We start from the raw sequence: 144179 nt of genomic DNA, 5'->3' as shown, positions 1-144179 counted from the left end.
CTCACCCTAACACTGACGTAATATACACTCACTCTAACATTAACGTAATATACACTCACCCTAACACTAACGTAATATACACTCCCCCTAACACTGACGTAATATACACTCACCCTAACACTGACGTAATATACACTCACCGTAACACTAACGTAATATACACTCACCCTAACACTGACGTAATATACACTCACCCTAACACTAACGTAATATACACTCACCCTAACACTAACGTAATATACACCCACCCTAACACTAACGTAATATACACTCACCCTAACACTAACGTAATATACACCCACCCTAACACTAACATAATATACACTCACCCTAACACTGACGTAATATACACTCACTCTAACACTAACGTAATATACACTCACCCTAACACTAACGTAATATACACTCACCCTAACACTGACGTAATATACACTCACCCTAACACTGACGTAATATACACTCACCCTAACACTAACGTAATATACACTCACCCTAACACTAACGTAATATACACTCACCCTAACACTAACGTAATATACACTCACCCTAACACTAACGTAATATACACCCACCCTAACACTAACATAATATACACTCACCCTAACACTGACGTAATATACACTCACTCTAACATTAACGTAATATACACTCACCCTAACACTAACGTAATATACACTCCCCCTAACACTGACGTTATATACACTCACCCTAACACTGACGTAATATACACTCACCCTAACACTAACGTAATATACACTCACCCTAACACTGACGTAATATACACTCACCCTAACACTAACGTAATATACACTCACCCTAACACTAACGTAATATACACTCACCCTAACACTAACGTAATATACACTCACCCTAACACTAACGTAATATACACTCACCCTAACACTAACGTAATATACACTCACCCTAACACTAACGTAATATACACTCACCCTAACACTAACGTAATATACACTCACCCTAACACTAACGTAATATACACTCACCCTAACACTAACGTAATATATAAATATACGCTCACCCTAACACTGACGTAATATACACTCACCCTAACACTAACGTAATATACACTCACCCTAACACTAACGTAATATACACCCACCCTAACACTAACGTAATATACACTCACCCTAACACTAACGTAATATATAAATATACGCTCACCCTAACACTAACGTAATATACACTCACCCTAACACTAACGTAATATACACTCACCCTAACACTAACGTAATATACACTCTCTCTAACATTAACGTAATATACACCCACCCTAACACTAACGTAATATACACTCACCCTAACACTAACGTAATATATAAATATACGCTCACCCTAACACTAACGTAATATACACTCACCCTAACACTGACGTAATATACACTCACCCTAACACTAACGTAATATACACTCACCCTAACACTAAAGTAATATACACTCACCCTAACACTAACGTAATATATAAATATACGCTCACCCTAACACTAACGTAATATACACTCACCCTAACACTAACGTAATATACACTCACCCTAACACTAACGTAATATACACTCACCCTAACACTAACGTAATATACACCCACCCTAACACTAACGTAATATACACCCACCCTAACACTGACGTAATATACACCCACCCTAACACTGACGTAATATACACTCTCTCTAACACTAACGTAATATACACCCACCCTAACACTGACGTAATATACACCCACCCTAACACTAACGTAATATACACTCACTCTAACACTAACGTAATATACACTCACCCTAACACTAACGTAATATACACTCACCCTAACACTAACGTAATATACACTCACCCTAACACTAACGTAATATACACTCACCCTAACACTAACGTAATATACGCCCACCCTAACACTAACATAATATACACTCACCCTAACACTGACGTAATATACACTCACTCTAACATTAACGTAATATACACTCACCCTAACACTAACGTAATATACACCCACCCTAACACTAACGTAATATACACCCACCCTAACACTGACGTAATATACACCCACCCTAACACTAACGTAATATACACTCTCTCTAACACTGACGTAATATACACTCACCCTAACACTAACGTAATATACACTCACCCTAACACTAACGTAATATACACCCACCCTAACACTAACGTAATATACACTCACCCTAACACTAACGTAATATACACCCACCCTAACACTAACATAATATACACTCACCCTAACACTGACGTAATATACACTCACTCTAACATTAACGTAATATACACTCACCCTAACACTAACGTAATATACACTCACCCTAACACTGACGTAATATACACTCACCCTAACACTGACGTAATATACACTCACCCTAACACTAACGTAATATACACTCACCCTAACACTAACGTAATATACACTCACCCTAACACTAACGTAATATACACTCACCCTAACACTAACGTAATATACACCCACCCTAACACTAACATAATATACACTCACCCTAACACTGACGTAATATACACTCACTCTAACATTAACGTAATATACACTCACCCTAACACTAACGTAATATACACTCCCCCTAACACTGACGTTATATACACTCACCCTAACACTGACGTAATATACACTCACCCTAACACTAACGTAATATACACTCACCCTAACACTGACGTAATATACACTCACCCTAACACTAACGTAATATACACTCACCCTAACACTAACGTAATATACACTCACCCTAACACTAACGTAATATACACTCACCCTAACACTAACGTAATATACACTCACCCTAACACTAACGTAATATACACTCACCCTAACACTAACGTAATATACACTCACCCTAACACTAACGTAATATACACTCACCCTAACACTAACGTAATATACACTCACCCTAACACTAACGTAATATATAAATATACGCTCACCCTAACACTGACGTAATATACACTCACCCTAACACTAACGTAATATACACTCACCCTAACACTAACGTAATATACACCCACCCTAACACTAACGTAATATACACTCACCCTAACACTAACGTAATATATAAATATACGCTCACCCTAACACTAACATAATATACACTCACCCTAACACTGACGTAATATACACTCACCCTAACACTAACGTAATATACACTCTCTCTAACATTAACGTAATATACACCCACCCTAACACTAACGTAATATACACTCACCCTAACACTAACGTAATATATAAATATACGCTCACCCTAACACTAACGTAATATACACTCACCCTAACACTGACGTAATATACACTCACCCTAACACTAACGTAATATACACTCACCCTAACACTAACGTAATATACACTCACCCTAACACTAACGTAATATATAAATATACGCTCACCCTAACACTAACGTAATATACACTCACCCTAACACTAACGTAATATACACTCACCCTAACACTAACGTAATATACACTCACCCTAACACTAACGTAATATACACCCACCCTAACACTAACGTAATATACACCCACCCTAACACTGACGTAATATACACCCACCCTAACACTGACGTAATATACACTCTCTCTAACACTAACGTAATATACACCCACCCTAACACTGACGTAATATACACCCACCCTAACACTAACGTAATATACACTCACTCTAACACTAACGTAATATACACTCACCCTAACACTAACGTAATATACACTCACCCTAACACTAACGTAATATACACTCACCCTAACACTAACGTAATATACACTCACCCTAACACTAACGTAATATACGCCCACCCTAACACTAACATAATATACACTCACCCTAACACTGACGTAATATACACTCACTCTAACATTAACGTAATATACACTCACCCTAACACTAACGTAATATACACCCACCCTAACACTAACGTAATATACACCCACCCTAACACTGACGTAATATACACCCACCCTAACACTGACGTAATATACACTCTCTCTAACACTAACGTAATATACACCCACCCTAACACTGACGTAATATACACCCACCCTAACACTAACGTAATATACACTCACTCTAACACTAACGTAATATACACTCACCCTAACACTAACGTAATATACACTCACCCTAACACTAACGTAATATACACTCACCCTAACACTAACGTAATATACACTCACCCTAACACTAACGTAATATACGCCCACCCTAACACTAACATAATATACACTCACCCTAACACTGACGTAATATACACTCACTCTAACATTAACGTAATATACACTCACCCTAACACTAACGTAATATACACTCCCCCTAACACTGACGTAATATACACTCACCCTAACACTGACGTAATATACACTCACCCTAACACTAACGTAATATACACTCACCCTAACACTGACGTAATATACACTCACCCTAACACTAACGTAATATACACTCACCCTAACACTAACGTAATATACACCCACCCTAACACTAACGTAATATACACTCACCCTAACACTAACGTAATATATAAATATACGCTCACCCTAACACTAACGTAATATACACTCACCCTAACACTAACGTAATATACACTCATCCTAACACTAACGTAATATACACTCACCCTAACACTAACGTAATATACACCCACCCTAACACTAACGTAATATACACTCACCCTAACACTAACGTAATATATAAATATACGCTCACCCTAACACTGACGTAATATACACTCACCCTAACACTAACGTAATATACACTCACCCTAACACTAACGTAATATACACCCACCCTAACACTAACGTAATATACACTCACCCTAACACTAACGTAATATATAAATATACGCTCACCCTAACACTAACATAATATACACTCACCCTAACACTAACGTAATATACACCCACCCTAACACTAACGTAATATACACCCACCCTAACACTGACGTCATATACACTCATCCTAACACTGACGTGATATACACTCACCCTAACACTAACGTGATATACACTCACTCTAACACTAACGTAATATACACTCACCCTAACACTAACGTAATATACACCCACCCTAACACTAACGTAATATACACCCACCCTAACACTGACGTAATATACACTCACCCTAACATTGACGTAATATACACACACCCTAACACTAACGTAATATACACTCCCCCTAACACTGACGTAATATACACTCACCCTAACACTGACGTAATATACACTCACCGTAACACTAACGTAATATACACTCACCCTAACACTGACGTAATATACACTCTCTCTAACACTAACGTAATATACACTCACCCTAACACTAACGTAATATACACTCACCCTAACACTGACGTAATATACACTCACCGTTACACTAACGTAATATACACTAACCCTAACACTAACGTAATATACACCCACCCTAACACTGACGTAATATACAGTCACCCTAACACTAACGTAATATACACTCACCCTAACACTGACGTGATATACACTCACCCTAACACTGACGTGATATACACTCACCCTAACACTAACGTAATATACACTCACCCTAACACTAACGTAATATACAGTTACCCTAACACTGACGTAATATACACTCACCCTAACACTAACGTAATATACACCCACCCTAACACTAACGTAATATACACTCACCCTAACACTGACGTAATATACACTCACCCTAACACTAACGTAATATACAGTTACCCTAACACTGACGTAATATACACTCACCCTAACACTAACGTAATATAGTCACCCTAACACTGATGTAATATACAGTCACCCTAACACTAACGTAATATACAGTCACCCTAACACTAACGTAATATACAGTTACCCTAACACTGACGTAATATACACTCACCCTAACACTAACGTAACATACACCCACCCTAACACTAACGTTATATACACTCACCCTAACACTAACGTAATATATAAATATACGCTCACCCTAACACTAACATAATATACACTCACCATAACACTAACGTAATATACACCCACCCTAACACTGACGTAATATACACCCACCCTAACACTGACGTCATATACACTCATCCTAACACTGACGTGATATACACTCACCCTAACACTAACGTGATATACACTCACTCTAACACTAACGTAATATACACTCACCCTAACACTAACGTAATATACACCCACCCTAACACTCACGTAATATACACCCACCCTAACACTGACGTAATATACACTCACCCTAACATTGACGTAATATACACACACCCTAACACTAACGTAATATACACTCCCCCTAACACTGACGTAATATACACTCACCCTAACACTGACGTAATATACACTCACCGTAACACTAACGTAATATACACTCACCCTTACACTGACGTAATATACACTCTCTCTAACACTAACGTAATATACACTCACCCTAACACTAACGTAATATACACTCACCCTAACACTGACGTAATATACACTCACCGTAACACTAACGTAATATACACTAACCCTAACACTAACGTAATATACACCCACCCTAACACTGACGTAATATACACTCACCCTAACACTAACGTAATATACACTCACCCTAACACTGACGTGATATACACTCACCCTAACACTGACGTGATATACACTCACCCTAACACTAACGTAATATACACTCACCCTAAAACTAACGTAATATACAGTTACCCTAACACTGACGTAATATACACTCACCCTAACACTAACGTAATATACAGTCACCCTAACACTAACGTAATATACACTCACCCTAACACTGACGTAATATACACTCACCCTAACACTAACGTAATATACAGTTACCCTAACACTGACGTAATATACACTCACCCTAACACTAACGTAATATAGTCACCCTAACACTGATGTAATATACAGTCACCCTAACACTAACGTAATATACAGTCACCCTAACACTAACGTAATATACAGTTACCCTAACACTGACGTAATATACACTCACCCTAACACTAACGTAATATACAGTTACCCTAACACTGACGTAATATACAGTCACCCTAACACTAACGTAATATACAGTCACCCTTACACTGACGTAATATACAGTCACCCTAACACTAACGTAATATATACTCACCCTAACACTAACGTAATATACACTCACCCTTACACTAACGTAATATATTTACATTTGGATGGCAAAGCCATGATATAAACAAACTAAACAAATTTGCAGTCTATGAGAGTATAACTGACACCCAAAGCGTGACACCATTCTATGCATAACTGACACCCAAATCGTGCATTCATGCGTTATTCATACGCGACCGGATGTACGGACGGGATCCCCCGGAACTACCTGCAACCAATGTAAACAAAAGGCATCTTATCATAGCTCATCATGCTATCGGATAGAGTACGAGAGAAGAAAATAAATTCTTAAAATGTAAAACGAAAATAAAGGTAAGAATGGTTAACAATCACGAAAATGGAAATAAAGCAAGATTTAATAAACACGTATGTTGACAGATATTTGTTCCGGGGCCAAAGTGGAAAATCATTACACACCACATTGTTTGCGCGCCACCGCCATCCAGTGTTTGAATGACAAAAAATTTGAAACCCAACACATCATGTTTATGTCAAATCATAAGAACGAGGCTTCTCTCCGGTCGTACAATAGAACAGTTTCTTCTTCACAAAAGAAAGCATTAGGTGGTGCATTATCGTGTCTAACGCATCCTAAACTTGAAACAGCCATGGTACCCGTCACAAGCAACGTTGTCGCTGAAGCTCGTCCAACTCCTCGGCCACTGTCACCTCTCGCATTGGTCGTATCCCTGACACCGGTGCTGTTGTAGCTACTACACACTGTAATCAGGTTTCCATGCAATCAAAGAACATGTTTACACCTGGTTTTTTGGCGAATTCCACTTTCTCCCTCTGCACATTCAACTTTCATAGCTAAACTATGTCAATGCTGTCAGCCGTTGCGTGCGCGTGGTGACGGGTGAAATTTCCATCCGCATAATTGTTCTGGATGGTAAATTAAAAAAAAATATCCGAAATCGTTAACAAACTGAATAATTCATCCTTTATTCTGAAATACTGACTACCAATATTACTGATATTGTTATTAAAATATCTGATGATGTTTTCAGTATTTTTTTAATTATTTCCACGCACTATTTTTTTTTTTTTTTTTTTGCCAATCAGCACGTGAATGACAATAGGCTGTTCAATTTGTTGACCTCTGACAATGGAAACGTCGGTAAAAGTAAGATTATAAATTATAAGGAAAATTAAAGTTGAAATCGAAAAAAAACTAATATAGAAAACGTAAATATAAGCATTAAACTGTCTTTTTATTGATTATATGGTCTATATAGATGCCAGAGCTTTGCAGACAATCATTTCATAATGCGCGCATTATGAAGATTGTCTGCAAAGCTCTGGCATCTATATAGACCATATAATCCATAAAAAGACAGTTTAATGCTTAAATACACTCACCCTAACACTGACGTAATATACAGTCACCCTAACACTAACGTAATATATACTCACCCTAACACTGACGTAATATACACTCACCCTAACACTAACGTAATATATAAATATACACTCACCCTAACACTAACGTAATATACACTCACCCTAACACTAACGTAATATACAGTTACCCTAACACTGACGTAATATACAGTCACCCTAACACTAACGTAATATACACTCACCCTAACACTAACGTAATATACACTCACCCTAACACTGACGTAATATACACTCACCCTAACACTGACGTAATATACACTCACCCTAACACTGAAGTAATATACACTCACCCTAACACTAACGTAATATACACTCACCCTAACACTAACGTATTTCTCCCACGTTGAGTTCATAGAGGATATCTAACAGTGTCTTCAGTAATACAAAATATATTTCACGAGTGGGGCTACTATTTTGATATTTTTCACGAGTGCGCAGCACGAGTGAAAAATATCAAAATAGTAGCCACACGAGTGAAATATATTTGGTATTACTGAAGACACTGTTAGATATTCTGTTTATTACATTTTTTATCAACGAAAAACCTACCTCGTATGCTAACTAGGCCTACAGCGAAAGTTTGCATACAAAAAAAGTAGTTTCCCCTGTCCAGGTGATGACATATATGTCGGGCTTTCTGATTGGTCAATTATTTTGGTATTTTCTAATCTTTAATTTGATTGGTCAAATCAGCAAAAGTGATATTTTTCACTAGTGAAAAATATGATATTCTTCACTAGTGAAAAATATCACTTTTATAGAATGAATAATTTTTGATATTTCACTGGTAAAAATGTGATAAAATATGATATTGACCTTTAATCTTTCGGTGAAAACTTAAGTAATGTCTGATGTTACCAGGTTTTGTTATGAAATAAACCAGTGAATCGGGATCCTAGACAAACAGTACGTACTTAAAGCATACACAATATTCATGTCTCGTAGAAAAAAAATGCAAAATTATTTCATGGTGGCCTGAAAAGGTAATGGAGCGTAAAGGAGTTTTGATATTGATTGTTCGATGTCTGTGAAAATCGAGATCAAGATGACGTAGCATTAATCAATCAACAACTACTAAGTACGTGTACCCTAACATCTCAGTACAGCAGTTAATAGGCCGAGCCTCACTTGGGTCTGTCACACGGGGTAAGTCAACTGGTACTGTCTGTGTACAATCATCGGGCTACACTATACTAGCATTTTTGTCTTACTTATTTATTTATTTATGTATTTATCTATTTGTCGTTTGAATGTTATTGTTTGTTCAATCATTATCAGAACCATAATAATAATACCTATATCTGAGATAGTCCATCCTGGTTTACACAATGCGCTAAATTAATTAAATTTCCGGAAAATGTTGACACTCTCTGTTCCGTTAATTTGTTTCTATTTGTGCTGTCTTCTTAATGCTTATTTATAATATCTTATTGTTACAATAACAAATGGTTGTGGTGGTCTATATAATTGCTTGTTTCGTATGAATTAATGAGAAACAATATTTAGTCATAGAAAAAAAAACTATAATAACGATTGGTTTTTTTTCATCTATTGTTTTTTAGAAGTAATCTGGAATGTAAACAATTGAAGACAATTAATATTTACAGTAATTGTAATTTCTCAATTACTGATACCTTCAAACTTTAACTTTGATTTATAATGTTAGAAGAGGCAGCATTCACAAGAGCAATTGATCTCCATTATTTAGACATATTTTTTTATTTTCCTTTAAATGATATACATTCTACATCCATTGGTAGGTTTTTATCTGGGAATATTTATTACATTTTTGTAAGTATGTCCCGGAAAAAAATACTATTTAGAAAATGCATTGCCATTATACGTACTTACAATTTCATACGCTTTTAAACTATCATTGAAATGATAATCATTATTTAAAAGAGGGTTTGATAGATGTAATTCGCTTTGTAAAGACATATTTGAATTGTTGATTTGATATTCTTATATCTCTTTTATTGCGCCGCGATGGCTTAGTCGGTTAGAGCACCGGCCACATATTCTCAGGTGAAGATCCCAGGTGTGTGGTTCGACGCTCCCAACCCGTGTCGGTTTGTGTTTTCTCGGAAAGCTGAGAAACGGGCTGTTCTTTGCAGTCGTAATTTTGTCTTTGGGCAAGACACTTTACCCTTATTGCTATTGATGACATGCATCGTAACTCCCGTATGTTGTTAAGTGAGGTATTCACCAGCTACTACAATGATACCCCGCTTCCAAATGACACTATTCACGGAGCGATAAAGCAAGCAAACAAATAAACAAACACGTATTTCTGTTCCGCTTATTTTATAAAGTCGGCGTCTAGCTTTCTGTAGACTATCAAATTTTATCTCTTACAGAAATATCAATTGATCTTCTCACCCTCCACTTTTTTCTTAACTTCTGCCACGAGTGGTATTACCAAGATATAATGTTTAAATCCCATCCTTTTAACAATATAATTGTTCCCCAAGATAATCTTTGGCCAAAAGGACTGCAGAGGTCAGATCAACCTGAAATTGAACGAGGATACTAAACATACACGGATACAATTTTCCCTGATGACACTGTGGTTCCCTTTCTTTTAGTTCCACTATTATTACATTCTATAGCATCATTTTTATTTCCCGCAGTAAACTTGGCAATTTCCATTTGCTTTTTTCGCCTTTCAGTATATCAACGCTATAACTAAAGATATAATCCCAGCACCGCCATCGATCCCTTACACCCATTGTTATCCAAGACGACATCACGGCACCGAATCTAACCACCTCAAATCCATTAGTCTTGCGTCATTTCCGTTTCATTTAAACTTTTAAGATTGTAAAACCGATCAATGCGACACAAAAATTACTTTAAACTGTGTTTTGTTTTTCTTTGTATCAAATATAACCTCTTCGTTCAATGAGTTTTAAAATCTATTTTTTTTATAAGAATTGAAAACATAATTAAAATATTATTACTTTCCATTTCAATATGTTTTTATTAAATCAATACAATTTAATGGAAATTGGGCAATAAAATATGCTTATACAAGACTTTATATCAAAATAAGTAAATGTGTCCCCTAGACGAAGACTATGTGTCCGTTAAAGTATTCAGCTAATTTGGTCGCCGAGCGAAATCATCGTATCATCGGATGAGGAAGCTTTAACCTTTTCATCGATTCATCTCTTTACTTGTATTTACCAATCAACAGCTCGGTCCAGATACGGCAAACCTGTCAGTCAGCTGCTCCTCATTAGCACCTGAGATACGAGGTAAGGACCTTTTTGTGTCTTTGTTTAATTTCTTCACTTTCCAAATATTTCTATTCTTTATATTTCCATTCCTTTCATGTGCTCATCTCGGTTGTTTTTTTGTATAAGACTTGATGTAGCAAAGGGTTTATCGGGACAGCTATCGTAATCCTTACCTTCAAATCGGCTTACAAATGTATTGGTGATCCCATAAACATATATAGTGTAGAGATTTACATACATACAAAATTGTACAGGACATATGATAGAATACATGGATACTTAAGGGTTAACTGTAATATTTTTTTTACGTTATTGAGCAATAACACAAAAAACTGGGGTGTACTCTGAATAAACCGCGAAGCGGTTTATGAAAAGAGTACAACCCAGTTTTTTATGTTATTGCTCAATAACGTAAAAAAAATATTACAGTTAACCCTTATAATTTAAATAATTTAATTTTGTATGAAACACGCATTTTCATTGGCTGAAATAATTTTGTTATACCTCCATAACAAAATTGTTGACGTTGCGAAATGTAACGTCATTTTTGATTGGCCGATGACGTTGCGTAATGATTTATCACAGAAAAGAGTTCGCCAAAGAAAGTGAAATATCTTGGTGTGTATAAGACGAAATTAAATTATAAGGATTAACATTAATTATTTTTTCTGTTATACAGTCATAACATAAAAAAAAACTGGAGTGTACTCTCTTCATAAACCGCTTCGCGGTTTATTTAGAGTACACTCCAGTTTTTTTCTGTTATGGCTGTATAACAGAAAAAATAATTGATGTTAATCCTTAATTAACAACGATAAGAAACATTTTCATTAAGTTTAACATGTTTATTTTGCTCCAGATATTTAAAAACACATCGATAAATCCAAAATCCCGTGAACAACGATTACTCCGCTACTTCCGGTATAACTGAAAGTAGTTCCTTTTATTTTTTTTTATGTTATGAGATGATAACATAATTTTTTGAGCCAATGAAAATGCTTGTTACAAGCAAAATTAAATTATATTTGTGAAGCAGATGTGTGTATATAAATCTGACAAAAATCTGACACCTATATATAAGTTAACCTAGCATGTTGACCATTTGATGGTATGGTCAAACACAAGAATCTGCATCTGGTTCGTATTTACAGAAAAAAAATATTAGCTCCTACTTCTACTATACTTCTAGCTGTTGTAAAACGGACAGTGTGATTGGTCGACAATTATAGTTAGTATTGTTTACAGAACTGTCGACCAATCAGGTTGCCCGTTGCAAAACCGCTCTAAAATATATAGCTTACTTTCCGTTCCACAGTTGATGTACCGTCGGCTATCACACCACTTTTGGTCTATTTTCTAATCTTTAAATCAATGTCACACGACGACAGATTAAACTGGATTCTGAACCAAGGTACGTTACAGAAGTATTTGAGCATTTGATATTTAAGTCGGATTGAACTTAAATTCAAAAACATCCAAAGCTCACCCACACTTCCGCCTTTTCAAGTATTACACCTTGGTGGTATAGAGTAGAAGTAGGGTCTAATATAAAAAAAATCTAACAAGAGGCCAAAGGGCCTTAACGGTCATCTGACTCTAAAGACCCTTGTACCATTGTAGTATACATACTCAGTAGCAAGTATAGTGGCACTGTTGGCCATGGCGGCCATAGTGGATTTTGGACCGACCAGAAAATAAACAACACTTGGTCAGGATCTTCTCGGGATCATCTCATGCAAGTTTCAGCTCAATGGCACCAGTTGAACTAGAGAAGAAGTTTAAAATATGTTGTTTTTTTCAAGATGGCTGCCATGGTGGCCATCTTTGATTTCGCACCTACCCGAAAAATAACAACACTTGGTCAGAACAATCTCAGGATTCATTGCAGGCAGGTTTCAACTGGAACTTGAGAAGAAGTTTGAAATGTGAAAAGATTACTCACGGCGCACAGCGGACGGCGGACGACGACGGACGAAGCACGATGAATATAGGTCATCCTGACCCTTCCGGTCAGATGACATAAAAAAAACTTATCTGAAGCAGATGTCTGTGATCAACCTTCGATAACTGCTATGATAAATTATTTTAGGCAAATCAAAATCTTAATTCCGATTGGTACTTTTGATATAATTCGCTTTCACTCTTTAAAGTTATATAAAATAACGTTGACGTTTTCTTGATTAAAGTTTGATATTTAAAAAAAAAAAAAAAAAAAACAAGAAATATTTACCGACATTTTAACAATCTCCTTTACAACACAGCTGAATGCTGCAGAATTAAATTTTCCAATTATAAATATTTTATATGCAGATGAACATCCGTTTCAGTATATAGAGGAGTACCGCATTTAAAGTTACGTACGCGAGCTCATTAGACTCAATAAACTCTTAATAAACTATAGTTTAAATGTTCCATTTTCTTATTGATCTAAACATATTTTATTTCCACAGGGAAGACCAATAGGATTTGGCATAAATTACATTTGGCAAAATAAAAAGTAAGCTCAATAAGAATGAAAGTAAGAGCGTCATCTCGCTATATTAGATGGTTTATGATAAAGCCCATGGGCAAGATTTTTTTTTTTTTTTTTTTTTTTTGTCATTGTGATATCATTGACGATGGACAACTTTTATGGTCAACATCATGGTATTGTTAACCATGGGCAAGTTTTATGGTCAATATAATGATTTTATTAACCTTGGACAGTTTTAATGGTCGATATTATGATCTTATTGATCATGGACAAGGTTAAGGTTAATGGTCGATATCACAATCTTATTGACCATGGGCACGTTTAATGGTCGATATCACAATCTTATTGACCATGGGCACGTTTAATGGTCGATATCACAATCTTATTGACCATGGACACGTTTAATGGTCGATATCACAATCTTATTAACCATGGACAAGGTTACTGGTCGATATCACAATCTTATTGACCATGGACAAGGTTAATGGTCGATATCACAATCTTATTGACCATGGACAGGGTTAATGGTCGATATCACAATCTTATTAACCATGGACAAGGTTAATGGTCGATATCACAATCTTATTGACCATGTACACGTTTAATGGTCGATATCACAATCTTATTGACCATGGACAAGGTTAATGGTCGATATCACAATCTTATTAACCATGGACAAGGTTAATGGTCGATATCACAATCTTATTGACCATGGACACGTTTAATGGTTGATATCACAATCTTATTAACCATGGACAAGGTTAATGGTCGATATCACAATCTTATTGACCATGGACACGTTTAATGGTCGATATCACAATCTTATTGACCATGGACAAGGTTAATGGTCGATATCACAATCGTATTGACCATGGACAAGGTTAATGGTCGATATCACAATCTTATTGACCATGGGCAAGGTTAATGGTCGATATCACAATCTTATTTACCATTGGTAAGTTTTGTGTTCGATATCATGATTTCATTGACCATGGGAAAATTTGGCGGTCATTATGATCACATGGAGTCAAGTTCTATTTCACTCGAGATACATGTGTATTACGTCAAATATGTTCAAAGGTCGATGATGTGTCGATTTTGTATAGATTTACAATTTCAATTGCAGTTCTCTATTCTATGATTGTATTGTATCTACGTGTCTTTAATGAAATGTCGATAATCTTGTATTTTGATTTTGTTATTAAATCAATAAGTTGAAAATCACCTCAATGCCACGTCTCGAGGCTAAGAGTTTGTGTTCAAATCTAATGCTAATACCTTTTTGTATCAGGCATTTCCCCATATATATATATATATATATCTGTGTCATGCATGGCTGAATGCACAATGGGTCTTTGTCTTGCCATTGTAATATGATTTCTTATCTGAATCATACGTCTTACCTCATTAAAAATCCATTAAACAAAACTAAATTATTCATTGCAGGTCTTTCGTTCTTCCGTCCCGAAGTTCAAACAAAATATTGCAGTACGAAGACTTTTCATTATATATAAAGATTTTTTATGATAAACAGAACACTTTGATGACACGTTCAATAGGTAAACCTCGGCTGTTTTTACTGCTTCCTTTGTCTTTAAGAAGTTATTATGCATAATTTAGCTATAAATAACCTTTCATAGAACGTCTTTATGTACAAAAGCTGTCTGGCCGCATTAATTTAAGACTACGCCGAATTCCTGCGTTAAACCGCCCTTAATGTGTCAAAAGACCTATGAATTTATATTATTTTGTATATATATTTAAATAGATAGTTTTCAGAAGATCAGAGATCTGTGTATTCAGCTATGTGCTAAGGGGATGTACAAACAAAAGACAGGTCTTAGTCGACATGAATATATTTTTATGATAACATATACATGTAACCAATCATTATTGATTTCAAATGATACAAACACACAAAACGTGTAGTTTTTATTAACTTATAGAGATTAATACGAGATAGTCTCTGGCATACGAGTGTTCATATTAAAGGGACATTATTCCCTGATGACAAGATATTTAGCGATTTTAATGTTGGCGTTCAGAATCCTTAGCCTTTATAGTAAACATTATATGCACGCGAATTGTTTTTTTATTTGCATATTAACAGTAAGTGGTGAATTGATGGTATAAACTCAATAGATTTCAGTCAGAGTTCGAGGCCATCTCATCTTTATTTTTTGATAGAATAAGAGGTCACGCGCAGTTTGGAGCCACGCGGATGAATACGATGACCTAAATTCCAGCGTCAATAGACAACATCGACGACGGAGGCTGTTCTATAAATAGGCATAAGCTCGTGCCCCATTGTTTTGCTCAATTCATTCATGTATGAATATCTACATTGCAATTTGCACTTTCATATGGCATATCATCGTTTACGTGACCCTATTGTGTTTTATCCTGCCTTAAACGAAGGGGCCTTTTTTTCTTTTTTCATTGTTCGGGGGTTGGGGTTGGGGTGAGATTTGATGTCCGTCAATATTAAAGGTTATGTCATCGGGTGTCATGACGCGGAAGTGAGAAAAACTGGTGTTATAATTATCTACACACTTTTATATCAGGGTGAAAAACAGGCGTATGTTTTAGTGTGTGATGAGGGCTTCAGGGGCTGTACAGGGCGTGTTTGCCTTGGATTCATCCAGTGTAGTATATTGTTCTAATGCTTTGGGGTGGGGGTGGATGCTCCATTCTATTGTGTGTTGAAAGAATTAATATTTGTAGGTGTCCTTTGTGTTTGTGTACGTAAGGGTGTGCATGTTCTTCGATTGTCTACGGATGTGCGTACATGTATATGATATAAACTATCACACATATTCACATCCGCACAAAGCGTTCTTGAATTTGGATGATTTGAACTCCACCAGGCAGCTTTATAGGCCGCTGGAACGGCCTTGTCAGCCATGTTGTTTACTACAAAACGTAAGCTAACGTTATTAAAGGGAGATAACTACAAATTTTCAGGTATCGCGATACAAATCAAGGATAGACGATGCATCAACCCACCACTCTGCGATCCAATACATTGATGCCTCGGTAAATCGTTACACCACTAGTTTTATAGCTACGATTCGGTTTAAAATTTTGTACAAAAGAATAATTCTTGTGTAGAAGTAAAATATTATAGTGCTGGCCATTGTAGTTTGTAGATCATGTATATTACTGAGCTGGCGTTGTGGTATCTGTTGATTACGTAGCGTGCTGTCCTTCCTTGTAGCCTTTCTATTTGTTTGATTTGGTTTGTGTTTTATGGGTCTCAAATGTATCAGCAATATTCAAGTTTTTGTCTGACTAGTGCTTTGCATGCGTGTTCTTTTATATGTGGTGAGTTTCTTTTAGGTTGCGTTTAAAAACCTAGGGACATGTTTTGCAATGGCTGTAATGTTGTTGGTATGCTTGTCCCATCCTACGCTATTTTGTAGTGTTCAGAATTTGCTGGATTCTACATCGTATGTGTGGTTGTTGAGTTTGTAGCCATTTTCTACTCTAAGGGTACTTATTTTAGCACAGTCAAATTTCAGTATTTTGTTGCGTCTCGGTGTAATGTTGAGTACTTAACATTTGTCAGGATGCAATTTCATCAGCCAGTCCTATTGTCCTGCTGTGTCAAGACTATGTTGTAGTTTTAATGTGTAGCCTTTGTTGTTTATTATCTTGTATATGATGCCGTCCTCTGCAAAGAGTCTTAGTGTACTGTATATCTTGTATTCGTGTCAAAATCATTGATGAAGATGAAGAACAGGATGGGGCCAAAACAGTTTCTTTGATGGACTCAAGAAATTTCTTGTATTTCATCTGATGGTTTGACCCCAAGAACTGCTGATGGGAGTGTTTGAGTTTGTACTCTAGTCATTTATGTGGGACTTTGTCAAAAGTCTGTCTGTTTATTGGTGTTGTTTGATGAGAGGTCCTTTTACGAATGTGGTGAGGTGCGTTTCATAGGATCTGACCCCAGTGTCATCAACGTTCCATAACTTGAGAACATTCCTTAACCTAAACTTTCCAATACTTACTTAATCCTCTTCGTGCAACATCGCACATAAGACCATCACCAGACATTTCCAATACTGTCTGTCCTGGGACCATTTTTGCACTTGTCCTCACTTATATAAAGTTGTCACCAGGTGTATCATTTCGACGCTTGTGGTGATATGTTTCATAAGTCTGCGGGCTAGTGACATCAGTCTGCAATTTGCCGGGTTGTACTTGTCTCAATTTTTGTATACCGGGTTGACAATTTCGTGTTTTCAATCTGATGGTAGTGTTCATGTAGCGATGGCCGAGTGGTTAAGGTGTCCCGACACTTTAACACTAGCCCTCCACCTCTGGGTTGCGAGTTCGAAACCTACGTGGGGCAGTTGCCAGGTACTGACCGTAGGCCGGTAGTTTTTCTCCGGGTACTCCGGCTTTCCTCCACCTTCAAAACCTGGCACGTCCTTAAATGACCCTGGCTGTTATTAGGACGTTAAACTAAAACAAACAAGCAAAGTAGCGAACGAGTGGGTGGAGAATTTTGTGAAAATAGGTGCTGTGATGTCACTAACTCTTTAAATACCCTACCGTATATATTATCAGGTCCTGCTGATTTGTGTGGGTTACTGTTTTAGTAGTGACTGGCACCTTGTTGTGTAATGTGTACTCCAGACATGAGAGGGTGTGGAGAAGGCCCTTTGTCTGGTATGGAACAATCCTGTTCTGTTGTGAAGGCAGATTTAAAAAATTTCGTTCAGTATAATTGCAGTGCATATGATGTCTATTTTCTTTTCTTCGTTTTTATGTATGATAACGTTTTTTGGGGATTTGCTGTTTTTTGCTAGGTGATGCTATGCTGGGTTTATCTACCGGTAGGTCAATTTTTACGTAGTCTAGATATGCGTTCCTTATTTTTATTTATCTATTTATTCTTTGTCAACTTCTGATTTTGTTGATTTGTATTTCTTCCTGAGTTCATGTTTTGTTTTGCTTTTCGTATGTAAATGTTTCAATTTCCTTATGACTCAAAGAAGGGAATAATAGAGTCGTTCACCCCTTTGGGGAAGAGACAGATGAATCTCGACCCGAGGGAGAAGATTCTAAAGTTGCCTCGTGTTTGGCAGCTTAATTGTCTTATCCCGAGGGTTAATATTCCCTTTTCTAACTACCATGTGGGTGAATGATTATTTTTCTCTTACCCTGTTTACCCTCGTATATATATGTACATCAATGCAAGGAAAAGTTGACATGACGTGGTTGAATTGTCGACGTGACGTCTTAGAATCGTTTACGTGACGAAATGCAATTGCTGTAGGGTGAGACAAGAAAATCTCACACCGGAAATTTCCGGATATCCCTGGTCAAGGTAAGAAAATGTGTTACCTATTGGAGATTGATATGTGATGTGCTAATGTGGGATATTTTTTTGGTGACTAAATTATACGCACCATACCCTAAAATTCTCTTCGTCAATACGTTCGAGATCTTAGTCGGGATCGGCTGTTATGGCAACGATGAGGCGCAGTTTAGTTCCTCATTTAGAGCCTATCAGTTTCCACGAATATCCAAATACATCCTTCATGACTACAGTATGTCTATGGGAATTATCTTATTTAATAAGTTCAAATACCGATATGCTTCATGTACCTGTGTTAGGACTACTGCAGTAATCCACATGTTCCTCATACGACTTGTCCTGCTGTCACCATTGTGTCATATCCGTCTGAAATAAACACACCTAGTCGACCATCATGTCATATTTCCATTTGGAATGCTTAAAGAATCCATGTTTTCTAGCTATGCGTTCAATTCTAACTGTTTAACGGTGGACGTATGTTACGCAATTGAAGTTTAATATAATCATTTTTCTGTCAGTCAAGAACGCCTTTGGTTTGAATGCATGGTACGCGTCACAACTACTTTTAATATCCTGTTGCGTAATGTTTACAACTGCGAGAAAGGTTTTTCAGCGTCATACTGTACATATGCTTAGAATTCATTTGATTAACGCCATATGAAATTAAGAACGAAATAAGAAAGTGATTTTAGTATCCTTTCGGGAAAAACTATATTTATTTACTTGTTAACTGATGAATTGACGAGAATTCTGACATGAAACGGGTATTTCAAGAGTTTGTGAAAACCAAACGATATTATTCGATTCAGACTCAGTGGGCATTCTAAATTGTAATTGAGCAAATGTTTAAGCTTAAAAATTTCAAATATGGACAGTTAATATAAAGATTAAAGTATCTTTCTGGTGGTTTTATCAAAGAATAAAGTTTTGTATGGAAGTGATAGTTTTGATGAACCGCTAAGAAGCAGCCGTCCATTCCAAATGTCGATACCATACTGAACTTTACCCTTTGATAAACCACTTTAAGCCTTCTGTTCTGGCAGAGACGTATAGAAGTCTCTGGTTCTGGTGATTTGCTGATAAAGCATATTTTACATGTAAAATAGTTTTAATGACTTTTCGTGAGTGGTATGATGTGGAACTCCAGGAGTGCTCTACTGTACGGTTAATGAATACTTATTGTTCTTGTATGGATCAATACAAAATCGTTGATCGAAATTTGCTTAACTTAATTGTTGAAATATATTCTATTTAGAGTATTAAAACAATAAACCTTTTGAAAGTCGACGAATATTTGGAGTCCGTGATAGTTCGTATATATTTTTTTTGTATAATTTATCTATTTATTCTTTTTTTTCCTATTTATCTATTTTTTAATTATTTTAATAAAAAGGGTGATTGAAGTCAAACGTCTGTTAAACGAAATCGATCAGGTAAGTTTCACAAAATAGATCTGCGTCGATAATATTGATCTACAATGTAAGTAATTGCACTTTCATGTTTATCGAGTTCACCTGTACTGTATCTTAAACATACGCGTGGGAGAAACCAATGTATCGAGCCCAAAGAGAAAACCAATCTCTCTGGGTACAGTATATAATCCGCTTAGCTTTGTTGTCGATACGAAACTTGAGTTTTTAGACTGGGTGTTCGCCATCTATGTACTTAAACCTAATTGTAAATGAACCATACCATTCCAGTTGGTTAAACATCGCGGAAACATGGTATTGATATTAGACTTCATGTTACGGACTGGTAATGCTTCGAGGAGTAATCTAAATATATACTGTGTAACTCTTTTATTTTCGTTGTATGGCGACACACATGAGCTCACGTAGTAATGTATCGGAAATGTATCCGACATAAAGACGCATTGATTGTTTGAAGCAACAGTCACCCGAACAGGGCACGAGAACAAAAATGTCATCCATCCTGATTTTTTTTCCGTCATGGAGATCGTGATAACGAGAACAAGCCCCTGAATATCATATCAACAAACAGGAAAACACTGTGGGTAGGGTGAGCTGGGTGTTACTTTCTAGACATGGAAAGTTAACAATTAGGAAATTGAAATCATCACGCAGCTTAATTGCAACTTATCTCTGATGGTTACATCGTAAATAAAGATCAGGGTAAGCGACGGATAAGAGTCTGTAGTGTTCTTGGTTCCAAGTTCTACAGTTTGCAGCAGATCGACATGGTCAATAAAGGTTTTGTTGTTTAAAGATAAAAACATCACAATACACTTATATGTAAAACTAAAGGGCTTTTCAACGTCTACATTACCTGCTCAATATACTCAGCCTAGTATGAAATCAAAAATAATCTTCTTTTATTTATATTTTTGTGTTTGATTTGCATTAACCATTGTTAACACTACAATATTTTCTTTTCGTGATGTTGAACTAATACAAAAATAGTAAATCAATGTGTTTTGTGTTGATAGGTCAGAATGGGACGTTGCTTGGCAGTGTTAATGGTATTTCTGTTATTCCAGACCTTTACCACATGTAAGTAATATATTACAATTGTATCTGGTACAAAAGAGACAATTGTTACACTGCATGGCATTTATTCCGAAATATAAAAAGGTAGGGAAACCTAAAAGTTTATTTTTGGATTGGTGAGCCAATACAAGGTAATTATTTCAAAGTTCAGTGTTACTTACCTGTCACTTTTCTTCGAGCTATTTTGGTCAGGGTTGGAAGGCATTTTGTTTTCTCTGTCCATTTCTTATGGGTTTAAGGGTTAAAGTTTCAGTCTTTAGATTACACACAATATCAAAATAGATATAACATATTTTTTAGATAATGTGAAATTGAAAAAGTTTGTTATTTTATCCATTTTAAACATATACATGTAGCATGTTTTAAAAGCCAAACCAATCTCAAACTAAAGAGACATTTTTGCAGATCGAACTTCAAATATAATTATTCAGATTCAGATTTCAGTATCTATTTTGTTAAGACCCCGCCAACAATTATTTGAGAATATTTTTGAAGACAGAAATTCAATTATAATTTTTACTTCGTTTTTTCAATAGGTGTTCTCAATGATTGATATTTTAAGTAAAATACCTTAAATTTTGAACAATTACAATTTGCCACATTACCTTCAATTTTGATCTTGCTGACATCCCCTCAACTGTTAATTGATTGATCACATTATCAATGTAATCAACTTAGAAAGGAATATATCTCTCTTCTTAAAATAATATTGAAATTCTATATTTTCCCGGTTCAATTTATTTTCCCATGAGACATGGGAAATGGCCTGTTGCTTACATCTTACTTCTTGTTATGCTTATTTAATTTATTTTTTTTTATGATCAATTTAGCGCAAGTTGATAAAGACACCTTTGAAAGCAAATTGCTATTTCTTAATTGTATTCAAATTCTGTGGTGTATTCTAATAGATATGCATTCTACATACAACACGCATGTTCATTTATGCATAATGAGGCAAATATAGTGCCAATTTTAACAGGCAAGCAAACATTAAAATTAATCTAATACTGTTTCTTCACTGAATATGTAAGCTATACGATTCTTACAAAGAACGCTCGCGTGAGAATGTTCCTAAGGGATGTGATAATTGGCAGGATATATAGCAATTCAAATTAACGTACACCACTCATACTGTTCAACCTAATGCTAAGCAAACTAACAACAGATTAAGCTTCTACTGAAGATGTTATTAGCTTTTAACCTCATGTAGCTACACGCTACTATTTAAGTTACGGGTTACATGTAAGCGAAGGAACAAAATTAAGTGTACTTAAATTATTATATCAATTATGCTCTACACTCATACCAAAAAATCCATACCGCAGGTTTAAATGAAAATGGTCACCAAAATAATGACATTAGAATGCATTGTATACACTGGAGTCATGCTCATGATTTAAAACACAAAAATTATACTAATAAAAACAAATTCAAACATAATATGGTTCCACCCTTTAAACCATAGAAGCAACTGCTATAAAGGTACAATATCCTCAAAAAATGCTAGCCGCAGTTGGGTTGGTAAAACCACTTACATATGTCAGATTTTCTGAAATCAGAATATGTGTTTGTTTGTTAGATTTATTGGCCCATGAGCAGCCAGGGTCATTTTGAGGCGATGTCTCATGTGGTAGCTGGTGGTTCAGCTTCAGCTTAGTTTCTCAGCTTCACGAATTACACAAACCGCCACGAGCGTCGAACCACGCAACTGGGGATCTTCAAGTCCCTCAGAATCATGATGCCCTTTACCTGCCAATTATTTTAAATTTCAGACTTCGTAAGATCTTTTTATATTTAATTATTGCCGAGATGGTAAAAAGTGCTTCTCACAGAAATGTACAAAAGACCATTAATGATATAGAAATATATCTAAAATCAAAATTACACAAACAAAATGATAAAAAAACAATTACAGTGTACAACTAATTGTTTAGTCATCCATATTATTCTAATTGATATAATAAAAAAGAGACTCTCAAACTTTTGGATGATGGTAAGAGCGTTAGTATGTACCTTTGATTTTGAAGAAAAAAATATATTTTCAACCGACCACAATTAGTCTTTGTTGGAGATTCAACATTTTGAAATGGTTATCGACATTTTCATTGGCTGTTTTTTAATAGCTGGAATTAAGCGGATACTCACATTTATGACAGTAGAGAAGACATGGAATGAAGCGTCTTTGGTGTGCAATATGAAGGGAGGCTATCTATATAAGGACGAATCAGCCGCTGTTTCTGCCGAAGTTGTAGCATTATCCGCAATGGAACCCTGGGCATCACAAGGGTACCTGTATGTAAGACACTGCAATACTTCACTATTGTAAATATTGAAAGATTTTTTGTTTTTGTTTGTTGTTTTTTTTGTTTTTTGTTTTTTTGTTTTTTTAGTGTGTTACAACTTTAGAACAACGTTTCATAAATTCAGCACTCATTGCAAATCAGTAATCAAATTTCATAACTGATCATTCATCAGTAATGTGCATCTTACATTAGCAAAACGTACATCAATATATAAATCGGCAAAAAACGAATCCAAAAGCATAATATTGTTTTGATATTTCTTTTCTATGTATTGGATTTAACTATTGTTTTACGAGTGTTAGAACCAAGCGATTAACATGCTTCATCATATTGTAATTGCATGTACATGTACGTGTATTTTGATTTTTGTACTTTTAATACGACTGATAAGAATTATGTTTAATTTGCTATAATTGTTTAATCCTAAAATGAGATGTTTCCTCATGATTCAATAGTGCTACATCACCAAAGCAGTACATGATTGTCAAACCACAAAATGTTACAATAAAGGAAAGGTTGCCTCATGCTTCTGTAAAAACGGGTTGATTCACGCTTCACTTAACCAGAGGTTGTTTCATGATTAACTAAACCATTTTTTGATGCTTCAACAAACCAGATATTCTTCCATGATTTAGTTTGCTCTTGCTCCATACTTCCTGAATCCGCGGTTTCTACTGTTACACTATTTAGACTCACGAAAGTCTCTGAGACACGGGGGCCGCGGTGGCCGCGTGGTTAAGGTGTCCCGACACTTTATCACTAGCCCTCCACCTCTAGGTTGCGAGTTCGAAACCTACGTGGGGCAGTTGCCAGGTACTGACCGTAGGCCGGTGATTTTTCTCCGGGTACTCCGGCTTTCCTCCACCTCCAAAACCTGGCACGTCCTTAAATGACACTGGCTGTTAATAGGACGTTAAACAAAATAAACCAAAACAAAACAAATTCTGAATCTTGTGCGGTTGTTTGTTTTGCTAAATTGTAAGCTGATTTAAGCTTTACTAAACCAGAAGCTGTTTTTACTACTCATAAACTACTTATTGTTTAAAACTCAGTGATTTCGGAATTGAAATAAAAATGATGGAAAGAAGATGTTGCTTTAAACTTTGTTCACACAGTGGAGGATGCTCTTAATGTTCATTAACTTACTCATTTTCTCAGGAACGAAAATTTTTGGATTGGTCTTGGGTTTACTGGAACTAGCAATACTGGTGGTGATCCTATATACACTTGGAACAGCGATTGTATACTAATGGACAATGCTAATGACTATAGTGACTGGCATCCAAGCGAGCCAAAGTTCCCCACGTCAAGAGAGTGCATTTACAAAAAGAGTGCTGACAAAAATTGGCACACCTCTCCATGTTCGGCCAATAAATACTACATATGTCAAACGGAAGTAGGTAAGTGTATGGAATCTAACGGAATCATTTTTTAATGATTTATTAACATAATTCAGCACAGCATTTATTGTAACGTGACCACGTAAAAGTCTGCGTTTTAAATAGTGTATTACTTCTACATTATAAGCTAGGCTGAAAAACTACGTATGATGGGCTTATAATTAGAGATTGCTTAAAACTTGTAATTCGTTTTTTATTTCATTTATAAAGATGGAAATCCTTCGTAGATTCACTATAATCACATATGTGATAGACTGAATACCCTCAGTTGCCTTCCTGGTCTATCTTGCGAAATTACGAACTTTTGAATGGCGAAATTGCGATAAATGCAAGAAATGTGACAACACAGCTCTTTCTTACCATACTCTAACGCCCACCCACCACAATCCAACAAGAAGTTTCAATGTATTCTCGGGAATATTACGCATTTATGTAGTCTTTAAAGAATTTGAAATGCACAGCAATACCGGTCATCTGTACCGACCGTTCATTTCAATCGAAAAAGGTAACAAAATAGGCTTTGTCTCTACGAAATCAATGCTGAAATATTAAGGGAATAAGAAACGGAAATTCAGGGGACGTCGAGAGTCCGAACCAAAATATTCATTTTAACAGATAACAAACTCCAGCTTCATGCATTTTGTGGTTTTAATGAGTAAATTTCTGGAAGTATAAACGTACACACATTAAAATATTTACGATAGTATCGCACATGTCATTTAGGTCCTATTTTACACTAAACACATGTGTACTAGACGTTACTAATGTTAAGATTTTTTTGGAAGTGATTTCAGTTTCATCGCGGTGCGCATGCGTTGCCAAAATCTGGTAGGAACCGGTGAGGTATGCTGCCTCCCTATATTTTCGCATGTTGTTTGGTACCGGTTTTACTAAAATACCTTTCTCCTGTACCACAGCTGACCCATGTAATCAGACCCCAATCAACAGCAAACGTGGAGCCGGCATAGAGGACGAGTTGTATATTACTGTGACCTTGTCCGCCTGTGACATACATTGCACCAACGCCAAATGTGTTGCCTATGCATATAACCCGACAACTCAAAGGTGTTATATTTACATTAACTACGGTATCTTATACTTCGAGGACCCTTCTAATCAACAAACTGATTCCGGATATGTGCTTTACCCAAGTGGATGCTTTGAAGGTATGTTCAAACGTATTTTAGACATACCTTATTCCCTCAAAAACAATGTCACCTTTACGCTGTTCTTGTTGTTTCAATTTCCGCAGTCCATAATTTGGAGATTTCAAATGAGCAATTTTCCAGTTGCAGAAGTTGTCGGAGAAAGACTTTAAAAAAAAAGAAAACAAAAAATTTGTATTGTATTGACCGGAAATTTCGATTAAACTCAAGAAACAATAATTAGGTATTAAACATTTTCAGTGAAAATTCTTGATATACCTAGGTGTGTTGGTCACAAAAGCACAGTTATTGTATCTGATGTAGATCGTATCGTGTTACATGTTATATTTACCTAGAATAGTGATAGAATATCAATATATACCATAATAGTATTAAATGTTTTTCATTGTCCTAAACAATCCTATATTTCATCATGAACGCAAACAGCGAGTGTAAATTGTATAAACGAGCTTTCGAAAACGTGTCTTAATTTCACAAAATTTTATTCAATAAAGAAAAGGATTTAACAACAGGCATATGCCTATATAAGTTATCTCCTTGTAACAAAGTGTATATACATATATAATTATATCAAATTGCTAATTTAATAGAATTAAGTAATTCCAATGCAATAAAGATATTACTTAGTACATATATAATATAATATGGTATGAATATGTTATTTGAGTAGTAAGGACAATTCTATGATTATTATTAATTAAAGTTGGCTTGTCTTAAATGTATTTTCAATTTGTATAAATTTTGGAGGATTTAGAATACATTATCCAAGACGTAATCCATCCACCCATGGGATACAGACCTAAAAAGTCCATACTGGCTTACGAGCCATTGGTCATCCACCCATGAGTTTTGGGATTAAGTCATGGATACTATATTCAGTCATGGACAAATATATTGTAGAATATGGAAGAAAAGAAATTTAGTAGAATGGTATTAGTGGACTGATATTGTCCTTACTTATTTCATAATCAATTGATTTGATTCAGAGCTATGTAATATTTCATATGTAATACTTGGAATATATTATTATAATATGTTAAGTATTACAAATTTCATGCCAATCGGAAAAAAGGGGGGAGGGGTAGGTGACCATATATAGGGCTTAATAAGGAAAGAAAGAAATTGCAGATCGCAGAACAATAATGGGGTTTAATCTATAGTAAAAATCTATTGGTGGCTCTAATGAACTCAATGACATTATCAAATATATTTAAGTTAGTTAGTTTATTACAAGTTTCACAGCCAGACAAAAATATATTTAAATTATAATGATTATGATTAAAGTTGAATAATTTTTCTCTTAGTATTCTTCGGGGTTCCTCATATTTACTACAAGTTAAGAAAAAATGTTCTACTGTTTCATGGGCGTTTCCACATGTACATACTGGAGATTCAGAAAGATGATCTCTGTGTAAGTCAGAGTTAAGATTACTCACATTATTTCTTAATTGACAAAGAAGTATATTGTTTTTCCTGGTACCAGCATTAAAATAGGCATAATTAATATTTTCGAATCTGATGTCATTTAAATGCATATTTAAAAGTTTTTTAAACTGATAAATTGATATAATACTGGTAAGGTCACACGTGTCTTGCCTCTGTAAAGCATGCTAATGACATAATTTTAAGACTGCTCTTTTCTATGGGAGATGGGTCGAAGAGTCAGCTATAGAATAGTCAAGTCACCATAACAGTCTAGAGGACCGAAGATGTTTATCCATAGCGCCCCTTACTGCCTGCAGTTTTAGGGTGTTTTATTGTCTTATTAGGTTAAAGTGTTTCACAGTAGGCTAATATGAAATTTACTTCAGAATATACAACAATTTGTTTAAGTTTAATGTAGTGAAGGAGTTTTTTATTGTTTATTTCAGCCCTTGTAGATGGCACAGTTTACAATGTTAATAATGGAAACAGTGGGATAGATGTTCAGTGCGCTGCGCTTACAGAAACAACATCGACATCAACAACGACACCGACGTCAACGACATCGACAACACTGACATCAACAACAATACTGACTTTATTAACAACGCCGACATCAACAACGTCATCGACAACACCGACATCAACAACGCCATCGACAACACCGACATCAACAACGTCATCGACAACACCGACATCAACAACGTCATCGACAACACCGACATCAACAACGCCATCGACAACACCGACATCAACAACGTCATCGACAACACCGACATCAACAACGTCATCGACAACACCGACATCAACAACGCCATCGACAACACCGACATCAACAACGCCATCGACAACACCGACATCGACAATGTCATCGACAATATCGACATCAACAACAATACTGACTTTATTAACAACGCCGACATCAACAACGTCATCGACAATGCCGTCATCAACAATGTCATCAATGATGACGTCGACTTCATCGACAACACATACGTCACCGACATCACCGACGACAATGGTTCTGAACAATCTAAGTACTATTTCTGCAAACTTGTGTCACTGTAAATGTATCAACTATCCATCAGGGTACGAAGTAGACATCCACAAGAAGGTATCAATTCTACACTCGAAATTGGCCGTTAATAAGTCTGGCCTTAGCAGGATCAGGCGTCGCCTTACCTGTGCTAATGACAGCAGGACCACGTCTGCGTGCCTTGGAGTCTTAGCCTCCCTATTTCTGGCATTGTGTATTTCAGTTATCATTGTTTCCGACTTACGATCGGTCTGCGTTGCAATTAGGTCAAAAGAAAAAGTTATAGAGTTGTGACAAAGATAACCACGACGATTAGCAATATAGGATTATTTGGTTGCTTGCTACATACCGATAACATGATAATGTGTAAAATGTAAATTTAATTTATTTTACAACAATTGCGAAACGAGTTTTATCAACTTATATCAATAACGCGTGTTGGTCAAGATGGAAACGATGGAAGAGCGCGAGGGTTCTTACTGTGTGAGGGTTGGGTTGGGGGAACATCTGGCAATCGAACCCCGGTCGACTAGATATCTCTATCCAAATAAATGTATCAAAATTATCTATTTAAGTACAGGGCATCCAGTTGACCCTTGACTTTTAGCAATTTCAGAAGTCAAATCACCTTTTCTCATTAATCTGAAGGGTCAAAACATGTCAAATAGACATGTCCCTTCAAACCCAAGAGTCAGATCTCAATTTGGGGAGTCAAAAACATACTCTCAAGGGTCTACTGGATGCCCTGTAAGTAGATGTTTCTGCATTTCATATATAGATATCTTTATTTCCCCAACAACTATAAATATCTTTGTTTGCAAACACAGATATCTGTTATTCATTTTGTATTCAAATGCTGATAACTAATCAAGCTACTGAAATCTCTATTCTAATGAAGATAAAGATTTCTCTGTTTTCTTCTAAATACTGATACCTCTTCAAATCATATTGATATGTTATTTCAAATAAACAGATCTTTAATTAAGATACAGATACATGTAGATACAGGCAGACTTATGTAGTATCTATATCATTTACATATAATTGTACAAATATTTGATGAAGGTAAGTAAACTAAATTACAAACTTGTTTATTTCAGAAATGCCTGGGGCTGGTCCCAAGAGTTACCCTTGCATTTTGTGCAATAAAAGGACCAAGCTTGGGGATCAGCAACCTGTTTCTTCAAATAGGAAGTACAGCTGTAAACAGATAATGATGTACACTAGGTGCAAGTGATATGAGAAATAGTTAAATTAGACATTATATATTAAATAATGTAATCTCCACAGGTTTCCTTGTCATGATATTGCTAATGTTAGCTTAAAATGCATGTACCAGATAGTTTAAATATGGTTTAAACACCAGATTATGGAGCAGTGTGTGTGTGTTCATATATGTTAGTGCTTGGTGCACACGAGTAAATCAATTTGATACAGTGTATTTGTTTAATTAAGACTACAAACACTGTGTAAAACTGGTTTTAACTTCGTATACAAGCCAGATGTGTACGTAGTAATTTGAGAGTCTAACAATTGAGAATGAATACCGTAAAGATGACAGGAATTCTTATATCTTTTTATTATAACACTAAAGCTTGATACTGTCACTACCTATCAAAGTATTTGTGAAGGAGTCTATTGTTATAGTATGGGTGAATGTGAAGGACTCTATTGTTATAGTATCCACGGGTGAAGTGAATGACTCTATTATTATAGTATGGGTGAATGTGAAGGACTCTATTGTTATAGTATGGGTGAATGTGAAGGACTCTATTGTTATAGTATGAGTGAATGTGATCCCAATCTATTAAAGTGATGTTTCTGTGGTATTGGATAGAATGAAATAGACAGTTATGGTCTCAAATTAAAATGTTTGTGTAATGTTGTATAACTTGTTTGTAATATTCCATTTCTCTTTCATAATGCAAAGTTCATTCAAGCTCAGTTGTGCATGCAACTGGTAATGGTAAAATACAGTAATATTAAATGTATACATAAAGATATTATTCATCCAATATTGTTGGTGTTCAGCAGGTTGAACAAACTTTGCATTTTAATTAACATGGAACTGATCTGGCTATGTATTGAAACAGTACATGTATTTCTGCAGTCACAGATAAACTAGTAGCAGAATTAAAGAAAAGAGAGTTAATTTCAACAATTGATATTCCAAACATGGGTCATAAATTGAACCTGATTTCTGTATTTGGCGGTAACATATCTGCCAGTCAGTTCTGAAAGAATGATAAATCCACAGTTATCCTAAAATAAGCACACTGCGTATTGCTTAAGCAACGCGTCCCCTACAGGCTCTTCTAAAAACAGTAACAGTGAAAAATTTATTAATCAACGTAATCAGTTTATTTTTAGTTTAAATTTTGATCTGAATACTGACATTCTATTATCAGGAAACCCAGATTTGTCAAATGAAGAAAATGAAATAATAATTGAAGCTGTACAGAATTTTATATTACATTCCAAAAGGTTCGACTAAATATTTATGAACTACTTAGCTTCATCGTAATCTATCCACATCCCCATCGACATCATTAATTAACATAAATAATTTACATAATTATACATGTATATCCAATTATTCTTTTCTGCAATTAGATTGCTATAACATAGATTTATTTGTATTCCACCACCGTTAATCACCTTTCACCATAAATTACCTTTTTGTCAAAATAATTATTTTTTGTTTATTATTATGAAACAGTATTTGTATTTCGACCACCATACTAATCACCAATATGCCGAACCTTAGAGGGAAATGGATTAATATAAGCTTTAGCTTGTTTCTAGATCCCTCACCAATGTACAATTTGCAATGTATATGTACACTTGTATTGAATATAAATAAATAGATATTGTTTAAACTAGTAACAGTGACCTTGATACAAAAGCTCTGAAATTGAAAACTGGATAATATATTATGGTCCCATATCACTGTGTTGAGTTTGATCAAAATCCCTAAAGGAGTGAAGTCACTTGAGTGCTGACTGACTTTGGTATTATGATATACACAGTTGAATACATATACAGTGTATGCATGTCTGTACAAGATGGGCAGACAGAAAAACTAGTCTCCCAGGTTTCTCTGGTAGGGGCAATACTTTTAATTAAGATGTAATTATGGATAAGGATATCAAGGGTATTAACAAAGAGATCTTAATCAAATTAAGATTCTTGTAACATTCAATCATTTATCTCCCCATTTCATTGAAATTGTCTTGCTGTTGCTATGGAGAAAAATTGGTTGCTATGTATTACAAGGGTAAAAACTAGATCTACATGTAGGTAACCTAGACATTATTACATTAAAGTTTACAATAGAATAAAATATAACCATATTTTCAAGTTTAATCATTGATTGACAAACTTTAAGATATAAAATTAAAGAAAAACTGTAGAATTTCACCATTAAAATGAGCAAATGTAATAGGTGCGTTACCAGGCCTGTTGCTAGGCAACCTTATGTCATAATTGTTTGAAACTCCATATTTTATAAATTTCATATGTCATTGTTAGTCTGGTATGTAATTCAATTAAATCAAAGATGGGGCCAAAAATGACCCTAAATGCACCTACTCCTTTGGTAAATTAGATTAAACTCGTCAACAGTATCACAAAAACAGCGTGTAATTTCTTAAAGAAAAACGTTATTTTAAAAACAAGCAATATACAAACAAATTGTGCAAGTTATTCATTACATGATATAAAAAGTCTTCAAATGAGGGTTCAGTCGCATTCTGGAAATAAGAACTATGGCGGTGACAATGGAACCAATGGAACAAGAAAACTCGAACACGGCTGTCTTTATATCTCACAAGAAAAAAGAATAATTTCCAATGGGATTGTCATAGTTTCCATGTTTTCTTCATCAGTCTGCATCTCTCTAGAAACCTTCTTCTTCTTCTTCTTCTTTTTCTTCTTCTTCTTCTTCTTTCATCATTAGTACTCGACATTTTTCTCGGGAATCCTAATACTGGGGAAAAGTACTTGCTTGTACTATCATAAACTGGGGTATGTAAATACCGTAGGTGTCCTTGATTTCAAGTTGCAAAGTGTATATTGGATCGACATGGTAAAAAAACATCTAACATCACATGTATATATATAAGAATATCGATTCGTAATTGCATTATCATCACTGGTACGTCATATTTATAAGCATTTGTGGAGAGTTATTAGATATGTTCATGTCATTCGACTACCTCTTACTTGTACGAGACAATGCATAATGGAAATAGAATACATTTTTTAGATATGTGACAGAAGGTCTTGACCTGTCAACACCGTTCCCAGAGAAACGCCAATATATAATACTTTTACGGACAAGTTGAAACAATATTATCAATCTGAGAGTCTGTTTGTGAAAGGTCGGAATGTGCTGTTTACAATACAGAGGCGGCATTGATTGATATAATGCCAAGTATTGAAAAAGAAACCATCGAAGCGTTTAGGCATTGTTCAAAGTACATACAAAGGCCAGTCAGGTTTTGCATCAATACATCAAATATAAACAAAGCCTAATGACATCCAGAAATAGTCCTGTCAGAATGGCATATCGTGTTGAACTTTGTTTAGCATATTGATTGCAAACGAATCGATATTTTCAAAAGGGAAATTGATACAATGTTTTACAACATAAATTAATCACCATTATTTCTAAGACCCTTTTCTTCACTGTTCGCTATTGTCTTCCTAAATGGCTTGTATTCTGGGAATCATTTGTAATCAATGTGTAATGTTACATTTTGCAGACCATTTCAAGTTTACATGATATATATATACGTCAAAAGCTGGTTGACATACCTACGCATAAATGAAATTTCCTATCATACATATTCCATGAAAACGTCAACACGAAAAATCAATCTGATCGTCCTATATATTACACAAGTTTACCTTAGTTTGGCTAAAATATATAAATAATGTATTTTTAGTATCACAAATTAAATTTAGCGATTTAGATCATTTCGACAATGCTTAGAGAAAGGCTGGCTTATCAATGCATACTGTTTCGATCGGTTTGTAGTTAAACACATTACCATAGTCGCTATTCTATACAAAAGAGATATGAATCAGGTGTGTAAATTAATGTTGATTAATACCCAAGCACTACGTAAACCTTAACCAACCTTTCCAGTTAAAGACAAAGTTAATAATTGGGTTTCATTGCCATTCAATAATGCTATTCAATATTAGGTTTCTAAGAATCAGTTGATCGTGTAATTTATAACAATTAAGAGGTTTTTTCTACGTCTTGCAGTGTAGTCGATAATTAATGGTGACAAGCAAGGTGCGGCCGCACTGAGGGTTTTAAAATATTACAATTAAAATCTATACAATATTCATGATAACTGATAGATATAGGTTTCATCAAACGAGGTTTTATCCGTAAGGAATTTCTAGGACTTTTTCGTACAAGCAAGATTTAATAAAAAAAAAAATGTATAGGACATTATCATACACAACCAGTTTGTAATTTTAGTAAAAGATGTGAGGGTGGGGGTTCGATTGCTGTTTAACATCCTCGCAATATGTAGGGGGTCGTTTGAGAACGAAGAAACAAAAAAACCTTACAATGAAACATCAATAGCCGAAATGTGGATTGAAATTAAAACAATTAGTAGATTCTTACTGAACATACAACGAAGAAAGATGTTCAATTTGAACAATTAAGGATAACATTTCTATTAAATATCCATAATAAGAAAACTTACATACATATAGTAGCGAGACATTTGTACACTGAAATACGTTAACGCGTTATAATACTTGTATTAGATTAAAATCCTTAACTTATCGAGACGCATCGTATATTAGTTTAGACTGTTTTATAACTATAAATACAACAACAAATGATGATGGCTTTTAATTATATGCTATGCTAATGGATTCTCAGTGATAAACAAGCATTCACATAACATGTGGGAATCAGCTGTCACGGAATTCCTTATGTAACGTAATACACTACCAATTAACTGACGATTTATCTGTATCCCCAGTATTATTTCAGTAATGGCCTAATGGACAAAAGATTCATATCACAGTAAGTATACAGAGTATATAAACTTGTGTGCTGTGTTTCCATTTGTAGACCTACCATCTTACAAGCTACACTACGGATACAATAAAGTAAGTATTGTGTATTTGGTATGTTAGGAAAACACGGCGTATTTTCGCTTCAGCAGTCTGTGAATAATTCCTTAGTGAGAAATTGATTTTATATTTGAATATTTGTTTTACATTTCGGGTTCTCTTGTGCTTTTGGCAATACGGGGTCGCTTTAAGATGTTTTACTTAATGTCAATTGTTTCACGATTGTGTTTCAAATTTTAATTGCACACATATGTAGGTGGAAAACAGTCGATATAACCAATTATCTATGATATACACTGTATATAGTAGCCATAGCTAAAACAAACATAATCGAATCGTAATTCTAACGCAAAATTAATATAACGAACACAAAAAGTTAACAAAATATAGATTTGTATGGAAGCTCTCTAACAAGTGCAAGGAGAATATGACCAGGAGTTTCAGAGGGGGAAGCGTCTTTTGAACCATCGACGACATATGCCATACAAATCTACGCCAAATCAGGTTAAGTCACACCTTCAAAACGAGAACTAGGGGAGTGAAAACGAAGCTACAAGACATATTAGCGAGAATCGAACACGTCCAACTCCACATTGTCAAAAAGGTTTTAGCTTCATATTGGTTAAAGTCCTTTCACCAGCCAAGATAGTTTCTTTCAAAAGGAATGAGAATATATGAATATTTACCAATGAGATCACGATACCGACCATAAAAATGTCCGTGGTCGGCATCATTTGTTGGAAGGGCAAAGAGATTCCGCATTTTTTGAGGATTGTTCTCCATTACAACAACACCTGGTGAACTTTTTAAACAGTTCACAAACTTTGCTTTTTTTTCAGTAATGGCGTCTACAATGTACGTGTTGAATACACTGGTTCTGTTGCTGGCAGCGTTACACGTCTCTGAAGGTGAGCTTTGATCTATAATGTATACTGTATTATATATATATCAATGTTAACATGTTATATTGTTAGCGGTAATATTATTTTAGCAATTATCGCGCTTAGAGCTTTCCACTTTAAAATATGATTAAATTTATTGTATTTTAATATACAATGACTGATAACGGTGATTAATATTACAAACCGCGATGTTGTTGAAATGGCCGCCTCAACACCAAAAAATAAGTATAATTTGAATCCATGTTCTTTTTTCGTTTTTTGTTTTGTTTTTAATTTGACATATCTCGCTTTCAGGTATGGGATGCAACGGAGTTGCAGCAGACTTCGTGTTTGTCATGGATGGGTCAGATGGTGTTACCGACTTGGGATTCGCAAAACAGAAGTTCTTTGTTTCTGGTCTAATTGAAAACTTTGAAGTGAGCCCAAATAGCAGCAACATTGGAATCCTAGCGTACGGCAGTCAAGTTGGAGGGGACACATTAGGTCTTCAACCCTTCAAGGGTAAGACGCAAATCAAAGATCACGTCATGAGCATGGAATATCCCTAAAGGTGACACAAACATCGCCGTAGGTATCGATGACGCCCGAGAGATGCTGAAGCAGCAAGGCAGACCAACAGCTGCTAAATACATGGTTGTGTTCACCGATAGATTGTCTAGTTCACCGATGCACACATACACACAGGTACTGTGACATTATTTATTTGAGCATGATACTTTATCATTCTTTTTTTTTTTTTTTTTTTTCAAAATGTAAAAAATATCATAACTTAGTTAAATGAGACTTGTATATGCATGCATACAATAAGAGTTGGCTAGATTTCCTATGCTTACAAAATAAATTATGGATTCTTATTCCCCAAATAATTTATTTCGTATTTTTGAATAGTCTGTAGTATCTCGTAATTGTATTTCATGTTAACATTTAAACAACATTTTATATTTTGTCTTACTATTCTGTCACACCAGGCGTTCCTCGCCAAAGCTGATGGTATCAAGATATTCGCGGTTGGGATGGGTCCAGAGAGCTCTAACGAAGAAATGAAGATGCTGGCTTCAGGGCCTAACAGTGTTTTTACCATACCAGACATTGCATCGCTGGACGCTTTGGGTCCATACATGTCAGATCAACTATGTAAAGGTAGGTAACTCGTCTGATATGTTCCTTTTAGTGTCTTTTATCTAAATATAAATACGAAGTTGCAGACTGTGCTTTTTTAAAATTGCACTCCCGAGAGCGTAGGTATAACACTAAAAAGGCAGATAGTTTGTAACTTTATAATACTTTAATTAAGGGCAAATGTTTTGTCGAAAATTTATGAAAGTTTAGTTCTTAAAAGGTGAAGACCGCTTTGGGTTAACTTGGTTTGTTGTCGTTATGACCCTTGTTTGCATCAGTTGTTGGTCTATATTTCTTGAAACTGTTATTTATCCCACTTTTGTTTAGTGTAAATTAGCTTATTAACAAGGGTATCTATAATTGCATTAGTTATGTATAGGAAAGAGAAACTAGTTAAAAACAATCTGTTTTCCGACACTAGAAGATCCTTTTCTGATGGCAATGAACTCTTATTTTGGTGACGCTATCTTGCTCTGCTGAATATCGTTCTTGTTTGTTGCCGAGTTCATTTATTTTTCAAAACTTCTATTTTCAGAATGAGTTTCATCAGTTTGGTATAAATATAACATGGAAAGAAGCTTATCTTAAAGAGAAAAAAAACGACTGAAAATTGTATTTTGAAAAACATCTTTTCCTTTTGTCAAGTTTATAGTGCAAATTTAGGATCACTTTTATCGTTCGCTACCGAGCGGGTATTTGGCAATGGGAAAGTCAGTTAACAAAACGTCTGAAAGCATTTTCGCCCCAATAACACTCTACTACTGTTTGTAGTGTGCAAAACGGATGATATGCTTTAACCTGGCTGCGCCATATTTGATGTTGCCATGGTTGCCCCTCGTTGATGATGTTGATGTTATTTGTTGATGTTTGATGGTGCTGATATATTTCTTTCACGATTTTCCCCCAGGTTACATGAACACATATGCAGAGATGCAACAGGTACGTAACTCATTAAGTTACTATACATAATAATATAATCTATGCTTATATCTATAATACGTCATCTTCGATACTTTATGTGATACGCTTACGGTTTTCTCCGCATCGCTGAAATATATCACGGCAAAATTGAAAGCTCAGTAATTGCCATCTTGTGGATAAAGCAAAAAAACTAGTTTGATCCTTTGCTATTCATCAAACGAATCTTGTGCTTCCTAAATCGAATAAAATGCATCAGCTTAGCGATTGGTCAGGTTATTTTCTTGACAACACTAAAAAAAGCTAGTTGTGTGCCTTAAATTTTGCCACGATGTATTCCAGGAGTGCGGCGAGTTAATCTTCTTCTATTGTGTCGATATATATATGTGTAGTGTAAAAAAAACATTTCTTAATTTCCCTACAGAGTTATTTACATTTCAAATAAAATCGACTTACATTAAAACAAAACTTAAGAGATATAGTATTTTACTAAGGAAACATTGTATTCTCAATGTACTTGGGAAAGCTAAAGGCTTCATTTGCCGTTTTGATATTATTCAACTTAAAATAATTTACCTCTAATTTCAGCATGGACCCGGCCACCTAACGGGACGTCGAGAAAACTCTACCTCCACCCAACCCAAATATAACAACATGCAGCCATAGTCGCCATATCACGTGATTGATGGCCGTCATCAAAACATGAACATTAATATAAATACAGAAAGATACCGTCATGTTATGTAAACACATATGAATTTGTATTCGCATATTATTTAATAAAGATGACCAGTTTGTTTTTACATTGATGAATATGTTTTTTCTTTCCTTTGTATAAAGATTTGTAACAAAGTTAGGTCATTTAGAGATGGATGGCCTCACAATATGTGAGGTATTATGACGATGACGTTCACCGACCACGGACATTTGTATAGCGTCAAAGACCTTACTCTTCCGGAACACCTGGTCGTATTCTCGTTTTATCGATTTCAGTTAGAATAGCAATGTTCTGTATTCTCATCATCGACGACAACCGCGATACTAATCTAGGTCAAATACGGATTAGGTCACCATCTCAAATGAGAGTTAGCGTGGTGACAATGAAACCACCCGAGGCTTAGGTATCGAACACGTCTGATTTCATATCGCATAAAGAAATACACAATTTTAGAATACAATACTTCCCAATGTAGACCATAAAAATGTGCTCTGGTTTTCATCAACATGTTTCGTTCTTCGGTAGTCGACATGTGATAACGAGAAAAACTCTTTATCGGCTAATGTAGTAATGTCTGGAGTGTCATTGCTTTCCATTCTATAAAGATTCAACTGATGAAGATTTGCAGCACATCGAGTTATTCATGTTGCACAAGAAATAGAATATCCATCATCATGGTGCCAACCATAAAACTTTCATATAGTCAATCAACCAATCAAACTGATCGAAGTAAATGCGACACGTGAACATCAGGTTGGGAAAGCAGGGATGCTACTATCTAGAAATTCTTCAGACAAACATATATAACTGAAAGGCATCTATTCCGATGGTGAACCTTTTGACACAACTCAAAACAACAATTAAACACTATAAGAAAAACTAAATTTCTCCATCGAATGCAGGCTAGCTGGATCCACTTTAACGGAATAATGTCTTAAGAATTACTACCCTTGATATCCTCAATCATGAACATTTCATTGACTGGATGTAAGGTTCTGTTGTGTTTCAAGGTTTGTGTAACACAAGTGGTGGAGAAGTCTGAAATGGACAAGGAATCCTAAAACAGCTGTCAAAGTTGTCAAATCATGTTTGCTGCATTCGACGTCAAATGACCATGGAATACTCGCCAAACACGTAGAGTACAAAAATAACGGGTTGCCTCGTGATGGTGGTATCAGTGTCCATACAACTGCCGACAGGGTATTGTCGTACGATATACTGGTCTTGTCGACAATATCAATACGTCGGCGTTCAACAGGGGTCGGAACAGAGACATGAAGAAAGCATGTGTCTATATCTAACCCAGCCATGAGAGATTTGGCGTCGCATCCACAGCCTTGCCACGCCAATGAAACATAGATATTCTTGGTTTTAAGACCAAAACAACAACCAGGACACGATATATCCTAGTCTGACCTCCTGTCTAACTGACGGGGAAAAGATAATTGTTTTCCACCTAATTGTTAGCACACAAGACTCTTCAGCTAAAGATTGCTTCCAATTAAGTGCTTTGTTTAGTCCAGCTGAACGTTGATAAGGTGTATATATACGCTTCGATGATTCAACAGGCCTGAGAAAACGCTATTGAATGTTGCTGTTCTACCATATCAATTGTCTCCATAGTTTCAAGTAAGACATTGATGCCTTCCCTTGTTTCATCTCGTTTGAACACGTGTAATGAATTGGTCTTAGGTACATCTGATGTTTACACTGAATCACGCCAGGTTATCCGGGGCCTAGCTGTACTGTCTGTCAAATGTAACAGTTCAGGCATCAATCTTGACGGATCTTAAGATATTAATAGAGGACTTGGTTTTGTCGAGGCTCACCAGAAAGTAAGATAAGATCACTATGTCTGTCATTTTTATCTTGAAAAAAACGGTCAAACTTTTGGACCAAAAAACGAAAACGACTCTGTCATTGCATTGATTACCTGTGTTATTTGTTAACATACAAGACAATTGAAACGGATCCTCAGTATGTACAGGAATGTCTTGCATTCCCTTATCGGAAACAGAATCATTATATGTTCCAAACTCCCGTACTGTGACTATGGTAACCAGAGTTCGTGACATGGCTTACCATCTAATACCAGACCAACTTAAAGTAGAAGATTAAAACTGTGTTACCTCTGCTCCTTATGCGGACTCCCTATATATATTGCCACCTGCATCCGACAGATTGTACTGCGGGCTCCTCCATCACAACATTTCATGGGGGACTGCAAAAAGATCTCGAAGGATTTACTTGTTTAAACAAGGTGTCCCGTAGGTATGTATCACCTGTTGCTAATCTCATGTGAACCTCAGAATAAGTCCCTTTCAAATTCATTAAATTTAATAAGGCTTTAGCTTGCCCACATAGCTTATTTCGACGCCAAACTGGACATCCTTCTATCTAAGCATTTTACTGGCATTTCACGTGGGATTTGGTTACTCGGTTTCGTTTTAACATTCTTATGTCTGTTTCCAATGGCAGTGATATAATTGGTCAATGTCATTTCATGTGTTAGAGGGTAAAAGATTACCATAAGTCGGAGGTCATTAACAAGTACAATATGACCAGGTGTTATGGTAGAGTAAGCGTCTTTTGCTTCATAAACAACATCGTTCATACAAATCTACGTCAAATTAAGTTTACGTCATATTGTCAATATGATAACCAGGATGGTGACATACAAACCACTACGCATATCAGCAAGTATTGAGCACATCTGATTTTATACCGTACAACGAATTATACCATTTCAAGATGCGATCATGATGCCGGCCATTAAACGTACTCATGGTCAATGAGATCATGTTGTCGGCCTTTAAACGTACTCATGGTCAATGAGATCATGTTGTCGGCCATTAAACGTACTCATCGTCAATGAGATCATGTTGTCGGCCATTAAACGTACTCATGGTCAATGAGATCATGTTGTCGGCCATTAAACGTACTCATGGTTAAGGAGATCATGTTGTCGGCCATTAAACGTGTCCATGGTCAATGAGATCATGTTGTCGGCCATTAAACGTGCCCATGGTCAACGAGATCATGATGCCGGCCATTAAACGTGCCCATGGTCTATGAGATCATGATGTCGGCCATTAAACGTGCCCATGGTCAATGAGATCGTGTTGTCGGCCATTAAACGTGCCCATGGTCAATGAGATCATGATGTCGGCCATTAAACGTGCCCATGGTCAATGAGATCATGATGCCGGCCATGAAACGTGTCCATGGTCAATGGGATCATGTTGTCGGCCATTAAACGTGTCCATGGTCAATGGGATCATGTTGTCAGCCATTAAACGTGTCCATGGTCAATGAGATCATGATGCCGGCCATTAAACGTGTTCATGGTCAATGAGATCATGATGTCGGCCATTAAATGTGCCCGTGGTCAATGAGATCATGATGTCGGCCATTAAACGTACTCATGGTCAATGAGATCATGTTGTCGGCCATTAAACGTACTCATCGTCAATGAGATCATGTTGTCGGCCATTAAACGTACTCATGGTCAATGAGATCATGTTGTCGGCCATTAAACGTACTCATGGTCAAGGAGATCATGTTGTCGGCCATTAAACGTGTCCATGGTCAATGAGATCATGTTGTCGGCCATTAAACGTGCCCATGGTCAACGAGATCATGATGCCGGCCATTAAACGTGCCCATGGTCTATGAGATCATGATGTCGGCCATTAAACGTGCCCATGGTCAATGGGAACATGTTGTCGGCCATTAAACGTGCCCATGGTCAACGAGATCATGATGCCGGCCATTAAACGTGCCCATGGTCTATGAGATCATGATGTCGGCCATTAAACGTGCCCATGGTCAATGAGATCATGTTGTCGGCCATTAAACGTGCCCATGGTCAATGAGATCATGATGTCGGCCATTAAACGTGCCCATGGTCAATGAGATCATGATACCGGCCATTAAACGTGTCCATGGTCAATGGGATCATGTTGTCGGCCATTAAACATGTTCATGGTCAATGGGATCATGTTGTCGGCCATTAAACGTGTGCATGGTCAATGAGATCATGATGCCGGCCATTAAACGTGTTCATGGTCAATGAGATCATGATGTCGGCCATTAAATGTGCCCGTGGTCAATGAGATCATGATGTCGGCCATTAAACGTGTCCATGGTCAATGCGATCATGATGTCGGCCATTAAACGTGCCCGTGGTCAATGAGATCATGTTGTCGGCCATTAAACGTGTCCATGGTCAATGGGAACATGTTGTCGGCCATTAAACGTGCCCATGGTCAATGAGATCATGATGCCGGCCATTAAACGTGTCCATGGTCAATGAGGTCATGATGTCGACCATTAAACGTGCCCATGGTCAATGAGATCATGATGTCGGCCATTAAACGTGCCCGTGGTCAAGGAGATCATGTTGTCGGCCATAAAACGTATCCGTGGTCAATGAGATCATGATGTCGGCCATTAAACGTGCCCGTGGTCAATGAGATCATGATGTCGGCCATTAAACGTGCTCATGGTCTTCATCAACATGCTTCTCTCTAAACCTTGCGTTATAATTTTTCAGTAGTCAGCACATGTTACAGAAATCCTGACGAGAACAAGTCCTTGAATATTGATTATCAAATCGGACCTGTAAACACTGACAGGGAAAACATGAATGTTTCTATCAAGAAATGGAAAATTAAACATTGGAAAACTGAGATTTTTGCAAGGTCTGTTAAGCAGCACAATTTGTTCGCATGGGTATGTATAGTCTGTAGATCTAATTCCAACATATGTCGTCGATCAGAAATCTTATCAATCTCATGATTTCATGTTCGGTGTATTTTCTGTGGAATTTTTTGAAATGGGGAATAGTTGTGAAGAGTGGAAAAGACACTTTTATTAATTTGATGAAATTGGCAGCCCCTATCCTATCACGAAACTGGTCCAATAGTATGACCCTAGAACTCTATGGTTATTTAGAGAATTTATTAAACAGTTCATTTGATGGACGACATGGACAATGCGCCAAAACATAAACTCACTTGCCTATCGAGCAGTTAAGCCAACAAGATGCCCAGAGGACCTGTATGGTTCACGAGTTACTCAGTATGCAACATTTAAAGTCGATGTGTCATTTAAGCTAAGCGCTAAAACCTCTACATTACAATATGAGAATAGGCTAAGTGTATTAATTTCGGCAAACTGTGTATAGACCTTCAGCCCAGCATATTCCAGGTCCATATGAACCTACCCAGTTTTCATTTGACACCTATGACCTTGAAAGTATGATAGTCAAACTTGTCCATTTGAGCAAACTCAGTACCCTTTAATCCAAGGATGTTATATACTGGCCCAATATCATGTTATTGGCTTCTTGGTTATTGAGACTAAGTCGTATGAAGGTCAAGGTCATTCATTTTGACAAACTATATAGCCATCATCCCAGCATGTCACAGGTCTTACATCGGGTATCAGGACCTTTTAGTTATTGTGAGGAGGTTTGAACACTTTTGAACATTCGATCCCTGTGATATTGAATGTAGGTCATAGTCACTCGATTGAACAAACTTGTTAGTTCTCTTTCTCAGAAAACCACAGGCCCAATATCAGGTATCTGGGCTTGGTTAATGAGAAGAAAGTGTTTAAATGTGTAAGTACATTCAACCTTGGTGACTATAAATGTAGGCCAATGTCATTCATTTGAATAAACTTGGTAGCACTTCATCCCATCTTTTGACTTTCAATGTAGGTCAGTCTCAGTCATTTGAAGAAGCTTGTTAAGTCTTTCATCCCAGCATGCTAAAGGTCAAATATCAGGTCTCTGTTTTTTTTTGGAGAAATCGATAAAAGAGAGACAACGGACATCATAAACTAACAAGAATTTCATGTAACTACATATCTCGTCTGTCCAGCTTTGTCAGTATAAAAAGTTATACGAAACCTGGTCAATGAGATCATGATGCCGGCCATTAACGTGTCCATGGTCAATGGAACATGTTGTCGGCCATTAAACGTGTCCATGGTCAATGAGATCATGATGTCGGCCAGTAAACGTGCCATGGTCAATGAGATCATGATGCCGGCCATTAACGTGTTCATGGTCAATGAGATCATGATGCCGGCCATTAAACGTGTCCATGGTCAATGAGATCATGATGCCGGCCATTAAACGTGTCCATGGTCAATGAGATCATGTTGTCGGCCATTAAACGTGCCCGTGGTCAATGGGATCATGATGTCGGCCATTAAACGTGCCCATGGTCAATGAGATCATGATGCCGGCCATTAAACGTGTCCATGGTCAATGAGATCATGATGTCGGCCATTAAACGTGTTCATGGTCAATGAGATCATGATGTCGGCCATTAAACGTGTCCATGGTCAATGAGATCATGTTGTCGGCCATTAAACGTGTCCATGGTCAATGAGATCATGATGTCGGCCATTAAACGTGTCCATGGTCAATGAGATCATGATGTCGGCCATTAAACGTGTCCATGGTCAATGAGATCATGATGTCGGTCATTAAACGTGCCCGTGGTCAAAGAGATCATGATGTCGGCCATTAAACGTGTCCATGGTCAATGAGATCATGATGCCGGCCATTAAACGTGTCCATGGTCAATGGGAACATGTTGTCGGCCATTAAACGTGTCCATGGTCAATGAGATCATGATGTCGGCCAGTAAACGTGCCCATGGTCAATGAGATCATGATGCCGGCCATTAAACGTGTTCATGGTCAATGAGATCATGATGTCGGCCATTAAATGTGCCCATGGTCAATGAGATCATGATGCCGGCCATTAAACGTGTCCATGGTCAATGAGATCATGTTGTCGGTCATTAACCGTGTCCATGGTCAATGAGATCATGATGCCGGCCATTAAACGTGTCCGTGGTCATTGAGAGCATGATGCCGGCCATTAAACGTGCCCGTGGTCAATGAGATAATGCTGTCAGCCATTAAACGTGCCCATGGTCAATGAGATCATGATGTCGGCCATTAAACGTGTCCATGGTCAATGAGATCATGATGTCGGCCATTAAACGTGTCCATGGTCAATGAGATCATGATGTCGGCCATTAAACGTGTCCATGGTCAATGAGATCATGATGTCGGTCATTAAACGTGCCCGTGGTCAAAGAGATCATGATGTCGGCCATTAAACGTGTCCATGGTCAATGAGATCATGATGCCGGCCATTAAACGTGTCCATGGTCAATGGGAACATGTTGTCGGCCATTAAACGTGTCCATGGTCAATGAGATCATGATGTCGGCCATTAAATGTGTCCATGGTCAATGAGATCATGATGCCGGCCATTAAACGTGTCCATGATCAATGAGATCATGTCGTCGGCCATTAAACGTGCCCATGGTCAATGAGATCATGATGCCGGCCATTAAACGTGTCCATGGTCAATGAGATCATGTTGTCGGTCATTAACCGTGTCCATGGTCAATGAGATCATGATGCCGGCCATTAAACGTGTCCGTGGTCATTGAGAGCATGATGCCGGCCATTAAACGTGCCCGTGGTCAATGAGATAATGCTGTCAGCCATTAAACGTGCCCATGGTCAATGAGATCATGATGTCGGCCATTAAACGTGCCCATGGTCAATGAGATCATGATGTCGGCCATTAAACGTGTCCATGGTCAATGAGATCATGATGTCGGCCATTAAACGTGCCCGTGGTCAATGAGATCATGATGTCGGCCATTAAACGTGTTCATGGTCAATGAGATCATGATGTCGGCCATTAAATGTGCCCGTGGTCAATGAGATCATGATGCCGGCCATTAAATGTGTCCATGGTCAATGAGATCATGATGTCGGCCATTAAATGTGTCCATGGTCAATGAGATCATGATGCCGGCCATTAAACGTGTCCATGGTCAATGATATCATGTCGTCGGCCATTAAACGTGTCCATGGTCAATGAGATCATGTTGTCGGTCATTAAACGTGTCCATGGTCAATGAGATCATGATGTCGGCCATTAAACGTGTCCGTGGTCAATGAGATCATGATGTCGGCCATTAAACGTGTCCATGGTCAATGAGATCATGTTGTCGGTCATTAAACGTGTCCATGGTCAATGAGATCATGATGCCGGCCATTAAACGTGTCCATGGTCAATGAGAGCATGATGCCGGCCATTAAACGTGCCCGTGGTCAATGAGATCATGTTGTCGGCCATTAAACGTGCCCATGGTCAATGAGATCATGATGCCGGCCATTAAACGTGCCCATGGTCAATGAGATCATGATGCCGGCCATTAAACGTGTCCATGGTCAATGAGAGCATGATGCCGGCCATTAAACGTGCCCGTGGTCAATGAGATCATGTTGTCGGCCATTAAACGTGCCCATGGTCAATGAGATCATGATGTCGGCCATTAAACGTGCCCATGGTCAATGAGATCATGATGTCGGCCATTAAACGTGCCCGTGGTCAATGAGATCATGATGCCGGCCATTAAACGTGTCCATGGTCAATGAGATCATGATGTCGGCCATTAAACGTACTCGTGGTCGATGAGATCATGATGCCGGCATTAAACGTGCCCATGGTCAATGAGATCATGATGTCGGCCATTAAACGTGTCCATGGTCAATGAGACCATGTTGTCGGCCATTAAACGTGTCCATGGTCAATGAGATCATGATGCCGGCCATTAAACGTGTCCATGGTCAATGAGAGCATGATGCCGGCCATTAAACGTGCCCGTGGTCAATGAGATCATGTTGTCGGCCATTAAACGTGCCCATGGTCAATGAGATCATGATGTCGGCCATTAAACGTGCCCATGGTCAATGAGATCATGATGTCGGCCATTAAACGTGTCCATGGTCAATGAGATCATGATGTCGGCCATTAAACGTGCCCGTGGTCAATGAGATCATGATGCCGGCCATTAAACGTGTCCGTGGTCAATGAGATCATGATGCCGGCCATTAAACGTGTCCATGGTCAATGAGATCATGATGTCGGCCATTAAACGTACTCGTGGTCGATGAGATCATGATGTCGGCCATTAAACGTGCCCATGGTCAATGAGATCATGATGTCGGCCATTAAACGTGCCCATGGTCAATGATATCATGATGCCGGCCATTAAACGTGTCCATGATCAATGAGATCATGATGCCGGCCGTTAAACGTGCTCGTGGTCAACGAGAAGGCTGTGTTGAGATGTCAACTATGTGATCTAAATGTATCTATATATACAAAGTTTGGTTAAAGTTTAACTGATTCTATTTGAGCTAAGGGTTTGTTTGTTTTTGTTTAACATCCTATTAACAGCCAGGGTCATTTGAAGATGTGCCAGGTTTTGGAGGTGGAGAAAAACCATCGGCCTATGGTCAGTACCATATAGGATCATGCACCACATGGGTTTCTAACTCGAAGCCCAGAGGTGGAGGGCTAGTGATAAAGTGTTGGAACACCTTAACCACTCGGCCACCATGGCCCCTTGAGCTAAGGGACTTAACACTAATATTTAAGGTGAAAGGTTGACGACGGCACCATCTGTGCCAGAAAAGTAACACCGAAGTCTTGTTTTATGCAGGTGAGACAAAAAAAAACAAGACAAAAAGTCACCTTTTCAGCATTTTATTTTATGACCGATGAATGTAAAACAATTAACATATGACGGATGAACGTATTGTATCTGTTAAGGTTTTATAACTGTGTATCAATCAAAGTATACACATCTATTTAGCAGACATTTTGCTGATGAAATATTAGAAAGTTAGTAAAAGTTAAAAATTGTTATTTAAAAAATAAATTTGCTCCCATCCATGTCAAGAAAAATCTTCCTGAATGAAAATATTTTCAGTTTTTCTTTATCTCTTTTGTATGCTTGTATGAAATGAAACAAACCTGTCTATATAGACCACACAAAGAAGCAGAGAAATGTGGCCCTAATAGACAGGTGGCATTTACATTTTAATAAATGTTATTATGTGATAAATTGTGTGAAATTCAGATTCTAAACATATGACCTTAGCAGATATTTCTTCCTTAAATATACAGTCACATGCATCATTTCTAGATAGTTTTTTTTCTTCGATTTAGTCACATGTGGCCTTTGTATAAAAATTCATATACAATGACTTAATGACACATCAGAGTTATTGCAGTAAAACATCTACCCTACCCCGGACTCCAGTTTTTGTTTAGGGGCAACACCTATAGAATTTCTTTGGATAATTTCCTTTATATGTAATAGAATAGGTTGTAAACCCAACCATGGACAGAAGCGATTCATTCTGGAGTCGTGGCGTCAGGAAGATGTTTTAATGGAATAGCCCTCAGTAGCAGATGGTCTTTACAGACCTTACATACACCTTTAAGACAGATCAGACTGTAACCTTATGACAGTGAGACGGTATAATATCTAGCTTCAAAATACACATTTCATGTACAAAATACCTAGATCTGTTTGTCTACATTCAACATAGACAAATTGCACATATTTTCCCAAATCTCACACCAAAAGACATCCAGAACCTAACACGAGGGTTTAACATATTGGATTTATGCGAAAACAATTTTTAAACAAGTTTCACAAAAGTCTTATGCGATGGAAATGGATCTAAAATTCATGTTATCCTTTATTCAAACACAACATGTACAATTACACATTTTTCTTACATTTATTTTAGATAATAATAATACACTCACAAATGTTGCCTTGGAAATGACACTGCAATACCCTCACAATTTTCATCACAACATGTTATGAATTATATTAAATATTATATGTAAAGATGTTTATCACTGCATAGCTTAATGTTGTGCATGTGATAAAATGTTTTAAAATAAATGATAAAACAGTTCAAGATCAGATAAAATCTTCCTAGAATCGCTAACTTAGCTACTATAGAAAATGTTCACAATTAACTTGCCCTGTTTTGGGTCAAAACATTTCTATTTCTAAATGTTTGAGGTTTTTTTTTCATGAATCCGGTTCTATCCTCCATGTTTTGTGTGGATCTTCATGAATTTTGTGAATGTAAATGACAGACACCTGGGACTAGAATGCAATGAATTGTCTCTCTTTGTCACGTTTCTGCCATTTTAAGTTTTCTCCATTCCAAACCTCCATACTTAGACCACAGCATGGACAAGCTTTGAGGAACAAACATCAAATATTTTTTCTACATACCTGCAAAAAAACAAATTAAAAGATTTAATGCAACAACAAACAAATTTATTTTATATGAGAGAAAGCCAGATTTAATTTGAAATACAAGCTCTTCCGAAACACCAGGTCTTGTTCTTGTAATTGTTAAGGGTCTCCATGCAAATCTATATTTTTTTTTCACATTTTGCTCTTGTTTTATTGATCTTGAGTTAAAGTTATGGTTTCATTATCATGTTGGTATTCTCTGTTACACTTAAAAAGTTTTTATCACAAAACATTAAGCATAACAATTAAATTAAATTGTTCCACCTCGAAACAATCGCTCACAAGGCATAGTCATTCTCTTATGCTAATTTGTAATTGAGTACAACGTCATTTCTGTTCAAAAGGGCACGCTTGTGCACAATTTTAAATTGTTTTTGTAAGTTACGACAGGGTGAATATGGCGTAAAGATACGCAAGCTTTTTGCGTAACTTACGATCGTTCGTAATTGACAAAGTTTTTTTATGAAACGCTTAGTAATTCATAAATGTGAAAATTTTGTAAGTTACGAAGCTTTGTGAAATGATACCATGGACTTATTACCAGAAAAAATACATGTAATGCTGAAGGACCTGGAAACCAAATACTTACAAACGTATTCCTTTCATTCATCATTGTCGCTGTCTGCACCATCATCCTCTTTGCTTTCTTTCCTTCTTTTTTCCTACAGAAAAGATTACAGAGAAACATGAGAAAACTGATCAGAAGTCAAAGCTTTTCTACAAAGCATACAAAGGGAACAAACACAATGAACAATGCCCAACAATGCCATATATGGTTTAAGAGTGGAGATCCCAATGGTTTCAAAGATATATCAAAGAAACTAAGTCTCTAGGGGTGGGGAAAGACCCCAGGGCCTATTTTTTACATCATGATTGTGTTTATCTCTTGATGTCCAGCAATGCTATATATGGTTTTGGGATGGGGATCTCCAGGGTTTAAACTAGTAGTAATTTAAAGGATGTAGCTCAATTTCCCCTATTTGGCCCCGTCCCTGGCCCCAAGGGAGCCACACCCTCCTTTTACACAACTTTCGATCATATTTGCCAAATGGTGCTCCAGAATGAATTTCATCAAAATCCATTCAGGTGTTCAGGACAAGCTGTGGTTTAAAGGATTAACCTCAATTTTCCATTAATGGGCCCCATCCCTCCGGTCCCAGGGGAGCCACACCCTCTGTTTATATGTTTGATCTCCTTTGCCCAATAATGCTCCAGACGAAATTTTATCAAAATCCATTTAAGCATTCAGGAGTAGTAGGGATTTTAAAGATTTACCTCAATTTTCCCTACTATGCCCCACCCCTCCGGCCTCAAGGGATCCACACCCTCCGTTTATACAACATTTGATCCCCTTTGCCCAATAATGCTCCAGACCAAATTTCATCAAAATCCATTCAAGTGTACCGAGGCATCCTAAAAGACGGTACCTATGGTTGCCTTATTGAAAGTGACACAAGTCAAAATTTCAGGTATGATCAAATGTGAACCAAACACAATCATTTGAAGTTTTGATGTACCGCTTAATCACAGCAACATAGCTGTCTGAAATCAGTTCACAACTGATTATCAATAGTTATCAGGTCTTTATCTACCAGTCATCGTCTTTCTCATCTACTTGGGGAGCGTACAGCGCGCTGGAGCTGTCATTCGCCACTTACAGTCAACACATGACAGTTCTAGCAAAGCCCTATCATATACTCAGCCGAGGCAAATGGAGCACCATGGATTCAATTATCTTATTCAAGGATCAAACAGACTCCATAATGGGACTCAAACTAACAATATCTTCCAATCATCAGCCCAGTGTACCACTAGAAATTCATGACTCCTTAATATAAGTCCAGTCTCAATGTGATTCTCATTTCAATAAGCTCGTTAAGATTTGAAGATTGTACCTTTGGTCCCCTCCAGTTGCTTGGCCCTCTTTTACGTCCTTGTCTGTTTTGTGCCCGTCTTTCGGCGAGTTCATCAAATATCTTTCTCCAGTGTTCTAATTCTGCATCACCTGAGTAAAAAAAAAAACATCACAAAATCACTTTCTCAAGAACATCAGATTCAAATAATTATTATATTCATATCAAGATGAAATTGAACACACACATCTAGACAACACAAGAATTCAACAGAAGTGGATGTGTAATCTGCTCAGCAAGTTGGGTGATTACGAGAGCTATTGCAAAAAGAGATTTTCTATTTATAGTGAAAGTGACCTTCCGACCTTTGAGCTTTGGACCTGAAAAGCAATCCCAAGTAAGCACTTTTGGTAAAGAAGATCTGCTTTTTGCAGGCGACACAAAAATGATATAACCTATATTACTAGATACACAAGAGGTTTTATTTTAACATAATTGTTTCATTGCCTATTTAGCATCAGGATTGGGTGCACATAGTACAACATATTCAAAGCCACAATTCAAATACACAATAATTGGATATATTAATAAGAAGCAATTTCTCATGTGCTCAAGATGCATTTCATTACATGTATTCCTAGAACAGATTTAATTTGGATCAAGTTTATTTTTAAATCTGCCTCCAGATTTTGGACAGCATCGCAATGATTATCATTTACCTTCCAGTACATCACAAGTGACTTCGTCCTCATTGATAACAATCTTGTCCTCGTTAGCTTTCTTTGCTGCCTCAAGACCTTCCACAGCTTTGTTCTCGCCTTCAAATCTCACCCATGCCTAAAACAAACTCACTCATTCAACAAGTTTTGTCTTCAAATCTAACAATAATAAAGAGTTAGAGAAACTTATAAATAAGATTTAAATTCAAATCATAGTCAAGTGTAACCTTTGAACCACTGACCAGGTTTAGAGCTTGATGCTGACATACTATAGTTTAGATACAGCCAAACCTGTTAAAGGGTTTCATGAAATATCTTGTACACAGAATTTACATGAGATGGACAGACATGACAGGACACATAGATAGATGTATGATTATACAAAAGCATTTCTGATATATCTCATTCTATTTGGTGATGAATACCGTACGAAACAACAGGGTAGTTTCGAAAATCTTATAGAGAATAGAAACTAAGGTAATTCATATGATAATTATTATTTACAAGAGCATTTTGCTCATAAACAAGGTTTGATATAATACTTCGTTCGAATGCTGTAGTGAAATATTTTCTCAAATAACTGTAGAAGTAGAATCTGTTACATGCATGTGTTTCAAATTAATAAATCTCTTGGCAAGGCAATTAATAAAACTGAGATGTCTGTCTCATCCTGAGATTAATATTAAATCAATGTCAAACATTTAGGCTACATGCTCATACCATATTTATCCTAAAATAAGCCTGGACTACCGACAAACTGACTCTGAATAGTGGTGGTGTTGTTGAAGGATGATAAAACAGAATTTTCTCCCCGATTTATTGAACCACAATAAATAAGCACCGGTAGGCTTAATACTAAGCATCAGAGTTTTGCTTGATAAACACAATCAGAAAAAAACTAACCTCTTTGTCTCCTTTGTCAAAGTCTATCCAAGCAAGTTTTGCTTGATAAACACAATCAGAAAAACTAACCTCTTTGTCTCCTTTGTCAAAGTCTACCCAAGCAATCGTCCCAAAGTCTGAGAAATAATTCTTAAGGTGTTCCCTCTCTGTTTCCTCGCCTTTGATTCCGCTGACATGAAGAACTGTTCCTTTAGTAATGGTATCCTTTAGTTTCTACAATAAACAGGTAAAGCTTAATTAACAATAAACTTAATTGACATTAAACTTAATTGACAATAAACTTAACAATAAACATTATTGACATTTAACTTTATTGACAATAAACTTAACAATAAACTTTATTGACATTAAACTTAATTGACAAGAAACTTAATTGACGATAAACTTCACAATAAACTTTATTGACATTTAACTTACCGTAAATATTCGGGTATAGTGCGCACTCGCGTATAGTGCGCAGGTACGTTTTTGAGGTTCATTTTCAAAAAAAAAAAAAAAAAAAAAATTTTTTTTCAATATTCAACTGAGCGGTAGAAATCTAGATGAATTCTAAAGCATGAGATGATAGGAATTTGTAACTTATGAAAGCTTATTTACCACATTTAATTGGAATCACCGGTCAGATTTGACACATTGGATTGACAGGTTGTTTACATTATACCGCGAAAGGCCTAGTCAGCTTGCAAATTGTAGCGGTCCCATCTACGCCGTTGTACAAACAAAATAATTAATCCTACCCTCAATTACCTTGTGATTTTCACGCAGGTATGATCTCTTACAAGTGTTGTCTGTCCACGAACATACAAAGCTAATTAAGCTCAATTATAACAAGATTGACTAGTAAGCTGACTGCTACGTAATGTAACACAGGCCGCCATTTTGTATACAGTACGGAAACAAGTCTGCTGTCGTCGTGCTGGTCACAACTTTTATGTCAATGAATTAACATATGTAATGGATAAATCTACAGTGCAGACAATAAATAAGAGTACCCCGGTAGTTTTCACAGTCAGATCGTATTTTATATGGCCAGTTGGTCAGTGACTGCCGCATGAGATCAAGGCATTAGTGTTACCCTTGCCTAATTGCGCATGCGTGCTGTTACAGCTTCCGTAAATAAACAAGTTGAACGTTATCAGTTTCTGGCAGCACTCTGGATTAATAAGATGATTAATTTAGAAGTATGAAATAACTAAGTACTGCTATATCATTTCAAGTTTTGTTTGATGTTAATTGAGATGTTATACATCGTTTTGGACCTGAATACGGGAACATGCTCAAGTGAGATCGTATGTACGGAACGTGTGGCTCACGATCGCGATCGACTTAGATAAATCCACGTAAAAATCCACGTAATTGCTGATAAATACACAATTTCAAGGAATTAAACATCAAAATAACTATTCATTTCTTTGATTATTTGTTAACTATTACTTTCTAAATGCTTTATATATGTAATATATATATATATATAAGTATTAAATCAATCCTGCTGTGAAAGGAAACGATCACAAATCTCAGTCAAATCACATTCATTCTGACTGGGAAAAGGCTTGTACTTGCGTATAGTGCGCAGTGGTCTTTTTCACTTGTCAATTTTTGAAAAAAAGTGTGCACTATACGCGAATATTTACGGTAATTGACAAGAAACTTAATTGACAAGAAACTTAATTAACAGTAAACTTCATTGATTTCTACAGTAGCTTGCAATCCGCTACAGTTGTAAAACATTAATATTTATGAACATCTTTTCCCCAAAAACATCTGTTTTCTGTTACTAAGCAGATAAGAGCTCATGAAGTACAAGATTTAGATGTAATTATATGTTGGGTATTTCTGTGAGAAGTAGTGAATATACTGTCGTAGCATCTTAACAACTTGAACACAATATGATTCTTTCCTACCTCTCTCTCTTCTGCACGACGTTTTAATTCCTCTCTACAAAATGGAAAATATTTTATTAGGTAAAAATGAACAATGAAGGAAGTATTATTGAATAAAGAAACATATAATACAGGTTCTTGAAGGTCATGATTAAATATGAATATTAAATATTCTTTTCAATGTTGTCACTATTTCTTCGTTAAAAAATGATGTTGGAATTCAGTTGAAATTTTACAATTAATGATCTGACAGTTGTATCTGATAAATTGTACCCAATTGCCAGGCTATCAATATTTTATTAATATTAAACATATTATATATATATTAAAGCCTTTTGATGAGGTTGATACATAGTTTTATTAACATGAAAAAAATATCAATACAATTGATTCATACTTAATGTATTGTTAGCTAATGTTTATCATTTTGTACATTGTTTTTGAAAAAGTTGCTTGGCAATCTTGTCAAGAATGGGTAAGGCAAAGTGTAAATTTAATTTTAAGGTCACATATAGGTATGTTTAAGCTTTATTTATCATATATCATTGGAATAATAAAAGAACTATTGTTATTCCTGCCATTTAAGAAATTGAAAAATGAAAGCACAAATCTTAAATCTTTCTTTCTCTTCCCATCTTTGGTTCTTTCATCGAGTGAATGGAAAGTGAAAGTACAAATTAGAAACTTTCTTACTCAGGTACTCCATTCTTTGATTCAGTCATTAAGTGAATGGAAAGTGAAAGTACAAATTAGAAACTTTCTTACTCCTCCATTCTTTGGTTCAGTCATTATTAAGTGAATGGAAAGTGAAAGTACAAATCAAAAACTTACTCTTCCTTTCTTTGGTTCTGTTCCAGTCTCATTTTCTTCCTTTCGTCTTGCTTCTGACTGAAGTAGAGCTGCCTGCAAAAGATATTTCATTCTGACATTTTGGTTCTGTAAGGCTGTCCTATATTTGTGTTTACTGCAAAAGTTACAAACCTTATTTTACAACCAACAAGAGCTCTGCAAGCAGGCGCACCCATGACACGCCCCTCACTTGAAAAGCTACCACAGGAATATGTAGCGCCGTTGACGTGCTATAATAATCCCTAATACATATTGAACATAATTGCTTCTCGTTATAGTGAACAAAATATTAGAGGAATGGAATTAGAAATAGAAAACTTCTCAAATTTTCTACACAATGCTCATATTTGGCAATAAATGGGGCATAACTCTGGTAAAAATAATCACAAAATTCTGTAACACGAACTCGCTTGACCTATTGTGCCATATAATATTTGTAGCAAGTTTCATAAATATCTGTTGATAAATAAAGGCTAGAGAGGGCTAAGAAGGGAAAGTGAATGGACGGAGGTACAGACAGCGCAGGGTTTACCATAATATGACCGTCACTGACGGGCGTATAAAAACTCAAAAAGTTAAATCATCTCTTTTTCCTTTTAAATTTGAAGTGAATTTAAATAGCAATCATTCTATTATGCTCCACCTCTCATTTTATATGTAACTTTCATTTTTATTAGCTCTCGTTTCTTTTTCTTTTATTTTAAATTAAGGACTTGGAACCCTTCAAATGCATTCTTTTTACAAACAGTATAAAATATTGAAATGTTACCGAAAAATGTATTTCATAACTGAATTGGTTTGGTTCGTTTTTGTTTAACGTCCTATTAACAGCCAGGGTCATTTAAGGACGTGCCAGGTTTTGGAGGTGGAGGAAAGCCGGAGTACCCGGAGAAAAACCACCGACCTATGGTCAGTACCTGGCAACTGCCCCACGTAGGTTTCGAACTCGCAACCCAGAGGTGGAGGGCTAGTGTTAAAGTGTCAGGACACCTTAACCACTCGACCACTGCGGCCCCTCATAACTGAATAACTAAATTCCAGCCCGCTAGTTATCAGATGGTGCAGTTTACAATTATCAATTATGGATGTTTGGTGAGGTTGATATGTTGTTTTACTAACCAGGTAGAATCAATATTAATTGATGGCCAAGTCTGAGGTTAATATTTTAGATTCTCCCAGGTCAGTATAACACCGACGGAATCAAAGGTCCTTGATTTATATATTAGATATGAAACTTGTTTGCAAAAGGGAGTGATTGTATTATATTGATCTTGATAACAGGAAAACTTCATTGGTGTATACTGGAAGTCACGATGGTTATGACATCATGAACGCAATACTAGTACCAATGTTTCTCAACGTAAGAAACATCTGGTCAATATCTCAAAATATAACCTTGATGTGACCATGTTTTATCCAGTGAGAAGTGAGGAAAATCTTACCCTATCTGATAATACAAATTTACATTATGACTTACTTTGACATGCGTTTAAGAGGAGCATCTTGAAATTTGACTTCATCCATGGCCAGAAATTTGTCTGCATCACTCTGAGATTTGAATACAACAAAAACAGATCCCTGAAAAGAAAACGATACTTCTGATTCAAATGAGGCAAAATTCTTAACCTGGTGTTGTGATTGGTTGAATGTTTTGTTTTTTTTGTTTTGGAATTCATACAAGTCTCAAGGTCACAACTACAACAGCTGTGTAACTTACGCAGACATTTTATGTAAATAATATCACATATACCCAATATAAAACTAAAAGAATGTACATAGGTTTTTTTTAGGAATTTCTTTCTCAAATAGAGAACCCTATTAAATACTAGCCCTAATATACTGTTCAGCTAGGGAAGTTCTTTTTAGCTCGATTGATTGAGCACACAACTAGCAAGGGTTGTTCCAGGAAAACATATAAGGGACAGGTGGAAGGCACTTTAATAAATTACATGTGGTGGGATGGGTTTAAAATTAAAATCACATCTATGGGTTGGTGGAGTTTGAAATAAACTGATTCTGTTGTTGGGATGTGATTTTACGAAATTTTTACATTAAAATTGATTTTATACAAGGGTACTGTTCACAAAAAAAGGGGGAAATGTGGAGGGTCATCAAAACTTTTAAATCACTTCTATAGGTGGGTCAAAGTGCCCTCCCCGTCCCTTATATGTTTTCCTGAAACAACTGTAATCCAGAGATCCCGGGTCCGATCCCCGGGTATTGAAATAAATTTAATTGATTATAATCTCTGCTACATAGAAATCCAGATATAACAGACAGATCAACAATGAACGAGGAACACAACATATAGCATATCCATTAGCTCATCTGGTCTGTGAACTAACAAAATAGTGTTTCTATAAAACTTGATAAGACATGATATCAAAACACTGACCTTGAATTTCTTATTTGCATCTCGTCTCATTTGAACTGTATCCACATGACCATGTCCTTCTTCAAAGAAGCTAATAATTTTATCCAATGAAATATTAGCAGGAAATCCTTTCTGAAAAATAAAATCTTAAGTGTTAGGATCTAAGTTTTGAAAATGCTGGACCATTTAATTATCTTTAATATTATTTAACCATGGTGAAATGCCCTGTTATACAACTTGCTAGGACAATTATTCGCATCGATCAACATGAATCAACAAACAAGAAACTCGGTCATGGATTGAATTAATTATTTTGGCCAATTAAGAGGCTTCTGATTCAGGCTACAAGAAAATCAGTGGTGATTTAAGCCAATACCTACAGCGTATATAGTCTTTTTTTGTAGTTCAGAGCGTCTGTCTTCTGTATTCTCTGGGAGAGGTTTATCTGGTGACCTCCTCATATACACACCATCTTTGCTGACCTGAATCAAACATATAATCAACAAGCTTTTTTATTTAACTTAATTCAACTTCATTACACTTCTAACACAATCAGCAGATATGGAGATGATTTTACAAAAATCTTCTCGTAGAATTTACAGATTTAAGTTAATACATTAGAACAATCACCATTTGGAGAGACATTTCCAACTATATATCAAAAACTTCAGTTTACAACAATCGCAAAACAACTTTTTATTGTCAAATATTATTAATGCATAAATCCCTTTTGGCTTAAATGGAAGCATACAAGTTGTACTGTGGAAGGGAACCATGGAAAACCCATTTGGTCGGGCAGGTGACACATGTACCATCATAGACCGGAGATCTAGCTAGTTATATTGTAAACTAAATCCAGACATTCTCTCAACAGGTTTTATTGACTATACCTCCAGAAGTCCTGATTCAGATTTCCTTATGGCTGTCGCTATCATCTTTAGATTGGATGTTAACTGCTTCAATCTGTTGAATTTTGTCATTATAGCAAGTGACACCCCTGAATTTGTGTTAAGGTACAAGTGGAGATAAAAATGTTACAAATCTCACATTTCCTAAATTCCTTATGCTAACATGTGAACTTGTCATATTTGAAAGAGGGAATCAATGCAGAGATTTCTTTAAATTTGTTTTCCAAGTTCAGGTTCCAATGAATTGGAAATTTTCACAAAGCTAAATATGAAATTGAGACAGGAGGCCCGTGTCATCTTCTCATCTACACAGGCAAAATGTCTCGAGTAATTTGACCTGAAAATGTTTTGCCCTGTAATCGACCTGAATTGACGTGAAGACATTTTTCCTGTGTAAACATCTTCTCATTCATAAACACTTGACATGTTTTTTTAATTTCATCTGCATTAAATTTCATCCCATCCCCTGGGGACATAAAGTACTGAAGTAATATTTTGAGCGGATTTACAATATAATGTTATAATTGTAATTGTGTCTACAAGCAAGATTAAAACAGTTTTGCCTCCCACAAAAATATGAAAATACATATGTACAGCAAATAAAAGTGGTGAAAAACTGACATTCAAATAACTTCCATTAAATCTTATTTTATAAAATGATATGTCAGTTTTAAAACAGTGTTAAGAAATTTACACTAAATATTTCCAGTTCAGCTCAACAAAAAAAAAACAATCTTTTGGTCCATATTTGATACGCTGTCTGAATAGCATTTACAACTAAGGCACACAGCACATTGTCATTTAAACAGTTGGTATAATGATGACCTCAGCTGTTAATAGGACGTTAAACAAAATAAACCAAACCAAACCAAATATACATCATAATGTTATATGTGTGTGATTTGAAGGATACATCCATCTGCCTCCTCTCTGATCTGTTCCTGAAGAAAACGATCCCTTGGTAGATTCATGTCTCCAAAGTAATACTGAAAATAAAAATTGTATCGTGTAATATAAATGGGCAATGACCCAGACACATTCAAATTACCTGCAATTTTAGCCATTTGCATCATAATTGATATTAACAGTATTTTTTCAACCTGTTGTATCACTGTTAATTGCACATTTTGTTCTCAAATATAACCAAAATAAAAGAGAGTTTTCCTCAGTTGATATTGAAATAGGATGTACCTTTGTATTTCATTTACTTTGTTCTTTTTATAAATTATGTATACATGGATGGAAAATCAATGGCATTTATACTTTTAATTGATATTACCCTAAGAATTGTATAATTCCATTATTCTGATTTTCATCAATTCAAAGAACCAATGACATAATAATATTATTTATATGTATATATATAAATGTGTGCAAAGTTTTCTTGATTTATACATTTGATTCAGGCTTACAGACACATCAGAAATATATATTTTGTGATAATATTAATTTTCTTTAAACTTAAATGTTGACAGAAAATAATGTCTTCCTTCTTCAAAGCTGTTTGATGGAGATCTAGAGGAGGGCCTAGGATTTCTTGTCCGTCTCTTGCAAAAATTGCAGAACAATTTATAGCAACTTATATAAATCACTTGTTAGCACGGATGGAAGCATTGTGGGAGGAAACAGGACTACCCAGAGAAAAGCTGTGGTCGAGCAGATGACCCCCTACAGCTGTTCACTGCTTAATGATTTTTTTTTCTCTTAAGTGTATTTGGTGGTGGTGGTGGGGAGGGGGTCCTAAAGGAGGGAAGGGAGGATCGTCTGTACTTCTTACCTCTAGCTGCTTGATGATTTTTTTCTCTAGGGAATTTGGGGGTCCTAAAGGGGGTAGGGGAGGATCTTCGGGGATCACAGCATATGTTCCGATTGTTTCTTTAACTTGTTCATTTTCTTTCTCTTTCCCGTTAACTTTGTCACCATCATCAGTTGCTTTGGTGGTATCGGTCTGCTTGACTTCACTCATTTCTGAGTCACCTTCAGCAGTGGCCATCCTACAGCATAAAGAACATTTGCTTATTGAGTAAGACGGGCCTAGTCAATTGTTAAGTTAAAACATAAAAGTTCACATGAAAGAATTTCATTTCTATTTTTGGATTTTTAGATGATAGTAATGCATTGATATAAATTGTCATTCTATACCTAGCACAAAGTTAGATAACAGAAATGAAAAGTTCATGTGTGTCACATGATTGGTTATTGGGCATGCATTTAATGTTAAAAATATGATGCCTTTTTTGTACATAAATAATACATATAAAATGTGTTTCTATTTCAAAGTATCCTGCACTTGAGTACTTACTCAAAGTAGGAAATGTTACTCAAACCACAGGTACTTCTGAACAAGATTATGATGTTTTTAATCAAAATGTCACATTATACTATAGACAAGTAATTATATATATAAATTGTTGTACATGTATTACAATCGCATGCTTAATTTGTAATAAAAAATATATCTTACCTTGGCCTTATAAAAACTAAGGCCAAGGTACGATATATATTATTTAACAAATTAAGTGTGGCACCCTGTTAATTTTGGTTATTTTAACTGAATCACTTTTATAACTGTTCGTTGTGTTGTATTTGTGCTGTTCGTATCCCACGTCGTGTTTGTGGCTGTTAGGTAAATGTTCTGTACTCGTCGTGTGATTGTCACGCAGTGTGTATCCTATGCTGTGTTACAGGTAGCTGTCAGTTATGTGCTTTGTATGTGTGGTTCGTGAATGTCCGGAGAGTATGTTCGTGTGATGTATGTTTGTAATAAACTGGTTTGACCACTGACGGACAGGACAGGGCAGGACATGCGCAATGCGTTTCTTCTTCTTTCTTTCTATCCCTTTTTGGCGCTCTTTCCCCAGTTCCACTCTGTACATTGGTCAGAGAAGACGGTCATTCTTATGCCAACTTTTCATACATTTTGTAAATACGTCCTGGGCACCACATGCCAAGGACTTTTCTGCCTGTACTTATCAATATGTGCAAGTAAACATGTGAACAGAAGCTCCTGCCGTTTATTATCTATTGCCAAGGCCCCTCCCAACTGAAAATCCGACTTTGTTATATAAGCATGCGATTGTTATACAATAATTTACTCGTCTATAATGTAATATTTTGATTAAAACATCATAATCATGTCCACAACTTCACAAGTACTGTATACAATCTTTCAACACTGCCACAGCTGGCTGACCATCTCTTCATTTCTAACAAAGGTTTTAAAATTCTGCAAAAATGCAAATCGTAATAATTATAAAGAAACGCCTGTATTTTCTAATAACTGAAATCGTGTCGAAGGTAGAGGCAACAAAGCAAAGGTAACTTTCGATTTCCACGATTCGGCAATATTACCCCCCGTCCCCGATTCAACATTTCAAAACAAAACCTGAAATATTACACGTTTTCTATTATGTGTAACAGTTATTTTGGAATATACATAGCCACAAAAAGTAAATAAATTTCGGGTGTGCATACTGTGTGCTTACCTGTACGCTTTTGCTTTGTTGTTGTGAAATATATGGAAGTACGTTCTAAAATTATGTTGTTACACAGGCAAACCACGTTTTTGCGTCAGACACGTGCGCATGCGACTGTACTGCTTCCGGTTCCTTCGCACTGGAACTAATATATTACATAGCCCAAATTTTGGACGTAGATATCCGGATAGTTTAATACTGTCAAAATGGTAATTTTCCAACCGTAATCATTAAGTGGTATATACTGTAACCTTTATTAAATTTACATTTAGATGTCTTTTTGCATAATGTCTTTTAAACCAGATCAGCATGTAAGGTGTTATAAATTCTTTGTAATAGATAATTAAATCCGGATCACATGCAACACCGTCAACTGATTTTTCTATTATTTTCCTTCAGGACGACCCTGGAAGCCATGCGGACACCGTATCTTACATCATAAACTTATTCGTTCAATTTTGCCGTGCACAGACGATTTGCCAGTCCAAATCACAACGTATAGATCATCGATAGCTAATATTTCAAACAGTTATTCCTTAATATGTCAAAGTTATTTAACGCCTTAAGCACTCTCGGCATCGGCCTAGCAGTCGGAGCAAGTGTTGTGAATACTGCACTTTACAACGGTAATGTATTCTTTTGTGAATTTTCTGATGAAATAATACAAATAATTCCTTTCCTTTTAAAACTTGCGAATTACATATTACATTTAATTGACTTAAAATATGCAATTTATGGTTCATTACTAGTTGTTTGCATTGATTATATTTCATGTGTCTACATATGAACAGAAGATGCAAATGTAGGTGGTAAGTCAACTCGCCCGCAAACGTCATGTAAAAAGTAGGCCTACTGTCAGAGTGGCACAGTCGAATGGAGTCTGGTCAGTTAGTGTATGTCACAGGTTTTTAGCTCAAATGGCACAAAGTGCAAGTGAACTTGTCGTATGGTACAGGATAGGGCTTTCGTTCATCTGTCAACTTTTGCCTAAAAAAACTACACTAGATGCTCAGAATGAACCAGAATGCAGGAAATTGCATGTAAAATTCTAAAATCTTAAAAAGTTTTTCCAGGATAAGGGGTTCAAGGACAGATGAGAATAAAGATATTTGGCTGATATATTCCTGGGATCAACACAAAGTATGAAACTTATGAAAGAAAAATTACCTTTGCCTATTTTCAAGGTCACAGTGGTCAAATTTTGGGAACATTTCCTCATGATCAATAACCAAGAGTACTGGAATCAAAGTCCAAAAAATAGAAGTTACATTGACCCATATTTAAGGTCAAAGGGGTCAAACTTGTTGAAACACCTTGACATTGCCCTCTCAATATTGGCTGGTACCTCTGATGAAGCCCAACAAAATTTGTGAACAGAAATGACCTTGACCCATATTTAAGGTCACATCTGTTGAAACACACGAATTGCCTGTCGACTTATGGTATGAAGCCAAACAAACGTTTTGATTCCTCTGGTAAACAAAAATACCCTGAATCACAATGAACCAATTGCTTCCTGTAATTAAGCGAAGTCCAGCATAGTTTGTTAAAAGAAAATTGCCTACAAACACTCAATGTCACAAGTGTCAACTTTGCTAATTATGTAAAACCTCAATGAATTGAATAACAGGTTAATGATACAGATCAATTGGGCCTCTTGTTTTATTGATTGCACTTGTTACACATGTGTATATATATTCAATTACCTATTTTCTGTGTTGCATTTTTTTGTTGGTGTGGCAGGTGTTATTTAATAGCTCAAAGTCAATTCAGTAATATTATGAAAAAGTGATGTCATACCTTAATCAAATTCCAGAAACATAGTGCCTATGGTCATATTGTGATGGTTCATGGATATATATGGGCATTTTAGCTGCATAGTCCAAGAGCTATATATATATATATATATATAGCTAGCTTTTGTGGCTGTGCGGTTGAGTGTCGTGTCTGTTACCGAAGTTAAAGCAATTGCAACGTCGAGCATGGTCACCTCTTGGATGGGTGACCCCTCTGTTGTACCGATGCACGTTACAATATTATCGTAAACAACAAGTTAACATATATTTTAGTTAATTAGCTTACTTTAAAGTACGTATCCATCCTGACTGCTGCAGAAATTGGTTTTTGTTGCATAATCAGTTTTCATCTGCCATGTTGCTCCCCTATAGCGAAATTCTGAGGGTTTCTTTTGTCCATTTGACCCTCCTTCTCTTTTTCAGTCATGGTGCATTCACATGGGAACCGAAAGTTTGTTACAGGCGTGTGTTGTGTGCATGTCGAATCATATATGGTGTATAAATTTATGTATATATATATATCCAATCCATACTGTTAACAATAGATTGAGGTTTCCTTTCAACCCTCATTCATTCATAATGTGAAACACTTATTGTGATGTCACTTTTAAAACTTCAAGAATCTTCTTCCCAAGTTCTGGAGGCCTGATGTTTTGCCATATGGTACCTAGAAAATAGTTGTATATTTCCTGAGTCATGTAAATGACCTTGACCTATATTTAAGGACGTCCCAGACCAAAAAATTCAGAGTTCCTTTACAAATCTTCTGCTCATGCTTTAACAGTCCTAAGGTACTCTTCATTGGCCATAAGGTACGTACCTGCTATTGAGTGCCATATAATTTCCTCCCACAAATGACCTACATATTTTCAAGGTCATAGAGGTCAAATATGTTAATAACTTCAGAAAACTTCTTAAGTTCCAGAAGACCCCCATCCAGTGGGTCCCAACTTCCCAAGGACCTGATATACTATAAAGTTTGCTTCTAATTTACCTATAGTATAGGCCTTAAAATGTCATGACCTACTCTCTTTTAAATCTATCTGTACTAACTTTGTTGAAATGCAACCAATTTTCATGCAGTTATATATAATTACATGTATATTTTGATGAAATGAGCTGGTAGGAAACTAGTGTCGTACCTTGTACAACCACCCAGAGAAAATGTATTGCACAATTTGGGTTATTGGCGCGACAAATACCTGTGCTTTCCGATTTCCCACCTCTGACATGGAACATGTTTAAACTGAATTGTTGTTTGAATACTCAAACTTGCCTCGCACATTGGAAATACTACATGTAGCTTGAGTTTCCTCTGGCAATGACACCAAACTTGATGTCTGCTGCAAGTCCAGAGCGCACTACTACTGTACATATATATGAAATGTTGAATTTTCTGACACAGCATTTTATGTCACTAAGCAGGGATTTTCTTACAAAAGAAATGGGGTCCTTTTAAAGGACCAATTAATTCCCCTAAAAAGTCTTGTGAAAATTACCAATTGGCCACTGAAAAATTCCCAATTTTGAAGTCGCTTTTGAATGATTACCAGTAAGTATGTTTTATAAACATGTACAAAGACCTATTTTAAATTAAGGCAATTTTGATAACAAAAATGAAATCAAAAATAATATAAAGGCAATATTTATCAAAGGAAATTTGAAATTTGAATCAATTAATTTCCCTATTTTTTGTTTTTCCCAATGTCACATTTTGTCGCGTAGAAATTCCCAATTTAATGGACGCTTGACCCAGTTGAAAAATTGTAGGGAAATCTGCTAAGATTTTTTGCAGACAATAATTTTGACACGTAATTATGCCTACCTTACAGACATATACATGAAAAAATGAGATATTTTTTTTAATTCAAAAATTAAACCTCTCACTGAAGCTGTTGATAATTGAATGCAAATTTGATTGTTTCAGTTGACGGTGGACATAGAGCTGTGATATTTGACAGATTTAGAGGAGTCCAGGAAAAAGTTGTAGGAGAAGGAACACATTTTATGATTCCATGGGTACAGAAACCCATCATATTTGATATCCGTTCAAAGCCAAGGAATATAGCTGTGGTTACAGGAAGCAAAGGTTAGTACTGTTTGACTGCCCAAAATAAATAATAAAATACTTAAGTACTCTGAACAAAAATTTATAGTAATTTCTAAATCTGAATACATATTAGAATTGTCCCATATAACATAGTAAAGCTATTCAAAGCAGTGTAATGATTATATTTCAGAATGGAACTAAGGAAAGTAGGCTGATGTTTGTTGTAGTTATATTTTAAATCCTCATACATCCATATAAATATATGTGCTAAATATAAAATTGACAATGAGATTCCAGTCCCCCAATATTATTGTAATGTAATGTAATTTTCAGCCAATTTCTTCGACGTAATGACATTCATCACATTTGTTTCCTTTTTTGCAGATTTGCAAAATGTTAACATTACTCTGAGAATTTTGTTCCGGCCATTGAGTTCCAGTCTTCCTAAAATCTACACAAACATTGGAATGGACTACGACGAAAGGGTACTGCCATCCATTACCAATGAAGTCCTCAAAGCAGTGGTGGTAGGTATTTAGCTCGCTTGTTCAAAGATTATGGGGCTGAATGGAATTATCTCGACTTGTCTTGGCCTTTTTTACCAATATTTTTAACACTGAACACATATAAAGCATGTAGCAGTTGTTGATATATTTAATTATCCTTGATCCCTGGCAAACAACCAAATAATATATCAGCAGAGGTTAAACTAGACCGATTTTACTACCGAAATTAGGTAGTATTCCCCGCTGATTGGAGTTTTCCCTTTTGAATAAAAACAAATTCTCCATCAAGAAAAAGTCCCATAAAACAGGTGAAAATTCTGAAAAACAAGGGAAAACACCCAAATTTTGATGAAATATGTAAGAATTTCAGCAAAGAAAGCTATGAAATGTTTAAGTTTAAAGAGTAACTAAAGGCACTGCGGCACTTAATTTACCCTGAATTTCATAATTGGTAGTATAGTACATTTTGTATTCCCCAAATTCTAGATCAACCCCTGATAGGTAAAATATAATTGCTTCTGTAATATGTTAAAAATGTGCGAAGTCAAAGATTAAACAAAATCTGCATAGCTGGTCGGTTTTATTGACACAAACGTAAGTTTGAGTCTATGTCAGCGCTTTTGAGGTGTAGCTGACAAAATCTACGATGCCCTCTGGCGGATACTGCCTTGGCCAATCTAACCGTTGCTTTACAGTAACTCCGTAATGCTATGCAGTAAATATTTGTAAATATCGTAAATATTCACGATAAAAAATGACATATAGTAAAGTTCAGCTATAAAAAAATTACCTTTTGTTTTGTTGACACAAACGTAGACACAAACGTAAGTTTGAGTCTATGTCAGCGCTTTTGAGGGCTCTGGCGGATACTGCTGTTGGCCAATCTAAACGTTGCTTTGCAGTAACTCCGTAATGTTATGCAGTAAATATTTGTTTAACTTCACGATAAAAAATGACATACAGTGAAGTTCAGCTATTAAAAAAAATCACCTTTTGTTTTGTTGTATTTTAAAAGCTGACAGGACAATGTGGTTTTTTTTGGCATTTTCGTTCGCTCTGACACAACTTCCACTGCCACTTCACAATCATATTCTATCGCAAAAAAAAAAATTAGTCCCGTGACTTACGGAGTCAAATGCAACACTGCAGTTTCGTTAGATATATGACAAAACAACAGAACCTCACAAATAGATAGTTTTCAAAGTATTTAATTTAAGTATGTTCTGTCGATGATACGTAAGAATATTTTTCCGCGTTGAACGCATTAGATTTCACGCGGAATGATACAATCGACTTTTCGCTGGCGCCATATTGCTGCTTACCTGTGACCCGGAAGAAAAATCTACTAACATCACGCTGAATTTTCATCATCGACATCTATGTGTTTTTTTTCTTTGGTGGCATGTTACTGAATGGGTTATAATATTGATAAAGTTTCGTCGGAATATCGTTGTTATTTTGTACATTGAAAAATCACTCATCCAGCATCCGATTTTGTCCGCCATCTTTCAGTAATGTAAACAATAATAAAAGAAAGAGTAGGTGATCAAACCCAACTTTGAATGTCATTTTCTCACTGAAATATTAACTTGCATGTGATTGATGTAGTCTGCAGATGGTTAGATTATATAGATGTTTTTTTACGAAAGAAAAAAAGTTGTCTATTCATCATGACAATATCACAACAACGGCAGTCGAGTACCATACGCATGTTTGCAAATAAAAAGTTAAATAAATTCTCACTGAATAGGGTTTCGAAATGTCAAATGGACTTGTGAATATTAATATTGACTTCGGATCTATTGATTATATCCTACGTAATGCACATGAAGTTTTTCGTTTACAGAACGCGTACCGCATTAACGTGGCTGTCTGCATGCAGATGTAGACGTCACTGAAAATTTCATCTCTAATTATAGCGACTGATTCTTTTTTTCTAATATTCGTGATGGTTTAAAAAAAATAGAAAATGATCTATCATTATCATTTGAAATATTACATAACAGTCGAAGCATATTATAAAAAAGAAAGGGGTCTACGATGTACATCTACATAGACCTTTATTATGTTTGGTGGAGTTTTGAACGCTTCAGGGACGGTTAAAGGGCAGTAACTCTTTAGAAAACACCATTTTTCATGGAAATGTACTGATTGCTAAATTTAACCAGAGATTTAAAGGCAGTGGAAATGTTATATTCCTACATCTGCGGTTTTTTCTGTCTTAAATCATTTCAGTGTCTGAATTAAATTAACCTTTAAACTAATGCACAGTAAATTATTGATAAATCAATGCAAATAATTTATTATCACTTAGATTTATTATTATTATTTAATCTTTTTTTTCTTTACAACACTAGTACATATTATTTGAGAAGAACAGCAAAAATTACTAAGTTCATTATTCTTCTAAACAACAAAAATTTGTAAAACTTTTTTGTGTTGTGCATATATCCTATTGTGAAATAACTTGGCATGACTAAAGATAATAGTATTGTCTTGATGACTGTTACATACTATATCATAGGTTGAGTTAAATAATTATTTTCTTCTTGTCAATTATGGTAAATGGTGAAAACACATTTTTTTCATTTAAATTGTTAAGTCGGTTTAATGTTCAAATTCAGATTAATTTAATTAAAGCAACTATTAATAATGTATATATGTGTTAACTTTTCTGACAAAGTCTTCAAGTAACCTGATTATATTTGACAGAGAATCAAAATAAGTAATTTTGTTGTTAAGAATAGTGGGCTTAGCCATTTACAACTGTTTAGATTCTACTTAATAAGGTTTGATTTTTAACATTTTGGCAAATTTATCTTATCAATATCCAATTTAGTTTTAAAGATAAGCAGTACTTCCATTTTTATGAAAATAAAAATTACTTCAGTGTTCTAATAATTTAAACACATGAACAATTGAAAGAAATACATTTGTATGAAAAGCATTCATAATGGACTTTGAAGAATGCTACTACATGTACAGTTCATCCAGTTTGGGCATTCGAACTACATTTTCATCTGACAGATGCTGCAGATTAAAAAAAAACCTCTGATTTTGAAATCGATGATATCAATACATATAGCTACATTCACATCTCACTAACATTAATTAACATGATATATATTATACCATACATACATATATATATGTATCATGCAGTTACAGTTATGTATATGGTACATATACTATTGCGGAGAATATTTGATGCAATGTACATAAGTGAAAAACAAAATTCCACTTCAAATTGATTTGAACTGTACATGTGAATGAATGTGTTTTTGTTGTATAGATGATTTGTAGCTACACAGTATGGAGTGTAAACATATAACGTAGAGTGCTATATGAAAATCATGTTCACTCTTAAGAAACTGTCTCAAGTCTGAGCTGATATGAGCATGTAATTCTAAGTTTTGAATATAGTGCTTAGTTTAATGTGCCCGTCGTGATGGTATACCCTGCCCTGTCTACATCCGCATTCTACGCTTCCAGAGTCTGTTTATCAGACCCAGGTGTTTTTAACCCACCATCATCAGATGGTGGGCTATTCAAATCGCCCTGCGTCAGTGGTCCGTCCGTCCCTCCATCCGTAAACAATTCTTGTTATCGCTATTTCTCAAAGTACTGAAGGGATCTTCTAAAATTTCATAGGTTTCTCTTGGTTTCTAATTATGCATATTGCATTTTGAGACCAATCGGAAAACAATATGGCCGACAGGCAGCCATCTTAGGTTTTGACAATTGAAGTTTGTTATTGCTATTTCTCAGAAAGCACTGAATTGATCTTTCTCAAATTTCATATGTAGGTTCCTCTTGGTGCTAACATTAGTTATGCATATTGCATTTTGAGACCAATCGGAAAACAATAAGGCCGATAGGCAGCCATCTTTGATTTTGTCAATTGAAGTTTGTTATCACTATTTCTCAGAAAGTGTTGACGGGATCTTTTTCAAATTTCATAAGTAGGTTCCCCTCGGTGCCTAGTTATGCATATTGCGTTTTGAGACTAATCGGAAAACAACATGGCCGACAGGCAGCCATCTTGGATTTGGACAATTGAAGTTTGTTATCGCAATTTCTCAAAAAGTGCTGAAGGGATCTTTCTAAAATTTGATATGTAGGTTTCCCTTGGTGGGTGGTTATGCATAATGCATTTTGAGACCAATCGGAAAACAATATGGCCGACAGGCAGCCATCTTAGGTTTTGACAATTGAAGTTTGTTATTGCTATTTCTCAGAAAGCACTGAATTGATCTTTCTCAAATTTCATATGTAGGTTCCTCTTGGTGCTTACATTAATTATGCATATTGCATTTTGAGACCAATCGGAAAACAATATGGCCGACAGGCAGCCATCTTGGATTTGGACAATTGAAGTTTGTTATCACTATTTCTCAGAAAGTGCTGAAGGGATCTTTCTCAAATTTTATATATAGGTTCCCCTCGGTGCCTAGTTATGGATATTGCATTTTGAGACTAATCGGAAAACAACATGGCCGACAGGCAGCCATATTGTATTTTGACAATTGAAGTTTGTTATCGCTATTTTACAGAAGGCACTGAAGGGATAGAACAATCTGCCACAAAATATCATTCAAAACCTTGAAATAACATCATTCAAACCAGGGCTCGCACACACGATAAAATCCTAAAACAATCACACAAATGTTTTTAACCTGAGCTCTCTCTTATCTAAAAGCTGGTAGCTAGATGGGGCGCTACATCAAATGTATAAATATTTTTTCAAATGCTAATGATAATGATAATTTGTGAAGCGCTTATAGGCATGGGATCCTCAAAAGTTTGAAAAGAAAGGCCTCATTAATTTTACAGGTAATCTAGGACCTTCATATTACATCTACAACTACGTATACATTAACCCATTGAAGATGTCAAATAAGATTACCCGAGTACCTATTCTGAAAATTAGCTGCCAAGACGCACTTGCAATCAAAAGTAGATATGAATTTCTTTTCTTGCCAATATTTTGTCCTAGTCCTAATCAGGTATTGGTGATGTTCCATACAAAGTTGACCATGTCCCCACTAAACAAAAGCAGTTAAAATAATTTGTTTTCGTTTGTGTCTTCAGTACTTTCAGTACTTTGATTTTTGCATCTAATTTTCAATTATTTTCTATCATCAGCCACCACTAATTGTCAATGTTAAAGTTTTGTTAGAAGTACAGAAATGCTCTAGTATATGACCAAAATGTTGTGTACTATTGTGTTGAATTTGAGTGTGTTTTACAAAGAGTTTTGAGTGAAATATTACTACTTTATAAGAGATATATTAAATTACCAATGTCTGTCCTTTCCCCCATTCTGAGTCCATGTCATATCTTCAGACATTGTTTGCTTCATAATAACACCATTGTATCATAACCACTTATGGATTTTATTTTATTTTTTTTACCTGGCATATGTCTTGGACAGCACAATTATCAAATTGTTAAATGTCTTTTGGTCGTAGAGCCAAGAGATCCCAGCTAATACAGTTATCGATATGTTCTCAACGCCTGATCTTATTAGTCCCTACCGGTGAAACCAGGGGGACTATAGGTTTTGCCTGCGTCTGTCCGTCCATCCGTCCGGTTAAAGTTTTGGTTAAAGTTTTATAATGACACACCATTCACTTAATAATGGTATTAGGATGCTGATTCTTTGCATAGAGGTTCTTTGGATGTGTGGCATTACTTTTGTACGGTTAAAACTGAAAAAAATTATTTTCATTTTTTGGAATTTTTGGCATATTATGAACTTATATTTTTTCTCTGTATATTCTTCAGGTTAAAGTTTTGGTTACAGTTTTATAATGGCACACCATTCACTTAATAATGGTATTAGGATTCTGATTCTTTTCATAGAGGTTCTTTGGGTGTGTGGCATTTCTTTGTACAGTTAAAAATGAAAAAAATATTTTCATTTTATCAGAATTTTTTCCATATTATGGACTTAACTGTTTTCTCTATACTGTAAATCAGTTATATTTCGCGAGTCCTTAATTTCGCGCAATCACCTCATTCGACTTATTCACGAATACATAATTTCATGAATTCTGATCTCAAAATGACTTTATATTCGCGAAAGACGTTAACAGGTCGGCGATATTTCCCTGTGGAGAGTGAAGTGAGTTGTTTTCAATGTAAATAAAATTAAAGCTTTCACGCCCGTTCATATGTAGTGTTTTGTGATATAAAATCACAATCTGATATAAGTATATAATTTATCATTCTATTATTACTTTAACAGCAATATGATATGAGTATATAATTTATCATTCTATTATTACTTTAACGGCGATGTCTGTTCACCAACTAAAGATTACGGTAGATACAAAATGGACGCCACTTATTCTTGTCATTCTTATATAAATATTCGCGAGGGATTTGAATTCGCGTTTGACTCTCCTCGCAAATTAACGCGAAAATAAATCCCACACGAAATATAAGTGATTTACAGTATTCTTGAGGTTAAAGTTCTGTAATGGCTCTCCATTCACTTGATAATGGTATTAGCATGCTGCTTTTTAATTGTGAGTATTAATGAATCAATATATACATGTAACCTACTGGCATCTCCATTGGATTGCATGAACAGTGCAATTCCATCTAACATTTCATCTTCCTGATGAAAGATTGATTAGAGGTTAACATTTAAATGTATTGAATGGTTCACTGATATGAGATTCTTTGGAATAACATCAGTGTACTACTATGCTGTGCTATGCAGAATCATGTTTATATTTCAATCCAAGGCTGTTATTACACATTTCACTTTTAATTCACTTTAGATTCTTTTACTCTGTACGGTAGACATACCAAAAGAATACCTGAATATCTTTTAGGGGCAGGGAAACATTGTTTATTCAACCCAATAGAGTTGAATTTACACGTTGTTTGGAATGAACTTATATATATTTTCATAAAATGGCCATGTTTTAGCTAAACTTTTTTACTCAAATTTGGCTAAAGTTTTAACTTGAGGACGCCGGTAGGGGATCCCGATATGTATTGGTTTAGTAATACTCACAGAATGCTTGTTTTAATGGTCATCATGATCAGTCATGTTTCAAAGGGCACATTTGACAGCTTCTACACATAACACAATATGGCCTGTTTTGTTCTGAATCATACCTTGAAATTCAAGGATGACTAGCCCCAGCATGTCTACAAGAATTTAACTGCATATTCTCATCTTGTGCTGTCCTGGTTCTATTTCTTCTGATCTTAATTCAATGATTACTAGACAGTACCGCAGTAAGTCTTTTATGTTTTGTAGGCCCAGTTTGATGCCAGTGAAATGATTACCCAGAGAGAGGTGGTGTCAACCAAGGTCCGAGAAGAATTGACAGAGAGGGCTCGCCAGTTTGGTGTCGTCCTGGATGACATTTCACTGGTATGTTGATCAACACATGGTGTGGTGCATGTAAACAAAGAGTGTTAAACACCATGTAGTATATACACTTCCCCGTTTTCTCTCATGCATTCTACATTAACAGTTCAAAGAGTAGAAACATTCAAGAGGGTAACAACTTCAAATAAAACTATTCGTAGTCTGTATTTCTTTGTTGGTCGGTTTCTTTATGTCTAAATACCTGTCATATTTAATTAATTAAGATATTTTAATAATGTTCCTGTTTGATTTTGGTTGTTAGACTCATCTTACATTTGGCCGAGAGTTTACACAAGCTGTTGAAATGAAACAAGTTGCCCAGCAGGATGCTGAAAGATCCAGATATTTAGTAGAAAAGGTAAACCAGCTTTGTTAGGTTCTACAGCAGTCCTATGTTATGATGCAGGTGCCCTTCAATAAACATGATACCCTGCCAGCTATCTGTCCATCCATTAGCACTTTAGTTAGATGTTTTCATAATCCTGATGGCTATTATCTCTGATAGGTAAGATATTTTCATAATCCTGATGGCTATTATTTCTGATAGGTAAGATGTTTTCATAATCCTGATGGCTATTATTTCTGATAGGCAAGATATTTTCATAATCCTGATGGCTATTATTTCTGATAGGTAAGATATTTTCATAATCCTGATGGCTATTATTTCTGATAGGCAAGATATTTTCATAATCCTGATGGCTATTATTTCTGATAGGTAAGATATTTTCATAATCCTGATGGCTATTATTTCTGATAGGTAAGATATTTTCATAATCCTGATGGCTATTATTTCTGATAGGTAAGATATTTTCATAATCCTGATGGCTGTTATTTCTGATATGGTACATAATGGTGCAGTGATATGAACACCTGATGAATTAATCATTTGCAAGATGGCCAAAAATAACAAAATACCGAGTTTGTCATTATTTTAAAAGTTAAAAAAAAAGCAGAGGTCCAACAATTTGGAACTTGATAGAAATCACCCAATCAGTACTTCTGGGGTTCTTAACTAAAGATTTCCAAGTAGACAATTAAGCGAAGGTGTGAAGGAGCCAAAATTCACCAATACATTGAGTGTAGGATTTTGATCCAAATCAACATGTCACATTTTTTTTTTTTTCCAGGCCGAGATGAATAGAGAGGCAGCTGTTATCCAGGCCGAGGGAGACTCTGAAGGAGCTGAACTGTTAGCCAAGGCCTTCAAAATTTCAGGCGATGGCTTGATTGAATTACGTAAGCTTGAGGCTACTGAGGAAATTGCCTACCAAATGTCCCAGTCACGAAATGTGACTTATTTACCGTCAGGACAACAGACATTGCTATCCCTTCCACAGTAACCACCGATCTTAGTGGAAGAAATATTTATCAGAACATTTGATCAGAAGACAATTCATGTTGTTACAGAGAATAATACATAGAGATGTATTGTAAGAAAGGATTTTCCAAGACAAATTGTTTAAAACTTTTTTCCTTTGTATGCATATATATATAAACATTTCAGTTTCACTGAATGGTGTGAACCGAAATAAGTCTTTAATTTCTAGAGTGCTGTTTAGCAGTAATGAAAGCAGTGATTTTCTAGTTCATACCAGAGTACCTTGTATCTGGTACACAAAACAACAAATTGTAGTGCGTATATATATGTAGATAATTGAACAAAAGATAACAATAGAAATTAATTTTTAAATGTCATTGTAAATGATGTGACAATGTAATATTAGTTTTGTAATCCTGACTAAGGTAGTAACAATATGAAGAGTGCAGTGTAATAGTCACAATGGGTAGTGGTGTATGTATAAATTTGACTGTTGACACTGGCATTCAAGTTTAATACAATGCTGATAAGATCAAAAACATCCTGAAAAACCATGATTGTATGAATCTAATATGGCTATTATATCAGAATTGTTTGTGAATGAATGTGTGTGTGATTTGTGATTATTGTCGGCAGTGACCAGAATAAAAGGCGATAAAAACTATTGATTGTTGAGTTGTCGCGTATCCACCTCCAGACTCCCTATTTGTCTGATCAAATCTTACGTTGTAAAAGGCTCATTTAGAATCAATCTAGACATTTGATATTTCAAACAACTTTATTGTTTTGTTCAGTCATTTAATTAAAGTTTGAAGAGGAAGAGACAAATGAAATACCGTATTTCATTTAGCAAAAAAATAGTTGGGACTCGGTTATCTGAAATATCAGTCTCTTAAGAGCGTAACAGAAGGTACATATATTAGTTTGTGAAAGGAAATCTGGGAAAGATTACTGTAATATCTGGGAATTCGGAACAATGATATACATTTACGATGAACAATGACATGATGGACCAATGATATACATGCATGTATATTAAGAAGCTAAATAAACAATTTTGTCCTGATTATAAACAATGTCCCAGCCCTGAGGGATCTTGGCACTCATCATCAAATAACCTTTATTGAATCTCTGTAAGACTGATTTTTTCTAGAGGAACCAACAAAATAAATCTCGGAATGATCCATTAAAGAGTTCTGAGAAATGGGGTTAAAAAACATCAACTGGTACAAGAGGAATCCAAATGAAATTCAAGAACACTAAATGGAACATGCACAACTTCAGACCATGTGGAACCTAGAGGTGAAATTGGAGAAAGATCCATGAAGAACTTTCTGAGCTAGTAGTAGCTATAACGAGGATTGTTAATAGATGACCCACCGACGAAAGGCGATTTGAATATGGCCCACCATCTAGATGGTGAGCTTAAAATTATATACCGTATTTATTCTAATAAACGCCCTCTCCCCCTTCCATGTTTTATTGATATCCATCCATATGTGTCCAGAGATTAGAACATTTAATAGTTTAAACCAAAACAACAATGTTTATGTTAGTGCAATTTCATACACAAGTGCCAAAATGTTTGTCACTTCCTTTTACAATGGACAGATAAACACTTGTTTCATGTTATCGACTGAAATTTTGCTTTCTATTAAACGCCCCCCCTATGAAAAATTGCAAGCCCCTGGGGCGTTTTTTAGAATAAATACGGTACTTGAAGTTTAGGGGATTTTTTCTTTATCAAAGTTCAATCATCTTAAGAAGGGATCTTGTGAACTGATAAATGGGGTCAGAACTGATGTTGATCAATTACAATTCATCATGGAAGAGATAGTTTAGTCCTTTCCACCATTTATCAAGTTCTTCTACGGATGACCAGTCAACAAGATTCCACCAATCAGACACATGCTTTGGCCGACGATTCTGATGTTTGATGTAGTAAGCATGCTCCCAAATATCAATCACTAAGATTGGCAGGAATCCATCCTCAAAAGGCGAGTCCTGGTTGGTGGTTTTCGAAATGACAAGTTTGCCATTTTGGTTGATATCTCTGCTCAGCCACACATAACCTGTTAGAAAATACAGTATTTATTTTAACAAATTAGAGCAACAACATTGAAAAGCATGAATTTCATTTTTCATTTGAATTTGTTATTTCATTTGTTCAGAAATCCCAATTTTTTTACTACTAAATGTTTGCAAGAATTATATTTGAATTTCATTCTAGAAGGGTATTAATTACTTAATCAGATGAAAACTTATTCAACAGGAGAGTGAAAATGCAACAAATTGTTGGAGAATGGAACTGAGGATTTCTGTGGTGAACTGAGTTATATTTTAATGCCATCCTCAATTCACCAGCGGTTATATATATTCATGTCATGTTTAAGCCCCATACTCCCAAATAAATATATAAATGTTAACATTTTGACCTCTTTACAGTTTTCAGACAATATACACGAAAACAAGGATGGATAGTATTGCAACAGCAATACAAAGTCCCCTGCCTGACCTAGGAGTGCACCTGTTCATTTCCCATTTTTTTAACTACATGTTATACTGATCACGTATAACAAGTTTCATTAAAATCGGAGTAGTACTTTAGGAGGAGTTGTCCGGACAAGCCTCAACCAATGAGAAGCCGGTGGCCATTTTGAAAGATGGTTTTTTGAATGAAAAAAATGTGGGATGCACAACTGCATGTTATTCTGAAAATGTTTACTAAGTTTCGTTAAAATCGGAGTAGTACTTTAGGAGTTGTCCGGACAAGCCTCAACCAATGAGAAGCCGGGGGCCATTTTGAAAAATATTTTTTTCAAAAAAAAAATGAAGGATGCACAACTACATGTTATACTGATAATGTATACCAAGTTTTGTTAAAATTGGAGTAGTACTTTAGGAGGAGTTGTCCGGACAAGCCTCAACCAATGAGAAGCCGGCGGCCATTTTGAAAAATGGTTTTTCGGGGAAAAAATGTGGGATGCACAACTACATGTTATACTGATCTTGTATACCAAGTTTCGTTAAAATCGGAGTAGTACTTTAGAAGGAGTTGTCGGGACAACTGTTGCGGGACAGACAGACAGACGGTAAACCTAAAGTCCCCCCGTTTTTCAAACGGCAGGGAACTAAAAAGAAATGGAAACGGCAAAACCAAGGATTTCCTTTGAACTTAGCAAGAGAAGAAACAAGAGCAATTGGAGAACAGCATAGCTCGTCTAGCAACCTCAATATAGGTCAAGGTCATTCATTTGAACAAACTTGGTAACCCTTAATTCACCTAAGCATGCTACAGACCCAATATCGGGTCTCTGAGGCTTTTAGTTATTGAGGAGTTAATCAGATGTAAGAGTTAATGCCGGACCAGTGGATGCCGTAGCAAAGCCTATTAACTCGCCTGCCCTTTCGGTAGGTGAGCTAACTAATGAAATTCTACATTTTACTAACCTGATCCAAATAGAGAAAGGGCTTCCTTTGTAAACAATTCTTTGAAATTAGAAAAATTTCCAAAATTTTCAACCATGTCTTTTCCTAGTTGATTGATCGGCTCTCTGTCATCTGAGTTTGGATTTGGTGACATCACTGACCAGTATAAATTGTGGTTCACATATCTATTAATATGAAATACATGTAGCTATTGTTAATAATAATTCTTTGAATACTGTATTTGACCTAATAAGTGCACTGTCTGTTTACAAAAACACAAAAGCAGGGCTCAAAGTGGCACCTATTTTTTAGTAGCCATGGCGCATTAAATTCACCATTGGTGACCAGTTATTGACCTATAAGGCACCTGCATGGCTACAAAAAAAATTGTGTAAACTTGCAATTTGCAGTCAATGCTAAAATGAATTCACAATCAGAAAAGTTACAGAGAGATGTTATACTGATCTAAAGAATTTTTTTTTATTAAGACAACTAGGCCAGGTGACTAACTTTTCCACTTGGCGCCTAGATTTTATGACTTTGTAGTCAAATAGGTCACCTGGTATAAATATCCACTTTGAGCTCTGAAAAGGGTGTACATAATAAAACCATGTTCAGGGCAAATATGACAAAAACTCATGTGTATATATGCTAAATTACACTTTTCCAGGGTAGGACCTGCCACTGTATCTTGTATCTTGTAGTAATTTATTGATAAACAAGTAGCTTTCTGATTTAAAAGAAGATTTAAAGGAAATTAGTTGATATTGGTTTACATAAATATAGCTGAATTGCCAGTTTTTTGCCCTGCTCCCGACACCACAGGGTCAGCTCCATCATTTGTATAAATTTGAATCCCCACTACCTAGGGATGTTACCACTGATATATAGATGCCATACATGGCTTAGTTCCACAGAAGAACAATATTGTAAAATTAACCTATTTTGGCATTGCCCCTCAGGCTTCTGAGGGGAGAGAGGTCAGCCCTAACACTTGTATGTGAATCCCAGCAATATAGGGATGCTTCTTACCAAATTCAGTTAAATTCTGATCAGCAGTTAAGAAGAAAAAGTCAATTATTGATGGAATAAAGATCATTCAATGGTGGGTGCCAAGATCACTTTTGGATCTCTTGTTGTTCTTTTACACATATATATACACTTTTATACAACGAAATCAATCCAGAATCTTTGTTTAAAAGTCTGAAGATAATATTGGCAGATCAGTGAAGTAAGGGATATATATTCATGTTTCAATCAGCACACCCATCCTCTTTACCTGAAAAGAAAGTGCATGTATGGGGCAGGTGCCCTATTAGGTTAAATACGGTAACAGTATTACAAAAACAACAATTCTCATTATGGATCTTTTCTTAGAAATAATTATTTCTATGATGTAAGAATATAACTGCTTCATTAAAAGTATTTTGTTGTAACCGCCATAATTTTTAAGAACATTTTTCCCCCTTTCTTGTGTCTTTGATATATCATATATTACCTGTAGTCCGGTATATCAATTGCCACAGATCTGGATGTAAATTATCCTACATGTATCTTTTGCAAATTTATTGCCTACACGATGAACAAATAAATTCAAATAATGTTTTAAAAAAAAATGTTTATCTGTTCATTTTAAGTATTTATGCAAACAATTGAAAATGAACAAAACAAAGCTGTTTACCCTCCACCATTGTTTCTTATTCCACTTCTATATTTTTCTGGTACATCATCAAGTCTGTGCAGAATTTGTAATATTGATTTCTCGACAACTGAATCGGTTTCTCTGATCTGAAACAAATTTACTTGTTATTGTAAATTGTACATCTGTAATAGGGAGAGGAACAAGAGGCCCACAGGGCCTGCATTTTTCACCTGAATATTTCAGTATTTATGGCAAAATACTCTAATTTAAGTTATATTTCAAATATTTTCCTACTTTTGAACTGCCTCTTCCAACACAAGTGAACAAAATATCCTGTCATTTGTGAAAAAGGATTTTAAAGTGCTTTATTTCCCCTAATGGGCCCCTTTTCCCATGAGTTTGCCCCATGAGTTCACTTCCTTCTTTTATGCGAAATTTGATCCTATTTAGCCATTAATGCTCCAGACCAAATTTCATTTGAATGAATTCAGTTGTTCAGGACTAGTAGAGATTTAAAGGATTTACCTCAATTTCCCCTATTGGGCCTCGCCCCTCCGACCCTAGGGGAGCCACACCCTCCGTTTATACAACACTAGATCTCTTTTGCCCAATAATGCCCAGACCAAATTTCATCAAAATCTATCCAGGTGTTAAGGACTAGTAGGGATTTAACGGAAATGTTGACTGATGCGCGCCATGGCATTAGCTCACCAGTCCTTCGGACCTGATGAGCTAAAAATTCAATGACCAGACAGTGACTCACACCCAATACCTCCAAACTCTAGATGAACACTCTATAACTATTTGAGCTACGCGCCCAGTGCCCATTCATGAGCCCAGTCCAGATCCACTGCACATCAATACGGGAAAAACAGTTTTCTGCTGAGCACCCCAGCAGGAATGGAAGTCAGTGAGGTCAACAATCATCATCATCATCATTATCGATTCCATCATCATCATCAATTCCATCATCATCATCATCTCATTAGAGTTAATATGTTGAGGTTCACTTTTTGTCAGTTGTGAGTTGCAAGTTACAAAATGCGGGTTGCGAGTTGCAAAGTGCGAGTTACAAAGTGGGAGTTTTCAACTCGCACTTTGCAACTCGCAAATTGCAACTCGCACTTTGTAACTCGCAACTCGAAGAAAAGAAACCCTCAAACATGATGGGAGAACAAGGGTGGCATCACTTCATCTGCCAGGTAACCACAAACACCCACAGGGGCTCAGTTTCGGGAGTCTGAGTAACATATATGTCATGACATCAAGCCTAAACCTAAAAACATTATAAAAAAAAAAATCAGGGTTATCGATGAGAAAACATCAATAACACTGATTTTTATAAGGTTTAAGAATGTATATGAATACTTATTTTATAGTATTGTGGTCGTTAACTGATGTCATATGTTACTCAGAATCCCGAAACCGAGCCCCTGTGCAAACACCAGCCAAATCAAATACTCATGTGCATTGCCTGAAAACGTAGTCTGTAGGTGACAATGCGTATACAGCATCACCACAACATTCAGAGGCCAGTTTATCACTTACCTCATTCTCTCTTTCCCATTGCTGCATGGCGGCGTTCATTTTGTTAGTATATGCAGCATGGTGACCGAGATGATGTACGCGCACTGTGGCTTCATCAATGAATGGCTCCAACTCTTTATAACCGTAAGGGAGTGAAGGTAGAATATAAGTATTTGTTTGTTCCACTATGAACTCGTATGGCATTTTCTTAGCCAGGGCGGCAGTAAAAAGGCAAAATGAAAGTAGCGATGAGCGTAAACTCGGTTTGTCTGCCATCTTGTCCAGTCACGTGATCGGCATGGTAGTCCTCTAGAGTTTTCTTAGTGAAATACCAGACGCAACCAATCGGAAGTTCTCGTAATTTACTCGTCATTGGCAGTCGGCAGGTGCCAACAATGTACAGTGTAGTTTTACGTAGTTAGGGAATCCCCCATTGACGTCATGTAAGAAATCCCGAAAAACAACCAAGAAGGAACTATACAGCTGTACAGAAAGTATTGGCATTGGGTAACACTCAAAAATGGGAGAATCTGTGACAATTTTTGTTTTGGCTTTGGTGCTGGTGGTTTGTCATGGCCATTCCCTACACTTCAAGTCGTTGATACATGATGTTGTTCCAGAAATTAAAGAGAAGGTGGCTGAAAATCTGAAACATCTCGAGGTAAAACTTCCTGGTAGCGTCTCAGGTTTGCGGATTCCCGTCAACAAGGAAGATCTGAATAAGCTTAAGCCTGCTCTCAAAGGTAATTAATATTCTTAGCTGACTTTGTCATTCAGTGATTCACCTGCTCACCAGTCCTCCTTCTTCTTCTTCTTCTTCTTCTTCTTCTTCTTCTCCTCCTCCTCCTCATACTCCTACGCCTCCTCTTCTTCTTCTTCTTCTTCTTCTTCTTCTCCTCCTCCTCCTCCTACTCCTACTCCTCCTCTTCTTCTTCTTCTTTCTTCTTCTTCTTCTTCTTCTTCAATCAATTAATACAGTTCCAATAAAGTTTGTTCCTATTATAGAGATGACTCATACATGTACTTAAGAGTGTGCTAATTTGCACGTGAATTCCCCTGCAAAGGAAATTAATAACTGATGGATTGTGGCGTTTTGGCAGAGGTGTTGGCAGTGTGCTCCCTCCATGATATGTCTGCAAATGTAAAAAAAATTTTGCACAAAACTAGTGACCACGTAAATATTAGAAATAATGAAATAATAACTATTCACCTGTGTTAATTATTAAAGCTGTAACAGGTTTCCAACCAACATCTGAAGTTTTGTGGTCTGCTGTCACTCAAATTTTCTAGTGTTTTTACATGTACTTAATCAACTTGACCACAGCATTATCATTGACTTTCACGCACGTCATCCAGACATCAACTGATGTCCTTCACGTTTATATATAACTGATCATGATTACAGAGATATAGTATTGCTTTGCTATTCCTTGATAAATCTATCCCTAAGAAGAGTTCTCATATGATCAGGCTTTGTTCTGATATTTGCAGCTGGAACATCCTCAATCTGCAGGGGTTACATGTACGTCCATTTCTGCAGACTGCATTCTTGTAGCCATCGTCGGAAACCCACGGTTGATTGCACGACGCTACGCTACACTTATCACCTGTAGCGTAGCGTAGTGCATGCGCAAGCAACCAAAATTAAAGGCTCAGTCTGTGCAATCTCATGGAAAAAACAAGACTAGCTTCAGCCTTTGATGTACATCAAAGGACCATAGGATCGTAATGCCATTTAGTTGACTGACCTCAATAAAATAGCAAGTCTTTTGCTTATGATTTTGCCATACATACTCCCAGGAGTGCAGAAAATTAACGTGAATAAGAATGTATGGTATAATCTTGTAAAAATCTAGGATGCAGGGGTAATCCAGTAAACAGTTGTCTGTTTATGGTAATTTCAATTTCAATTTGTTCATCAGTATGAAAAATAGGGGATTATTCTACGTCAAAAGGAATCTTTCATATTTACCCAGTATTTAATAATGGATTTGGTACATATCGTACTTCCAGAAATCAAAGAGAAGTTGCCAAAAGATCTCAAACGCCTTGACTCAAATCTTCAGGACAGCGTATTGGGCCTCAGTGACAAGGCAGAAGACATTGGTGAGAAGCTCCAGCCCATCCTCAAAGGTAAAATTGGCTGATCAGATGAATTTTCTGTATTTATCTGTAAATATAACTTATACTTGCAGATAAATATATATAAGCATGTACTCGCAAATAAGCAGACTCTACTCAAAATATGGTGTGCCAGTGTGGCATGTTATGGTTATTAGTCATAGGGCTGCCATCTAGCTTTGTGGTAGGGGGGTTTGCTACTAGCTTGATCGGTAGAGCTGGCACAGACTGACTCTCGCTTTGCTATGTTTCTGCTCTCATCGTTCCATGTATTCTTGTTTAACTTACCCATCTAAGATGGAAGTGAGTTTCTGATGTGGTCCAGCTTCCATCATCCATACATAGTTTAATTTTAGATGAAAAAACTGTCAAGGTCATGTTTAAATATATATATATATTTAAAACAATGTCTGATTAATCGAAAGCTGATGATAATATATTGCCAGTAGATTAAATGCTGAAATAAATATATTGGCCTTGACATTTCTTCAGATCATGTGTGGATCTGTGAATGGTTCTTTGAGTGGATCTTATGGGTGGATGCATAAGTACTGTAGATATGTGAATTGATCTGTGGTAGAATCTGAATATATTCATAAGTGGATCCATGAATGGATACAGGGTCCGCTCTGGACCCAAAAATCATGGGCCATTTTGGCAAGATTTCAGAAATTGTATGGGCAAAAAAAACATAGAATATTGAAGAAATTTGTGAGTTTTGATGGACCATTTTGGAAAATATGGGGAAAATGGCCCCATGGCCCCCTCCAGAGTTATCCCTGTGGATCCATAATGGATCTTTGAATTAATTCATGAATGTATCTAATGGCACTGTAGTTGGATCTGTGAAGTGATCTGTGGTTGGATCAGCAGATGGATCCATGACATAGATCTGTTAATGGAATCACACGTTGATCTGTGAATACATCCCTGGGTGGATCTGTAAATACATTCCTGGGTGGATCAGTGAATATATTCCTGGGTGGATCAGTGAATATATTCCTGGGTGGATCAGTGAATACATCCCTGGGTGGATCACTGAATACATCCCTGGTTAGATCTGTGAATATATCCCTGGGTGGATCTGTGTATACATCCCTGGTTGGATCTGTCAATACATCTCTGGTTGGATCTGACAATACATTCCTGGGTGGATCTGTGAATACATCCCTGGTTGGATCAGTGAATAAATTCCTGGGTGGATCTGTGAATACATTCCTGGGTGGATCAGTGAATACATCCCTGGGTGGATCTGTGAATGCATTCCTGGGTGGATCTGTGAATACATTCCTGGGTGGATCAGTGAATACATTCCTGGGTGGATCTGTGAATACATCTCTGGTTGGATCTGTGAATACATCTGATTCTCTGGTTGGATCTGTAAATACATTCCTGGGTGGATCTGTGAATATATTCCTTGGTGGATCTGTGAATATATCCCTGGGTGGGTCTGTGAATACATCTCTGGTTGGATCTGTGAATACATCCCTGGTTAGATATGTAAATACATCCCTGGTTGGATCTGTGAATACATCCCTGGGTGGATCTGTGCATACATCCCTGGGTGGATCTGTGAATAATCTCTGGTTGGATCTGTGAATACATTCCTGGGTGGATCTGTGAATACATTCCTGGGTGGATCAGTGAATATCTTCCTGGGTGGATCTGTGTATACATCCCTGGTTAGATTTGTAAATACATCCCTGGTTGGATCTGTCAATACATCTCTGGTTGGATCTGACAATACATCTGATTCTCTGGTTGGATCTGTAAATACATTCCTGGGTGGATCTGTGAATACATTCCTTGGTGGATCTGTGAATATATCCCTGGGTGGGTCTGTGAATACATCTCTGGTTGGATCTGTGAATACATCCCTGGTTAGATATGTAAATACATCCCTGGTTGGATCTGTGAATACATCCCTGGGTGGATCTGTGCATACATCCCTGGGTGGATCTGTGAATAATCTCTGGTTGGATCTGTGAATACATTCCTGGGTGGATCTGTGAATACATTCCTGGGTGGATCAGTGAATATATTCCTGGGTGGATCTGTGAATACATTCCTTGGTGGATCAGTGAATACATCCCTGGGTGGATCTGTGAATGCATTCCTGGGTGGATCTGTGAATACATTCCTGGGTGGATCAGTGAATACATTCCTGGGTGGATCTGTGAATACATCTCTGGTTGGATCTGTGAATACATCTGATTCTCTGGTTGGATCTGTAAATACATTCCTGGGTGGATCTGTGAATACATTCCTTGGTGGATCTGTGAATATATCCCAGGGTGGGTCTGTGAATACATCTCTGGTTGGATCTGTGAATACATCCCTGGTTAGATATGTAAATACATCCCTGGTTGGATCTGTGAATACATCCCTGGGTGGATCTGTGCATACATCCCTGGGTGGATCTGTGAATAATCTCTGGTTGGATCTGTGAATACATTCCTGGGTGGATCTGTGAATACATTCCTTGGTGGATCTGTGAATATATCCCTGGGTGGGTCTGTGAATACATCTCTGGTTGGATCTGTGAATACATCCCTGGTTAGATCTGTAAATACATCCCTGGTTGGATCTGTGCATACATCCCTGGGTGGATCTGTGAATACATCCCTGGTTAGATCTGTGAATGCATCCCTGGGTGGATATGTGAATACATCCCCGGGTGGATCAGTGAATACATCCCTGGTTAGATCTGTGAATACATCCCTGGGTGGATCTGTGAATACATCCCTGGGTGGGTCTGTGAATACATCCCTGGTTTTTAGTAATATTCATATATGAGGCTCACAAAAAATTTGTAGCAAAACTTGACTTGACTGTACACTTGTAGACAGGAAGCTCAAATGGATAGAGTTGCTGCCTAGAGTTTGGAGGTCCCTAGTTCAAGTCCTGATCCGGTCCTTGTTTTTTTTTTTACTCCTGTGATATTTGGCACCCAACTAAATACCCACAGTGGTGGTATAGGGTTTTGTGTGTGACTTCAGGGTCTAAGACTTTGTTGAAAAAAATAGTAATACCGCAGAACAGGACTGGGGTGAGCATCAATGGCAGGGTATCTCAATAGAGAGCCAGTCTAGAGTCCGGAGGTCTTAGGTTCGAGGCCTGGTCTCAGTAGTTATATTAGAGTCATTACATAAATCTCACATGAAATTAATTAAGATTTTCAGAAGAAATGCAGAACTTAGGAACTACTTTGATATCTTCCACCCTAATTCAGCTATATATATATATATCCCAGATAAAAGATTTGTAAAAATCAGAGCATATTTGTGATGAAAATCCTTATTTTTCTGTAGCTCTGGAGAAAGAAGTGTTGAAAAGTTTGAAGTTGAAGGGGATAAAACAAGGCTGTGGCTGTAAGAGAAATCTCTGTACATGCTGTGTACACCTGGAGGTAGACAAGATCAAGCTGAATGATACAGGTAGGCAAAGTGATTTAAGTCATACCTGTCACTTCCCTTGGGGTTGAGACAGAGGGACTTTCATCCCAGTGGGAAATTCTTAGGATTGACGAGTACTGTCCAGCTTATAGTGTCTAACTCTGAGGGTTATAATCTATCTGTCTTACCCCTGGAGGTGAATTATTATTAATGAAAACTGTTTAAAAAAATTGTTTTCCCACCATAAAATGGGGGGGGGGGGGTGTATAGTGTTGCCCATTTACGTCCTGTCACATCCCGTCCCAATTTAATGTAAAAAAAAAAAATCATTTTGTTCAAACTTTATTTTAAGGTCAAGTATGAGTATACTTCGGACATTGTTATGTTTCAAGGTTCCAAGGTCAAGGCCAAGGTCACATTTGCTATACAAATGTATATAAAAAATCATCAACTGATTCAACCCTAACCCTAACCTTCATTCTTTCACAGATTTTAGTCAAACTTTAAAAGTCACATGGCTGTGGGGGCAATTATGTCCGACAGACATTTTCTACAGAAGAAGTATTCAATACAATATTTTATCAATGGAATCATAGATTTTGCTAATAGGGGTTCAATAAGGCCTTCATTTCCTTTTGGTTTTGAAATTAATCATTTATTTCATCAATCTAAGAAAAGTTATACCTAGACATCTAGATGTTTGACTTTAGCATTGTCTATAAAGGTAAACATGAGCGCATGAGCATCTGTGGGTATTAATGTTTTTGTATTTTGAATTTGAAGCATGTGCGGCTGTTGCCTATCTGCCAAAAGACATTGGAGTTCAGTTCACACTGTCGCTTGATGGAAAGACATTAGTCAACAAATCTCTGTCAGGTAAGTTGATTGTGTGATCTAAATGAAGAGAACTGAACTTCAGGTGTACAATATCAAGTATGGTAAATGTAAATTAAGGGGACTGAACTCTAGGTGTACAATATCAGGTATGGTCAATGTAAATTAAGGGGACTGAACTCAAGATGTACAATCTCAGGTATGATGATATAAATTAAGGGGACTGAACTTCAGATGTACAATATCAGGTATGATTAATGTAAATTAAGGGGACTGAACTCATGTGTATAATGTGGTAAATGTAAATTAAGGGGACTGAACTTCAGGTGTACAAAATCAGGTATGGTAAATGTAAATTAAGGGGACTGAACTCATGTGTATAATGTGGTAAATGTAAATTAAGGGGACTGAACTTCAGGTGTACAATATCAGGTATGGTTAATGTAAATTGAGGGGACTGAACTCCAAATGTACAATATCAGGTATGCTAGATCTAGATAAGGGACTTAACTCCAGATTAAGAGGGCTTAAATTTTTCTTGAAATTTAGCCATCAACAACTCTGCTAAATTTTATTGACATGGATTCTGGGTTTTCTGAAAAGACTTGGAAAATGTAAATTGTTTACGAACGGACGATGACGGGCAATAGGCGATTGCATAAGGTAACTTGAGCTTCCTCTCAGGTGACCCATCTACCCTCATTGATCATTACTGAAGTCGGATTATCATTTTCAGTAACCAACCCGCCTGCTGTATGTGTCGGTATTCCACATCTAAAGAATGATGCCAGTATCTGCATCAAGTTCACCAAGCTTGCCGTTGACAAGGCCAATAGAAGGTTATCTGGATGCATGTCAGTTATAGTAAAACTCAAATTCATTGATATTGATGAAGTGAAAATTGGTTGCTTCAAGATTCCATTTGAAGGAAATGTGAAAGGTGGCCAGCTGGGAATCGGAACCAGTAAAACTGGTACTCAGATGAGCAAAGAAGATCAACTGAAGATGTTGTCGCAACTTGGTCTCATGGGGAAAACTTTCAACAATGGACATCTGATCAACCAAAAGTTGCTGAATAATTAAAAACTTGCAAAGTTGTTTTAGGCTACAAAAGCTCCTTTTCTATGTTCCTTAAGTGGCCTTTTAAACAAATTTGTTTGAATATATCTGTCATTAAAATTTGGACATGCACACCTCTATTTAAAGAGTTATGGCCCTTGGTTATTCTGTGTCAGAATAAGGTGAAGTTTTGATAGCTGTTATTTGTCGTATTAAAATACCAAGATATCTTTATCCACTTTAAGTCATGCAACTCCATTTTACATGTAAATCAGTGAAAGGAGCATTCCTTCGTTCTGACATCAGAAACGTTCAAAATCTCTTTTGATAAAATCTATGCCTGCATGATGATTATATATGAGTTTTTGTGCCTACCAGTAATGAAAGTAATGCTGAAATGTACAGAAAAATGACATTTCGTACACAAATACTGTTTCCTTTGCGGTAATTAGTGATACTTCGGGCTGAATTGAGAATTTATATGATATAATACTTGAAGTACATTTTTTTGTACTTTGGCTTCCCTGGTATCTCGTATCAATATAAAGATTATAACTTTTACTACTTTGAAAAAATACACATTTCCCATTAAGTTTCATTTTGGCGACAGACGCTTTATTCAAACGAAGGAATGCCCCTTTAAGGAACAAAGGCAAATTTTACAAAATTATATATGTATGATCTGAAATTGTGATGAAAATGGTTAAGATCCAAAAGTGTGGAGGAAGCAATAATAATTTGTTTTCTAAGGTCGTATCAATAATGGCTGTATTGTTTTTGTCTCTCAGACACAAGGTTTGACTCTGATCACTAAACTTCTAATCGTCACTGAGATAGCGTACAGGATTTAAGGAAGTTAACATCCAAAAGTGTGCAAGAAATAAAGATAATTCAATTCCTAAAGTCTTATCGATAGGGATTGTAGTTTTTGTCTCTCAGACACAGAGTTCCTTCCCTTATCACTGAACTTCTAAGCATCACTGAGATGACAGTAATACACTTTAAAAATTTATTTCAATCTTGAACAAAATTTCTAAATTTGCACCATGTTAAAATTGATTTATTATTAAATGTCTGTGAATAAGATATTTTTTTGCATCAGATTTTATTACAAATATTTACATGCATGTGCCTGTATATATAGAAAGTTTGCAGTTTTAAAAAATGATGGGATCATGTTTAATAAAAAAAAAATGTTGAATAAATTTCATTAAAGGGAATCTTAGAATATGTATTTACATTGGAAGCCATATCCTTTTAGAGGAATTAAAATTTTGCATATATATGTATGTATTGTACAAGACAATTTCTAGTTTTGATTCTAAATTGTGGTCAAAGTTTCCATAAATCGTAATTATGTACAGTTGAACCTTTTTATCTAGATGTGGTGGGGCCATGAATAAACTATGAGGTATCCAGAGTATTCGAGGTACATCTAGGCGAATATATTTTACGTAGAATTTTACTGTCGGAACTGAATTTGCACTTCAAGTTAAGCAGATTCTTCGAGTTACTAGAGCTCACGATAACAAGGTTTGACTGTACATATGATTGTCATTGTCTTCATATTGATAAGAAATTACAGAACAATTTTCATTTTCATGAAGCTTTTTGAAGATTAAAAAAAAGGAATTGATCACATACATCTCATTTGTAATGGAAATAAATCAATCTTTTTATCTCTGACCGGCAAGTTTTCTTTTGAGATGCCACAATTTTCTCATTGTCTTTGATTAATCTATTGTCTTTTTTAATCTATTGTCTTTATTTAATCAATTGTCTTTGATTAATCTATTGTCTTTCATTGTTCTATTGTCTTTCATTAATCTGTTGTCTTTTATCAATCTTTTGCCTTTAATCAATTATCTTTGATCTATTGTTTTTCATTAATCTATTGTCTTTATTAATCTTTTGTCTTCAATCTATTATGTTTAATCTATTGTCTTTCATTAATCTAATGTCTTTCATCAATCTATTATCTTTGATCTATTGTCTTTCATTTGTATACTGTCTTCTGTTAATCTATTGTCTTTCATTATTCTATTGTCTTTCATTAATCTATTGTCTGTCATTAATCTATTGTCTTTTATCAATCTTTTGTCTTTAATCTATTATGTTTAATCTATTGTCTTACATTAATATGTCTTTCATTAATCTATTGTCTTTCATCAATCTATTGTCTTTAATCTATTATCTTTGATCTATTGTCTTTCATTATTATACTGTCTTCTGTTAATCTATTGTCTTTCATTCATCTATTGTCTTTATACCTGAACAAAACACCTAATAAGTGACCATATTCACTAAAGCTAAAGATAATAATTATATTAGATTATTCAAAGAAACTAAGAACTCAATGTCTTCAGAAAATAATGTAACAGCTATTATATCATCTCTCCTCATGTCACTTTGACAGTGGTGTACAACTTAAAATTAATGCATTCCAAAGGTGTCATGTGATAAATGTATACTTAAGTATTTTTCCCTGGTCAATATTTTTTCAGGTTAATAAAACCATATATCAACCTAATCAAAAGGCTATAATTGTATCTATGTATTGTCATGAGTGTGATTTGTATATATTTTTAGCAAATCACTGTTTATTCTCAATCTTCAAATATGGGTTCCTCTGTATTAAGTTGTGCTTATTTGATTTCGAGTCTGATCCAGATTACAAAACCACTGACACGATCAGTCATCCTTGATTTTGACAGTTGAAGTCCTGGAATTATGAATGAAGAAAAAGGGAAAGAAATGAGAAGTAGAGAAAAGATTTGTCTCTTATCAAACTAATATACATGTATATCATTCAATGGTGGGTGATCCCTCCATGATCTCTTATTTATGTACAGTCAAACCTGGTTTAACGGCCACCTCTATATAGCGGTCACCTGTCTATAACGGCCATCTCATGGTCCTCCCAATGCATTTTGCTATACAACATGCCTCCATATAACGGTCACCTGTCTAACGCGGCCAGCGGTCACTAAAAATGGCAGGAAATGCCAGAAAAACTGCTGAATAACGGCCACTGGATCATAAAAAAATCTTTGACTCCGGGGAACATTACAACGTCCATTATGTGTATTGGCTATATCAAGAGAGGTCTGATGTTGTTGTATTATGTAATTGTTGTATTTGAATGGTTTGAATCATTTACTGCATAATATATTCATTTGCTTGCCCTTTTTTTCCTTTTTTTTTATTATTATTATTTTGGCATTTATACTAGTGAATTTTAGGGCTCTGATATTTGAGTCCTGGATCAAGTGGTTTCCTGTGAGACTCACGGATTACCCACCATGGTACATTGTGTCACTGTGTATATATATCTCTTTACATCAAAGGGTTTTAAATTGTGTTGTGGACTTTATTGATAGAATCTTACAAACCTTACCATTTAATATTAACATTTATCAGCTTTTGACATGATTGTAAGACGTAGTATATTTTGCAAGGTAAATCATTTATGTTTTTTTTTCTTTTTTTTTTGCTTTTAGTCAAAAATCCTAATTAAAAAATAATATGCCTTGATTAATTGATTTAATTTACAAAATTCACTCATTGCAAAGCTGATGAAAAAAAATGTACATTCATTGTAACTAAGTAAGCATGACATTTTTGTATTTTTTGTTTCATGCAATATGTAAGTTTAAAGAACAACTGATTTAGATTTCATTTGAATACTGAATGAACTCATATTTTGATGGAAATATTCTTTTTTCAATATTCTATTTTGATAAATAAATTTTGAGAAAATATAATTTTTGTTATTATTATTTTACATTTGTAAACCAGTCACAGATTAACAAATTTATGACAAAACTGTGAGCATGACATACACAGACATGCAATCTACGGGACAATGTCTTGGAACATCAAATATCCAAGAAGAAATACTTTTAAGGAACATTTTCTTGATAATCTGAAATTCTGAAATAAGCAATTATTTAATTGGTAAGCTAATTTTAGATTTTTTAACGGATAACGCAAGAAAAGTAATTATCTGAAATATAAGAATATAATCCACTCCAACATTTTCCCAATGGTTTTATTGGGTATGATCAATCCACAGTGTCAGGGGTGGTTTCTCCATTGTCTTCTATTCATGGGACATTGGAGATCCCTATAATAAGGCCCACTATACCACGCTGTTTGTTCATCATAACAGACAACTAAGAGTGGGCCCGCTGATGAAGAATTGGGGATTTCCCTCCTCCTCTTCTATCTAGAGGACTTTGAAGTGACTAAAATGGATTTTTTTAACGTCCTATTAACGGCCAGGGTCATTTAAGGACGTGCAAGGTTTTAGAGGTAGAGGAAAGCTGGAGTACTGGAGAAAAACCACCGGCCTACGGTCAGTACCAGTACCTAGCAACTGGCCCACGTAGGTTTCCAACTCGTAACCCAGTGTCAGGACGCCTTAACCACTCGGCCATCGCGGCCCCTTGACTAAAATGGAACTACTGCTAAAATTGCAATACTTTGTATCTTTAATACATCTTTAAAGGGGCATTCCTTCGTTTGAATAAAGTTGAGGTCTTTAAAATTGAACTCAATGGAAAATATGTATTTTCCCAAGTAGTAAAAGCTATAATCTTTACATTAATACGGCAGTTTTACTCTCAAGATAAACCAAAGCTCTTCAAGTATAAAACAATTTCAATTCGCCCCGAAGTATCACTAACTACCACAAAGACAGACAGTATTTGTGTACGATTCGTCATTTTTCTCTACATTTCGGCGTTAATTTCATTACCAGTAGCCACAAACACTATATAAACACATATGTTCTTTGTTCAGACATAAATTTCATCAATAGAAATGTTGTATGTTTCTGCTGTCTGAACAAATACATAGATTTCATCAATAGAAATTTTGCATGTTTCTGCCGTCCGAAAAAATACATACATTTCATCAACAGAAATTTTGTATATTTCTGCCGTCTGAACGAAGGGATGCCCATTTAATATATAGAGATATAATATATTCCGTGACTAAAAGGCTACTTCAGAGAATGTATAAAATAGAACCAGATCCATTGAATTCGCTTTTAGAATGATATAAATCGATTTTGGTTCTTATTTCTAAAAAAAAAATATAACAACCTCAAATTCAAAATTCAATCAAAACACAAGTCTGTATGTCATGATCGCGATGTCAAACACGCTCTTGGTGATCAATGGCTCAGAGAGGCTCCCGAATCTATTTGAAGAGCTCGATGACAAGTAACTCCATTACATGTATGTGATTGTACATCCAAGAGTTACATAATTTTATTGTAAAAACACTATTACATTTCATGTTTGCAAATTTAATGCATGCTTGATGACAAGGAAGCCCAACATCATATTATCATTTTTTTCCAAAGACAAGATATATATACTGGCTTACCATGATCAAGTAATGCACTTTTTTCAAATTAACGGTTAAAAGCAATGTTAACGACCAACCACCTTTAAACCTGATAAAACAACAACATTCAGACGAAACTGTAATTCAAACTCGATAACAGGAGGGGAAATTATGAGCAAAATATAGATTGCCATGGCGACCATTGAGGAAGTACTGAACAAGACCAGGCGTTCCGAAATGATAAGCGTCTTCTGCTTCATCAACGACATCCGCAATGGAAATCTAGGTTTACATCATGGAAATCAAATTGCAGTCTCAAGACCATAAAAAGAACACCGACAAAAAAAACGAAACCGTAATTCTAACTTAGAATTGATAAAACGGGTAAAATATTAATAAAAATATTAATAAAATTTTTAAGATGCATGAAGGCCCTTGAATAAGATCAGGTGTTTCGAAAAGGTTAACGTCTTCTTCATCGACTGCACCCGCCATTCAAAAGTGTGGCCACACGATGTTGATAATGCAGTGTTAATCTTTTAAACAGGAACTTGTTTTCACAAGTCTATCCTTGACAATTAGATACTTTAGAGGAACTTCATTAGACAAAATTCTATTTCAACATTCTAGCCCTGGCGATTTTCATAGAACGTGATGCTAATGTTGTTTATTGAACAAAATCATTAATTCGCAAATATATTCTAATTAAGGAAAATATGCAAAATAATTCTGTTTTGTGGATTGATAATGATTCCATGGTAAGAAAGTAGGCTTATATTCATACGCACGGACAATGTTAATCCCATCAAATATTCAGTTAGTGCACCTCCAGCAAAATTGAAATATAGTTTTGTACATGTATAATTTGATGAGCTTTCCTTTTTCAAATTGAATATGTCAAACCGAATTATCAATCTAAAAAAACACCAGACGATATAGGCGTATGACCTCTGCTGCCAGCATTGTCAACATGATGTGAATGCTGGAAGAATATATTAACTATCTATACAACAGCCTTAACCAACAATCTGTGAAGAATTACGTAAGGTTGTTACAAAGTTTATACACCTTTCATAATCTTGAAAACTCTCTTAACACCAATCGCCCACATGCCATTGTTAAGGATTCCATCGTGTTTGAAGAAGACTTTGGAGAATGAGAGATGCATTAAAAAATAACTAACATTCGTATGCCTATATATAGGATATGAGGGATGGTATGAATATTTTTCCATTTGTCTAGAATTCATTTCAATGTAAATCGTCTGTGAGAACTTACACAGCTAAACCTTTATTTTCTTTTATATCTATTAATGCATTGTTGTGATGTCATCAATTGTTCTATCAGTCCATTATATAGAATATGAGTGCTGTCACCAAACTGTCAAACATGTTCTAAAAACCATCCAATAATTAAAAAAAACTAAACTGTCTAATATTTTGATATTTGATACTTTCGGCAAACTAATATACCTGGTTTTGGGCCTATTCAAATATAACTTAAAAACTAGAACACGACAATATGTCTATCATGATTTAATTATTGTAACGATATTAAATTGACACGTGGTGATTAATCCACTAGATAATCAAAAATACTATGCCCGCGCCGGTCACAATAAATTAAAAAAACCTGACCGATATCTATACGTATTAAGTAAGATACAAGCCCCAAACTGTCTATAATGTCAGCGATTTGTCCAATATTTTACATAATAGACAGTTAGAGGCTAATATCCTTTACATAATATTTAATAATTTGTAAGCTTGATTTAGACTATAATTCGTTTAGAACACTGCGATGTATACTATCACAGAAATGAAAGACGAGTCTTAAGAGGACGAAACAGATGTATGATGTTCATAGCATCATTGACGAGTCTTAAAAGGACGAAACAGCTGTATGATGTCCATAGCATCACTGACGAGTCTTGGAAAGACGAAACAGATGCATGATGTTCATAGAATCACTGACGAGTCTTGGAAATACGAAATAGCTGTAAAATGTCCCAAGCATCACTGACGGGTCTTAGAAGAACGAAAAAGGCGGTATGATGTCCCTGACGCCACAAATAAATCTTAGAAGGACGAAACAGCTGCATGTCCCTAACATCACTGGCGGGTCTTAGAGTACGAAACAGATGTATCCTGTCCCTAACATCACGTACGAGTCCCAGAAGAACGAAACAGCTGTATGATGTCCCTAGCATCACTAACGAGTCTTTAAAGGACGAACAGCTGTATGATGTCCCTAGCATCACTAATGAGTTTTTAAAGGACGAACAGCTGTATGATGTCCCTAGCATCACTCACGAGTCTTTAAAGGACGAAAAGCTGTATGATGTCCCTAGCATCACTCACGAGTCTTTAAAGGACGAAAAGCTGTATGATGTCCCTAGCATCACTCACGAGTCTTTAAAGGACGAAAAGCTGTATGATGTCCCTAGCATCACTCACGAGTCTTTAAAGGACGAAAAGCTGTATGATGTCCCTAGCATCACTAACGAGTCTTTAGAGTAGGAGACAATTGTGTGATATAGATACACAAAGAAAATAAAACAAAAACTTTCTATTACAGAACCTGTGCAGTTCGAAACATCCAGAACTATTCAATTGGGAAGCAAAACAAATGTTTTAAATGATACATTTTGCACTAGGGCATTTTTTTAGTGGGGAAGCAAAAACTTTTAAAGAAAAATTTCGCACTGGGAAACCAATATATACAATAACCCGGGATAAAATCATAGCTGACACATATTAGATGTTTTAAATTATAGACTTACGTAGTCAGAAAACAAAAGATGGAAACTTGAAATTTGTCAGTAGGAAAAAAAATTAAACAATAGAAATTTACAGTTGGGAACATATGGTTTCAGTTAAGGTACCTTGTGTAGGGAACAAAAGTTTGAAGTTTTAGAACTTTGTAGTGGAGAACAAAAGGTTTATATTATAGAACTTTGTTTTTGGAGAACAAAAGGTTATGTTATAGAACTTTTCTAGTAGGGAATAAAAGGTTTATATTATAGAACTTTGTATTGGAGAACAAAAGATTTATGTCATAGAACTTTATAGTGGAGAACAAAAGGTTTATATTATAAAACTTTGTATCGGAGAACAAAAGGTTTATATTATAGAACTTTGTATCGGAGAACAAAAGGTTTATGTTATAGAACTTTGTAGTGGAGAACAAAAGGTTTATATTATAGAACTTTGTAGTGAAGAACAAAAGGTTTATGTTATAGAAATTTGTATCGGAGAACAAAAGGTTTATATTGTAGAACTTTGTAGTGAAGAACAAAAGGTTTATGTTATAGAACTTTTTATCGGGGAACAAAAGGTTTATGTTATAGAACTTTTCTAGAAGGGAATAAAAGGTTTATATTATAGAACTTTGTATTGGAGAACAAAAGGTTTATGTTATAGAACTTTGTGGTGGAGAACAAAAGGTTTATATTATAGAACTTTGTATCGGAGAACAAAAGGTTTATATTATAGAACTTTGTATCGGAGAACAAAAGGTTTATATTGTAGAACTTTTTAGTGAAGAACAAAAGGTTTATATTATAGAACTTTGTATTGGAGAACAAAAGGTTTATGTTATAGAACTTTGTGGTGAAGAACAAAAGGTTTATATTGTAGAACTTTGTAGTGAAGAACAAAAGGTTTATGTTATAGAACTTTGTATCGGAGAACAAAAGGTTGATGTTATAGAACTTTGTATTGGAGAACAAAAGGTTTATGTTAAAGAACATTGTAGTGGAGAACAAAAGGTTTATGTTATAGAACTTTGTATTGGAGAACAAAAGGTTTATGTTAAAGAACTTTGTAGGGGAGAACAAAAGGTTTATGTTATAGAACTTTTCTAGTGTAGAACAAAAGGTTTATGTTATAGAACTTTGTATCGGAAAACAAAAGGTTTATATTATAGAACTTTGTAGTGGAGAACAAAAGGTTTATATTATAGAACTTTGTAGTGAAGAACAAAAGGTTTATATCATAGAACTTTGTAGTGGAGAACAAAAGGTTTATGTTAAAGAACTTTGTAGATGAGAACAAAAGGTTTATGTTATAGAACTTTGTATAGGAGAACAAAAGGTTTATGTTATAGAACTTTGTAGTGGAGAACAAAAGTTTTATGTTATATAACTTTGTAGTGGAGAACAGAAGGTTTATTTTATAGAACTTTGTAGATGAGAACAAAAGATTTATGTTATAGAACTTTGTAGATGAGAACAAAAGGTTTATATTATAGAACTTTGTGGTGAAGAACAAAAGGTTTATGTTCTAGAACTTTGTAGATGAGAACAAAAGGTTTATGTTATAGAACTTTGTAGATGAGAACAAAAGGTGTATGTTAGAGAACTTTGTAGTGGAGAACAAAAGGTGTATGTTAGAGAACTTTGTAGTGGAGAACAAAAGGTTTATATTATAGTACTTTGTATCGGAGAACAAAAGGTTTATGTTATAGAACTTTGTATCGGAGAACAAAAGGTTTATGTTATAGAACTTTGTATTGGAGAACAAAAGGTTTATATTATAGAACTTTGTATTGGAGAACAAAAGGTTTATGTTATAGAACTTTGTAGTGGAGAACAAAAGGTTTATGTTATAGAACTTTGTAGTGGAGAACAAAAGGTTTATATTATAGGACTTTGTAGTGGAGAACAAAAGGTTTATGTTATAGAACATTGTATTGGAGAACAAAAGGTTTATATTATAGAACTTTGTATTGGAGAACAAAACGTTTATATTATAGGACTTTGTATTGGAGAACAAAAGGTTTATATTATAGAACTTTGTAGTGGAGAACAAAAGGTTTATGTTATAGAACTCTGTAGTGGAGAACAAAAGGTTTATGTTATAGAACTTTGTAGTGGAGAACAAAAATTAATTGTTATATAACTTTGTATTGGAGAACAAAAGGTTTATGTTAAAGAACTTTGTAGGGGAGAAAAAAAGGTTTATGTTATAGAACTTTTCTAGTGTAGAACAAAAGGTTTATGTTATAGAACTTTGTATCGGAGAACAAAAGGTTGATGTTATAGAACTTTGTATTAGAGAACAAAAGGTTTATGTTATAGAACTTTGTAGTGGAGAACAAAAGGTTTATGTTAAAGAACTTTGTATTGGAGAACAAAAGGTTTATGTTACAGAACTTTGTAGTGGAGAACAAAAGGTTTGTGTTACAGAACTTTGTAGTGGAGAACAAAAGGTTTATGTTATAGAACTTTGTAGTGGAGAATAAAAATTAATTGTTATATAACTTTGTATTGGAGAACAAAAGGTGTATGTTAAAGAACATTGTAGTGGAGAACAAAAGGTTTATGTTACAGAACTTTGTAGTGGAGAACAAAAGGTTTATGTTATAGAACTTTGTAGTGGAGAATAAATATTAATTGTTATATAACTTTGTATTGGAGAACAAAATGTTTATGTTACAGAACTTTGTAGTGGAGAACAAAAGGTTTATGTTACAGAACTTTGTAGTGGAGAACAAAAGGTTTATGTTATAGAACTTTGTAGTGGAGAATAAAAATCAATTGTTAAAAACATTGTAGTGGAGAACAAAAGGTTGATGTTATAGAACTTTGTATTGGAGAACAAAAGGTTTATGTTATAGAACTTTGTAGTGGGGAACAAAGGATTTATGTTATAAAACGGTTTTTTTTTGGGGGGGGGGACAAAATGTTCATTTTTTTTCAATTAGAATTAAAGAAAGAAAATACTTTAAAAGTGTTTACATTTCAAACTTTTCATTATGATTACAAAAATTGGTAACCAATTATTTTATTGATATACCTTTGCAGTAGGACAATAATAATTTATGACAAAGAACTTTGCAGTTAGGAATATAAAATTATAATAAAAAAAAAATTGGGAGGGGGGGTCTATCTAAGAATTTGTTTTAAATTAAACTCTGCTAAATGAATAAATGACAATTTCTTTTGATATGTTCGAGTTTTTAAAGAGCTATATCAAGAGATTTCACAGTACAGTTGAATGATGACCTTCTCATTGTTTTGCCTAATGTTGAACTTTTGTAATTATTTGGGAAATGGCTTTAATATTAAAATGTTGGTAAAACTTGTTCCCAATCCTATTTGCTTTGATTGATGGCAATAAAAATATATTTAAATCAAATTTGAATGCTGGTATATGTATACTTGGTAACCTAGCAACAAAGTTGTCTGCGTTGAGATCTATCATTGTTTTGGTAGAGTTCATTGACCGCCTCGACTAGCCATGTTAAATCAAAGAGACATAAGATTCCTTCACCAGTAACTCTGAGGGATTTGCAGACAAACAAACCATTTTCGTATATCAGAAATAATTCATTCCAATACGGGGACAATGTCAGTCCATTGTTGCCCTGTTTAGACTGTCACTTCCAATACAAATGTCAATCTGGTATTGGCAGAGAGTTAAATTCTCTTTGACAAGCTACAGAATTACACTGGTTTTGGACGTTTGGACGCACTGACATGCTTTGTTTAACTGGAACCATTGTCTTTTACTTATTCTTTTGTATTTTTGTAAGGATCTCCATGCCGATCTTTATTGCTTCGTATCTGTTCATTGTTTTATCGATTTTGAGTAAAAATACTTTTATTTTGGTTGCCTTGTTTTTTATCGGTGCACCAGAACCATGGAGTCTTTAAAGTAAGCAATTACTTACATTATTTAAATTCTAAAGAAGTACGCACCATTCCCATCTGCAAACGAATCCCAGGAGACTCTGAGAAATACAAGGCGACCCAATAACTCCTCCATACCAACTGGACATTGAAGGAACCAAACTGATTTGTTACACAATCACAACATTTGGGGTCGCCATCTTTTTGTTTACAGTTTGCTTTCGAAGATACCTTACCCGGATTTGCTGATGAAACTCTAATAGATTCCTTGAAAGCATTTTGTATCGAATTTTCCAGTCACATAGTAATAGGCATAAAACGGCCGACATATGTTAAACTTACTTGTAATAACTGCATCATATGTACACATTTTAGTGGTTATCTTATGTTCGCTTTCCAGTCATTCCGCTTAATTATGATTGCTCTAATTAACCCAATTAATCATTGCACGAATCTATTTTTAATAATTCAATTATGTGCTAATATTTGAGTGCGCCCAAATACGTCTTTTTTCCATTTTCGTATTTTTTCATCAAGATTCAAGATTTCGTGCAATCACTCAAGCCACACGTATGCACGTGCCACAAATATGCAATTTAATATGCTAAACAATAGCAATAGCCATGTAGGTGGTAAATCAGTAACTACCAAACAATACAAATACAAACAAAGACAAGAAATAAACATTCTGTACATCAAACGGCATGGATACGCTTTCATCAATTCCAGGATTTTTAGTATAGAACTCGCATTTTTGATAGACGAGTATTGCAAATTGTAAACATTGCCTTCGTTTTAAAGTGGTATAGTTATTCCTAGTTTTATACATTTCCGATAAAACAATTACAGACCAAATTTCACATTGATACCGGTAGTGAAATATCACCAACTCAATTCAATTTGATGTTAGAAGCTTACACACAAAAAAAACTTCTTGCGTTATCCAATGCTGATATGGAAAATCGAAGTTCATCAGAAATCTTGCAAGCATAGACCCCATCAAGATATATTTCAATCAATCATTTGAAGAAAGAACAATACAAGTTATTACATGTATAGTAGATTATATTTCGGTACAAATATTATACAGGAAAATAAAGGCAAACGTGTATATAGTACTGATGCAAATGCTTTTCCTTATATTCATAGAATAGGTATGGAACAGTACTGACAGTGTTACATGTATCGGATATATATCATGTGTGGGTTGTGGCGGGGGGGGGGGGGGGCATGGTTAAGGGTGGGATGATGCCGGAGGGGCCAACACTGCATTTCTGGGACAACATCTGATTGTAACAACATGTGACAAAGCCTTTAGGGCTGCACGTGCCGTGGAAAGTGGTGCACGGATACAATCTATATATAGATCTAAACTGTAAATACAATTCAAGACTGACATTATATACGGAAAATCGTCCTGTGTGATCTAGCTGATTCCCAATATAGAGCTATGTGATATGCATGGTAGCTATAGCAAATAGCTGGACAACGAATGCAGACAATATTAAGACGCCGAAATAATCAGAACGTGTCGGATAAGACAGTTTCACATAAGTAAAAGTTACCTATTACTCTTAACAGGGAAGTGAGCTTTAAAAAACATTTAGCGTAACTTATCAAGTTTTGAAAATAGTTTCATCATACTGAACCGACATTTATGGATTACCTTGTAGGGTGTTAACAGTTAGGAGGGTAGCTCCCAAAGCATCCAGTTCTTGGCTTCTGGTAGTTAGGACTTTCAGCAAACTGATTATAAGAACATACAGGACAATCAACAAAGTTTCGTATGTACAAGTGACTATTCATTCTTAGTCGTACATGATGGATCTGGCCGTTTCTGCTTCTACAGTATGAGTGTGAAGGAGCAAGATGAGTATCATTATTATTTATGGTTAGTAACTGATTATTTAGGACTAATAATGTTCAAATCAGTATTGGATAAAAAAAAATTTAAAGAAAACTTAACTTACTAAATGACAAGTTCTCATTTTTGGGGGAAAAGGAGACAAATAACAAAACAAGAACAAAAAACGACAAAAAATCAACATGACGGTCAATTTTGTCTGGAATAAAGTAGGCAGAATTTTTTAAAGGCGTTTTTCACCAAGCAAACTTGATAAAAATAGTTAAATATTTATATATATAGTTTAACTCATGGAATAGGTCCGTCCTAGTGTAGTAATAATACACTATAATAAAATACCCAGGCATGTGCCGGTGACATTGAAATAAATCTATTTTCCCGACAATATTCAGCTGATCAGCTGTCACGGAGGGCACTTTTACATTTTAATCAGTGCTTCCTTCTACTGCACGAAAAAGACATCCAAACGTTTGCTTGAGTTTCATGAAGTCAGGGGGGTTTTATAGTGATTTGTTTCGATATCACCCCCATAATTATTATGTTATGAATGTGACTTAATCCGGATTTGACCTAAATTTGTATCGCGGATGTCATCGATGAAATCGGAGACGCTTACTCTGTAGGAACACCTGGTCTTGTTCTCCTTATACGCTTTCGAGGGCATCCATGTAAATCTTAATTCTGTTTGTATTATGGCCTCATGTTTTGTTGCTTTTGAGCGGCACCATCTGTTAGTATTCCATTGCCTTGCAGCAAAACCAATCTCGAGGAAATGTAACTCCTATTTCTCTGGTTTTCTGTCGGAATTAAGCTCGAATTTAATGCTATGATATCTGATTTTTACATGCAATGTTATCGCCTACTCGGATTACACCATCAAGTGATTCATTTCGATTGAACAGACATTCCTGGCCGATGTGATTCTGTCAACGACCGAAATATATGCCAAACAGGGCGTTAAACTGAAATTGTTTTCAGAGACACTTTACTGGAATTTTGCCTCTCTGCCCAGACAACGCCGTGAGATCGGAACAGGTTTGTGGCGTGGCAGCTTTCGATATTGAAGGTAATCGGGCTCTCTATTGATTTTGTCACATCGCAACGTGGAAGAAACGCAGAACCCTCGTCAATCGTAGCCTTTGTCGGATTTAAACGCTATACCTACCCAAACGTAGCCTTGTTAGATATATATTAGACAACAAAGATATCAAAAATAGACATTTATCATGGCCTTGTATAGGTTCCGTGAAAGACTATGTTAACCTGGTCATGTTATCTGAAAGTGACGTTCAAGCCATCCCATTGTGGCATAACTCATTTACAAAAATAAATCTTCGATGAAAATTACATCTCTGGTATATGATCAATTAAACTGCATGTATTATGAAAGCTTCTTGAAGTTATAATTATAGAAAATTGGGATAAGGTTCATTATTTTAGTGTGCATTGTAACATTACATGAAAATTAAGCATGCGTAAAAACTGAAAAATCATGAAAACTAATACTTGTAGTTCTAGCGTATGCTTCAAATTGATTTCAAAGCGGAAATAATTTTTCCTCCAACCGGCGGAGGGTAGCCTTGCCGAGTTTCTGTTTCCTGCACAGATAAGTGAAAAACCTGCCTGTATCATTGAGATATAGTAAATGTCACGCATTCAATATCTGATATCTCAATGGCTCAAATAAATTCCAGAGGAAAAGACACAACTAAAATCTAGAGACATACAGTATGGACAAATATTTCACTGTCATACAGCCCAGGCATGATGTATCTCACATAGTCTGGACATTGTTGTCTCACATTGACACATAGTCTGGACATTGTTGTCTCATATTGACACATAGTCTGGATATTTTCGTCTCACATTGATAAACAGTCTGGACATTGTCGTCTCACATTGACACATAGTCTGGACATTGTTGTCTCATATTGACACAGTCTGGACATTGTCGTCTCACATTGACACATAGTCTGGACATTGTTGTCTCATATTGACACAGTCTGGACATTGTCGTCTCACATTGACACATAGTCTGGACATTGTAGTCTCACATTGACACGTAGTCTGGACATTGTTGTCTCACATTGACACATAGTCTGGACATTGTTGTCTCACATTGACACTCAGTCTGGACATTGTTGTCTCACATTGACACTCAGTCTGGACATTGTTGTCTCACATTGACACATAGTCTTGACATTGTCGTCTCACATTGACACTCAGTCTGGATATTGTTGTCTCACATTGATAAACATTCTTGACATTGTTGTCTCACATTGACACTCAGTCTGGACATTGTTAGTCTCACATTGACACATAGTCTGGACATTGTAGTCTCATATTGACACATAGTCTGGGCATTGTTGTCTCACATTGACACATAGTCGGGACATTGTTGTCTCACATTGACACTCAGTCTGGACATTGTTGTCTCACATTGACACACAGTCTGGACATTGTTGTCTCACATTGACACATAGTCTTGACATTGTTGTCTCACATTGACACACAGTCTGGACATTGTTGTCTCACATTGACACATAGTCTGGACATTGTAGTCTCACATTGACACATAGTCTGGACATTGTTGTCTCACATTGACACACAGTCTGGACATTGTTGTCTCACATTGACACACAGTCTGGACATTGTTGTCTCACATTGACACATAGTCTAGATATTGTTGTCTCACATTGACACATAGTCTGGACATTGTTGTCTCAGATTGACACACAGCCTGGACATTGTAGTCTCACATTGACACACAGTCTGGACATTGTTGTCTCACATTGACACACAGTCTGGACATTGTTGTCTCACATTGACACATAGTCTGGACATTGTTGTCTCACATTGATAAACAGTCTGGACATTGTTGTCTCACATTGACACACAGTCTGGACATTGTTGTCTCACATTGACACATAGTCTGGACATTGTTGTCTCACATTGACACAGTCTGGACATTGTTGTCTCACATTGACACATAGTCTGGACATTGTTGTCTCACATTGACACAGTCTGGACATTGTTGTCTCACATTGACACATAGTCTGGACATTGTTGTCTCACATTGATAAACAGTCTGGACATTGTTGTCTCACATTGACACATAGTCTGGACATTGTTGTCTCACATTGACACAGTCTGGACATTGTTGTCTCACATTGACACATAGTCTGGACATTGTTGTCTCACATTGACACAGTCTGGACATTGTTGTCTCACATTGACACATAGTCTGGACATTGTTGTCTCACATTGACACATAGTCTGGACATTGTTGTCTCACATTGACCACTCAGTCTGGACATTGTTGTCTCACATTCACACCAATTCTGGACATTGTTTGTCATCACATTGACACTCAGTCTGGACATTGTTGTCTCACATTGACACTCAGTCTGGACATGTTGTCTCACATTGACACATAGTCTGGACAGTTGTTGTCTCAGCATTGACATCAGTCTGGACTTGTTGTCTCACATTGACACATCAGTCCTGTGACATTGTTGTCTCACATTGTACACTAGTCTGACATTTAGTCTCACCTTGACACATAGTCTGGACATTGTGGTCTCACATGACACATAGTCTGGACTTGTGTCTCACATTGACACAAGTCTGACAATTGTTGTCTCACATTGACACTAGTCTGGACATTGTTGTCTCACCTTGACACACAGTCTGGACATTGTTGTCTCACATTGACACATAGTCTGGACATGTTGTCTCACATTGACCATAGTCTGGTACATTGTCGTTCTCACTATGACCAATTCTGGACATTGTTGTCTCACATTGACACATAGTCTGGACATTGTTGTCTCACATTGACACATCAGTCTGGACATTGTTGTCTCACATTGACACATAGTCTGGACATTGTAGTCTCACATTGACACATAGTCTGGACATTGTTGTCTCACATTGACACACAGTCTGGACATTGTTGTCTCACATTGACACACAGTCTGGACATTGTTGTCTCACATTGACACATAGTCTAGATATTGTTGTCTCACATTGACACATAGTCTGGACATTGTTGTCTCAGATTGACACACAGTCTGGACATTGTAGTCTCACATTGACACAGTCTGGACATTGTTGTCTCACATTGACACACAGTCTGGACATTGTTGTCTCACATTGACACATAGTCTGGACATTGTTGTCTCACATTGACACAGTCTGGACATTGTTGTCTCACATTGACACACAGTCTGGACATTGTTGTCTCACATTGACACATAGTCTGGACATTGTTGTCTCACATTGACACATAGTCTGGACATTGTTGTCTCACATTGACACATAGTCTGGACATTGTTGTCTCACATTGACACATAGTCTGGACATTGTTGTCTCACATTGACACATAGTCTGGACATTGTCGTCTCACATTGACACATAGTCTGGACATTGTTGTCTCACATTGACACATAGTCTGGACATTGTAGTCTCACATTGACACACAGTCTGGACATTGTTGTCTCACATTGATAAACAGTCTGGACATTGTTGTCTCACATTGACACATAGTCTGGACATTGTTGTCTCACATTGACACACAGTCTGGACATTGTTGTCTCACATTGACACATAGCCTGGACATTGTTGTCTCACATTGATAAACAGTCTGGACATTGTTGTCTCACATTGACACATAGTCTGGACATTGTAGTCTCACATTGACACACAGTCTGGACATTGTTGTCTCACATTGACACATAGTCTGGACATTGTTGTCTCACATTGATAAACAGTCTGGACATTGTTGTCTCACATTGACACATAGTCTGGACATTGTAGTCTCACATTGACACACAGTCTGGACATTGTTGTCTCACATTGACACATAGTCTGGACATTGTAGTCTCACATTGACACTCAGTCTGGACATTGTTGTCTCACATTGACACACAGCCTGGACATTGTTGTCTCACATTGACACACAGTCTGGACATTGTTGTCTCACATTGATAAACAGTCTAGACATTGTTGTCTCACATTGATAAACAGTCTGGACTTTATTGTCTCACATTGAAAAACAGTCTATATATTGTTGTCTCATATTGACACATAGTCTGGACATTGTTGTCTCACATTGACACATAGTCTGGACATTGTTGTCTCACATTGACACACAGTCTGGACATTGTTGTCTCACATTGACACATAGTCTGGACATTGTTGTCTCACATTGACACACAGTCTGGACATTGTTGTCTCACATTGATAAACAGCCTGGACATTGTTGTCTCACATTGACACATAGTCTGGACATTGTTGTCTCACATTGATAAACATTCTTGACATTGTTGTCTCACATTGACACATAGTCTGGACATTGTTGTCTCACATTGATAAACAGTCTGGACATTGTTGTCTCACATTGACACATAGTCTGGACATTGTAGTCTCACATTGACACACAGTCTGGACATTGTTGTCTCACATTGACACACAGTCTGGACATTGTAGTCTCACATTGACACTCAGTCTGGACATTGTTGTCTCACATTGACACACAGCCTGGACATTGTTGTCTCACATTGACACACAGCCTGGACATTGTAGTCTCACATTGACACACAGTCTGGACATTGTTGTCTCACATTGACACACAGTCTGGACATTGTAGTCTCACATTGACACATAGTCTGGACATTGTTGTCAAACATTGACACATAGTCTGGACATTGTTGTCAAACATTGATACATAGCCTGGACATTGTTGTCTCACATTGACACACAGCCTGGACATTGTTGTCTCACTTTGACACATAGTCTGGACATTGTTGTCTCACATTGACACGTAGTCTGGACATTGTTGTCTCACATTGACACATAGTCTGGACATTGTAGTCTCACATTGACACACAGTCTAGACATTGTTGTCTCACATTGACACATAGTCTGGACATTGTAGTCTCACATTGACACTCAGTCTGGACATTGTTGTCTCACATTGACACTCAGTCTGGACATTGTTGTCTCACATTGACACATAGTCTGGACATTGTTGTCTCACATTGACACACAGTCTGGACATTGTTGTCTCATATTGACACACAGTCTGGACATTGTTGTCTCACATTGACACACAGTCTGGACATTGTTGTCTCACATTGACACATAGTCTAGATATTGTTGTCTCACATTGACACATAGTCTGGACATTGTTGTCTCAGATTGACACACACTCTGGACATTGTAGTCTCACATTGACACACAGTCTGAACATTGTTATCTCACATTGACACACAGTCTGGACATTGTTGTCTCACATTTACACATAGCCTGGATATTGTTGTCTCACATTGATAAACAGTCTGGACATTGTTGTCTCACATTGACACACAGTCTGGACATTGTTGTCTCACATTGACACATAGTCTGGACATTGTTGTCTCATATTGACACAGTATGGACATTGTTGTCTCACATTGACACATAGTCTGGACATTGTTGTCTCATATTGACACAGTATGGACATTGTTGTCTCACATTGACACATAGTCTGGACATTGTAGTCTCACATTGATAAACAGTCTGGACATTGTCGTCTCACATTGACACATAGTCTGGACATTGTTGTCTCATATTGACACAGTCTGGACATTGTCGTCTCACATTGACACATAGTCTGGACATTGTTGTCTCATATTGACACAGTCTGGACATTGTCGTCTCACATTGACACATAGTCTGGACATTGTCGTCTCACATTGACACATAGTCTGGACATTGTAGTCTCACATTGACACGTAGTCTGGACATTGTTGTCTCACATTGACACATAGTCTGGACATTGTTGTCTCACATTGACACTCAGTCTGGACATTGTTGTCTCACATTGACACTCAGTCTGGACATTGTTGTCTCACATTGACACATAGTCTTGACATTGTCGTCTCACATTGACACTCAGTCTGGATATTGTTGTCTCACATTGATAAACATTCTTGACATTGTTGTCTCACATTGACACTCAGTCTGGACATTTTAGTCTCACATTGACACATAGTCTGGACATTGTAGTCTCACATTGACACATAGTCTGGGCATTGTTGTCTCACATTGACACATAGTCTGGACATTGTTGTCTCACATTGACACTCAGTCTGGACATTGTTGTCTCACATTGACACACAGTCTGGACATTGTTGTCTCACATTGACACATAGTCTGGACATTGTTGTCTCACATTGACACACAGTCTGGACATTGTTGTCTCACATTGACACATAGTCTGGACATTGTTGTCTCACATTGACACACAGTCTGGACATTGTTGTCTCACATTGACACATAGTCTGGACATTGTAGTCTCACATTGACACATAGTCTGGACATTGTTGTCTCACATTGACACACAGTCTGGACATTGTTGTCTCACATTGACACACAGTCTGGACATTGTTGTCTCACATTGACACATAGTCTAGATATTGTTGTCTCACATTGACACATAGTCTGGACATTGTTGTCTCAGATTGACACACACTCTGGACATTGTAGTCTCACATTGACACACAGTCTGAACATTGTTATCTCACATTGACACACAGTCTGGACATTGTTGTCTCACATTTACACATAGCCTGGATATTGTTGTCTCACATTGATAAACAGTCTGGACATTGTTGTCTCACATTGACACACAGTCTGGACATTGTTGTCTCACATTGACACATAGTCTGGACATTGTTGTCTCACATTGACACATAGTCTGGACATTGTTGTCTCACATTGACACATAGTCTGGACATTGTCGTCTCACATTGACACATAGTCTGGACATTGTTGTCTCACATTGACACATAGTCTGGACATTGTCGTCTCACATTGACACATAGTCTGGACATTGTCGTCTCACATTGACACATAGTCTGGACATTGTAGTCTCACATTGACACACAGTCTGGACATTGTTGTCTCACATTGATAAACAGCCTGGACATTGTTGTCTCACATTGACACATAGTCTGGACATTGTTGTCTCACATTGACACACAGTCTGGACATTGTTGTCTCACATTGACACATAGCCTGGACATTGTTGTCTCACATTGATAAACAGTCCGGACATTGTCGTCTCACATTGACACATAGTCTGGACATTGTAGTCTCACATTGACACACAGTCTGGACATTGTTGTCTCACATTGACACATAGTCTGGACATTGTTGTCTCACATTGATAAACAGTCCGGACATTGTCGTCTCACATTGACACATAGTCTGGACATTGTAGTCTCACATTGACACACAGTCTGGACATTGTTGTCTCACATTGACACACAGTCTGGACATTGTAGTCTCACATTGACACTCAGTCTGGACATTGTCGTCTCACATTGACACACAGCCTGGACATTGTTGTCTCACATTTACACATAGTCTGGACATTGTTGTCTCACATTGATAAACAGTCTAGACATTGTTGTCTCACATTGATAAACAGTCTGGACTTTATTGTCTCACATTGAAAAACAGTCTATATATTGTTGTCTCACATTGACACATAGTCTGGACATTGTTGTCTCACATTGACACATAGTCTGGACATTGTCGTCTCACATTGACACATAGTCTGGACATTGTCGTCTCACATTGACACATAGTCTGGACATTGTAGTCTCACATTGACACACAGTCTGGACATTGTTGTCTCACATTGATAAACAGCCTGGACATTGTTGTCTCACATTGACACATAGTCTGGACACTGTTGTCTCACATTGACACACAGTCTTGACATTGTTGTCTCACATTGACACATAGTCTGGACATTGTTGTCTCACATTGATAAACAGTCCGGACATTGTCGTCTCACATTGACACATAGTCTGGACATTGTAGTCTCACATTGACACACAGTCTGGACATTGTTGTCTCACATTGACACACAGTCTGGACATTGTAGTCTCACATTGACACTCAGTCTGGACATTGTTGTCTCACATTGACACACAGCCTGGACATTGTTGTCTCACATTGACACACAGCCTGGACATTGTAGTCTCACATTGACACACAGTCTGGACATTGTTGTCTCACATTGACACACAGCCTGGACATTGTAGTCTCACATTGACACATAGTCTGGACATTGTTGTCAAACATTGACACATAGTCTGGACATTGTTGTCAAACATTGATACATAGCTTGGACATTGTTGTCTCACATTGACACACAGCCTGGACATTGTTGTCTCACTTTGACACATAGTCTGGACATTGTTGTCTCACATTGACACGTAGTCTGGACATTGTTGTCTCACATTGACACATAGTCTGGACATTGTTGTCAAACATTGACACACAGTCTAGACATTGTTGTCTCACATTGACACTCAGTCTGGACATTGTAGTCTCACATTGACACTCAGTCTGGACATTGTTGTCTCACATTGACACTCAGTCTGGACATTGTTGTCTCACATTGACACATAGTCTGGACATTGTTGTCTCACATTGACACACAGTCTGGACATTGTTGTCTCATATTGACACTCAGTCTTGACATTGTTATCTCATATTGACACACAGTCTGGACATTGTAGTCTCACATTGACACATAGTCTAGACATTGTTATCTCACATTGACACATAGTCTGGACATTGTTGTCTCACATTGACACGTAGTCTGGACATTGTTGTCTCACATTTACACACAGTCTGGACATTGTTGTCTCACTTTGACACATAGTCTGGACATTGTTGTCTCACATTGACACGTAGTCTGGACATTGTTGTCTCACATTTACACATAGCCTGGATATTGTTGTCTCACATTGATAAACAGTCTGGACATTGTTGTCTCACATTGACACACAGTCTGGACATTGTTGTCTCACATTGACACATAGTCTGGACATTGTTGTCTCACATTGACACACAGTCTGGACATTGTTGTCTCACATTGACACTCAGACTGGACATTGTTGTCTCACATTGACACTCAGACTGGACATTGTTGTCTCACATTGACACTCAGACTGGACATTGTTGTCTCACATTGACACTCAGACTGGACATTGTTGTCTCACATTGACACACAGTCTCGATATATGTCTAGCTGTCAAACAGTCTGGACATGATTATTCTAATAATGTCTCTTAACCTGGACACGATCTTTCTCAGATTATCTTAAAATCTGGATATATATCTAGCTGTCACAGTCTGGACGTAATTATTCTGACAATGTCTCTTAACCTGTCACACAGACTGGATATGATTTGTTTTACAGTTTTTGATTCTATCACATAGTTCGACACTATAAATCTTTGTCATGCAGTTTCGACTTGATGTGCATTTCATTGTAACCCAATCTGGAACAATAGGAATATAGCTCATCTATGGCCTTCTCTTCTTTTTTTCTGATATATTTTCCTGAAATATATATACTTCTTTATGTTTTTTATGCCTTTAATTGTCCTTCGGCTCCGCTGCATTGAATCTAATTATGAAATATGTATACCATAGAAAACTATGGCATGATAATCTCATCCTTACAGCGCTGCGGCGGCTCTCTACCTAGTGTGCTTTGCTGGAGCCTGAAGCAGACTGCTAGACGTATTTTATATCTTTACACACGAACTGGAATCGTAAGGCCAGACACTCACGGTGGTCATTGACAAAACATAAATATTCATTTCCAGAAATGAAATCTGATGACCCGGATTTCGTTGCGTAATGTTTTACTATACTAACCGTGCGATTTTAATATCAGCGGAAATCAAGCGCAAAATGTGACCGTTAATGCGTGCTTAGTGAGCATCAAGGTGCGCATAGGATGCTGACAGTAACTCGCCGAGAGCACGCAGTAAGCTGGTTTGATGAAATCTAGAGCTTTATTCAGTAAGAAACGCTCAACTGGCCGGATCATCTGACTGTTTGATTTTGTAGGAAAATAAGGCAGAACGTTTCTTCGACTAAGATTTTTGACCTTACGTTGACGAGTCTTCTGAATGCTTAAAAAGATTAAATGGTGGATGACTTTACCAAGGAATATACAAGTGTTTCCATGACATGACAAAGTGCTACATCAAGCGCGTGACCAACCTGGATTTTTGTGGGATTTTATATTGTTTTCTGTGACATTCAGATAAAAAGTGTGTTCGTTCATTTATCGATTTCGCTATTCTGAAGATAAAAAAATAACTATACCGCCAACACAATGAATCGTCTGGAACTTGATGCTATTTCGAACAGTGGCGATATATATATACCTCATATTGAGCTATCTGACGTCGACTGTGTAAAAATATCGATCTGATATTGATGAATACATGATGTTGGTGTAACATTTCGATCGTCATGTCATTACGTTTGACAGATTAGTTATACGGGGATATTTATTACCTCATCCCTCAAACTCCTGCCAAAGAGAGACCATGGTGTATGTCATTATCAGTAAACAGCACATCATGTTATCGCCACGGACAGGGAAATGGACCTCCATACGGGACAGTTATGAACCCATATCGAAGCCATGTATATTCCAACCGTCTTTCCTAATAAATATATTGTATAGCGGTTGAATTCCACGGATTGGTATTTCTGATGGGTTCGTTTTCGTAGAGTATCGAATATTGAAAATTTTGCAGTTAATATGTCCATACGTTAATTACATAGACACTAATCACTGAGCAAATCAATGTATAATTTATTTAATGACCGTAAACAGTCAAAATGAGTACGTGGCTAATACTGCCAATTATGCAGTATTTTAGCTCCAGATGAGACATTTCTTCAAATAAAGCTAACGGAATTGTCAGAAACTCCCAGACATACGCTTGATCCCAGATGAAGATAAACATAAATGATTAAGGGAAAAACAAGATGCCCGGACGATAGAGTGACCTCTGCCTATCTACGTTGATCGACAATTTTTAAGACCGTGTATTGAACATGTCTGCTGTCCGTTGGTTACACGCACAGGGCACGCGCAGTGACTAAATGCCAATAAGCGTACGACGTATTTGGAAACGACACTTGTCAGCTGTCAACTTTTTTTTTACACAGATAACGATTTCGAACTTTTGTAACAGGTTTAGATGACGTATGAAACAAAAGGATGTGTATGAAATAGTGCCTGTCATTGGCTAAGTGTCTGCTGGAATCAAGTATGTTAATGTTCGAATTCTAGTGTCACAATGCAAGCAACTGAATACTGACGGATATAACAAATCCAACGATTTTTTTTATATTTCAAACTCTAGGTCCATTATATAACTGTCTTCACTAGAAATATTGACATCATATTAATTGTGTGAATCTATAGATGTGCTTCTGGAATTTTTATTGGAAACATAAAATGCTTACAACACTAGTAAAGCTGATGTACGGGCGGTTCGGGCTTACAACTCGAGAAGTAAAACATCTGTGTACAGAGGATTAAAGCTGAAATGATCCACGGGGATGTTCTCAAATTTCTACACTAGAAACTTATATGGCATCAAATATCTCAACAGCTGAAGTGGAAGAATTGCGTACAGAGGATTCACACTAAAATGTGCTTGGATCTCTACACTAGAAATTTATAAGGATTTAGGTACATTGTATCTCAAAAATATAGGCAGAACAATTCGGTACAGAGGATCCATGTTGAAATGATATACCAAAATGTGCTTGGATCTCTACACTAGAAATTTATAAGCTTGGGGTATCTCAACAATATAGGCAGGACAATTGGGCACAGACGATTCACTCCGAAATGTACCTGGATTTCTACACAAGAAAATTATAAGGCTTCAGATATCTCGACCTTCAGATATAGAACAATCATATACAGAGGATTTGGGTTGAAATACACTGATACGCCGAAAGTTCGTTGGTTCACAGACAGTAATTGTCCTTCAGACATTTGACGTATAGGTGAACGACATTAAAAGAAAGCTAAACAAGCACAGACCGATTTGCTATCGTTGCCATGGAAATCGGTTGAAATGCAATCTGACGGCGATTACACATCTAAAGCAATGCGGAGACCGAACAAGTTGATGTCTTGCTTAATATGATTTTCTTTCTAATCAACAAATAGGTCTAAGTCGTCTCTGAAGTAGGCCTTCGACTGAATGACATCCAGAAGATTGATTGGTGCAAACGAAGTCTTATAAACGCTTGAATTGCCTGAACGTACATGTTTGAAAATAAGACTATCGTGCGTTGCTTCTTTCCGTAATTTGTTCATGCAGGTAATATGCAGCAGACAACAAACCGGAAGTTGATTTGTTTATACATTTATACTCCGAGGATGTCTGTCGACTAGAAACTGTTTGATGCAGTAGAAACAATGCATTGTTCCAGCATACACAGGACAAGGAATCAGTCCGTCGACAAAAGGGCTGGTTGGTAACCATCAAGGTATGTACGTAGTTCATTTCCAATAAAATCCAAACTGTATTTTTTTTTATGTATTAATTAACTACAATTAAAATTGTATTTTTTATTTGAGTTTATATCTTCATATAACTGTTCGAAAACAAACATTAAGATGACGATTATTTCCAAAACGTTTATGACAATAAAGAAATGCGACATTCTTGAATTTTTACATTTTTTTCATGAAATGTCTTATTTGACGATAAAATACTATGCATCCTTTCTCTTGATTCATTATGCATTGTTTTGCTGTTCTACTAGTGATGATATTGAAACGAATTATGACACTTTACAATTTCAAATTTAAAAGAAAAATCAATACAAATCAGATATACCGATTCAGAATATTCAATAGATAAAAAATAGAAAACGCATTTTCCCAGAAGTATTTATTTTATTTATTTATTTATTTTAACAATATCTACATGTGACATTAGCATGCAGATGTCATTTTAGTCCTATGACGTTTGTTTATGTTAATTTCCTTTTTGTGTGAAATCATACACCATCAGCCGTTCTAATATACCGTTTAGCTAAGAAATGAGACACCATTTGCTTCAAATGGCAATCATCACATGTATCTCCATACTCATTAATAAGTGTTAGATGAGGTGAACGACCGATATATGATATATGTCATGAAATCACAGCCATTGTACTACACTGTACGTGGTCTCTCTATATTAAAGGGGTACCTGTAAAGAGCGAAACGAAAACAAAACGAAACGGATATATCTTTATACATGTATATTTAACGAACTGAGTGAATATTGCGATAAATGTATTCTTTCCTGTGTGTTATTTTAACACTGATGAGAATGGTACACATGTACAGTCTAATATTTGTTCAGTTTTGCAATGTTTCATTTTCCGTTTCGTTTGATTTCGTTTCGTTGCATTTGATTTCGTTTATTTTCTTTTGATTCCGTTTCGTTGCATTTGATTTCATTTCGTTTCGTTTGTTTTCGTTTCGTACTTTACATGAAAAAGAAGCGCATCCAACGAACGCCAGCCATTTCGCGGCGAAATAGGAAATAGGATAACAGTAAAGAGTTATATTTAGTGTTACGTATCACATATATAAAAAGATTCGGGCTGCTTTCTTATGCCTGTACCACCTAAATATAATATTTAGTGAATTATTTTAAGTTATACCAGTGAATTTCACAACTAAATCACCAATCGGGCAAAATCAGCCATGCGTACAAAAGATAATGAAATTTATCTACTGCACGCGACATGTTATAGTTGGTAAATGAAGTCCTTGCATCGTTGTTTTATTGAACGTAGATAGGGGAGCATTGTACCTAGGGCTGATTACACGACGCTACGATACAATCATCTCCAAGTGTTGTGCAATCAACCGTGGGTATCCGACCATGAATAGAGTTTGTACTGAAATCTTCCTTGGCTCCTTGTAATTTTCTTGTCAAGTTAAATGCATTCAAATGGTGAATCAATTCGCCAAGTTTTATTTCAAGGATATAGTGTTCAAGGTAGAGGGGTATTTTTCTTAGTAAAAGAGACGTTTATAAGGAGTTAGTTTCACTCCTGCACCTCCCCATCAAGATTTTGGCATTTTGCGTTTCCTCAGCCAACTCCTATATGCATCAATAAGCCCTGAAACTAGCATCATTTACGAGTCCTAGAAAGACAGCTGTATGATGTCCCTAACATCACAGACGAGTCCTAGATTGACAACTGTATGATGTCCCTAACACCACAGACAAGTCCTAGATTGACAACTGTATGATGTCTCTAACATCACAGACGAGTCCTAGATTGACAACTGTATGATGTCCCTAACACCACAGACAAGTCCTAGATTGACAACTGTATGATGTCTCTAGCATCATAGACGAGTCCTAGAAGTACGAACCAGCTGTATGATGTCCCTAACATCACTGACGAGTCCTAGAAGGACGAACCAGCCGTATGATGTCCCTAGCACCACTGACGAGTCCTAGAAGTACGAACCAGTCGTATGATGTCCCTAGCACCACTGACGAGTCCTAGAAGTACGAACCAGCCGTATGATGTCCCTAGCACCACAGACGAGCCTTTGAAGGACGAAATAGCTGTTTGGTGTCACTAACATCTCTTACAAGACCTAGAGGACGAATGAGCTGTTTGTTATTGAACTCTCATTTTCTATTAAAAGATTATCTTATCCTGTGTGTCGTTTGTTTGATGTAATTCTTGGTATCATTTTTATCTGCAACCTTGATGAATCGGACGTGTCGGTAGCCGTGGTCGCCAGTTCTCTCCTAGAACATGGGGTTCGAGCCGCGCTGGCAGCAGGTGATGATTGTCATAACACCACACCGTATTCCTGGTACAAGTCACTTTATTATACGTCGATCATGGTCATACAAACGCCTTAGCATAGTAGGACAGCTATAGTATACAAACATATGAGTGACTTACGTTATATTAATTGACCTACAGTATGGACAAAAGCGACAATTACCGACTGGTAAAATACATACATGTTTCCCCGCCGATGGCACGTTGGCTTTCCCCCGTGGGTTTTCCTCCAACATTCAAAACAATATTTGTTCTCTCTGCGGCGTCGTAATAAAAGCTCTACAGAACTTATGTTGCTTGTTAGCGATGTAAACGACGATAGATACAGGTTTTTTTTATTCAACAGTACCAACATTGTAGTAGTTTGTACTCAGACTTGCCGGAATAACGAGCCGAGCCATCATTCAAAATGACTCTCCAATGATTGAGTTATGTTTCGACCTTTGGAAAAGGGCTACTAAGTAATGTGTACAAATGTTTTTGTTTGAGTTGTAATCAAGAGTGTCGAGAAATTGAGATAAATTCAGGAAATGTTATAATAGTGTTTTCGACGACGGACTAAGTTATTAGATGTTCATTAGCTAGGAAAACATGAAATAACCATGCAGATCGTTTAATGGAGTTTTCACATAGTAATCAAGAAATACAAACTTGTTTTCATTTTTCTTTTGTAGTGATAATTCTTTAAGGAATGGCCTAATGGATTTAACCAATCTGAATTTGAGTCTTATGCAGCATGTTTCCGCTTTGCCAGCGGCCTTAATATGTATACAAGGACAATGCAATTTGCAAACCCTCAGTTGGAAGGATATTTATCATTGAACCGCTTGAATATACGACAGCTAATCTTTACTTCATATTTAGCTTGATATTTTGTAAAAAATAGAAAAAGAGCACATATCTTAATTCAACTGCTACAGTTTTTTTCTGTAATTGAAAAGGTTGAATTAGATGGGCTGAAATTAAGACCCATATTGATAATGACTCCAAGGTGATTCGATATTCAAGGACTCATTGTCCATGATCACGATTTCTAGGACATATGTCAACTACTAAGGATCTACATTTGTATAACGGGTGTCGTATGTGAAGCAGAGGACGTTTACCCTCTCGGAACACATGGTCTTAAAATCATTATGCTTTGTCAATGGTCTCCACGCAGTTCTATGTATTTGTTCGCATTTTATCCTCGCTTTGTCGATTTTGAGGTAGAATTGCGATTTCGTTTTTATTTCTGGTTCCTCTGTTGTTTCGATCAGATATGTAATTTACGTAATCAATAATTAGGGTAAATGAACGTTCTCATATTCATCATCGAACGGTGGCATTTGAACCATTCGACTTTTAAAAATACATCGAACATGTCAATGAATTGTAAAATATAATTTCAGTGAAACAGTGTAAGCTTAATAATGAAAATGAAGTCTTTAAAAAAACCACTTTAAATCTGTTTCGTCCCTCTAGTGCTCATCAGTAATGTTTGTGAGTCAAAAAGTCAAAAATCAAAACCAACAAGTACTAATTGTAATGAAAAACCATAATAGAAACATGTCAATGAATTGTAAAATATAATTTCAGTGAAACAGTGTAAGCTTAATAATGAAAATGAAGTCTTTAAAAAAAACACTTTAAATCTGTTTCGTCCCTCTAGTGCTCATCAGTAATGTTTGTGAGTCAAAAAGTCAAAAATCAAAACCAACAAGTACTAATTGTAATGAAAAACCATAATAGAAGTCCCTCAAACGTCCCCATATATACGGTCCCAATTTTCATCAAGCCCACGCAGTTGTATTGGTGGCCCCCTAATACCGCCATATGTACCAAATTTCATCGAAATCAAATATCATCTTCATATCGACCAATCGGAGGACATGGAATGGCGACCATTCTATCAAAAAGTAAAAGAGCGGTAACGAGAGTGTCTGGTATCCCATGATGTATATACACCTAAAATCTTATCAAAATCGGATAACATCTACAGAATATGTATATTAAGTCTAGGAAATAGCGGCCATTATGTTAAAATGTGAAAGTGAGGGTATGAGAGTGACCGGTGTCCAATGATGTATAACTACAATGTACACACAAAATTTCAATCAGAGGCCAGGAAATGGCGGTCATTTAGTGAAAATGTGAAACTTAGGTCGCGAAAGTGACTGGTGGCCCATAATGTATTTACATACCAAATTTCATCAAAATCGAACAATATTTAAATATCGACCAATCAGAGGACAGGAAATTGCGGCCATCTTCGTTGACTGATAAGAAAATAAAGGGTCAGTTGCACACCCCTTGACCATCAACATCTGTCATGGGAATCGCGATAATAATGAACAAGTCTTTGAATAATCGACTTAACTTGGGCTACTAAACACCATAGACTGGGGAAGCAGGAATGAAATGTTACTATCTATCAATGGAAAATTAAAATCGATTATGACGTCGCTCATAAAGCATTGCTATTTGTCTGGAAACCCCGGACTGTAAGGCTGTAATATATTTCTGTGCACTAGTCACAGGTTGCTTTGATTTTATTTTTTTCTATAATCCCAGGCTATTTCTTCAAAGTTAGGAATAAATGCATAAATAATAAAAGGCATGATAAAATGAGAGTGATAATGTCGAGTACAGATTTTTAGAGAACTAAATATTCGGTTTATTATCATATGGATTACAATAAAATAAACCCAGGGGCAATGTATCAAAGTAAGTATCGTGGCTACACAGATTTACTACCGTATGTAATCAAGGCAAAGAGTGCAGACTATTCAAACAGTCATAATGATCAAAGCAAACAATGTCTTCTATTGTCAATTATGATATAATTTATAGGAATCCGTTTTATACAATGTACAAAGATTGCACAGTCCTGTCTGGTGTCCTGTTGAAGTGAATAATCTTTGTTCATAGCTCCCAGGTCTCTGGTCATAAGTCTGCAGAATATATAAAAAATATTAAGATAGGTATTTTATCTCAAGCAATACTAACAAATTAATCTTTTCTTTGTCAAATAATACAAAGGATTCTTCCTTAATTCCAAGATAAACTGCAAAACAATGACAAATAGGAGAACCTAGGGAAGGCAATCAATTCCATATATTTTCACGATAAACCCGACTTTTCAACTTTCTATTTATTGATAGAAACATCTCGGCTTCCTTTATCTACGGATGTCGCGTCGTTCCTATATTCGAATGCTTTGTCCTAATTTCATGATTTGTGTGAATATGTCGCCCACTGATAAACTAACGACAAGTTCCAAACATTTTCCGTGAACCTGTAGGTCACATTTAAACATGTATTTCATGACGTTTTTTTAGTATACGTGTCCAATATCCCAAAATTAAGTGACATATCAATTGCAGCATTATTCCAAATCCTTTCTTTTGTATTTAAACCTTTGATTTTCATGGCTACTTGTTTTTTTTCAATTTTGCCCACTAGCAACTAACAAGTCCTAAAAGGCGAAACAACAGCATCATTACGGAGCAGTATCATATGTGTACTCATTATCTGGCTTGTGATGTATTGATTACTAAACTTATATTTAAACATGACATTCGCCAGGGTGATGTTATTTATGGACCAGATTATCTTTATCATTAGGCTGTATTACATCTCCTTCCACATTAATATTTTTGCTGCTACCTTTGGTTAACGTAATTTGTATACGTCACTAAATTCGTATGATAAGGTACTATTTACACGTGAAAATGTATTTGTTTATTTTTTTTATTTTATTTATATATATATATCACACCTGAAGAGCTTGCTCTCTTATTATTATTACTATGTATATCCATCCATCTCAAGGACATTATTTACTTTTAATTATTATTTATTATTATTATGATTATTTTTATTATTTTTGTCTTCGTTTCTTTGTTTTCGACTAATATTTTACGGCACAATTGAAACCTTATTTTTCAAACAGAATGAATTTAGTTATTTAAAAATTATGTGTTTTAAACTAATACCTGCTTTTTAATACAACTATGACTTTCTGGTATAATCGCCCAAGTTGCATGGCAACTATTGTATTCGTTAAAAGCTGCAATTATGTGAATCATCTAATGACGACATATAAAAGATATGTAATTAGCATCTTTAAATATGAATACAGTAAACGGAGATTTCATTTCCCTGGCTCGCTCTTTTTTTTTAAATAATTGAGCTATAAATCTTAATTCAATGCAGGTATTTTTTCTGGTAATTATTGATTTTTGTTGTTATTGCAATCGATTGAAAACTGCACTCGGTTTGTTCTTTAAGGGATAGCTTAGATGTTCACTCAATTGCATAGCCATATGCTAGTATCGAATATCTGTTCCAATCATCTGAATTATGACGTCATAATTGTATATATATAGTAATAGTTAATTGTCCATTGCTTGTATGAAGAAAGCAGGTTTTTGATTGGTTATTATTTCTTTTACTACCTCTATGAAAAAACTTAAATGTCGCGAAAACCTGACGTCAAAATACGACCATTGATTTGTTCAAAATGATCCGTTGTTAAATTAGTAAAATTGTACATAAAACTTTAAATAGAAATACAGCTTCATACATTAATCATAAGCATTGATATTAATGTTTTTCAGTTTCATTTGGGTATGAACTAAAGACATTGACATTGATATGTGTGTTGACCCCTGAGATTTTTTCCATATCAATTCATAACGAAAAAATTCAATGCATATCCATACACATCACACACAAGTTTAAAATTCGCCACCTGTCTATATAGGTATATCTGATTAAGCGATATTGTCAAACCAAGATGGCTGCCTTCAACTTCCGCTTTCCCTTCCCTACTGTTGCCCTTTTCATTGCCACAGCAAATGGTATCTCATGTTCTTTTATGTTTTGATTGCTATGGTACATAGAAAAAGTCATTAATGGAAGTTCGATTGGTTCACGTGAATTACGCGTTGGATCGTTTGGATGATATCACCATGCATTCCATATTAGTTATAGGCAAGGCCACGAGATAAAAAAAAAATCAAGTGATCGTTCGCTATGAACACTGCTTTAGTACATTGTACACTTAAAGCGTGCTATGGCCTGTATTTCGCCATTATTTTCATTCGTTGTGTCAATAAAGAAACACCATCTGTTGTGATTGGCGGATGTGATAGCAGTATCATGTTTACATACGGAGCGAATGCATTGTTTACAGAGCGTTAATGTCTGCGGCTTTGCATCAATGGGATTTACATTCATATAGAATGCAAACCGATTGTATTGTCCTTCATCCAACAATACGCTTAGAATGATAGTGCAGCATCAGAAAAGAGGTTGCAGATTTCTAGGGATGTTGATTTCTAAAGATATTCCGGATCCAGATTTAGAAAAACACAAGGAGTCCATATGTTCAAAGATATATAAGTAGCAGGTATAAAGACAAATGGGATTAACACATAAAAGATTAAAGTTCGAATAAAAATAAACGATACAAATTTTAAAGATATCAGAAATGCATTTTGCTACAGGCATAAAGGGTCCTTATTTCTACAGACATAAGGGATCCTTATTCATAGAGACATAAGGTATCCTTATTCCTAGAGACATAAGGGATCCTTATTCCTAGAGACATAAGGGATCCATATTTCTACAGACATAAGGGATCAATATTTCTACAGACATAAGGGATCAATATTTCTACAGACATCAGGGACGCATATTTCTACAGACATAAGGGATCCATATTTCTACATACATAAGGGATCCTTATTTCTACAAACATAAGGGATTATTATTTCTAAAGACATGAAGAATCCATATTTCTACAGACATAAGGGATCCAGATTTCTACAGACATAAGCTATCCAGATTGATAAAGATATGAGGGAAACAGATTTATAAAGACATAAAAGAATTATATTTCTAAAACAATAATAGTTCCAGATTCATATAGACACGAGGGATTCCATGAAAAAAAAACATCAGAGATCCAGATTTATGTATTACTTGAAGGTGTTTTAAAAATAAAAATATGAGAAGCAAATCACATACATATAAGGGGAAAACTCTGGAACACTTATCCATGAACTACTTTGAGTAGGTGGGCAGTACGTTTAACGTCATTTGGATCCGATATATCGTATTTTCAACAGCAAAGTCTATTATGTTTTAAAACCTAGTTATTTAAATAATGATACATTTGATGAGATAATCATTATTTTATAACCAGATATATATATAATCTGTTCTGGGGATATTCTTAATTATCTACAAAATTCAATTAACTTGCCGTAGAGAATAATAAGGCCAATCTATTTCTAATAAGAGAATGCTGCCTTCAAATTATTTTCCAATCAATTAAAACGAGTATTGGTATATCCTGGTTCGCAGAGATAGAATTACGGAATCATTTTCAGAGTAGACAAAATCGGACTTCCTTCTCTTATCTAGGCAGCATGTTTAGGATTGCCTTTCCTATTACCAAGTCCTTATGACAACACTTTTCTATCTCATAAAAATTGCATAGATGCCAGTAAATACATCATATTGGCCTCTAAATCCTGCCTAACTAATAATATGTGCTTAGTGCATCCTTTAAGATGGTGGACTTTGGGTAACGAGGTTTGCCGTCACTTGCTTGACATGTTGTCATTCATTTGAAAAGTGATAATATCCAGAAGAAAAAAACACGTGTTCTTCTGATATCAGATATTGCATCTGCATATCCAGATTTTGATATTTCTATCAAAATGCTTCAAGTTTCCTCCGTTACAGTCAATAATTTAGGTCCTTCGCGTGAGCGACGAGACAATGAAGGAGAAGAAACTTTGGTATATCTTTTGATTGAGTGATAAGTCTCTAACAAAAATCTAGCTGATCTCAAAATGTGCACTTATCCAAGGAACCATTAATGCGACATCTTTTGGATGATTTGTTCCATTCCTCGACGAAAAGCTTTCTGATGTGCTCTTCTGTGGTTTCAATCACGTTCAAGTCTCGTTATGATCCCGTATAAGAGCTTTTATTTAATATTAAACAAAATATGGTTTGTTTTATTGGGAGATCTACACCTCTGACGTTTATTGATTTATTTACAAGAATTTTAATAACCTTCCAATTCTGGCGCCATTTTGAAATGTAGATTTCTTTCTCTTCAGGAAAAGCTCCAAATTTCGCCTTCTTTTACTCTAGATTGATCACTCAAATGATCAGTGTGTTGCCATTTTTAAAATTGTAGCAAGCATATTTTTTGCTGTACAACTTTGTAATGTTCAATGTAATGAAAATAATATGCAACCACATGGAAAATTATGCATGTTTGATGCTCTGATTAAATTTTTGGTATAACTCAAGCACTTTGAATTTTTATCCCGAAAAGGTGAAACATAACACATTTTAATGAGACAACAAAGAAGCAAAGGGATACGATGGGTTAATTTGAAAGCACTTGTAACGTAACAAATCAAAAAAAGAAAAACTTTTTATTGTTACTTTTTAGAATTCTATTACTGTTAAAGTATGAGTCTGTGCATGTAAGAAGTCTTTGTGTATGTCTTTTTTTTTTTGTATATCTACATGTATAAAAAGTTTTCTTCTGAACTAATATGGCAATATCCTTACCTGAAGTATACCACAAATAGCTATAGCAACACAATAAAAAAAAAAAATATATATATATATATATATAAAAGAGCATGTTCTATCAGCCACATTACACAATGAGATAAATGAAATCGTGATGAACACATTCATTTTATACGATTGCACGATTTAATGTATTGGGACGAAACTGCATCTGAGGTATACTTCATGTATTGATAAGCGAATTTGTATTAAGCGTATGAAAAAGTGTAATTGTTGCAATTAAATATACACCAATATTATGTATTGCTACATGTACGCATATGTATGGAAGAAAATAAAAAAAAATCCAAAAAAAAAAAAAAAAAAAAAGAAGCAAAGGGATCTTCCATTTTTTCTTTTGACCTGTTAGATATTTTAAAACGTTTAATACCAGAACTTTATATTTCTGTTGTGAAATAAGGTGAAAAAATGTGCATTCTCCCATTTAAAAATTAAAGGGTAGGGATAACTTCAGTTGTTATTCTGATTTCAATGAACTGGTTAAAGAAATTCAACTTCCATCATTTTAAAGAAAACACTATTTTTTGTCAGTTCTGCAAGCATCCATACATATCTGACAACACATATGGAATAAATTGTATGGATTTGTCCTGTAAATGGCCAAAACAGAAAAAATCACTTAAAATTACATATTATGTCAAATTTGGTATCTTTTACAGGTTATATCACAAAAATGGGCACACAGACATATAATTCTTCTTGCATTTTTGCTATGCCATGAACTCCAATTTCTAAAAATGTTGATGAGAAAAAAGTTTAATACAGCCATCACCAATGTTTGCTATGACTATATAAATGAAAAATTACAACACCATCTCATGTGTGGTTAGTGATGGAGATAGTCTATATCGAATCTAGGACTCGTCAGTGATGTTAGATACACCATACAGCTGTTCCGTCCTTCTAGGACTCGTCAGTGATGTTAGATACACCATACAGCTGCTTCGTCCCTCCAGGACTCGTCAATGATGTTAGATACACCATACAGCTGTTCCGTCCCTCCAGGACTCGTCAATGATGTTAGATACACCATACAGCTGCTTCGTCCCTCCAGGACTCGTCAATGATGCTTGGGACACCATACAGCTGTTTCGTTCTTCTAGGACTCAATAGTGATACTAGGGACATCATACAGCTGTTCCGTCCTTCTAGGACTCGTCAGTGATGTTAGATACACCATACAGCTGTTCCGTCCTTCTAGGACTCGTCAGTGATGTTAGATACACCATACAGCTGTTTCGTCCCTCCAGGACTCGTCAATGATGTTAGATACACCATACAGCTGTTTCGTCCCTCCAGGACTCGTCAATGATGCTTGGGACACCATACAGCTGTTTCGTTCTTCTAGGACTCAATAGTGATACTAGGGACATCATACAGCTGTTCCGTCCTTCTAGGACTCGTCAGTGATGTTAGATACACCATACAGCTGTTCCGTCCTTCTAGGACTCGTCAGTGATGTTAGATACACCATACAGCTGTTTCGTCCCTCCAGGACTCGTCAATGATGTTAGATACACCATACAGCTGCTTCGTCCCTCCAGGACTCGTCAGTGATACTAGAGACACCATACAGCTCAATTCAATTATTTTATTCCGTATGCAAATAGCATATAGGATCACAATATACATACACATGACAACAATTTACATTTGCGCAAGACGGCGGAGAACACAGCCAATGTAACACCAAGTATTATACATTTCAATAAAGCATGTGTTAATATATATATATATTTTTTTTTTTTTGCCATCACAAAAAGTGTATATCATACAATTACAATATTACAATTGCAATTTTAAACTACACGAATTTTTAAGACATAAAAAGACAATCACATACTTGAAATTATATTCCTAGACATATTTTCTCTAGGAGGTTATGATAAAGAAAAAACTATTGTGCAATTACTAATTAATTTACTATTAATCAAACATATAAATACTTATTAACTAAGTAACAGTGACTTCCTTTTGGCCGTCGCCTGAATTAAATATTTTCCAAAATTTCTTAAAGTTTTTACATTGGTACTACAGAACAATTCAGTCATTTTGAAAACAGATGGACGGCGATAAAAATATGGTTTTAAATACTTCACCCTTAAATCCAAATACTTTGGACATAACAAAATAAAATGGACTTCATCCTCAACTTCATGATTATCACACAAAGTACAAAGCCTTTGGTGTCTAGGGATACCACTGTACCTACCAATTTCAATATTCAACGAATGAGCATTTAATCTGTATTTGGATATTATTCGTTTTATTTTGAAAGTTAATGGTTTACTGAGATAGTCCTGTATGATAAACGTATCAACGATGTGTTTATATATGGTGCACTTAGAAGAGCTTTCTAAACTAGCTCTCGTTTCTTGGATAAAAATATCTTGTAACCGTTGTTTATACAATAACAAAAATATGTTTTTATTTGGTACGTTCTGTGCATACCATACATCGCCAAAACCAAGTGAACATAAGTCATTTTTCAAATGATGAACCCAATTTGCTTTGCTATTAGGCTTTTTAATGTTAAGTTCGAATAACTCATTATAGCAAGCCCTCAATATACAGTTTTCAGTATTCAATAGTTGTAGCCAATATTTCTAGGACTTCTAGGACTCGTCAGTGATGTTAGATACACCATACAGCTGTTACGTCCTTCTAGGACTCATTAGTGATGCTAGGGACACCATACAGCTGTTTCGTTCTTCTAGGCCTCAATAGTGATACTAGGGACATCATACAGCTGTTTCGTTCTTCTAGGACTCGTCAGTGATGTTAGATACACCATACAGCTGTTTCGTCCCTCCAGGACTCGTCAGTGATGTTAGATACACCATACAGCTGTTTCGTCCCTCCAGGACTCGTCAGTGATGTTAGATACACCATACAGCTGCTTCGTCCCTCCAGGACTCGTCAATGATGTTAGATACACCATACAGCTGCTTCGTCCCTCCAGGACTCGTCAGTGATACCAGAGACACCATACAGCTGTTTCGTCCTTCTAGGACTCATTAGTGATGCTAGGGACACCATGCAGCTGTTTCGTCATTCACAGACTCAGTAGTGATGCTAGGGACACCATACAGCTGTTTCGTTCTTCTAGGACTCAATAGTGATACTAGGGACATCATACAGCTGTTCCGTCCTTCTAGGACTCGTCAGTGATGTTAGATACACCATACAGCTGTTTCGTCCCTCCAGGACTCGTCAATGATGCTTGGGACACCATACAGCTGTTTCGTTCTCCTAGGACTCAATAGTGATACTAGGGACACCATACAGCTGTTTCGTCCCTCCAGGACTCGTCAATGATGCTTGGGACACCATACAGCTGTTTCGTTCTTCTAGGACTCAATAGTGATACTAGGGACACCATACAGCTGTTTCGTTCTTCTAGGCCTCAATAGTGATACTAGGGACACCATACAGCTGTTTCGTTCTTCTAGGCCTCAATAGTGATACTAGGGACACCATGCAGCTGTTTCGTCCCTCCAGGACTCGTCAATGATGCTTGGGACACCATGCAGCTGTTTCGTTCTTCTAGGACTCAGTAGTGTTGCTAGGGACACCATACTGATGAGCACAACGAATGTTGAAAAAAAACAATTCAAATGTTTTTTCGTCAACATGTCATTTACTAAACGAAAGTGTGTGATGCTTTTGTTTTCTTGTACAATAGCGACATTGTCTAAAAAAAGAGTTTCTATTTTTGACGAATTACCTAAGCTCAAATTCAGCAGACGATTCCATTTAATCACTTAGCAGAATATGCTTTGTGACGTATACGCCCACTCGTTCTTAATTACCTGGAAAGTTCATATCTGATAGTTGCTATGGTAAAATAATCTCCAGGGATATTAGGGTATTTAGGAAAAGGTATATATATATATATATATAGTTGAAATTTACAATATTGATTACACAGTGGTAGCAGACACCGACATAATCCTCCATCACGCCATGGCAATAAACTCTTTAAGCTTTAGACTATACTCTGGTTTTCACTTTATGGTTGCAATTATTTAAGTAAAAACGAATCAAATATATATATATATATATACATTGTCTAAGCATATACATAGAAGACAATGCATTCACATAGCTAATAAAGATTGGAACTACGGTATCCGTCAATTTCTCAAGACACGAAACAGGCCACTTTGTTACATACAGTAAAAACATAGAGCCGATGTTATCTACTACATTGTGTATACTGGTGTTAAAGATCTTCACAGTCTTCAGACAGAAAAAAAATTGATCTTTGGAATATGTCAGAGAAAAAAGATATTCTAGTCTATATTTGTTTTCTTCCGTGATAGAAACAACAAAATAAGTCTCGTACGCGCCATAAACAACTTAGCAACATGCAAGACATTAAAATGTGTATTCCAGTGTCATTAAACATGTTGAAAGCCTATGACCACCATCTTTGGCTATGTCCACGGTTGATTGCTCGACGCTACGCTACGCTACACTTATCATCGTGATAAATGTAGCTAGTGTTGTACAATGAACCGTGGGTATATCTGACGATGATTATCACAGAAACTAGCCTCTCTCTCTCTCTCTCTCTCTCTCTCTCTCTCGTTTTGGGTACTGATGTGATTTCAGTGCTGTCACCTTATTCAAAGTTCAGTATGACACATTGAATTTATTGTTTCAATTGTTTGAATTTCTGTAGTAACTGTATGGACGTATATAACCATACATACATGCGTAATAAGGTAGTCAGTTCTGACAACGTCATCAATGATTAAGGGATCGCGTCATCACTTTATGCAATGTAACTATGACCGAATCGGTTACCGTCATCGATTCTGTGGTACATTTGATGCGTCATTGGTGATGAAGCGTTGTATTGGATTTATCATTCCAACTTAAAGTATCAACGAAAAAAATAAAGTGTAAGCAGAAAAAAATAAATCACCTCTCTGGAATGTAGACAGGGCTCTCAACTCTCAGAGGGATTTATTATGTTTTAGCACTCGGAAAAGCCTCGCGCCATATTTCAAAAATCTCATTCTTGGGGTGAACTATCTATTTATGTACGTTGCTATTGAAACAAAAGTGTCTTTAAAAGTGAATGTAGGGTTTGATATATCACCTTTTCAAAACACGTCACGTCCTTCCAGTATTCACATGACGTCATTATATAATATCTTATGAGGGCGGAGTGTTAGTTCATTTCAATATCAACATTTGTGATTTTGGTGCATGTTATTCACATTTGAAAGGAAATGCAGCACTCACGGTCTATATTTACCAGTTTTAAGTTTATTTATTTAAGGATTAACATCAATTATTTTTTCTGTTATACAGTCATAACAGAAAAAAACTGGAGTGTACTCTAAATAAACCGCGAAGCGGTTTATGAAGAGAGTACACTCCAGTGTTTTATGTTATGACTGTATAACAGAAAAAAAATAATTTATGTTAATTCTTATAATTTAATTTCGTCTTATACACACCAAGATATTTCACTTTCTTTGGCGTATTACGCAACGTCATCAGCCAATCAAAAATGACGTTACATTTCGCAACGTCAAAAATTTTGTTATGGAGGTATAACAAAATTATTTCAGCCAATGAAAATGCGTGTTTCATACAAAATTAAATTATTTAGTTTTAGCGATATTTGTTTTGTCATGTATACATTGCATCATTTATAATACGAGTACATTGTACACTGGAAACATATTAATATCTCTCTCTGTTGCAGGTCAATGCAATTTACTTGGACGTATACACATACCATTGATGAGATGGACAAATCATGAACATTTTGGAATAGATACGATAACTTGATAAACAGTAAGTTTAACACATTGGCAGTAAGCTTTTATTAGGTCACCTGAGACGAAGTCTCAAGTGACCTATTCTAATCGCCTTTTGTCCATCGTCTTGCGTCCGTAAACAATTTACATTTTCGAACCCCTGAACCAAATGCAATTAAACTTGGCAGGAAGCTTCTATGGCTAAAGGTCAAACGTTTGCCTCTGGGGAGGGGGTAAACTTTACTATAGATTTGTTGGATTTCTATTGGAATTCATTTTAGTTTGGTAAACATTATCAGCTTGGGATGGCAGTCTGATGGGATGCACATGTTTGTCCTGACTGACCCTCAGGGGCTGATGGGCGGGGCTTAAAAGGGTCAAATTGACTGAAATTTCAAAAATCTTCTTCTCTACTCTCAAGTATGGTGGAACCAGACACTCTTCATATATGGAAGGATCTAATGGTGTTTTTACCAAAATTGTGAATTTCATGACCCTGGGGTCTCACATCTTCCCCATGGGAGGGGGTACACTTTACTATAGTTTATATATGGAAATCAGTTTTTTGACTATGATTTGTTGGATTTCTATTGAAATTCAACTAATTGATTAGCATTATCAGCTTTGGATGACAGTCTGATGGTATGCACATGTTGGCCCTGACTGATCCCCAGGGGCTAATGGGCGGGGCTAAAAAGGCGCAAATTGACTAAAATTTCAAAATCATCTCCAGACCCAAATAAGGTAGAATCAAATACTATTCATAGATGAAAGGGTCTGAAATTGCTTTACCAAGATTCTGAATTTCATGACCCTGAGGTCTCACGTTTATCCCTAGGTAGGGGATGAACTTTACTTATAGTTTATTTAGGGAAATCACATTTTTAACTATGATTTTTTAGATTTGTATTGGAATTCATTCTAACTTGGTTAACATTATCAGCTATCATTGGAATGGCGGTTTGATGGTATGTACATGTTGGCCCTGACTGACCCCAGGGACTGATTGGCGGGGCCAAAAAGGGTCAGATATGGTGATATCAATTTAACATTCTTCATAGATGGAAGGGTCTTCAGGTGCTTTACCAAAATTGTGACTTTTATGACCCTGGGGTCTCACGTTTGCACCTAGGGAGGGGGTAAACTTTACTATAGTTTATATTGGGAAATCACATTTTTGGCTATGATTTGTTGGATTTCTATTTGAATTTATTCTTACTTTGTTAACATTATCAGCATTGAATGACAACTCGATGGTATGCACATGTTGGCCCTGACTGACCCCCAGGGGCTGATGGGCGAGGCCAAAAGGGTCAATTAAATCAACCTAAATATTTCAAATCTCAGGTGACCGTTAAGGCCCATGGGCCTCTTCTTAAATAAAGGTTATAACATATGAAATCGAGGGAAATGAAAATATTATCCATTTATTTATTTATTTGTTTGTTTATTTATTTATTCATTTATTTATTCATTTATTTATCCTTTATTTAAATAATCATCCATATTTAATATTGGAATATTCATGCAGTCTGATAATTGGTGCCATGGATGTCGTCATGGAGATGTTGTTTGTATTTTGGTATAAGTTGGTATTCAAGCATTAGACTGTTCTCTTTGTGAAGTTTGTGTCCTATAACTCTCTTATAATTTAGGAATGTACCATAATGAGTAATGATTAATTTGTCTGCAATCCCATGAGAACTGTAGAACGGGAACGTTCCAAAGAGGGTGAGCTGTTTCATACCTTATTTTCGTTTAAGATTTCTTTCTTTATATATATATATATATACAATTATGTATATATACAATATAAACAGTTACAATATATACAATAATGTGTATATATTCAACATGAAACAGTTTTATCGCAATCAATAATCAAATTTCGCGCTGTAAATTGAACCTGCTCTTGTGACGTCATCAGTAAACGAGACTGTTCCCGGCAAAAAATATGTATATCGGAAAAACACATTTATGATTATAAAAATAACATAAAACCTTAATTCCTGCCAGTTACATTGTTCAATCAGGTTATTGTCTCGCCTGCGACGAGGTCGCTAAGCGAGACTTTGATGTTATTTTTCTGGCGTGTTTTTTGATGTTACAGCGCTATTCGTATGACTTTAACTTCTGTAAAGCTGAAATATCTTCTTCTTTTGGCAGATTGACTCTCATATACATTGTAACACTGGCGATCTGGTGACAGGAGGGAATTCGTTATCAGTGTTTAAACAATTTTGTCATGAAATTCATTTCTCCATTGGCAACCGATCAACAATATGAGATTGCAAGCGACGAGATTGTGTTCCTGTGTTGAGCTGTCAATCTACAAAGAGAAATGTAGGACCATGATCAGTATCGAACAAGACTGATGTTCCAAGGAAATGATGAATATTTGAAATAATAACCAAATCAACAGACATAGCCACTTTAAACCTGAATGGTATCGTATCAAATATAGATTACATTATAAGTGGCATATGATGTGAAAATAAGTAGTATATCCCAACATATGTATCATCGACAATCAAGCCACATATTGTGAAAACAAAACGAATAACACAAAATGAGCTTTTGAAAATAAGGGAAAAGCACGTGACACATCGCACGTGAAAATGAATGTTATACAGTGTGAAAAATAAACACGACTGAAAATTAACAGGAAATACATCATTCAGAGATTCGTCAACCTGTCTTAATGTCTATTATCAGCTTTAATATGTTCTGGTCTGCCTCGGAAAGTTGCTTCACGGCATTGTCAGTATAAAACAGTGAGTGCAGATTAGGGTTACACCTTTAATCATCTCTCTTGAAAATCGATCGAGTATTCAGGAAGATTAGAACAAGCAACTTAGGGAATCGCCGGTGTATATTTGTATAAGACGGATTGCTTTTCCTGTATGGCTGAGATTCCAGTAGCGGGATGTCTTATAAGGTCTTCATACATTTTCCCTACCATCGCGTCTTCCTTCGCTTGGCATCTATATAGAGCTTCTCAGTGCGGTTAACTACTGAATTAATGACATTTTCGTTTACGGTCACAGACCTTTATGTTTGAGAACCCGGCTGTCCATAAATAAACGAGCAGCTAGAGTAGCGAGCCAAATTGTTTTCCTAAAGAAAACGTCATGGGGTGTACTGTGTATGAACTTATAGCAGGAGAAAAACACTTAATATACATCAACGGAGGAACGGTTTGTCATTTCTGTTTATACCATACCCAAATGGTGTAGGATGCTGTGTTACTCAGCCCCTAGACATTCGGAAGCGTCGGCCTCACACCAAGGTGTAGAATATGTATTTGACCGAGATGACTCGAAGGTTCATTTCCTGTCATCAAACATTTCGCCGTTACGAAATGCAACTACTGAAAGAAGAGATCAAAGTAACAGCCATCTTGAAATGGCTATTGTTGTGATGGTGTGTTTTAATCCCTTTTTCGGTGTGCTTGCTGTGTGTCTGTCCCTAGGCGCCAGACGTGACGGCGAGGCGGGACGGGCCGTAATGGCGTCCAGAAAGGCCCGGGGGTCAATTGTTGTCAGCGTAGTAGGGATTATACTCAACATAGTGGCCATTATATTCACAATATTGATTTTTACAAAAAAGAAATAAGAAATACTTTTTCTTAATATTAAACAATGGAAAAAAATATATTTTGTATAGAAAATAAAACCTTGCTATAATTGTACCCCATTAGGTGAATTACAGGGGTACATTCCCCATTCATCTGTGAAACAGGAGAAAACGAGTATATACATGATATAGTACAAAAATCGTGCTTTTGTATTGCTGATTCATAAACCCAACCCGTGCTTTAATTCCCACAAATATCGTGATTAAGAATAAACAATCAGTATTTCGTTTTCTTGTTTTGTATACATTCGCCTCAGTTTCCCGCAATATACATTGTACCGTCAAACTAGTTCATATTTCGAACAATATAACGAGACCATTTTGGGAAAATATGAGATGTACTGCATTGTCGCAATGATACAACATACCAAGTATATACAAATATTGTCATTAATTTATGAAATGTAATATTTCTAAATATTGCTTAACAATATCGCAAAGCTTAGAGATTAGAAATGTTTAAAACGTTCTGACGACCATGTGACGTTGCATGACCTTAATGAGTTGATGAAAGCCCTAGTTATTGCCCTGTATGAGGTTGTTATGTCTTAAAAGTATTTAGTCTACCACGTGACGTTTATAATCCTATTGTTTTCGACAGTTTCACGTTCAGGCTGTCGTTTGGTTTGTATGACATGAACTTATTTTAAAACTGTAAAGAAAATAGCTTGGCGACAGTGCGTTGAGAGATCATTATAAGTACGTTGTGTGTCCCCGCATGACCTTACAGTACGTCTATCCCAGACTACCGTGTGACCCTGTATGACCTTAATGTACTGTTTTCTCTGACTACCGTGGTGTGACCCTTTATGACCTTATTTACGTCTATCTCAGACTATCGTGTGACCTTGTATGACCTTACAGTACATCTATCTCAGACTGCCGTATGTCCCCGCATGACCTTACAGTACGTCTATCTCTGACTACCGTGTGACCCTGTATGACCTTTATTTACGTCTATCTCAGACAACCGTGTGACCCTGTATGACCTTACAGTACGTCTATCTCAGACTACCGTGTGACCCTGTATGACCTTACAGTACGTCTATCTCTGACTACCGTGTGACCCTGTATGACCTTACAGTACGTCTATCTCAGACTACCGTGTGACCCTGTATGACCTTACAGTACGTCTATCTCAGACTACCGTGTGACCCTGTATGACCTTACAGTACGTCTATCTCAGACTACCGTGTGACCCTGTATGACCTTACAGTACGTCTATCTCAGACTACCGTGTGACCCTGTATGACCTTACAGTACATGTATCATAGACTACCGTGTGACCCTGTATGACCTTACAGTACGTCTATCTCAGATTACCGTGTGACCCTGTATGACCTTACAGTACGTCTATCTCAGACTACCGTGTGACCCTGTATGACCTTACAGTACGTCTATCCCAGACTATCGTGTGACCCTGTATGACCTTACAGTACGTCTATCCCAGACTACCGTGTGACCCTGTATGACCTTACAGTACGTCTAACTACCTTGTGACCCTGTATGACCTTACAGTACGTCTAACTACCGTGTGACCCTGTATGACCTTACAGTACGTCTATCTCAAATAACCGTGTGACCTTGTATGACCTTACTGTGGTTAATGGGTCTATTTTAATATTCGGAGATCCTTTATCATCTTAATTATTGATTGACCTACATTGATAATATCATTTGATATTAATGTGTTATGGCTTGTTAAACCGAATAAAAATACATGGTCAGTAAGCTGATTAGTTTTGAATTTTTTGATGTTTAAATTTCTTTAATGGCATTAAAGATCAAATCAAAGCGTTAAAACACCATTAAATACATCGCTCTGTGCTTTAAAGAACTTCATCGTTGTATTTAAAGTCAATCTCAGAAATACTCTCGACGTTTATTTTAGTTGAGAAAAGACGGAAATACAATATAATGATTTAGATAGTTCATCAATTTTGAGCATAATTTTGGTGTTCGTGCAACTTCTCTTAAGACGTCAACGACTGACATTCTCATTTTTGATCTGTAATTTGCCTATTGTAGAAAACATTTGCGTCATGAATATATAGACTCTTATGAAAAAACCATTTATTATCTATAAATATTTGATTTTTTTTTCAAGTGACTATTGCAGAAAAAAAATAACTTCAGCGTTATAAGAATATTTATGTATAAATCTTATCTCTTGTTTGATGATATATATATATATATTTATATTGTCATGTTTTATTCAAATATAGATCTATCAATTGTGTACGTGTTTGGTCTTCTGTAACTTAATCGGTGACTAATGATATGATGTATCATATGATGTATGACTATAAATTCTGAAATATATATACATGTATATCGGTTTTCTGATAAAAGACATTCAGCATCAGGAAAAATACAAACATTATTCAATATAAGAGATTTTGGACAAGCAGAAAAAAAAAAACTTTCAGCTCAAATTCAACAAAACGAGTATGTCGGAAAGTAAGTCGATAAATGCGGGCAAAACTGTCTCTAATGTTATAGATCTTAAAGTTTACATGTAAGAGTTTTTAGAAAATTCGATTGGTTCATGAAAATCTTAATAACATCACTCACTACAGTGATAAAAATCCACTTCGCGTAAAAAAACAACAACAATGATCTTGTAAATGTTTAATGACAGTGACCTGGATATTGAACTGATAAGGAATATGATCGTAATTTTATCATTAGTCGCTGGAAATTGACTGTTTGAAGTTTAATTACGTCTAATATAAGGAACTTCGACAACTACATTACTTTGTGGCGGTGGAGTAATATTTCAGATAACTATAAACTTGATCTATAACGAATTTATAATCATAGTCAAGATTACTTAAGCTGATGTCCAAACGGTTCTCTATCTACTTATTTTTAAGTGCGTGCCTTTTTTCTATTGTTAAGATCTATGGGAGACACAATACTAAATTTCAGAATTTCCAAAACAATAATGTTAGTAATACGTTTTGATTGAGATGCCGGCCGATGAAGACCGAGGGAAAGCTCAATGATGGACATCTTAATCCCATTCGGATGCCTAGGAAGCCAGACGTGTTCGATGGCTGTCGATATGCCCAGTGGTTCTGTTCTTACCACCCTAGGTCTCATATTGACAATGCATTGTCTTTCAATAAGCTTGTGTCGATTAGATAAACTCTGGACACTTCATTATACACTCTTCAACGTCAGCCATTTACACCGATCTTAATTCACAACGTAACAAGGACACTACAGACTCTTCAACGTCAGCCATTTACACTCGATCTTATTCACAACGTAACAAGGACACTACAGACTCTTCAACATCAGCCATTTACACCGATCTTAATTCACAACGTAACAAGGACACTACAGACTCTTCAACGTCAGCCATTTACACCGATCTTAATTCACAACGTAACAAGGACACTACAGACTCTTCAACGTCAGCCATTTACACTGATCTTAATTCACAACGTAACAAGGACACTACAGACCCTTCAACGTCAGCCATTTACACCGATCTTAATTCACAACGTAACAAGGACACTACAGACTCTTCAACGTCAGCCATTTACACCGATCTTAATTCACAACGTAACAAGGACACTACAGACACTTCAACATCAGCCATTTACCTTGACCTTTACTTACAACGTAACAAGGACACTACAGACCCTTCAACATCAGCCATTTACCTCGATCTTTACTTACAACGTAACAAGGACACTACAGACTCTTCAACATCAGCCATTTACCTCGATCTTTGCTTACAACGTAACAAAGACACTACAGACCCTTCAACATCAGCCATTTACCTCGATCTTTACTTACAACGTAACCAGCAGGGACAGCTTACGACTAAGCTGTATAATAAGCGTGGTGATTTCAGTTACAAGATTGTTAATTTTCCGTTTCTGTATAGCAACCTTCCTGCTTCCCCTACGTATGACGTTAACATGTCCGAATCGATTACATATAAGGGTTTGTTCCCATTATCACGATATTGACAGTTCTCGACTACTGATGCAGAAACAACACAAGGTTTCATTAGATGCAGACTGAAAAAGACAGGGGGAAGGATTTTTGGCCGACATCATAAATTCATATTTATTCTATTTCCCTCTCTGAAATGAAATTCGACGTGTTTGATTCTTGCAGCTATACTTCTCCTACTCACCATTCAAACTCTCATTTAAGGTTGCGACATAAACCAGGTGTGCTTGATTTGTATAACCGGTGTCGTTGATGAAGTAGGGGGCGCTTTCTCTGCCGGAACACCTGGTCTGATCCTCCTTGTTCTTGTACATAGGTCCCTAGCAAATCTAGAGTTTGTTCATATTGTGTCCTCGTTTTATGGAGTTTGAGTAAACATTATGGTTTCGTTATGATGTCGGTATTCTCGGTTGTTGTTTTACCATGACAAAGATTACTGAGACGTTTCATTAAAATTGTCCAATAATATGATTGATTAAAAGATTCTTCAGCATTTCATGATGGTAAAACGCTATTTTTAGTAACAATGACCTTGATCAAGGGCAAACGACAATAGACGGTAAAGTGAAAGAAATATGACAATATTTTAGTACAGTCTAGACATTTTTCACCGATGCTATGTCGCTCATCTTCGTAAATGTCCTGAGCAATTTCCTCTACAATTAAAGTTGTGAAGTGACGTGAAAATAGGGTAAAGACATAAAAATATGATCGAACCGATAGAGTGATGACAAAAGCCGTGTCCAAATTATGATAAACCTAGTCTAGTCATTTCTTAATAGCTTAAAGCCACATACTCACGAAGAAACATATATATCAATGTTTACATTTTCCTATGTTTATCCTTGATAAACAAATTCATATATTGCACTAGAAATTGATATTAGGTATTGGATTGGTAAAAAAGACATGAAATTCACTGCATAACATCAATTGAATCGTTGGGTTCATTAACACAGTTGAAATGGAAGTATATATATAGTGAGTATATATGCTACACATTATACATATATTTCATATCTTTTAATTAATAAGTACTTATCCTGCCACGTCTCGATTCTTTTCTTATGAAAAGTGACACGGTTAAAGTGTTAGAATATCGTATATATCACCCCTTAAATAGGTCAATGTGACCAAATTTTTTCAGTTTGTTTGGTTTTTTGGGTTTTTTTTTTGTTTATCTTTTTTTTTAAATTTTAATCTGATACTTATTAAGATACTGCTGGTACATTTTACTTAAATATATCATCTCCCGACACATAACACCTAAGCGTGCATTGAAATTACCCTGGTCGTTTGTCTGATGAAGGTGGCAGTGTAGTCACGCTCAAATCATACACTATGATGTAGATGTTCCAAGGTGTAAATATTCACACACATTGCAGATGTATCCTTTTCTCTCAATCCGATAAATAATAACCCTTTTATAAACAAACTTAAATCACTCAAAATTTTGATATTTTATTACATGAATGCCTGCTATCCTCACAGTTAATACAAATCAATACACGGAGTTTCTAATATAACGTAGATACAGTACACCAACAGGAAGACGAGTGGAAATGAGGTTAAAGTCAACCCAGTGTATACAAAATAAACTACTGGTATCAAGAAATATCTTTAAAAAGATAAACGGCATAGTTTTAATGCTGGTAGTTATAATGTAAAATTACTGGTGAAATAAATCAACGAACTAATGGGTATCAGCACGACTAATACAATTATATCACTTTGAACTATTTTTTGGTGATAATAAAACTGCATTTGAATCAGTAATATAATTTTATCAATGTGTCATTTGAAAATATACATCCACTTATTCAGCTTGCATTCAATCCTAAGTTTGTTTCGTTTTTTACTGCATATCTGCATTTTGCATTTACCGCTACATTGACCAATCACATACTTTAACTTGACCAGTAACGCCACCTGTCGCGTCATATCCGGGGCCAAAAGAATATTATACGGCTATGCCGAAAAAAGTACCAGGTACAATACATAATACACAACCGGTGTATATGAAAATAAAGTACAATTTTAGTGATTACAAGCATAAACTGGAGAACATATTGTAACAGTTAAGTGGACAGACACAACCATGGTAGCATGATTGACTGCTGGTTTGGCTACGAGTCTGATTGATACCGTGTCCACAATTGTTATACGTTTTCAAGACGGTACAATGTTCTTGGTCGATATGTATTTGCACCATAGTAGAAACGACGTTTTCTAGACGGTACAAGGCTCTTGATTTAAGACACATAGTTTGAAATGTAATTATAATATAATAGAACCACGTTTTCTAGAGAGTTCAAGGTTCTTAATTAAAGACACGTGATCGATATATGTATTTTCACCATAGTAGAAACGTCGTTTTCTAGGAGGTGCAAGCCTCTTGATTTAAGACACATAGTTTAAAACGTAATTTTACCATATTAGAATGACGTTTTCTAGAAAGTTTTAGGTTCTTAATCAAAACTGCATTGTCGAAATGACAATTACAATACCAAATTCACACTCAAACTAGTAGTTCTCTTCTGTCTTGCCTGTTGAATTCCTTCTGTACTGTTTGTTTTAATGAGGAATTTACGAACATGTAACAGAAAAACATAAATAGCGTCATACAATGGGGAAGAAACACCCAGGAGTGTATCTGGTGACAGAACACCGACGACTTCTACCTAGAAACACTACAGACAGACAGACAAATAAAGCATTGGTTTAGACCCCATGTCGTGTACCAATCGAATTCCATACCAAACAATGTTGTAAATTTGCACACAGTAGAAGCCAGACTCGGCAGATAATGGAAGCTTAGACAACGTCACAACAGTTTAAACGCCGAGATCTACCAAACTACAACATTGTTTCACAGACGGTACACGGCTCTTGATTAAAGACACATGGTCGAGACGCAATGACATCATACCCGCAACGACTATACGCGGTTCTTTGTTACAGGTACACAGTCGAGACGTAATTATGTAATAGCGAATACATCGTTCCAGTTGCAATGCCAAGTCATAAGTTGAAAATGCATGGCTTAGATATATGAATAGTTGTATTGCAAATATTTAAGGATTAACATCAATTATTTTTTCTGTTATACAGTCATAACAGAAAAAACTGGAGTGTACTCTAAATAAACCGCGAAGCGGTTTATGAAGAGAGTACACTCCAGTTTTTTTATGTTATGACTGTATAA

At 36.1% G+C, this 144179-nt stretch overlaps 5 protein-coding genes and 2 long non-coding RNA genes across 7 annotated transcripts; 5 read left to right on the top strand and 2 right to left on the bottom strand.

Annotated features, from left to right (window-relative positions):
* Positions 1-35536: 35536 nt before the first annotated feature.
* LOC117317942 lies at positions 35537-39293 on the top strand. The gene is made up of 6 exons (XM_033872910.1): positions 35537-35581; positions 36385-36453; positions 36742-37131; positions 37416-37587; positions 38474-38505; positions 39073-39293. Exons 3-6 carry the CDS (start codon positions 37039-37041, stop codon positions 39148-39150), a joined length of 375 nt encoding a protein of 124 aa, XP_033728801.1. The 5' UTR covers positions 35537-35581; positions 36385-36453; positions 36742-37038; the 3' UTR covers positions 39151-39293.
* Positions 39294-48784: 9491 nt separating this feature from the next.
* On the bottom strand, positions 48785-63481 carry LOC117317571 (lupus La protein homolog). The gene is made up of 14 exons (XM_033872406.1): positions 63357-63481; positions 61649-61865; positions 60785-60857; positions 59854-59960; positions 59344-59445; positions 58985-59095; positions 58067-58167; positions 56572-56643; positions 55762-55795; positions 53927-54070; positions 52955-53072; positions 52278-52387; positions 50972-51044; positions 48785-50358 (listed from the first exon to the last, which is right to left on the bottom strand). Exons 2-13 carry the CDS (start codon positions 61862-61864, stop codon positions 50985-50987), a joined length of 1248 nt encoding a protein of 415 aa, XP_033728297.1. The 5' UTR covers position 61865; positions 63357-63481; the 3' UTR covers positions 48785-50358; positions 50972-50984.
* A 257-nt stretch (positions 63482-63738) lies between these two features.
* On the top strand, positions 63739-77074 carry LOC117317589 (prohibitin-like). Its single transcript, XM_033872439.1, has 6 exons — positions 63739-63973; positions 67071-67232; positions 67578-67720; positions 74979-75095; positions 75355-75450; positions 76220-77074. The coding sequence occupies exons 1-6, from the start codon at positions 63889-63891 to the stop codon at positions 76430-76432; spliced, it is 816 nt and encodes a 271-aa protein (XP_033728330.1). The 5' UTR covers positions 63739-63888; the 3' UTR covers positions 76433-77074.
* A 95-nt stretch (positions 77075-77169) lies between these two features.
* LOC117317590 (superoxide dismutase [Mn]-like) lies at positions 77170-83392 on the bottom strand. Its single transcript, XM_033872440.1, has 4 exons — positions 83030-83392; positions 81521-81627; positions 79861-80024; positions 77170-78482 (listed from the first exon to the last, which is right to left on the bottom strand). The coding sequence occupies exons 1-4, from the start codon at positions 83282-83284 to the stop codon at positions 78223-78225; spliced, it is 786 nt and encodes a 261-aa protein (XP_033728331.1). The 5' UTR covers positions 83285-83392; the 3' UTR covers positions 77170-78222.
* Positions 83393-83397: 5 nt separating this feature from the next.
* LOC117317588 lies at positions 83398-92103 on the top strand. Its single transcript, XM_033872437.1, has 5 exons — positions 83398-83751; positions 85022-85141; positions 88441-88566; positions 89308-89400; positions 90095-92103. Exons 1-5 carry the CDS (start codon positions 83529-83531, stop codon positions 90439-90441), a joined length of 909 nt encoding a protein of 302 aa, XP_033728328.1. The 5' UTR covers positions 83398-83528; the 3' UTR covers positions 90442-92103.
* A 272-nt stretch (positions 92104-92375) lies between these two features.
* On the top strand, positions 92376-94181 carry LOC117317591. The gene is made up of 2 exons (XR_004530205.1): positions 92376-93268; positions 93521-94181. It is a non-coding gene; the product is annotated as an uncharacterized LOC117317591 (long non-coding RNA).
* A 23146-nt stretch (positions 94182-117327) lies between these two features.
* On the top strand, positions 117328-135781 carry LOC117317587. Its single transcript, XR_004530204.1, has 3 exons — positions 117328-117653; positions 133312-133403; positions 135533-135781. It is a non-coding gene; the product is annotated as an uncharacterized LOC117317587 (long non-coding RNA).
* Positions 135782-144179: the final 8398 nt, after the last annotated feature.

Source organism: Pecten maximus, chromosome 19 (genome assembly GCF_902652985.1).
Source record: "Pecten maximus chromosome 19, xPecMax1.1, whole genome shotgun sequence".
In the NCBI taxonomy this organism is placed as follows: Eukaryota; Metazoa; Mollusca; class Bivalvia; order Pectinida; family Pectinidae; genus Pecten; species Pecten maximus.
The sequence above is the reverse complement of the archived record's forward strand: the minus strand, read 5'-3'. Positions and strand labels throughout refer to the sequence as shown.

Bases quoted from the DNA above. Each gene is read 5' to 3' on its own strand.
- LOC117317590 (XM_033872440.1), bottom strand. From the start codon at position 83,284: ATGGCAGACAAACCGAGTTTACGCTCATCGCTACTTTCATTTTGCCTT. The intron at 81,628-83,029 runs GTAAGTGATAAA...AATTTGTTTCAG, and splicing joins AATGGGAAAGAGAGAATGAG to ATCAGAGAAACCGATTCAGT. The intron at 80,025-81,520 runs GTAAACAGCTTT...TCATATTAATAG, and splicing joins ATAAGAAACAATGGTGGAGG to ATATGTGAACCACAATTTAT.
- LOC117317571 (XM_033872406.1), bottom strand. From the start codon at position 61,864: ATGGCCACTGCTGAAGGTGACTCAGAAATGAGTGAAGTCAAGCAGACC. The intron at 60,858-61,648 runs GTAAGAAGTACA...TTTTATTTTCAG, and splicing joins AAATCATCAAGCAGCTAGAG to TATTACTTTGGAGACATGAA. The intron at 59,961-60,784 runs GTATCCTTCAAA...ACACAAATTCAG, and splicing joins CAGAGAGGAGGCAGATGGAT to GGGTGTCACTTGCTATAATG.
- LOC117317589 (XM_033872439.1), top strand. From the start codon at position 63,889: ATGTCAAAGTTATTTAACGCCTTAAGCACTCTCGGCATCGGCCTAGCA. The intron at 63,974-67,070 runs GTAATGTATTCT...TGATTGTTTCAG, and splicing joins GAATACTGCACTTTACAACG to TTGACGGTGGACATAGAGCT. The intron at 67,721-74,978 runs GTAGGTATTTAG...TATGTTTTGTAG, and splicing joins AAGTCCTCAAAGCAGTGGTG to GCCCAGTTTGATGCCAGTGA.
- LOC117317588 (XM_033872437.1), top strand. From the start codon at position 83,529: ATGGGAGAATCTGTGACAATTTTTGTTTTGGCTTTGGTGCTGGTGGTT. The intron at 83,752-85,021 runs GTAATTAATATT...TCGTACTTCCAG, and splicing joins GCTTAAGCCTGCTCTCAAAG to AAATCAAAGAGAAGTTGCCA. The intron at 85,142-88,440 runs GTAAAATTGGCT...ATTTTTCTGTAG, and splicing joins GCTCCAGCCCATCCTCAAAG to CTCTGGAGAAAGAAGTGTTG.
- LOC117317942 (XM_033872910.1), top strand. From the start codon at position 37,039: ATGCTGAAGCAGCAAGGCAGACCAACAGCTGCTAAATACATGGTTGTG. The intron at 37,132-37,415 runs GTACTGTGACAT...CTGTCACACCAG, and splicing joins CGATGCACACATACACACAG to GCGTTCCTCGCCAAAGCTGA. The intron at 38,506-39,072 runs GTACGTAACTCA...CTCTAATTTCAG, and splicing joins CATATGCAGAGATGCAACAG to CATGGACCCGGCCACCTAAC.